At 57.2% G+C, this 140,516-nt stretch overlaps 2 protein-coding genes across 3 annotated transcripts; one reads left to right on the plus strand and one right to left on the minus strand.

The window, feature by feature from the left end:
• The first annotated feature begins 5,002 nt into the window (after nucleotides 1-5,002).
• Nucleotides 5,003-6,945, plus strand: SMIM42 (small integral membrane protein 42). Its single transcript, XM_078078488.1, has one exon. It carries the CDS (start codon nucleotides 6,253-6,255, stop codon nucleotides 6,463-6,465), a length of 213 nt encoding a protein of 70 aa, XP_077934614.1. The 5' UTR covers nucleotides 5,003-6,252; the 3' UTR covers nucleotides 6,466-6,945.
• Nucleotides 6,946-28,008: 21,063 nt separating this feature from the next.
• On the minus strand, nucleotides 28,009-119,815 carry KIRREL1 (kirre like nephrin family adhesion molecule 1). Of its 2 annotated transcripts, none has more exons than XM_036069804.2 (15): nucleotides 119,584-119,815; nucleotides 47,581-47,730; nucleotides 45,942-46,091; nucleotides 41,474-41,631; nucleotides 39,624-39,774; nucleotides 38,551-38,656; nucleotides 38,082-38,230; nucleotides 37,773-37,900; nucleotides 36,972-37,098; nucleotides 36,790-36,890; nucleotides 35,331-35,529; nucleotides 34,057-34,164; nucleotides 33,732-33,871; nucleotides 33,075-33,152; nucleotides 28,009-32,958 (listed from the first exon to the last, which is right to left on the minus strand). In XM_036069804.2, exons 1-15 carry the CDS (start codon nucleotides 119,633-119,635, stop codon nucleotides 32,482-32,484), a joined length of 2,274 nt encoding a protein of 757 aa, XP_035925697.1. In that variant the 5' UTR covers nucleotides 119,636-119,815; the 3' UTR covers nucleotides 28,009-32,481. The 2 variants fall into 2 exon arrangements, with proteins under 2 accessions (XP_035925697.1, XP_035925696.1); XM_036069803.2 differs by having other exon boundaries at nucleotides 36,972-37,146.
• Nucleotides 119,816-140,516: the final 20,701 nt, after the last annotated feature.

Here is a 140,516-nt window from a genome sequence, read left to right on the forward strand (position 1 = left end):
CTAAAACATGAGCTTACCCAGAGCAGCACATTCTACTGTTCATCCAAGAACTATATATGAGCCACATTTATATGCTAGTTTCCAGGGAAACTATGGCAAAGACGATTCCTGTTCTCAAGTCACAGTCGGGGTGTGTGGGGGGGATACTTTGAGCACCAAATAGTCTGATGGGGTTATGCATGTATGGCCTGGAGCTGCAGGTCCGGGTCCCAGGGCAAGTACCTGTGGCCTTAGAGTGGGAGCTGAGCACGGAGAGAAGCGGGAGGGAAGAGAGGCAGAGCTGCAGGCAGGGTCAACGCCAGGGGCAGAGGCCAGGAGGTGGCAGAACAAATAGCCTTGCTGAGCGCCGAGCCTGCTGGACGCCTCTCCGGGAACTGGGCAAGTATTGCTTTGTTTGATTGTTACAGCTCTTGGAGATCGGCACTAGGATGAACCCCATTTTATGGAGGAGGAAATAGAGGCAGGGAGGTCAAGTAAACACTTGAACAAGATCACAGTTTGCACAGTAAGTGCTGAGGCCAAGACTCAAACCAGGAGCGTGAGTGCGGGCAGTAGCCCTTCACCCCTTTGCCACCTGGCTCTGGAGGTTGGTGAGTGCTCTTTCAGAAAAGAGTACGAGATGCATGGGGAAGTGGGACAGGAAAGGAAACTAGGCAGGTCACTTGGCAGGACGTGAATGCAAAGTTTGTACACCGTATGGAGCACTTGGACTTTATCTTAAGGTAACAGGGACGCAAATGATAGATTTTGAGCAGAAAAGTGGCCTGACTTTTTATGGATATTACTCTGTTAATGCGAGTAGGGTGGATGATCCCAGAATAAGGCTGGTAGAGAGAGGTATGAAGGCCTACTGGCAAACACCACAGGAGTAGTAAGGACCGGGAGATGAACGCTTGAACGGAGGTGGAAGCAGAGGGGGTAAGGAGGAGGGGTGGATGTGGAGGGCACTTCAGAAGTGGGGTTGAGGGGGTATCGAAACTGAGTGAGGGCAGGAATCAGGGAGGACAGGCCAGCGGGACTCCTGGGCTTCTTACTTTGTAGTGAAGACAGGGGCGAGGCAGACGGGAAAGGGAAGACAACTAGGATGGGTTGGAGGGGAGGGCTTGAGGTGCTCATGGTGCCCTGCAAGGGTGAGCAGGACAGGACCGTCAGTTAGACCTGTCCACTGGGTCAAGGGCAGAGAGCTCGAGGAACAGAAAGGGGGTGCAGGTCGAAGGGATTCTTTGGGGGTAGACAAGAAGTGGCACGTGGGAATCAAGCAGACGCTGGCTGAGCCGAGGGAGCAGGGGATGAGAAGAGGCCATCACAAGCCCCAGGAGTGAGCGTGCATTGATACGAGGTAAATTAAGAATCACTCTAAGTTTCCAAGACATGTAAGAACAGAACCACAATACAAAGAGCATTGGAATAAAAAGAGCCCCAGGTTGGATTTTTTTTCCCTCTAAAGTTAAATGTCTGGTTCTAGAACTGATTTCTGCATGACTTGGAGCAAATGACTCAACCTCTTGAGCCTCAGTCGTCTCCTGCCATTATGGAGGCAAGAAGCCCCCCGACATGCCATCTGCAGCGGGAGACCCAGGAGACCTGCTGCTGTCTTTCCGTCCAAGTCCACAGGCCTGAGAACCGGCGGCGACGCCAATGCCCAAGGGCAGGCGAAGGTGGACGTCCCAGCTCATGCAGACACCACAGAGAAATGAGGCAGATGGCACAAGTCACCTCTATAGCGGATAAAGACCATGTTGGCAGATACGGCCTCGGTGTGCAGCCACAGTGGGCTTCCTAAGGGCAAGACCGGAACCAGACTGACTCACCACCCCGTCCTGGGTCGGTGGAAAACCATGAGCATCTCACTCATGGGGTGAGCTTCCGTAAAAGCCACGGGAAGGAGCAGACCCAGTGGGTGCTCTCTGCACCAGAAAGAGGCAGTGAAAGCTGGAGTGCAAAGAGGCGCGAGTATTGGGAACAGGCTTTCTGCTCCAAGAGAGGAGACCTCAGGAGTGCGGAGGAAGTGTCCCCCAATACCATGTTGTAGGTCTTGTTTTCTCCTCGGCGTCCAGACACCAGCACCCAGGCCATCCAGAAATGCCGGCCCCAGCCAGTGGGAACCCCAGCACGTGCTGCCTGTGTCAGTGGCATTAACCCCGGAAATGCTGGAGGGTCTTCAGCAGGGCTCGGAGACGAGCGAAGGCCATGCAGTCTGCACATCTTGACGGTCGCTTCAGGGAACGATGAGTTGTTTGGCCATTTCCTGCGCGTCAGCAACCCAACCAGGGAGCATGAAGGAAACCAGCAGGCCTGGCGCTCCATCAAAGCCTCTCAGTACCCTGTCTAACGAGAGTTAGGGGCAGCCAGTCAAACCACAGCCCTGAGTGAAGCCACAGACTGGGAAATGAGAGAAGAGTACAAAAGGTAACAGACGGGGAAGCCCAGTCTGGCTGGGGAGCTGAGATGAGCCCAATGTGTCTGAAACAAGGAGGCAGAGGGGCGCCTGGGTGGCTCAGTCGTTAAGCGTCTGCCTTCGGCTCAGGTCATGATCTCAGGGTCCTAGGATCGAGCCCCGCATCGGGCTCTCTACTTAGCGGGAAGCCTGCTTCTCTGTCTGTCTGCCACTCCTCCTGCTTGTGCTCACTCTCTCTGTCAAATAAATAAAATCAAAAAAGAAAAAAAGAAAGAAGGAGGCAGAAAAGACAGGCGAGAATGCTGATAGGCACAGAGCTTATTTTGGGGGGATGAAGATATAACTGTGATGACGTTTGGACAGTCCTGTGAATAAGCATAGAAACATTGAACTGTACACTTTAAGTGGGTGACCTGTATGGTACATGAGTCATACCTCAATGAAGATGTTTAAAAAAAAAAAACAAAGATGGTGTGTTTTAGTGGGTGGACTAGCAGAGGAGAGGCCGGAGTCCCAGGCCTCCCCTTGTTGGGCCAGTGGGTGTGCGCCCTTGGTCACTCTCCTTTCTCGTGCCTCAGTTAGCTCCTCCGGTAGGTGAAGGACGTGGACAAATGGTCCGTAAGGTTCCCGTATCTGTTTCCTGGAGCTGCTGTAACAAATGACCACAAATGTGGGGACTGAAAAGCACAGAAACGTATTTTGTCACCGTCCTGGAAACCAGACGCCTGAAATCAGGTGCTGTGCTCTCTCCAGGCGCTCTGAGGGAGAATCCATTCCTGGCCTTTTCCACACTTGGTTCCCTGGCCTGTGGCCACGTCTCTCTGCTCTGTCTTCACGTCTCCTTCTCGTTTGTGTGTCTTTCTCTCTCGGAACTCCCTCCTCCTCTCTCTTACAAGGTGCATGTGATTGTGTTTGGGATCCACGAGGATAACCTAAGAGGAGTGCCTCCTCTCGAGATCCTTAGCAGAGTCACGTCTTCTGTGCGTAAGGTAACACCCACACGTCCCAGGGAATTGGCACAGATATCCGGGGCTGGGGGATCTGTTCACAGCCCTTTGCAAGTTCACAGGGACTGGGGAGAACCAACTCACCCTATGTTGTCCCTCTTTCCCATCTCTCTGTTTACCCTAGCTCTTATTTTTTTTTTCATATTTTAATTTTTATTATTTTTTTTGACTGAGCCACCCAGGTGCCCCCCTAGCTCTTATTTAAAATAACCTACATTTGTATACAGTTTTAGGGTTTGAAAAGTTATTATACATTTATACACTCATTTCAGTCCCATGGAAACCTATAAATTTTGCCTTACCACTATAATTTCATTCTTAAAGAGTAGATGGAGGCTCGGGGAGATTACATTACCTGACCAAGATCACAAGCACTGAAAGAGCGAGTGCTGGCCTCCAACCTGAATCCTCGAGCCACAACTCCTGTGGCTCCCACTGTCATCACCTGCCTGAATCCTGATGTGGCATCAAAACGTTCTGAGACCCAGATGGAGGAGATGCATCTGGAGTACATTCAGTTCCCCCAATTCCTCCTGCGAAGCCCAAACACTGGACGTTTTATATAAAAACAACATAAGAAGACTCCGAAAGGTGGGAAGGAGAAGGCAGACTGACTGGGGACCTTGGAACCCAAGGATGGACGTAGCAGTGAGTTCCCTGGGTTTTCTTTTTGTCTCATACATGCTGGACTGGGTGCTGGAGAAACAACCCAGAGAGGCCAATGGGCAGAGACAAAACAAAGTCTCAAGAAAAGCCTGCTAGGCTTTCTTCAGCCAAAAAACTAGGGAAAAGGCAATCCAGCAAGACATAAAACTTTTAGATAATAGTTGCCCTACTCTAGCCAAATGCCATGGAAAAACTTGTAGCCCCATACCCATCTTATAAGCAAAGACCAAGTGGGGATCTCAGGGTCCCACATTTGCCCGGCTGGAATGGGGTACCCTTCCCCATGCTCCACCCCAGGCTAGGGTAGTAACAGAGAAGACAGAGTGGGGATCTGGGACTCCCGTCCCTGCCCAGAGGTCATGAGCTCCCCATCCACAGGTAACAAGTGCCCTTCCCTGTCCTTGCCAGAGTGTCAGAGGAGGCCACCTTGGGGGTCTGAGATCCCATATCCACCCAGTGGTGAGGGGTTACCTCTCTCCCCAACCCTCAGTTAATAAAGGAGCTTAAGCAGAGAACCCAGACCTTCACCACTGCCTGGCATTAATGAGGTGATGCCCTCTAACCACAACGGGCATGATGTCAGAGGAATCCTGCTGAAATAGAAGATTTAAATAAGATCCAGTGTCTCATAACACCTAAATGTCCAGCATACGGTCAAAATCATCCATCACACCAAGAACCAGGAAAATCTCAAATTAAAAAAAAAAAAAAGATGCTTAATTAAAAATCAGCAGGTGCTAACACCAAGATAGGCAAATATTAGAATTACCTGGCAAGGATATTAAAGAATCATAAAAATGCTTCAATAAGCAATTATAAATACACTTGAGGGCGCCTGGGTGGCTCAGTCGTTAAGCGTCTGCCTTCGGCTCAGGTCATGATCCCAGGGTCCTGGGATCGAACCCCGCATCCGGCTCCCTGCTCCGCGGGAAGCCTGCTTCTCCCTCTCCCACTCCCCCTGCTTGTGTTCCCTCTCTCGCTGTGTCTCTCTCTGTCAAATAAATAAATAAAATCTTTTAAAAAAATAAATAAATAAATAAATAAAATAAAAAACAATCTTATAAAAAAAATAAAAAATAAAAAAATAAATAAATACACTTGAAACAAATAAAAAGTAGAAAATCTCAGTGAAGAAATTGATGATATAAAGGAGAACCAAATGGAAATTTTAGAACTGCAAAATATAATTACCAAAGTAAAAAACTCCAAGGATGGGCTCACCCATAGAATGGAGGGGACAGAGGAAAAGAATCTGTGAACTCGAAGACGTAACAAGCTGAACAACAGTAAGTGGGTTAAACAAAACAGACCTTCCTTCTCCTCTTGTGTTCTGTAAATCATGTCTGACCGTTGAAGCAAAAAGTATAACATTGTTGGATGTAAATTTCAACATATATAGAGGAAATATTTAATAAAGTTGTCCTGCACATGGATAAGGGAGGAAGCAGCTTGAGGAAGGTACATTTTCTGCACCTGTCTCCAGCTGGTAGGATGTGGACACCATTAGTCTTCATGGTGACGGAGTAATTCTGTATCATGATTTCAGTGGTGGTTACAAGAATCTATGTGTATGATGAAATGCCATAGAACTACACGCACACGTTTGTTCCAATGTCTGTTCACTGGTTTTGATTTTGTGCTATAGTTACACACGATTAGCCATGGGGATACATGCGTTCTCTGCTATCTCTGCAACTTCCTCTATGTCTAAAATTATTTCAAAATGATTAGGAAATGATAGAAGGGGATTGAAGGGGCATCTTCACAAGCAATTGGGGATCCCTTTCCAATCTAGAGGCCAGGCATGAAGGGAAGTGGGGCTCAGAGGATGGAGGTGTCTGGGCTAGAACCTTCAGTTCAGACCCTAGCCTCACCCTCAAGTGACATCACAAAGCCTCAGATGCCCCGCCCCCCACCTGGAAGTTTTATCAATCAAGCCATCATCTGAGGACTGTATTTGTGCTGGAAGCAGTTGTTCAGCATCACTGAGCAAACTTCTCTGCCTCTCAGTTAACATCCAAGGAAAATGGTGCCACGTGAGCAACAGGGTCGATAGATGTGGGACTGTATGTAGCTCCACACCCAGTTTGAGGTTATAACGAAGAGCTGCCTGGTTCTCTCGGTGTGTAGCCATTGGGGCAGTCTGCGCAGCCACTTAGCTCAGCTGTCTTTGAGAAACCTATGTCTTCCTCACAACTCCCGGCCTTCCTGTGGGACAAGGGCACGCTCACCACAGCCATATCTGATCCTGCTTACCTAGTAAAGGTTCTCTTCTTCTTTGCACTCTTGATGACCCTAGTCACTCTACTCATCCTGGTCTGGAAAGTAACCAAAGACAAAGGCAACAAGAACAGAGGGCCAGATCCAAGAAAGGAGAAAACTCTGCTGGCATGAAGATGGACAGTCCCTGCTGAGGACCCCATTGAGGGGAAGACCTGGAGGCTCAGGAGGCAGGGCCGTCCGGGAGCCTTCTCAGAGCCGGAGCCTGGGGAGGAAGAACTGCTCTGTCGCCACAGGCCCCCAGGGCTGAAGCTCCCCCGCCTCCTCCCTCCTCCACCACCACGTCCGCTGTAATTCTCACTCATCTGGCTTTTCTCTGGCTGGTCCAGGCGGCCGGGTTTGAATGTCTTCTCTCTGTGGGTCTTCTCGACTGACATTATAAATGGCTCTTGATTTCTGCATTAATGGAGGAAAGAAACAAACACATGGAGGATTAAAAAATTGATTACAAACCCTAAATTTTCCTTTCTGAATTGGGCATGTGTTGACTCTGGGATATTGAAATTATTGGGAGCTCACAGCATCTCCTATATATAATGATGCTATACCAGAAGCTCAGTTCCAGAAGATCCTTGAAATAGAACAGCTCACCCACCCCCAAATTCTAGGTAAAATGCTCCCTCCTCTTCACCTAATTCTGTGAATAAAAAAGTATTGCCTCTCAAAAAATGATTTGAAGCACCAAATACTTCTCTCTCTTCTCCCCCATCCTCCAGCTTTGCGGGTTGGCAAACTTTAAAAATACCATATTCTAAAATAATAATTTCACTTTAAAAAATCTTTTCTGAGTTTGGAATGAATTAACTCCCTTTTCAAATGAAATCCAAATTAAAGAGGCAGTGTTTTGAAAATCCATATTCTCATTCAGGCTTGAGTTACCCTAAGGAGCATTTGGCCATTTGCCTAGAAGGAATTAGTAGTTTTTTGGAGAAACAACTCTATGTCCAGCCCCACTATTAATCTTTCCTCCTAGAGGCGTCCCATCATGTGTTCCCTTGTCTCCCCTCCACAGGCACTTGACCCTGGAGTCACAAGCTAAGAACCCCTTCCTCAAAAGCTTTTCCCATTGCTTAGAATCACGGGACTGTGTTCAGTCATCTCTGACAATGTGCCCCCCCCCCCCGCCCCCGGGAATCTGGGCTGCATATTCTGCATTGCAGCCATAGGCCCCGATACACTTCCACTTTAGCCTATAGAAATTCAGGAGCTTGATCACCTGGTGCTGAGGAGAGGCCAGTATTGCTGCCAGACCCAGGGGGAGCCCACCCCTGTCAGCGAGTGTCTCCACCTGCCTCCTCCAGTGTCTGGTGGTGGGGTGGTGGGGGTTTTGTGGCTCATCAGCTCCAACAGAGACAGATCACAGCTGACCAGCAACGGGACTGAGAGCTTCATGGCCAAGGAAGATGTACCCCTCTCTCCTCTGCAGCATGGGCCCCTTTTTCAGAGGCCGGCTGGCATTCTTCTCCAGCTGGCTACCACACCCCTTCTCCATCCAGCTTGCCGGCATGGGAAGTAGAGGGCTTGGTCCCAGCAGGCCCAGGGCAGGCATGAAGGGAAGTGGGGGTCCGAGGATGGAGGTGTCTGGGCTAGAGTGTGCATGGTTTCCACGCATCGCTTGTGGAGAAGGAGCTCAGAGTTGGCAGCAAGGTCCTCAGCACCCCAGCACTCGGCACATCTTTCTCTCCTATCCTGCAAACGCCTGTATTTATCCATCGGATGTGTACTGAGCTCTTGCCATGAATCAGGCTCAGTCCTGGGTGCCGGGGCTACAAGAGGAAGGGGCCCCATCTTCTCTCTTCTGGACCCTGTACGGCACAGTGAGCGATAGATGCCCATGAAGTAATCACACAGGTTAAGTATAAACCGAGAAAGTGCCCTGGAAAAGAACTGGGCTTTATGGGGGCTGGTATGGAGGCAGGTTTGGAAGGAGCTGGGCCCGGGCTGGAGAAGGCGTGTGGGGGGACAGCGGGCTGGCCGAGGCTGCAGGACGGGTGGAAGGTCTGCACGTGATGGGTGCAGGCAGGCAGCCCTGTGCTTCAGAGGGAGATCAGCATGGACGAAGGCCCATAACGGGAGGAGTTTGTTGTGTCTGTGGGATAGAAAGATGTTGCTTCTGGAGCACAAACAGCAAGCCCGAGAATGGAAAAAAGAAGAGCTGGAGACGCAGGTGGGAGTGGACCTCACAAAACCCCGGAGGGCGGTGCTCTGAGCCCTCTGAGGCTCCTTTGGTCAACAGCCAAGTGCATGTATTACAGGCCACTCCCTGGGGCCCTATGTCACCCTCCTCCCCAAACTCCTCACACTCCCCAAATCTGTTTTACTGACAAACCAACTGGGCTGCATTGCAAACTTCTGGCCACCCGATGGCAGCAAAGGGCCAGCAAACCCAGTCCTCGGGCCACACTGGGCACAGGGACCCTCCCTTCCCCACTCAGAGCAGGATAGTGGACCCTTAGGGACTGCAACCACGTTCTCCACAAAGACGGGAATCTCTTATCCTCAAGATCTCCTGGCTGGCAATTTCATCCTCTTCAAAACATACTATAGGGGCGCCTGGGTGGCTCAGTCGGTTAAGCGTCTGCCTTCGGCTCAGGTCATGATCCCAGGGTCCTGGGATCGAGCCCCGCATCGGGCTCCCTGCTCAGCGGGGAAGCCTGCTTCTCCCTCTCCCACTCCCCCTGCTTGTGTTCCCTCTCTCGCTGTCTCTGTCTCTGTCAAATAAATAAATAAAATCTTAAAAAAAAAAAAATACTATATAATGAGCGTCAATTATATGCTGGCTCTTAACACATGGTATATCTATTCTGCCTAAGCACCCCGTGGACAGGACTCTGTCCCTTGCACAGATGGGAAGGTGAGGCTCTGAAGCTCAGAGAGGCTGCTACCTGCCCAAAGCCTCACAGCAGAGCCGGATTACCGCCCCTCTCCCGTGTACTTATCAGGGCGTAAGACACCCCGTCTTGGAGGCAGCCCCTCTTTCCCTATCAGAAGTTCCTGCACTAAAATGTCACCAGCATGAGTATGTGTGGTTCCCTTGTGACTGGGGCGCCCTGCGTCTTCCTCTGCCCTGCCACCTGCAGGGCAGTCTGTCTGCTGCCCTGGGCCTGCTGGGACCAAGCCAACACGTACCAACCACCATAAAGCATTCAGAGGGCAATGGGGACCAGAGGGAGGCGGCAGTGAAGGAGACTAGGATGCTGCTCCCTCCTCCAGGGAGCTGCCAGTCCAGATGTGGCTGAGGACCTCCCTCAGGTCAGTAACAGTCCGGGTTGATTTCTGAGAAAGGCCGAGGATGGGTGCTAATGGAATGCTCCAGGCTTTCTGAAGCCAGAGGGGCCCCTGTGGGCTGGATCAATCAGGGAGGGCTTCCTGAAGCAGGTGACATGTTAGGGTACCAGACAGGATTTAGAATCAGAAGGAAGCACGTGACATGCATGACAAGGGACAAGAGACAGTGAGCCAGCTGCATGATGCATGTAGGGGACACCAGGCAGTCAGGTCGAGAAGAGAGTATCAGCGGTGGTAAAGGCCTTGAATGCCAGACAAAGGTTTCCAGATCGGACCAAGAGGGGCCAGGGAAGGTTCTCAACGACGGGAGGGCAGCATAGTGGAGGCGTGGGTGAGAGAGCAGGAAGAGACTGGGGGAAATGCCCCTTGAAATGCCCACTGAACACTAACTCTCCAGTTCCCAGTCCTTCCCTCTTCCGTGACTTCGTGCATCCCATTCCTTCCACCTGAAATGCCCTTCTGTCGGCCTTTCTCTGCTCAGCAGTGTGTGTGAGCGGGGAGGGGGGTGGAATTCCCAGCTCCGGCTGAAAGCAAGTCAAAGGGATGGGGACCTGCGACCACTGCCTGGCCCCCTGCCCCCCACCACACCCCTGTCCCGGGGGCCAGAGGCTGAGTCCACAGCTGAACCCCGTGATACCACAGGTGGGAGTGGCCAGAGGCACCTCTTTTCTTGGAAAAATATAGAACCCAGAGCTGTCTTCCCAAGAGAAGGTGGAGGCAGAAGGAGACCCTGCTGGTCTTTCCCATTCCTGTAGATATTCTCGCTGTTCGGCCCCGTGACATGCACACGTGTGGTACACGGCCTGGGAGCTGCCCTGAGCTGGGTCAGGAAGGTCAGAGCCAGAGGGCCCTGGGCCATGGAGAATCCACCCTCATCTCACAGAGTAGTCCCTGATGCCCAGAGAGGGTGAGTGGGGCCGGGAGTGTGGGGCGGGGGTCACCGCAGGCGAGCCCAGGTGCCTCCTAGCTCCACCACCTCTTCGTGCAGCCACGAGCACATTCGTTAAGACAGTGACTCGGGGGTGCGCAGGGGGCTCAGTCGTGAAGCGTCTGCCTTCGGCTCGGGTCATGATCCCGGGGTCCTGGGATCGAGCCCCACATCGGAGTCCCTGCTCCGCAGGAAGCCTGCTTCTCTCTCTGCCACTCCCCCTGCTTGTGTTCCCTCTCTCGCTGTGTCTCTCTCTGTCAAATAAATAAATAAAATCTTAAAAAAAAAAAAAGACAGTGACTCTCAGAGTTCGGTCCTCGGGTCCCCGGGGGTCCCCCAAGACCCTTTCAGGACATCCACAAGGTTGAAAACTATGTCCATACAAACATTACGATGTTATTTGCCTTTTTATTTTTTTGATTTTTTTTTTTTAAGTAAGCGCTACACCCAGCATGGGGCTCGAACTCACGGCCCCCAGATGGAGAGTCGCACGCTCTTCCGGCTGAGCCAGCCGGGTGCCCCGATTCTCCTTTCTTACTCCCATTCTTTCCCAGGTGCAGTTTGTGAGCAACTGTGACCTGTTTTCAAAGAAGCCAAGTGTTAAAGAGCTTTACAAAAGTGACACTGTTCTCTCAAAATGTTTTTCACGTTAACAGGTAATGTTTATTATTGTTATTTTTAAATGAATTAATAAGTACTTTTTAAAGTTTATTGTTAGTTTCTAATACAGCAGATATGGATACATATAACCTGGGTAAACAAAAGCCCCTGGAGGGTGCTTCATAATTTTTAAGAGTGTACAGGGATAATGGACTACAAAGTCTAAGAACCATGGATTTAAACTCTGCCTCTGTTTCCTTATCTGCAAAATGGATATCGCACTTATCTCGAAGGATGGTGTGACCCCTCAGGTCAAGTGTAGGATGCCTGCGCAGGGCACCATGGTTACTTAGGAACAGTTACGGACAGGTGTTGGGTTTCTTGAGCCAGAACTCCCTCCAGCATCCCCTCAGGGCTGTCCTTGGCTGGCTGGGGGCTTGGAGAGCAGGGCTGAGATCTGGGGATGAAGCATCCTGGGCTGTGAAGGCGCTGAGCTGAGCTGCTGGAAGCCGAGGCTGAATTCACAAAATTCTCTTCTGTGCCTGGGGCGGGTCCCTCAGGCAAGGTCACCGAGCAATGAATGACAATCCTACTAGATTGCCTGCTGGGGACGGTGAGAGCCCAGACGGGTCCATGCACCTGTCGGTCACCGCTCTCACCACCTGAGGGCAGCATCCCCTCGAGGAGAACAGCAGAGAGGGCTCAGGACACAAAATGAGCTCTTGGAGCTTCTCTGGAACAAGAAGTCACTTCAGTGTCTCCCAGAAGCTTGTTTTAGGAGTTGTGACATTTCCCAACCCTAAGTAAGTAAGGGCTGCCGACTCAGCAGCAGAATGATAAACCAAGGATAAGGGAGCTCCAGTTACCAGTTTTCCTTCAAGTAAGAAGGATTTCAATGTTGCATTACCTCCCCAGGCCCTTTGCATCACTGCATTCCCCCGTGAGCCTGTCTTCATTCTAAAGGAAGCGAGCCCTAGAAAAAGTCAGAGGAGGGACTCCTGGACCCACGTGATCACTAATTTTCTGTATAAATGAGCCTTAGTTTCCTTACCTGTGCCCATTTTGGAGGATTGAGGGCTCCAAGGAGGGAGGTGTAAAGGATGTTTGTGAAGTCTAAAGTGCTGTGGGCCCTTTAAGAATTTAACATCTTAGGGAGGAAAAGCCAATTAGGTAAACCCCCTCATATACAGAGAGAGAGTTTTTCCTGTGTCCGCAGAAGAGTGTGCTTGCCTCGTTTGGGTCAGAAAGGTGAGCGACTGAGCAGGAGCAAGCTCCCTGGACTCCGGGTCTCGTCGATTGAAAGCTCCGTCCAATCCAGACGGCTGCGGAGGACAGCCACACACACGTGACCCGGGAAAACCGTATTTCCTGTTAATAATAACTAACAGCTGTATAGCACCTTAGCGCTTACAGATGACCCCCGAGAACAGGGAGGAAGAAGCTCATTCTCAGTGGAGAAAAGAGGTTCAACGCAGGGAAGGAACGCTCAAGGTCCCACAGCGAGTCAGGGGTGCAGGCAGATGGTGGAGTCTGAGGCCGGCATTCTTTCCTCTGTGGGCCCCCAAGGACCGGGGGGTGGGAGCCCCTCCACCTCAGCTCCCAGGGAGATCCGTGGGTGGGTCCCTTTATGCAGCCTGCTGATAGAGAGCCAACAGCCTCTGACTCCCACTTCCTCAGCCCCAGTAAGTGCCAGCGACTTTTCCTTGTCCTGCCTGAATGCAAGCCAACCTCTCTCTCCAACCCGGAGGAGCTGTCACCACTCCTCTGAGCCCAGCTCCCTCCTGCCACCAAGCCCAAGCCCTAGCAAGCAGTCCTGCGCACCCATGAGCCACATGGAGCCACATGGAGCCACACAGAACCACGCAGAATAATGCAGTGTGGAGGACAAAGGGGGCCCACAGCGAGGTGGAGATCTCCTGGGAGCAGGGGCAGGGGCACCCAGGAGTGGGAGCTCTGCTTCTGCTGCCCACTCCTTCGGGTGCTCAGGCGGGTCGTTTTACCACCCAGGTCCTTGGCTGCCTGCTCATAAAGACACCTGTATGTTCCAGAAAGCCCTAGTGGGTAGACCCTCTGCTCTTCTTAATTCACACGAATGTGTATTGCAGCCAATTGCTTCTACTCTTTTTTTTTTTTTTTTAAGATTTTATTTATTTATCTGACAGAGAGATAGAGAGAACAAGTAGGCAGAGAGACAGGCAGAGGGAGAGGGAGAAGCACGCTCCCCGCTGAGCAGGGAGCCCGATGCGGGGCTCGATCCCAGGGCCCTGGGATCATGACCTGAGCCGAAGGCAGCCGCTTAATCGGCTGAGCCACCCAGGTGCCCCCAATTGCTTCTACTCTTAACCTGAGATGCATGGGTAGGTTTTGGAGGGTCTGGGGACTTGGGTGAGGGGACATATTTTCACTAACTCTAAATGAATTCAGGATTTCTCTACCACAAACCCAAGTACTGTTAACAATACCTGGGCTTCTGTCACTAATAGAAACCAAGGTGCATTCATAATCTATCTGTGGCTGCAGGCCTCCTGAAATATCCTTCACCCTCATTCCATCTCGGAAATTATGGTAGTTTTTAGATCTGTTGCTAGATCTGGTTATTGAACGCATCATTGGAGAAGGTGGTAGATTACTACGTCGTGAATTTGTTTGTTTTGATGCTTTCAATAACGGTTTTTCAGTAAAATGGGCTTCTTTGCAGTCCGACCTATCTCTGTCCACGCATTTGACGACCTTGTGATGTAGGAGTCAAGGACAGGCTGCCCCAAAGCGGGCCACCTTGGCATATGGACTATTCTGAGCTGAGGGCAATCAAGACCCTGTGGGCTCAAGAGAAATTTTGCCCTCCCTTAACCACACAGAAGAATCTAAATTGGGGGTCTTTCCCAGAATAAGGGTTACTAGCAGAGATGAATTTTATCTGCGTGACCCATCTGCACGGCAGGGCAAACACCTAATTACCAAACATCTGCTCTTCTCTGCATTGCCCTGTGAACTACATTCCTCCCCTCTGAAGTCCCAGGCCCCTGCCCCCTTCTCCTTAGTTTGGGGTGACAGAGATACCTCATTTTGCCTGATGGTCTTTGAAATTTCCATGTCTGTGTGGATTCCCCATATATATGCTATTAAATTTGATTTTTTTTCCTGTTGATCTGTCTCATGTCAGTTGGACTCTTGGCCTGGCTGGAAGGACCATGAAGGGGACAGGGATTTTTGCTCCCCAACAGTGAGAAGGAGTCCATAGACTTCAGCAGACTGCCAAAAGGGTCCTGGGCACAGAAAGGTTTGGGCGTCGGTGTCCAGCCAGGCTCTCGGCTCCGCGCCCCCTGTGCGCAGAGAGACACGGGGGAGAGTCTGAAGGGGAGGCGCCACTTTTCCTGAGCCCCTACACGTACCAAGATTGCTATCTCGTTACATCCCCACAAGGATTCGGACATGAACAGACCATGCCTACTTTAAAGAGGGAGACGCCAAAGCTCACCCAGAAGTGACCAGGGCCTGCCCGTCTGGGGCCTCAGTGCCTGGCAGGTGCAGAGCTGGGCTCTGGTGGGACGCCAGCCAGCTGTGTGCTCATCTCCACGGTGAGCACAAACACCGATTCCACGGGGCTCCCTCGTGGGCATCGAGGCAAGCACACGTTTGAAGGGCCTCACACGGTCCTAGACCTGCTGGCTAGATCCTGAGAAGCGGCCGACCTCGCTGTGGCACACAGGGACCCAGCGCACAGCATCTGGAGTTACATGGCTGTCCGTGTCAGGGGAGACGGGCAAGTCCTAAGGCCTCCCTCCCACCCGCAACGCTGTCGTCAGAAACCACCAAGAATGCTGTTTGCTTTCTTTCTTGGCATCCATGACCTCTAAAGGCCGGTGGAGCTCCCCGTCCTGCCCAGCGAGGAGCTCAGGCTGGAGGGGGCGGTCAGTGTCCCGCTGGGACGTGGGGCAGATGCAGGCAGGTCGGCAGTCCGGGGCTGGCCCGGCTGAGCCCCTGGGGCCGAGGGCGAGACTGCGCGGCCCTGTGTCTGTGTGCTTGTGTGTGATTCATTTTCCTGCGTGGTTGGGGTGGCTGAGGCTTCCCCAATGTACCTGACAGATAATTACGCCAAGATAAATGTGGCTGCCATTCCCTTCTCCCACCGTGTGTGCTGGGAGGGGTGCGGGCAGGGAGCTCAGGAGCAGGAGGCCTGGCCAGTGGCCCCTTATTCACCTACATGCAGTGGAGGGGGCAGTACAAAGGGGCCCTGACAAACACAGCCGAGCTTCTGGATCCGGGAGCGGCTCTCTTACAGGGTGACAGACAGGGACAGGGGCTCCCATGCAGGCCCAAACCTGGTTGCTCTGTGGGAGGCCGGAAGCCAGACCCTGGGCTGTGGGGAGCAGACTCGGGGTTCTCTGCTGCACCCCCAGAGCCTAGAGGGGCCCGACGCTGCTGGGCTCGGCTCCAGAGCTGATGGGAATCCCAGTCCCTCCTGGGGGCTCTCTGGCCTCCCAGGCTCCACCCCACCCTCCCCACTCCCACCTCTTCGCATCTTTCCTTCTCTTTCCGATTAAAACCTTTTCTATTGCATGACAGGATTTTTTTAATGTTCCCAGGAGAAATACGGGAGACAGTATATATAGCCTACGAACCTCCTACGCTGTTTTTTTAAATTAAAATGGTAGTGATTTTCACTGTAGTCTTGAATTTATAATTATTTTATGTTGACCAGCATGGAAGCTAATAAAAATAAATCAAACAGATAAACGTATTAAGCTTTTTTTTTTTAAAGAAAAACAGACTGCTCCGGCCAAGGGGTGCTCCGACCTCAGTTTTAAATCCTCCCAGAGCTGAAGGAGAGCCTCGTCATCCTCATCAACAGGATGGGAAAGTACTATGTTCCCCAGAGGGTCTTGCTTGGAGCAGGGCACACCCCGCATCCGGGGGTTTGTCTGCAGGGCATCTATTGGGCACATGGCATGTCTGGCACTGGACGTGACCTGGTTTGGCCTGTATCCTCAGAGAGCCGAATAGAAAGGGTCCTCTGTGGGCCCACCGAGGCAGGGGGAATCCCTGTCCTCCACTGAGGGGCCTGGGGAGCTGCGGTGAGGTCCTTCTGTGATCAGCAGCTCTGTCTTGGGCCGAGCCTTCCTTGGCCCCTCTCGCCGCATCTGTGTGGTGCGCCTCAGCCTCTTGCTGGTTCTTCCCTCGGCCTCCTCCGACCCCACGAGCAGCTCCCCTCAGAGCCACGGTGAAAGCACCTGTGGTCAGTGGTATCCGCTCCCTGCCTGGGCAGGCCCCACGGGGGCACCGAGCAGGTCCCCACCCACACCAGGGAACTGGCCTCCGCTCTCTGGACCCATCTCGGCGGGCTCTGCCATTCTCCTGCCTGCCCTCCCCTCCACCCTCCTCCCTGTCTGGCTGGCTTCTGCTCACCCACCTCTGCCTCTGCCTCTGGCGGCCCCTTTGTTCTCTTTCCTGAGATCTGTAGCTGAGCAAAGGTTCCTCCTCCCTGTCAGGCCCATTCATCCTCCCACAGCCTCCTGCCTGGCTGGCTCTGTGGGTATCAGTCACCTCCCCCGGGTTCTCTGCCTTCCCTTGGCTCCTCCCTCTTTCCCCGAGCAGTGGCTGAGCCCTGGCAGGTGCACCCAAGACCCCCTGGGCCTCAGCAGCAGCCCCAGTGATACCTTCCTGCCCCGGCACCTGTGCGTCCCCACCGTGACACAGACCTCTTGGGGCACGCACGCTCCGGCCTGTCAGTGAGGAGCCACCTTTCCCTTCTGGAGAAGGAGCGGGGCTGCCTCAGCCATAAACCCACAGGATCTTGGGAGGAGGTGCCCCTACATTATTGGGAAGTTCAGCAAAACTCAGACACAGGGCTCTCCGATACCAGAGGCTCAGAGGAGATTCAGGCAGGTCCAGGTCCCCATCCAGGACATGTCCCGGAGGGGCCCAGGCCATGGTCCCGGGTCAGGTCCTGGCCTGGGCACTTCTCTTGCTCTCCTCGCCCTGCCTGTGAGGGCCCTTCGGGCTCCTCTGGCTCCTCTCTTGCCTCCCTTGCTCCCCAAGGACATTGCCTGAGGGTTTCAGGGCCCCCCATCCTAACCGTCCCACCCCACACTCTCGCTTGCGGCTGCATTTGTCCCCAGCCCCGTGTCTGCCCTGCTCCTGTGGCACACAGGCCCCAAGTCACTCCTGCTGCCCCTGCTCTCCCCGGCCACTCCTCGCTCAGCTCTGCTATGCACGGGCCTCCTTGGACGGGAGCCCTCCTGGGTCCATGAGCACAGAGGATGCTCCCTGCCTGGGATATTCTGGGATAGCCTCTACCCTCACATGGTAACAGGCCTGTAGGACCTCTGAGCCCACCCAAGGCAACCTCCTTACTTTACAGCGGGGAGAAGGAAGGCCCCAGAGGGGAGGAGAGGCATCCCGAGCACGCAGCTCACTCGTTGGACTAGAACAGCCTCGGCCCGCTCTCTGCGCTCACACTCGGCCGTGCTGTGCAGACAGATGCCTGGACGCAAGGTCCGCAGCCCGGCCTGAGGGTGCCGACGGTGCAGGGCAGGGCAGGGGTGACCGGAGGGGTGGCTTGTGCGTGGGGAGCGCAGGACAGACCCCTGCCAGCTTCCTTCTGAGTGCGTGCAGAAACTCACCAGCCCAGCCACAGTCACTGGTGGATCCGACACCCTTCACCCCAAGGCGCTCACCCCAGGAGACCCCTGTCTGGCAAGGTCTGGGCTTCACAAGGGAAGCGCCTCTGGTGAATGAGAAGGCTGTGGGCAAGCCCTCCGGTGAGGCAGGTGTCCATCCTTGGGATCTGTCTGGATTTTTCATCACCTAGAAATGACAGGACGATCCTGGGGGTGTCTTCCCATGCACACAGGGATGAAGGTTAGGGTCCACGAAGGAACAGATCATGAGGGAGAAGGAGGGACAGAGATGGCCTGGGGTGGGAGGGAGTGAGCCAGGGTCCCCAGAGGCTGAGTCCCCGCGGGGAGGGGACGGTTGCTGTCATCCCTACACCCCCTCCCGCCCCACCCCGTCCCAGCACTAAAAAGAGGGTGTTGGGAGAAAGAACCACTAGGGTCAAGAATGCAGAGCAGAAGGACAGACGGCAGCGGGCGAAAGGAAGCAAGCTGCAGAACAGGAAGGGCAGGGTGGGCCACGGAGCCCCCGGGCCCCTCTGTGCAGCCCCCGGGCCCCTCCGTGCAGCCCCCGGCCCCCTTCGTGCAGCCCCAGCCCTCACGCCCGCCTTGCCTGCCCGCCTTGCCACACTCCAGCACAAACCATTACAGAGAACAAACTACCTTCTTGTCTCCGAGATGGGTCCCCCGGGCAGGAGGCAAATTGCCTGCCTCGCGCATAATAAACCAGGCGTGGAGAGGAGGCTGCAGTCCCGTGCCTGGAGCCCCTGCTGGAGCCTGGGTGCCCACGTAGGCCGGGGCAGGAGCACCTCAGCCTGCCTGGAACACCGGGCAGCCTGTCCCCGCCCCCACACCCAGTCCACACACAAGTGGGTGACCGACTTTTTCCAGGAAAACCACGCCAAGTGCTGGGAACCTTGCCCAGATGCCTTCTATCCCCTGGAAAAAGTAGGCTGCCTTTCTCATCCTTCATGTCCCTGCTCAGAGGTTACATTGTCCTCGCTTTGAACCCTCAACAGTTACAAGTAATGGCTTTCTCTTCTTGCTAAAGCAGCACTATGTTCAGATTCCTAGGGTTTAGAGATCACCTCGCAAGTCCACGGATTTGCAGACAGGTAGGTCTCCGCTCCTGGACGGCACATCCCCGAAGGACAGAAACCATCATTTACGTGTCTCCACACTTCCAGAGACTTGGCACAGAGTCCCGTGCTGAAGGACTGAGTGGGTTTAAACGATGAAACCAGAGGCCGGGGTCGCCAGTCCATCACACATCCTTCCCCTCCACTCACTGCTGGCTTCCCACATCTCATGCTCTCCCGGAGATTCTACCTGGGGGGGAAGGGCTACACACAAGTGCTCTCCCTTGGGAGGCTAGCCACCCTCAGGCCCTGTGCAGGAAGAGGACGTCGAGCGGGGGAAGGAGTATATACTGAGCCCGATCCCTGCCTGCAAGGGCCTTCCAGTCTCCTGACAGAGAGAGAGAGCACCCAGCATGCCAAGTGCATAGAAAGAGAAAAGCAGGGAGCCACCAGCTTTTCCTGTGATAAGGCAACGGCCACAAGCGTGTCTGTGACCCTGAGTGCAGAGATGGAAGCCCAGGGAAAGAACCCCTAGGCAGAGCTTGTAATTAGACAGCAGCAGGTGGGGAGAACATCTTCAGGGAGGAGGCAGAGCCCAGTATGGGTTTTGTATGATGACCAGGAGTTAGCTAGGAAAAGATAAAGGGGGATGGACACGGTTTCGAGGAGAGAACCACCTGTTCCAAGGAGGTAAGAAATGGCACATGCCTCATCCCCAGGAACCTAAAGTAGACTCACAGGTGATATCCTTAAACCTCAGGAAGGGACTCAGCAAGACGTGAGGCTGGAAAGAGGGGGTCAGGTCACAGAGGCCCTTAAGCAAGTTGCTAATGGGCTTAATTTTGTCGCGACCTTGACAGGGAGCCATGGAATGACTTCAGGGACAAGAGTATCACATCAGATTTGCACTTTAGAAGGATTATCCCAGCAGCAGATTCAAGTACGGTTTAGATGGGGTCAGGCTGGAGATGGGAATATCAGATCAGAGGCTGTTGCATTAATACAGAAAACAGTGAAGAAAGCCAAAAACCAACGCAGAGGAATGGAAGGGAGAGGAGAAGCCAGGCTGGAGCGTGGGGGAGGACGGCAGAATCAGCAGGTCTGGGTGGTGGATCCGGGAAGGTGAGGAAGGGCAGAGACTCAAGCCTGGCTCCCAAGGTGTTGGCGTCGGCCCCTTTGGGGAAGGAAAGGTGGGTCCTGCAGGTAGGGCATGCTTACCTCGGTGCTGGGGAAGACATAAACAAACGGAGGTAGCCGGCCACAGAACTTCCTGAATCACCAGCCTAATGCTGCCTTAGAGACAAGAGCGTTGATGGGATGTCCCTCAGTGGTGTGGGTCCAGGGAGAAGGGGTCCCAGGCAGGAGCCTGGAGAATGCCTAGGGGTAAGGGGCAGGTGGAGGAAGGAGAGCCCCGCTCTGAGGAGTGGTCAGAGAGATGGGGGAAAGCTGAGCCATGCTACAGGGTGGAAGGAGGGGTTCCCTGTGCTCAATGCTGCCAACAGGTCAAGGAAGTGTCAGGACAGACTCGTAAAAGGACAAAAGAGGCCATTGCATGTCCTGCCCTACCTGCCAAGGTTACCCCTGCCTTTCATTGTCTCTCTGCTCCTTTGTAGTCCTGTCAATTGTAGAAAACTGTAGCGCACAGGTCCCGTCCACGGACACTCAGACGCGCCGCGCCTGGTGGGTTGGTGCTTTGTGCACAGGCCAGGTTTGCAAATTCCTGGCAGAATTCCTGGCTGGCCCGTGTAATGTGGCCTTCTGGATTTTCCCTTGAACCTGTTGAGACGCCTTACTGGATCTGTCATTAATGCATGGGTTAAATACAACATTTGACATGTGTTCACTTTATATTTGTATGAAGTCATGATCCAACCTTTATTTAAAAAATGATCCAATAACAGAGTAGCTGAAAAGTGACCACTGGGCTTGATGACCGGAGCACGGTGTGTTTGGGAGTCTTGGCAGAATCAGAAGCCCGTATAGTGTGCTCGAGTTTGACCGGAGGGCCAAGCTCAGGCGCCGGCTGGAGGGCACCTTGTTGCAGAAAGAAAGATACTCCTCTTCCAACTGTCCAGACCGTGGTAAGCTGTGCTGGGTAGACAATGACAGGCACAAATGAGACCACCAAGGAGGGGCACTTAATGGGGCGTGGTGGGTGGAGGGCTTCCTGGAGGAGGTGAGTCCTCATTTGAGTCTAAATAAGAGGAAGGCAAGTCTTTTTCTCTCTGGTACTGGAGGCCCAGAAGGAGTCCGAGATGCTGCACTGAGTCAGCATCCAGTATGAGGGAACTACCTGCGGTGGGAAGGCCTTAGGGTCCCAAAACCCAGACCCTGGCTCCTGCCACTGACTTGCCAAGACTGTTACAGACACAGAAGCTGGTGCAGAGCATTTGAAAGCGTCTGCTCCTGAAAATCTAGGTTGCCCTGTGGCCACCAGCTTGGCATCCCTAAAAGACCTCAGAATCTTGCACCCCAAGACGTTAGCTGCTAGAAGGATCGGAGATCAGCGGTCCAGATGCCATTCTGGTCATATATATTCCCCGATTTCTTTTTTTTTTAAACATTTTATTTATTTATTTGACAGAGAGTGCACAAGCAGGGGGAGCGGCAGAGGGAGAGGGAGAAGCAGACTCCCCACTGAGCAGGGAGCCCGATGCGGGGCTCGATCCCAGGACCCTGAGATCACGACCTGAGCTGAAGGCAGACGCTTAACCGACTGAGCCACCCAGGCACCCAGATATTCCCGATTTCTTACAGATAAAAGAGGTGAGGGTGCCCTTGGGGAGTGTCAGCATCGTTGACAGACCTCAGGTCCCGGAATCAGACCCCTGCAATCAGCCCACGGGCCTGAGCTCAAACACGAGACTTATCTCCTCAGTCCTCCAGAACACAAGTGTTTCTACGCATGCCTTAAGGTTCTTTGACCCGCAAGGAGATTTTAAATCCAGGAGGCACCTGTGTCTGGGGCCGGGGTCCGGGTCCTCCTGTGAGAACGGGGCAATGCCTGAGCAGTGAGGTCTCGCCTCTTTTCCCAGCCTGGGGAAGGGCTGCCCTTTCAAAGGGGAATCTGGGGTGCCAACTTCTTTTCGTGGCATGTAGCCAGGACCAAGGGATAGGCATCAAAAAATGGTTTTAATAACTGAAGAGACTGTTAATAGCCTTCAGGTTATCAGAAGGAGAGCTGGAGCCCCGGGGACTCCGAGGCCAGAGGCTTCCGGGGCTCGTGTGCAGAGCTTTTCTCTGTGCGGCCCGCTGGGTGTTGCGTGGAGGAGGGGTGTTCCCTTAAAGGTCTGGCTCCAGGGGCCCGTTCCTCTGAATGTTGCATGCAATCACATGTATGAAATGCCTGGCACGTTTACTTAATATGCGTTAGCTTCTTCCCCTCCCTAAGCATCCCCAAAACCACGGTGGTTTCACTGAAGGAAGGGGTCCAGCATTTCACTTGGGGACAGAACGTCCCTGCGAGCAAGGAGGTCAGTTGGGGGAAGTGACAAGGCTAGCAAGGGGTAGGGCCCAGGGGGAGCCGCCAGGAGTGTGGATTGTATCCCACCCGGGATGGGAAGGCGTGAGGTCTGAAGCAAAGGAGTGATGGGGTGTCGTTTACACTTCAAGAGGATTGTGCTATTTTAGTGGAAGTCTAATTTTCTGGCCTTGGTGGTGGAATGAAGAGCAGGTGCCTTTCTGCAAGGCGCTAACAACCTCTCAGAGAATGTCTGCTGTGGGGGACTGATTCTGGGGCACAAGCAGGGATGTGGGGAGGCCGCTTAGCCACTGCGGGGGCGGGGCAGCGCTGAGGGGCTGCAGGGCTGGGGAGGGCCCTGGAGGCTGTGGTGGAATTTGGGACACAGGCTCATTTAATGCCCAACTGTGCTAGGTCTCCCTCCAGCTCAGGAAGTAGGTCGTTACCCCCCTTTCATGGGTAAGAAAACTGAGACTCAGGGCACCCGGGTGGCTCAGTCAGTGAAGCATCTGCCTTTGGCTCAGGTCATGATCTCAGGGTCCTGGGTCCTGCTCTGCGTGGGGCCTGCATCTCCCTCTCTGCCTCCTCCCCACTCCAGCTCTTGCTCTCTCTCTCAAATAAACAAATAAAATCTTAAAAAAAAAAAAAAAGAAAGAAAGAAAAAACTGAGACTCAGAAAGTGTCAGTAACTTGTCCAAGGTCACATGACTAATAGATGGAGCCTAGACCAGAATCCTTATCTCCTGATGCTCAAACCAGGGTGCAAACAGATCTGGATCCTGACAGCCAGGTCTGGGACATTGTGATGCCAGCCATCCTACTGAAAATTCCAAGTAGGCCCACGGCACAGAACATTCCAGGTCTCAGGACACCCCGGAGAACCGAGGTTGTGGTGCTGGGCTTGGCCGTGGCTGAGCTGCAGGACATGGGCAGCCCTCTTACTCTGTCTCCTAGGGGTTTCTGCCTGAGAATCTGGCACATTCTCCCACTGCAGTGGACATGATGGTCTCAGGGCCATTGGGAGGTTAAGGGACCACCATTCCCTTCTGGGGAAGAGCCAGAAGGCAGTGTATTTACTGAAAGCGAGGAGGTGAGGGAACGCAGAGAACCTCAGCGGGGTGAGGTGCGGAACTCTCCCCGATTAGTGGGGTGCAGCAGGAAACACTGCCTTCCTAGGATTGTTCAGAACTCACTCTGCAGGCAGGGCGCGGGAGAGGAGGCAGTCAGGGAACCACGTGGCAAGAGAAAGGGTTTGCAGAATCAGAAATATTTAACTTAGGAAAGAGGTGTCTCCGAAGAGACATGACGTCATGGCAATAACTGGGGCTCAATATCAAAAGGGCCGCATGGGGAAGGGGGGCTGGTTCCCCAGACAGCAATGACCTGGAGGCTGGTTTATAACCATTGGGTGAAAATTGCAAGGAGGCAGATTCATGCTCAGTAGAAGGAAGACATGTCTTCCAATTAATCCTGCCAAAATAATAGAAAAGCCTGTTTTTTAAAGTGGTGATAATAAATTAGCAACACTGCACGTTTACATCTATTAGGTTGAACCATATAAAATTGCTGATGTTCAACCATTTCTGACCTAGAAAAACAGCAGTTTCATATGGCTTGACTTACTACATTTTCCCAACTCGAAATAATTCCCAAAGTCCTTTTTAATGGCCTGCAAGTCCTCCCAAGATCTGTTCCAGTTGCCTTTCTGACAGGATTTGCTAGCACCTCTCAGGACACGGGCAGCTGGGCCTTGAACACCCAACACTCCTTTCTGCCTCGGGGCCTTTGCAATTGCTCTTCCCTCTGCCTAGCATATTCTTCCCCGAGCTTACCCTTCCTCTTCTCTTATTGTCCACCCCCCTCTTCCCAGCATCCCGGCCACCTACCCGCGTACCCTGCTCTGTCTCCCCGTCCGCCTGCCGCCGCCCATCATTGTCCTGTGAGCGCCATGACTGCAGGCACTCGGCGCTGCCCTGCGGCACCCCGGGGTCTGGAATAGTACCAGACACGTGGCAAACGTTCAATAAATATTTTTGGCATGAATGAAGGAATGATTTTTTTATCAACGAGCAAACCGAGGCCTGGAAGGGTCAAATGATTTTTCCCAAAGGCGCAGAGCTGATGCCAGGGGAAGCCAGAGGGAAGTCCCAGCATTTGGATCCCCAAGTCCAGACTCCGTAAAAGGCCACCCTGCTTCCCGGGCTCGAGGGTCTTGATGTAGAGCCTGTCTCTGAGTCCAAGCAGGGCCTCCTGCTTTGGGTCCATGGTTGGGCCAGGTGCCCCAGAGGTACCCTCAGCTCTTGAGGGGGTGACCCCGTTAGGCATCTATTCTAGAGAAGGCTCCGAGAAGAACAAGTGTTGGTCATCTCCCAGGCCCGCACGACTGGGGTTCCAGACCAGGAGCGTGGGCATGACACTGCCTGAAGTGAAGTCCCGACCAGTGTCTCTTTCGGGGAGCTGGAGCATTCATCTGAGCCTCAAAATATGAAATATTCCCCAGTTTGCAAATGAATGCAGGATGTGTTTGCATAGCGACCACCAAGAGAGCAGTATTATGTGGAGAGGAACAAAAAGACAAAGCTCCCCGTTCAATTCTGGGAGCTGATGGCTCTGCTCTCCCCGGGAGGCTGCCTCTGTGCAGCTAATTACAGTGAGTAAGGAAATGGAAAAGTAAGGAAGTGATCTTTCTCCTCCCCCAGGTTCCGGCTTTGCAAAGAGCTGGTCTTTTGGTTTTAGAACCCTGGGGTCCGGCCAGATAGGCTCTGCCGGGCCCATCCCCTGCTATCAGGTCACTGCTAGAGCTGTCAGCATCCAGCACGCATGTGGGGGGCTGGGGGACGTTGGTGGCGGCAAGGTGTGTGTCCGGGTGCCGCAGAGTGGGGGTGGGATGCTGCAGTGTCAACAGACCAAGGTAATCAACTCGCATTTGAATAGCATTTAGCAATTTGCAAAGGGTTTTGTGTATCTCCTCCCACTGAGCACTCACATTTTGCAAAGAAAAGGTAGCTCAGAAAATGTGCTGACCTGCAGGGGGGATAGTGGAGGAATGAGGCACTGCTGGGGGGCAATTGTTGACCCTGTGGATGTCTCTAAGGAAAGGGGCCCAGGGCCCCGGGGCAGATACCCACCGCTCCCCTTTCTCCAGGCTAACAAAAGCTACCGAGTAGTCCTGTGCTAGAAACTCTGCTAGGCACTTTGTGTGGGATAGGAGCTATTGTCAGTTCATGGAGGAGAAAAGTGGGATGTAGAGACCCGAGGTCAGGCGGGAGCAAGCGGAGAAGGTCCGCGTTAATCAGGATGGGCCGTGCTGTGTCACGGTAACAAGCAACTCCACACTTTCATGAACTGAACACAACAAAGATTCATTTCCCCCTCAAACTCCATGTTCATCATGGCTTCGCGGAGTCACCAGGGACCCAGGCAGAGAGGGACCCACTTTATGAAGCCTCACCATCTGGAATAAATGAGCTCCTGTGGCCAGGCAGGCAGAGGAAGAACTGGAGGGTCTCACGCTAGCGATTAAGAGCTTCGGTCTGGAAGTGACAAGTCACTTCTGTTTATAGCACACTGGCCCAAACTAGTCGGGTTGGCTTGTCCAATAGCCCGGGGGGCTCAGAGAGACCCAACATTAGCGGGCATTGGCCATGTCCAACCTTGCGCAAACTCACTTGAGAGCCCATGCTTTGAGTCACCATGCTGTCCTGCCTCATGAAACCCCACGTCCTCGAGGCGCGCCACCCCCCCCAGCTCAGTGCCCTGCGTGCACGGGGCTGCTGGCTTTCCTCTCCTTCTCGCCATCCACATCCTTCCAGCACACACAGAGCCGCTGTATGCCAGGTGGTTAGGATCCTAAAATACATGATACATGATCTCTGTGTTCAAGCGCCCTTATTTTAAGAGGACGGTGCTAATGTGTCCTACGCATAACCCTGCCCTCGGAGCAGACAGCTGGAAATGAGATCAGCCCCATGCAGCTCACCTGTCCCGGGACTTCCCGGGAGGGAGCGAAGGTGAATCAATAATGAGTCAGGCAGGGCTTCCTAGAGGAGAGGGCCTTTGAGCTGGGCTCTAAAGATGAGTACAATCTGAAAATGAGGAGGCAAAAGGACAGGCGCATTCCAGGCAGAGAAGGAGACCTGAGGCCTCAGCACAGAGGCAGGCGGAGCGGTGGGGCATGCCCCCAGGGCAGCACTCCATCTAATGGCAAAAACACTGGGGGAGTGACGGGGAGAGTTGAATGAGCCCATCCTCTGGGAAGACGGTCTGGATGGAGATCAGTGGGGACCTGAACTTCAGACTTTGGTGAGGAAGGACAGACAGGAGGCTGTCTGTGCCTCGGGCCAGAGGACTTCACAAGGAGGGAGTGGCTTTTCAGACTCTGCCGAGCTTGGCGATTACCACTTGTCCTCCAGCTGGGGGTGACTGAAGGGAGCGGCTGGGGCCCCGTCACAGGCAGAGGCCTAAAACATGGGACAAGCTCCTGTGATGCCCTTGTGTCAGGAGCAGAGTGGTGCCCTCTACAGCTCACAGGCTTGTCCCCAAGAGCCTGCTGGCCCCGTGCTGGGCTCTGGGGATGCAGAGAGGAAGCAGGTGCCTCCCACTCGGACCCACCGCACACGACTAGGCCTAACGGACTCACCTGGGTCTCCATGTTTGCACACCTGCTTCTTCTCCTCTGTTTTTTTGCTTACTCTATTCTGTTTGCTTCTGGCCCCCAGCTATCATGCCAGGTTTTACCTGCCCCAGTTCAACTTACCTGGCTGCAGCCCCCAGGTCCACCTGCACCTGGGCCTCTCATTCCCGCCCACGTGGGACTAGCCTCAGGCCACCGACAGGCTCCTGGTCCTGGACACGGCGTCTCCCCACGGCTCCCACTGCACCGGCCCCTCCGTCAGCGGGGCCTCTGACTGTGACCTCCGACCTTCTTGGAAATGGGTTGCATTACCTCTAAAGTATTTTTCAGCTCTCCCATCCCTACCTCTGTCTCCGAGCGTGTCCTGTGTCCCTTGCACACAGAACGCCTACCATGGACCAGCTTTGGTTTGCGTGGCTGTTACGTGGATGATGCAAACAATAAAGCCTTTTATCTCTCTGATGATTTATAGCTTTCAAAAAACATGATCTGAAAACAGCCGTTTTTCCCCCAGTGATCCTCAAACGCTCCTGTCAAATGACCAAAGTGAAGTCCTTGCGAAGGCCACTACACTCCAGGATTTCAAATTTCTCAGCGGGATGGCCCGTGCGTGCCTCCACAGCACCTGCTCACATCTCCTCACTCTGAACAAGAAGGCCACAGGTTTGGGAACTTCGCTGCTGACCCAAACCTCTGCATCTTAATAAATGCAACCCATCTGGCTCCCACCCTCTCCCAGTTCCTTTGGGATCTGGACCCCGGGGTCAGTCGCCCCCTTTCCTGTCCTGTAATCGGATTTGGCACCAAACTTTAGGGTGCGGTGACCTCCTGCTGTTTGCCCCCCTCCCTCCCTCCCCAGCTGCCGGCTTCCCTGGCCGCAGGGCCCTGCGACAGCCACAAATATAAGTAACCACCTGGAGGACACAAATAGATCCTCTCTGCAATCTCAACCCAAAAATCTCTCATCTTTTCCCCAAATTTGACCATTTCACCCCAAATCAGGCAAGCTTTTAAGTAACAAGAGCTGCTCATGCCTTAAATAACACAAAACATGGTGCTTTTTAAAACATTTATATTTATATATATAAAAAAATTAAATATATATAATATATAGTGTGTTTGAGACTAAAAATATAGTACATAATATTTAAAAAAAAGGAAAATGAAAACAGGCAGAATAGGAAAAGGCGTGAGGACACACAGACACACACTGCTAAAAACCTACGATGGTCTGTCCTAACAAAAATAATATTTTTTTCTCTTCTCTTGTCATCATGGATCCATTTATTATTGGGGTTTGGGAGGAGAAAACTCAACTGGAGCCCGAAGTAGAGGCTGTGACCCCGAGGGTGGTCGGGGTGGGGAGCGTGACCTTCGGGGCCCCAAGGCTCCTCTGGGTGGACTTGGTGCAGCCAGGCCTCCGGGCGGCGCTCGGCTGCGCTCTCCCCAGTGGGGGGTATTCCCGGGGCAGCGTCTGATCTCCAGAAACAGGTAGAAGGCCCCACAGCCCACCGACCCTCGAAAAGGCCTGTGGTTGTAGCCAGCGAAAAGCCAGGAGCAGGGGCAGGAGGCTGGCGGGAATGTGGTAGTTCTATGCAAACGGAGCTACTATTATTATTATTATTATTACTGTTATTATTTTTAAGGGCAGGCTTGTACCAGAACCGCGCATATGGCCTGTGACTTCTGCACAGCAATGCTTTCTCCAGGGACGGGGCCTGGAGCTCCCTCACAGTGATGCAAGAAAATGGGAACCTCCCCCAACCCCCCCATTCTGGAGGGCAGGGGAAGGCAGGGACAAGGGAGGGGGATACTTAAATGCTAGTTTTATAGCCTCTTCACAAAAATAGATGCCTTTCCAAATTACATCCCTTGGTCTATGGAGTGTCCCGTGACCATCTCCTCACTGGTCCCACCAGTCAGGGCCTTCACTAACACCTTTCAGGTGATTCCCTAACAAGAGGCGCAAGGCGGGGACCGGCCGGGGACACACAGCCCTAGAGTGGTAGAGAAGCCTTGGTTTCTACGGCCGGGCAGGGCGCTCAGTCCTGGAATGCTGCCCTCAAAGTGATGGGCCTGCAGATGGGGGGTCAAGCTGACCTCTTCCACCCCAGGCATGGCGTTCGGGGGAGCACCGCTCCATCCCTGCTGGCTCCCCTTCCTGACCTCACAAGGGCTCTGGGGCTGGGCTTAGAGGGATCCAGGATTCAGGATGCAGTCTGAGCGCCCCCACGAGGGAAGAGACTGCAGCTCACCCACGATCACCAGAGCCTCTTCGAGATCCAGAGTTTATGTCAAAACTGCTCTACCCTCTTCCCTCTACTGCTTCAGAGGGGTCAGCCATGCTCACACCTCACCACCTGGCTCGGGAGACCCTGGCCGGCAGGTTCACCTCCTCAGTGAGAGGGCTGCACTGTCCCTGGGCTCCTAAGGACGGCGTGGACGGTGGCTACTCCCAGCTCCCCCTCGGTCAAAGCTGCCCGAAGCCAGGGCACCAGTGGTGAAGTCTCCCTGCCCCGCCCTGGCCACAGACGCCTTTGCCACACTGGCAGAATTCTGAGTGGGCTCCCAATGTGAGCGACCATTCCCAATGGTCAGAGGATAAGCGCACACCAATCTCACCCAGGCTCAGGGTATGCTTTGTTGCCATTTGGCATCCAGGGGACCCTAGTGGAAACTTACTCGCAACACTTCCAGCAAGAGGCCCACAGTGAAAGCTTTTTTCAAGAGAGTAGAACCTTCCACCACCCCCATCCCTTCCCTGCTCACGTCCTGTTCCCAGCTCCTCACCAGGGGTGGCTGGGCCCTCCACCTCACTGAATGAATACAGCAAGAGCAGAATAATTCTAGGTTTGTGCAACCCTCCCCCTATTTTTAAGGCCAGAAAATCGGGGGCAGTAAACGTAAAGAGGTTAGGCCAAGGTCACTTCACCCCATCCTGAAGCTGGGGTCCCCGATCTCCTGACCCCTAGCGCCTTGCTCTTCTCACTAAGATGAGAATATCAAAGGCGATCAGGATCACCAAGGTGACCACATCAAGTACTCTCGGCACCCTGCTGGAGGGCCCCAGCCTCCAACAGCAAAGCTCTACTAGGTTCAAGGGCGCCTTCCACTCCCCAGAAAAGCAATTCCGTTTGGCCCAACAGGCAGGCCCCAGTTCCGATTGTGATCAGACGAACAGCGTGCAAATTGCAGAGGGCAGAGAGGGCCTGGGGCGCTGCTGTCTCTCTGTGCCTTGCACTGTGCACGCTGCATACCCAGGAGGGGCCGGTTACTGGGTTAAAGAGCAGAGAGCAGAGGAGGAGCTCTGGTCACAGGCTTCTGAAAACTAATGGTCCCTGTAGTGTCAGCTGAGTTAGCTAGTGACCCTGGGCCCCTCCTCTTCATCATTTCAACAGAATGGACCCAGCACTAATAAAAGGGAGGAAACAGAATGTGGCCAAACCCCAAATACAAATGAATATTTTTTGGAATACTCCTGTTTAAAGAGCCATCACCATCTTTAGACTTTAACTGTTTGGATTACACATGGCTTCTGTTTCTGCGAAGATAATCAGAGTATGCGTGAATTCATCTGCACAGGAACCTGCATCCTTACCAGACCTTCTCCCGGGGCTCACATAAAATGACTCTGTAGGGAGGGGTCAGCTCCCAGGGGTAGGGGTGGAATGCAGCTGGAGCCGGGACGATGCCCCCCCACCCCCAAGAGACACCCAGGATTTGCCCCTGTTGCTGCGGAAGGGGAGAGGCAGCCTGCCAGGCTGGAACCGAGCTACTTTCTCCCTGGGCATTAGCTGGTCCTTACGAGCGGGGACGGTGAGGAATGTCACCCCACAGACCCATCCGCAAGGGTGGTGATGGCCCGTGGCTGATGAGCATGTAACTCATTAAAGCAAACATGACTAATGAGTGGTGACCAGGAGAGAGGGCAAAGCGCGTTCTGGGGATTGCCCCCGAGGCCCCGCCCGTCGGGAGAAGGGGAGGCCGGGGCGGGGGCACAGTTCTCTTTGGTCAGAGGCGGCGGCTGAGAATGGCCATGTGGAATGTGTGTGTGGGGACAGCATGGGCGTGACTGCCTGCAGTGCCCTCCCGTGCCACCTTCCTCCCTCTCCAGGCCCCTCACCCGCCGTCCCGGAAACTCTGCAACACCTGACGGCGTGTCTGGGGCTTGCAATACCCATCCCCCGTGGCCCCCCACACAGGGCCGGTCAACCAAAGCTGGGCACTCAAGGCACTGAAAGTGGAAGAAGGAATCTGATTGGTCCAAGAAAAAAAAGACACTTAACAAACCAAAACCTGTCTGCAGAGACTATCACCCATGCCCCCGGAAGGTGGCCTCCCCGACCAGCTGGTGGGCAGGACAAGCAGTCTTGAGAGCCAGGCCCCCTCCCTAAGCCTGTCAGAGCCCATCGGGGACAGGTCTTTCCACCTGAATGTTTAAAAATGGATTCAAAGTGCTTGGAAATTCAGAGTAATGGACGGTGCTAGGAATCTGGAGGAGAGCAGGTGCCCCCTTTCCTTCCCACTGGGACTTGGGGCGGGGGATTCCCTACAGCTTTTTTTTTTTTCTCCCCAAATGAGGTTTTCATTGTTTTTTGTTGTCTTTGAAAAATAGCCTATAGCATCCGACCCTCACACCACCACTCCCCAGATAGGCTCAAGAGTTAAAGCCAGGATACAGGGCAGGCTGGGGAGGGAAGGGGCTCCTCTAGAGGGGGTTCTGGAAACTGCTTTGAAGCACACAGCCTTCCTGCTGGTGAGTCAGGACATGGTTCCCCCACCGTTCCTTTCTGCATGGGGACCCTGTGATCTAACTGGCTGGCCCTGCACAGAGGAGAGAGAAAGGGGCTACTGGAGAAATCTGGATCCTCTGCTGACAGACAGGTGTCCACGATGAGCAGCCAGGACAGCTGGCCCTTTAATCCCAGCTGAACGAGGGCCGGATCTGAACTCAGTGCCAGGGCTGTTCTGTGGACAGCTAAAATCAATCCAAGGTCCCTTCTGCAGTCGCGGAAGGGAAGATGCTGCCGGGGTATGAATGCAGAGGACAGAGGGGCTGGCCAGGCAAACGTGTTTCCACATATCTGTGCCTGGGCCACCCCCACCCCCCACTGCGTGTCCCCCTAGGCCAACGCCTGCTCATCGTCACACATCCCTGTCCACTTAGGGGAGACCAAAGGGGTGGGGCAGAATGGGAATGCTAAAAAGTGCCCCCTCTGCTCTCCACAACCTTCGCTTCCCTGTCCCCGTGCTGGGGCCAGGCGAGAGCACAGGTCAGAAGAGACACGTCCTCCCGAAGAAGAGGGAAGGGCAGGCCCAGGAGGCTGGGGCATGCACAGAGCACCATCCTCGGGACGGGGTGTTTCCGGGAGACCTGCTCCCCACCTGCCGCAGTGGCGGCGGCGGCGGCGGCGGCGGAGGAAGGCTGGTCCGGGCCGGGAGCGACGCGCAACGCCCCTGAATATCAGGGAACGGCTGTGAGAGCCTCGTCCTCTGCCCCGCAGAGGCGCCCCGGCCGGGCGCCGGGCCTACACGTGAGTCTGCATGCGCTGCTGGAACCGCTGCCCGTAGTCCGAGTGCTGCGAGGTGTAGGAGAAGCGGGTGGCCGTGGCGTACTTGCCGATCGGGTCGTACGCCTCGAACGGGGTCCGCTCCAGGCCGGACGGCGGCGCCTGGGGGTAGCCCAGTCGGTAGGTGGGGTAGCCCGCCGCCGCGGGGAAGGGGTGCGGGTTGAACTTGTCGTAGTTCTCATAGGACAACGTGCCGGCCGAGTCGGCGCCGGCGGGGGCGGCGGGCCCGGGGGCGGCGGGCTCGGGGCCGAAGTCGGACGCGGGGGCGCGGCTGTACGAGCTGAGCTGCGCGTAGCCGCTCGAGTGCGAGAGGCGGGAGGCCGGGCGCCCGTCGAAGCGCGCGGGCCCGGGGGCGCGGTAGTCCGCGTAGAGCACGGCCCGCGACGCCGGCCGGTCCTCGTGGGCGCGCACGTTGTAGTAGCCGTTGGTGGGGTCCTGGGGACGAGGGGCGAGGGCGCGGTGGGGGCGCGGCCGGGGTGCACCTGCCGGGGCCCGCGGGCAGCCCGCGTCCCCCTTCCCCAGCCTGCCCCCTGCCCGCCCCGCGCGCGCACCTTCATCTCGTACTCCTCCCGCGTGTCCATGGCGTCGCAGCGCAGGTCCTGCTTCAGGTCCACGTCGTCCTTGAAGGACTGCGGAGCCGCAGGGTGGGCGTCAGGGCCGGGCCGGCCTCATCCTGCGCCGGCCCCGCTCCACGCCCAGGGGCCGCTGGAGGGGTTTGGGGCCCCGGGCACACTGGAGTTCTGAGTCTGAGCCCAGCCCGGGAGAGGCTCCGGGGCGCCGGGGGTGGGGAGAGGCCGGAGAGCCGGCCTGGCACCGCGTTTGTCGCGGACGCACAATGTGACCTTGGGTGTGTCACTGTCCCTCTCTAGAACTGTCTCCTCGTCTGAGCTATGGGGCAGTTGGACCAGAAAACTTCTAGGGGCTTTCAAGTCTGACTGTGTGTGTGGGAAGGATGGGGCCAAGCGCGGGCCTATGGGGGGCCCCACCTGCCTGTCTTCTGCTGCAGGGGAATCAGCCCGGGGAGGATGTGTGCGTGCGTGCATGTGAGTATATGCAGGAGCATTTGTGCGCCTGTGTGTACACACGTGAGCACGTGTGAGCCTGGGCGTGAGTGTGGCAGGGAAGACAGAGAGAAGGGGGTTCGTAGAGCTGGGGCGGGTCCCAAGAACGTGAAGAGGGGAGTGGGCCAGGAGGAGCAGGACCCTCACCGAGTAGATGGCCTTCATGACCCGAGTCGCCGTGGACACGCTGGCTGTATCATCCTCCCGGTCTGAATGCATCGTAAGCGGCTCGCGGTTGACAGTCTCCACCTTGATGTCCAGCTTCCTCAGGGTCACGTCCTTGCGACCTAGACAGGGAAGGGCAGCCTGGACGCGCTCTGCCAGCCGCTACGGGCCAGGCCTAGAAGCGCGGCGGTCCGTCTGCGGGGGGGGGGGGGGGGCGCTCCTTGGGGGGGCCGCTGTGTGTGCGCGCGGGGGGGGGGGGCGTGGGGGGGGCCGCTGTGTGTGCGCGCGCGGTGGGGGCCATACTCACTGCCTTTGCGGCGGCGGTAGAGGAAGAATACCAAGGCGATGAAGAAGAAGGTGAGCAGGACGCCCGCACCGATGGTGGCCCCGGCAATGATGCCCACGGGCAGCACCTCTTCAGAGGGAAGGAGAGGCTGGGGTGAGGCTGGTGGCTCACGGGGACCTGAAGGCCCGGTGCCAGAGCTCCACCGATATCCTCGGACAGGAACGGTGTTTGCTCAAGTCAGGGGCAGTTGGAGGGGAAGGTCTGCATTGTGTCTGGGTTTAGGCCTGAGCTTCGGCTTGATCAGGCTTGGGAGCATGGCCATGTCCCATCCCTGCAGCTGTGACACAGCGTGACCCTGGCCCTGGGGGCCCATCCGCCCCTCTGCAGCCCACCTGCCTGCGAGGCTTGGCCTCGGCTTCCTGGGCTGGGCTGCTCTTTGAGGTTAGCTGTCTCCACAAACTCCAACCTGTCACCCGTGTCCCCACCTCTCACCACCTCCCCGCCCCCACCCCATGGCCAGGGCGGCACCAGCACCCGCCCTCCCAGGGCTCGCACAGTTCTCTTTGGCTTCCCTGCTCCCCAGAGCTGAGTAGGACCCAGGGCACCTCCTCCAGGTTCCTCTCCCTTCCTGGCAGTCCTGGATGGATCAGATCCTCGGGAGGTTCTTCCCCTCCTCACTGGGTCCTGCCGCACTCCCTCCGCTCCGTTCTTCCCCACCACCCCCTCGCTGGCTCTCTCAGCTAAGACACACCTGACGGGAGCCCCCTCCTTTCTCTCCCTCGTCAGAGCTTCCAAAAAAGTCAAAGGCAATTTCTCCTTCGACATGCAGCATCTTAAGGGAGGAAGCATGTGCCTCCTAGCAGATGAAGGATTTTCGAAGAGGTGGGGCACCACAAGCTCCTGGGCGCCCGCCACGTGCCTGGTGTTTTATAGATATTCTCACTTCATCCCCATGCCAACCCCGTGAGGTCGGTAGTAGAACACCCTTTCATGAAGCATCTGATTTTCTCCACCTGAAGTCCTTTGCTCCCACTCTGTGTGCTCCTCCACTGACCCAAAACCCCCTCGAGGGCCGGGACCGCGTCTTGGGCACCGCCATCCCGGCTGCCCCTCGTGCGGGGCCCGGCGCAGAGGGGAGGCTCAATGAACATTTAAAAAAGGGGGTGGTTTTCCCCAGGTGAGCACCAGCGCAGGCTCTGGAGGGTAGGCCCCGAGAGAGTTGTCCGCGAGAGGACTGCCAGGGGAGGGAGGAGGGAGCAGAACGCCCAGCTGCCCCGCACCCTGGCCATGGTCACCTCGCTCTTCCAGCTGGATGATGGCCGTGCCGGGCCCAAAGCTGTTCCAGGCCGTGCAATTGTAGTGCGTCTGAAAGTCTGCCTCCATGACATTGTTGATGGTGAGCGTGGACAGCACCCCACTGCCCGAGTTGGTCCTCTCCACCGTGTAGCGCTCCAGGGTCCCCACCTCCAGGAAGTTCTCCTTCCATGCCCAGGCCTGGGGTGGGGAGGGCAGCGGGGGATAAGGAAGGAGCAGGTGGCAGAAACACCTGACCCACCCTCCAGGCATCCTTGTCCCGTGTGCCCTGTGTGTCCCTCAACCCAGCCCAGTGCTCAGTCTGCAACAAACCCAAGTCACACCTGCTGCCTCAAGCCTTGGCATGGGATCTCCAGTCTAAGGGAAACAGTGGCTACCACACAATGGAGATGTATGCCAGGAACATGCAGATATGCTTAGGGACATTCTTTAAAATGCAGATTCTTGGAGCTTAACTCTTAAATATGCAACTCCAGGGGAGAGGTCCAGGAATCTCTATTTTTCTAACAATCCCACGGATGCAGGTGCAGCTGGGCCAGTGAACCAATATTTGGCAGCCCTGATGTCCTGGATGGGGAGTCAACATGCGGCCCTGGGCCTGGCTCTCCCTTGAGCCCCTGTGTGGCCTCCCCTCCCCTCTCTGGGCCTCCGTGTCCTCATCTGTAAAAGCAGAGAACCAGGCCGGAGTTGGATGCCCGGGGTTTGTCCAGCTCTGGTGGTCTGAGAGTCTTCAGCTTTACCTGTAGCCAAGCCGCAGCCGGCCCCACACAAACCCACCCGGGGGGCTCTGGAGACCCATCCCAGACTCTTAGAACAGGGAGGATCTCTCGCGGCCTCCTCCATCCCTGACTTCCCGGTCGGGACACCCCCTTCCTGTCCCCTCCCTGAGCACTGGCTCCTTTCCAGGGATCAATCCTCCTAGCTCTGCAAGGAAAGCCCCTGGGAGCCGAGCCACCCGCTGCCCAGGCGGCCGTGGTAATGAAGTGTCCCTGGGCAGCCCTGGAGTTAGCCAAATGGTCATTAAATGTGATGAGGGGTTTGACGGTTAATGGTCATGCGAGGAATTAATGGCGCATGGTGTGGGGAAGAGGAGAACGGAGAGGGGAGAGGGAGCGGGTAGGAGGAGGAAGACAGAAGGGGGCAGAGGGCCGGGGAACCCAGGGGCAGGGTGGAGGGAGGCCGAGGAGAGGGAAGGAGATGAGGCAGAGAGAGCAGCCGGGGCGCCCCGGCCTCTCACACCTGTTGCTGCGGCCATCAGGCAGGGACACTGCCCCCATTTTGTGGATGACAAAACTGAGGATCAAAACACTCAGTAATTGGCTCAGGGTCATGCGACAAGTGAGAGAGGGGGAAGTGGCACGTGAGCAGGGACGGGGGCAGAGGGACGCAGCCTCCAGGTGGCTGGCTGTCCTCGGGCCCTGTGACAGTCGTGGCACTCACAATGCGGTCCGGGGGCGGCGTGCTCCCGATGAAACACTCCACCTTGCCCCCGTCACCCCTGACAGCGTACTGCACCGCCTCACTGGAGATAATGGGGGGCCCTGTGAGCAAGAAGACGCGGTCAGGGCCAGCGGGACATCGCAGCACTTGCCCGCCCAGGCCCAGCCCCGAAGGCCGCTCACCGTTCACGTAAAGGGGCACCTCCCTCTCGGCCACGCCAATCCGAGGCACGATGGCCCGGCAGGTGTACGTGCCCGCATCGGCCTGGGTCACTGACTTCAACAGCAGCTGGTTGCTGTTACTCAGGACCTGGGCAGAGAGAGCAGCCTCGGGTGGGGAGCCAGGAGGCCTGGGCCCCTGGGTCCGAGCGGGGCCCCACATCGGAGGCATCGGGAAGAAAGCAGGAAGGGCCACAAGTGAATTCCCAGAAGGGCAAAGGGTGCATCCCCTGACTCTAAACAGGGCCGCACTGAGGCCTGCCCGTCTCTGCAAGAGTGGGCTGAGAAGGGCCGAGGCCAGAGAGGGCAGCTGGCGCTGCGTGGTTTCCCAGAGAACGCAGCCTCTCTGACGGTCTGTTCTAGAGCTTTCCCTGCCAAACAAGGCAGGAAGTTTCACCTTGAAATCCCTCTTCCTGCAATTCCAGCCCGAACTATCTAATGCAGGTGTCTGTAGAGCTGCAGAATTCAACCCTCCCACCCTCCTGTGTAGAATCATTCACTGGGCCTGCAGAAACCACCCCTCCCCCCTCCCCCACACATAGGTCCCCCTGTCGCTCCCATGGTCACTGAACTGGCCAGCTGTTCTGCGGGGACAAGTGGGTTTTGATCCCGAGCACTGACCGCCTCCTCCAAATCCCAAGACCCTGGAAACACTCTAGCTTCGACTTGAAAAGTAATGCTGCACCAGCCTCGCCCCACCCCCACTCTCCCACCTGTGACCGACTCCTTCCTCCCCGCGCTCAAGATGGGTAGCAGGCGTCTTACCATGTTTGAATCCTTTTTGGTCCAGGTGAGGGTGAGGGGGGGATTCCCCACCCAGACACAGGTGAGGGTCACATCAGAGCCAATATCTGTGGTCGTGGGTTTGGGGTCAACTACGATCCGGGGGGCAACTGTGTAGAAAACAGCACTTGCTAGGGACTCAGTCTCATGGGGGGTCAGCTCTAGCCGATCCTCTCTCCCTTCTGCTGCCCTGCCACCTCCCCCGACCTGTCCCCTGTCCCCCCACCCCTACCCCAGACCCTTCAAAGGTCCCTGCCCTCCCCATCCACCCCTGCCCTTCCAGCCACTCACAGTGGACGTTTACTAAGGTGCTGACGTTGGTGCTCCCCACTTTGTTGTGAACCTCACAGGACACAGGCTCCGTGAAGAAGGAATAGTCGACATTTGTCTCATAGCGACTCTCGTGGGCATCTTCAATCAAGAAGCCGCCCTTGGCCCACCTGGGGTGAAGGCAACACAGGGGTGGGGATCAGGGCTTGGCCCCCTCTCACCCACATCCAGTAGCACGACCCCCACCCCGGCACCCCCACTCCAGTCGCAGGGTGCCCCCAGCCCCCCCTGCACCCCAGCACCCCCCACTCCAGGCGCAGGGTGCCCCCAGCCCCCCCTGCACCCCGGCACCCCCCACTCCAGGCGCAGGGTGCCCCCAGCCCCCCCTGCACCCCGGCACCCCCCACTCCAGGCGCAGGGTGCCCCCAGCCCCCCGTGCCCCGGCACCCCCCACTCCAGGCGCAGGGTGCCCCCAGCCCCCCCCTTGCACCTGTAGCCCAGGATCTCGGGGTTGGCTGTGGCCTGGCAGGTGAAGACGACGCGCTCGCCCTCTTGCACTGTCTGTGGCTCAGTGGACAGGGTCACCGTGGGAGGGTCTGCAAAGCAGGGGACAGGAAGGGTCTTTTCTGTCCCCCGGGTTTCTTTCTCCTCCTAACACACACACCCAGCCCTCTCCCTGTGCACAGATCTGGGAATTGGAGTCTGTAGTGAAGCAGCTCCAAAAGAGAAGCCATCTTCCTCCCGTTACCCCACGGAGCCTCCAGGGGGCCGGCTAGGGGGCCGGGACCCAGGCTGCTGCAGCAGAGATGATCAGCGGATGTCATGGTGCACTGTGGCCACGAGGCGTCAGCGTGGCCTCGCGTGGCTCACGGAAAGGGATGGGGGCGGGGCATCTCCAGCCCCTGCCCAGCTCCCTCCCTTTTCTGGGCGGAGGGGCTGTAAGGAGCATCCCCTGAGTAGCAGGCTCCATCCTGGCCGCTCGGACACGCTCTCTCTCTCTCTCTCTCTCTCTCTCTCTCTCTCGTTTAGGTGCTCCCACAGCCCCGACAGACAGGAACAGGTCCCAAGTCCCTCCTCTGAGCCCCATGGGATTAGATGTATTTCAGAATTTGGAGTTTTTAAATTTTAGAAAGGTGCTGGTGTGCACAGACCATTTACTATGAAAGACCCCCAGCAGGGTCTGGGCAACAGCTCACAGTGACACATGGGTCAAGTAAGAGACCGTGGGGAACCTTATTCACGTTTTGCCAGTAAATCAGTTTCAGTTTGGAATTTCAGAGAAGAGATTGTGGGCCTGTATTTTATTTTCTTCCACTATACAGAATTGGGAACTGAGGGTCAGAGAGATTAAGTCGCAGCCGAAGTCACAGGCTGGATTAGACGCAGGAGGTGCCCCCCCCCAGCCCCCGGGGCCCGCGGCCCCTGGGTACTCCAACCAGGGGATCCAAGAGCATCTGCCCTGGGGCCCCGGGGGATCTGCATTCGGGGCTTCTCCAAGGGCGCCCCACACTCCCTTCCTCAGCCCACCCCTCCCTCCAGCTCCGCTGCAGGACCCCTGCTCACGGTGCACGTCGAGCTCGATGGAAGTCTCCTTGCCAGTCGGGGTGGCCTCGTTCACGCTGCGGCAGGTGAAGACACGCCCAATGTCCAGGTCTGTGGGGTTAATGAGCAACTGGCTGATGGTGGTCTCCCTCTTCCCATCCTTCAGCAGTTCCTGGGGTGGGACAAGTGGGGGACGGGGTCAAGCTAGAAGCCCCCTGCACTGCAACCAGGATGACCGGGCCCAGAGACAGGCTTGTGTCGGAGGGGCATATGAACTTTAACCGGAAGTGCGGCCCTCCCCACCCCACCCCCAGCCCCAGCGTCCTCCCCCAGGTCGGCTTTGGTTTGGTTTTTAATTAATACACTTTATTTTTTAGAGTTTTAAGTGTACAGAAAAACTGAACAGAAAATGCAGCGAGTTCCCATCCACCCTCCTCCCAGACCCCACGGTTTCCTCTAATGAACATGACACACAACGGACGGACCCGTGTGCACAGTTTCCTCGGGAGCCCACTCTGCGTGTGCTACCGTTCCCCGTGGCTCTGAGCCCCATTCCTGGGATTTTGTGAGTGCAGCACCAGTCCCTCTTCTGCACTGCCGTTGTGGCCCTCCCGGCCCGTCTGTCCTGCTCTGCTCTGGGCACATGCAGCCTCGCCCCGTGGGCCCTGTGCGTGAGCGCGTGGGCGCGGGGGCTCTCCTGCCAGACCGTGAGCCCCTGGGGGCAGGAAGGGCTCACAGCCTGTCTCACTGTGGCCAACCTGAGGCCCCTGAATGTGGTCGCAGGACCCCGTGAGCTGTCTGCCATATTCCAGCTGTGCCAGGGAAGCCCCACTGCTCGTCCGAGGGAGGCCCTGCGCCCTGACAGCAGGACACCTGTGCTGGACGGGAGCAGGGCCAGCGCCGTGCAGGGCCGCCGGCTCCCCCCGCTGCTCGGCCAGGACCTGCCATCGTTAGAAAACGGGAGCAGGAACGTGGACGACAAATGGCCATTAACAAATCAGCTCGTTTGGTTGCCAAAACATTTCAAAATATGTAGTCCTACAGGAGAAAAATTACAGATGTCTTGGTGGTAAAAGGTTAAGCACCCTGAGGCCAGACTGTCCTGGGTCGAATGGGGAAACTAAGGCCAGAGAGGAGGGACCTGTGCGAGGTCACGCAGCCTGCCAAGGGTCCAGCTAATCGGGTTCTGCCTGGCACTGCTCTCCGAGGCACACGGGCGCAGGTCCCCCCGGCACCTAGCGAAGGGCTGGGCCCACCTGTACGTTGGCCCACCCGGCCATGGGGATGCTCACTCCAGCTCCACCCAGAACATCGCCCGATGGCTTCTCTGTCGCAGCTTCCTCGTCTGTACGACCTACACGGGAGCCCTGCCTCCTCAGCTGCTTCGCTGCGCCAACCAGAGGCTGAAGGACGAAGCCGGAGGTGCTCGACGCAGCACAGCCGAGCAAACCCCAGCTGTGCCGCACGCAAGCTGTGTGACCTTGGGCGAGGCATCAACCTCTCTGACCCTCAGTGTCCCTCTTTGTCGAGTTGGAAGGAACACCTGCCTTATCCAACTCCCTTGACAATTAAGAGGGACTGTCCGTTAGGAGCCTAGCATGCACAGTGCCTGGTACACAGTAGGTGCTTACTGCAGCTGCTATGAGCATTACTCTTAGTCCCTGCTAGCCACCGAATGCGCCGTGAACCTGGGAGCTCCCTCCTCTTCGGATCCCTGCCTTCCCAGCTACACGATGGATGAGAGGCTTGGACCAGACAACCTACAAGCTCTCCTGTCACATCTGTGTCCCCCGAGTCTGGGTCAGGCCCATGTGGGAATGAGAGGCGACCTGGGATGGGGCCGAGGGGTCTGGGGGAGCCGCAGGTCTCACCGTGCTGGCCACAGCGCCCTCCTGCTGCGTCCCATCCCGGAACCAGATGATGGTGGCGGCCGGCTTGGCGTTGAAAGCTCGGCACGTGAGGTTGTGGGGGGTGCCTGCTTGCAGCAGAATCACAGGGCCGCCGTCGATCCTGGTGTCCTCTGGGGGGACTGCGGGGCGAGCAGAGCCTCAGTCAGGGTGTGGCCAGCTCCGCCCTGGCGCCCACAGCCCCTGCCCCTGGCGGCATCCCTCCCGCGGCACGGCTGCCCCGTGGAGGGCTGTGGCCACCTTAACTTGCAATCACTGTAGCTGTTGGTCCTGGGGGGGCTTCACCCCAGGCCACCAGCACAGCCCGCCTGCCCCCACCTAGTTCTTTCCCAGCCCAGCTGGCGGGTGAGGGAGCGTGGCCGCAAACGGGGAAGAGCTGGGGTCTCCAGGACTGGAGTGCCGCTCACACCCCGGGGGCCTGGCTCGGGAGGAGCGTCCTCCTCTATTCCGTCCTGTGCGCCCCTGTGCCCTGGGCCAGCCCCGGGAGCCGGTCCACTACAGCCACTTCCCAAATGGACTCCCTGCCCCCAGTGCCCCTGGCCGACACATCCATCACCGCGGGCAGGTTGGTTATTTTCTCCAGCGCAGCCAAGACTGTGCCACGGCCCCGCTCAGACACCTCTGAGGGCTATGAAGTGCCGTAAGCCCCTCAGCCCTGCACTTTCTCGCGTCCTCACCTCCGCTGTCCCTTCCCGGGCCTGCTGCATGGGCCCTCCCGCCACAGCCGGCCCCGCAGGGGCTCCCAGGCAGGTGCTCTGAGCTCCTAACCGACCTTGTGTTGGGGTCACTTGGGATGACTGCCCGGGCCCCCTTCCCAGCCAAGGCCGCTGTCCCCGGCTCCCTGGATTTCTACTGTCTCCAGGGCCCAGAGGTGGTCACCGTAGGCTCCTGCTACCCGCTTGAGGGACTAAATGGGTCAGATTTCTGATGCCAAGGAATAGGAGGCCTCTTCCTGTCCTATCCTCACGGGCTCCTAAAGGCTCAGGCGATCAGATTACACGTTCCTTGAAGGTAGGGCTGCTTCTTTCTCTGAAAGCCCGAGGTCTAGCCGAGCTGGGTTGACAGCAGGTCCTCGGGGATACTGACTGAATGAATGAACGGGGGATTGAAGAGACAGAGGCAGGATTTCGATTATCATCGTTCTGGTGCACCCTGTTGTCATCAGGCCAGCAATGGGAAAGGGCTTTGTTTGCCTCTGGGAAGACCCAGAGGGGGCTCTGTGAGACAACCCCGAGAGCAGACGTGGGAGGCCCACAGAGCCTCGCAGTGCGCCGGGCTGCCCCGGAGCGTGGGAAATGCCGGTCCTGAGCTGCCGTTTCCACTGGAAGGGAACCACCTGCAGCCCGTCTGTGTTCCGCTCAACTCGTGCATGCAGAGGGGTAGTTGCCAAGCAGGCTGCCCTGATTTTAAACCCTGGCACGTCTGTTTACCTGTTGTGTGATCTTGGGTGAGGCCCTCAGGTCAGAGTCTGTTTCTTCCACAGGGACGTAGCAGGACCTAACCAGGGGGCCCTGGTGAAGGTCAGCGGGGGTGCTGCGTATGGACTACAGTGTGCAGGCCCGCGTGACGCCTGGGCTGTGTTTGCTCAGCTGCTCAGACGAGAGCCAGCAGCGCCCCCAGTTCCTGGCCGGCAGATTAGCCACTGAGTCCCCGGCTCCTCCTCTTTGCTTGCTGCTCTACCTGGTCCGCCTGTCAGACGGTGCTCAGGGTCTCCTGGTCTGTGTGGGCCCCTCTGAGGTCACACCTGCTGTCTCACCCAGGAAGGACGTCCTGGACGGGCAGAGGTCCTGCCCATCTGCGGGGGGCACCGTGTCCTGGGTCAGAGGGAAGGCTTCTCCTCCCATCGGCTCTCCCTTCCCTAGAACGCTGGCCCTTTCCCCTCGTTCAGGCAAGACCGTCCATCTGTCGCCTCTGTCGCTAACCCATCTTTCTCTCTGTTTCTGGGGCAAAGGAGAATAAGGCCACTGAAGTGTCTGCTCCACTATCAGAGGGTGCGTGTTCGTGTGGATGCTTGTTTATGAACAAATTATTATGATCTGTGACAAATCTGTATTTCAATATGCACATGTGTCTGTGGCCTCAGTTTCCTTGTTTGTAAAATTTTAAAAATAACATTGACGGCTCTTCCCCAGAGGTGATGCTGTGAAGTTGAAATGAGATCCCAGACGTGCAGCCGGTAAGCTGTGATGTGATCCGGTGTTTCTGCCGTTCGTGGAATGCTGACCAAAGGGCCCAAGTACCACGCGTACCTGATTGCATTGGAAGCTCACCACAAAATGTACTTCATTAATCCTTTCGTGGTAAATACCATGGACCCCAATTAGCAGACAAGGTCCCTGAGGCTCAGAGAGGTTAAGAAATGTGCTCGGAGGCAGGAGAGTGAGTTAAGCAGCAGGGCCGGGGGGGACCAGGCCCCCCCTGGCCCTAGAGCCGCAGCCCTCCCCGCGGCACTCGGGGGGGCTGTAGGCCTGCAAGCGGATGCCGCGTCTGCATCTGCGTCTGCAGGGGAGCGGAAGGCCGCCGCTCAGTCCCGCCGCAGGGAGAAGGAAAGCCTGGCCTGGGGTGGGGGCGGGGAGACCACCAAGGGCTGTGGCTGCAGATGAGGGGTCTACCAGGCACTGGACGCGGCCCACTCTCGACTCTGCCCTGCCCAGTCTCCGGGCTCCGGCACCGTGAGCGAAGGTGTACGTAACCAGGTGAGCAGGGAGCATTCAAGACACAGCCTGTCTTCTTGGCCTGCATGCGGCTGCAGGTGGCAGGGCGTCTGGGAGAGCGATGAGCAAGCACGAACCTCTCACCTCTTTTCCTCTTGGGGCCTGTCCCTGCCCCTCATGCCCCCCAAATCCCCCTCAGTGGCTTGCAAGCTTTTAAACAAGGTACTCCTCCACCTAGGGTCCCCATTGATATTCTCTTCTTCCAGGAAGCCTTCCTTAAATGAACCAAGCCACTGGATGCCATTATAAGCCCCATTCCTGCAATACCTAGGGGTTTAGCTGGCCTTTTTTTCATCTTTATTTCTCTGTCTCTGGAGGTCTGGGGCAGGAGAGGGAAGGGAGTACCAGGGGCTCCTTGTTAGGATGGGAGTTCTCCAGGTCAGAAGCAGTACCTCCAGAACCCACAACCGAGGCCGTTAGGGAGGGAAAAGAAGACGGACGGACTCCCCAGAATCTCGTGACTCCCTTAGATGGCCCGGGCTGGCGCGGGCTCACACACACCCCAGGAGGGACGGGAAGTGCGGTCATGGCGCCCCACGCCCATCCCTGGCGGCCACCTGACTCCCTCCCTAACCTCAGCCCTGTGCCTTGCTCAGCAGACAGGAAGAGCGAGCCCCCCGCCAGGCTAGAGCCCTAGCCTGGGCCTTGACCCCCTGACACTTCAGTGCCCAAGCTCTCGCGGTTCACAGCTCCCTGGGCAGGAGCAGCAAAGCAGCTGAGAAAAGGCTGATACCACCTTACCGATGAGCAAACTGATACCCAGGGGTCATGACCTCTTCAGGGTCACAGTGCCAAAATGGCCCCGGGCTCCTGACTCCCAGCTCCCAGTCCAGCCCTTCCCTGACACAAGGATGACTTCCTATCACCTTCTCACTCCCACCCTCCCCCCAGATAAAATCTTCCTGTGTCCAAGCTCACGGTCTCTGCTCCTCTCCCCCCATCCCTTCCAGGGGCGTTCCCAGGTCACAGATTTCAGGCAAAGGGATGGAAAAGAGGGAGCAGGACAGATCAAATGAAGGCAGGAGAAAGGAACGGGACAGCATGGAGGACAAAAGGAAGAGGGAGGGTCATGGGCAGAAGGAAGCAGAGCAGAGGCCGAGGCCAGGGAGGGCACCAGGATGGAGGGAGCTCCTGCAGGGTCCAGTCCCCTCATTCCGCAAATGGCCCCGGTGTTCTCACAGAGGGACATCTGCTTGGCGCCAGCAGGACACAGCCCACCACCCCAGTTCTCAGCCCTCGGGTCTTGTCCCTTCCGGTCTTGCTCCTTGGCTCCCAGAAGGGCCTCCAGGGCAACCTCAGTGCCCAGGGAGGGAAGGAGTGGTGAAGGGCAGTAGGGGTTGAGTGAGGAGGAAAAGGAGCCCCCGGGGCAGCTGCTGGGACTGGGGCAGCAGAGGGGGAGGACGGGAGAAGTTCCCTCACTGACAAGCCTGGGCCAGGAGTGGCTGCATCTCCAGCACCCCAACTGCTCTGCCCTGGGGGAGCCTCGTGTCCCGCAGGCAGAGCCCAGTCCAGCTGGGCACAGAGGATGCCAGGCCTCGTGCACCCGTGGTCCCGCCAGGGGGGCCCACGTGCCCGCTTCACCCTCTTCTACTGGACTTGGCTTTGGAAGAAGTTTAGAGAAGGATCTGGGGGACAGTGGGGACAGGCCTGAGGCCAGGAAGAAGTGAGGAGTCAAGGGGACAGGAGGGAAAGAGCGAGAGGAGGGGCTGGGGCATTACTGAGCACGGTGAGCTTGGCCCGCCGCGAGCGCAGGGCGGCCTCCGTGGCCTGGCACTCGTAGGAGGCGTCGTCAGACAGCTCGGCGTCCGTGATCTCCAGGTTGTACTGCCCGGCATCCGCAGAGCCCACGACCCGGTACCGCGGCCAGGCTGCAGGGACACAAAGGGCGAGCGAGGTGAGCCCCGCCCCAGCCTGGGAACCGGCCTGGGACCCAGCCCAGACCGCCCTGCCCGCCAGGCTTCTCTCTCTCCCCAGGTCTCATCCCCTCGCCCCATGGCGGGGGCTGCGTCCCGCCCAGGCCACCTCTCCTCCCTCCTCCCTGGCCTGGGACCCCGTCCGCAGTCCCAGGTGTGACACCCCGATGTCACAACGTCCTACAGTGAGTCTGGGGGCCCTGCAGCAGGAGCGACAGGGAGACAGAAGGGGGAGAGGAGCAGAAATCTCTGGAGCTGTTTGCAGACAAACGTCTCTCATAATAATAGGAAAGGAAGAGGAAAAAAGCCAAGAGAAAAGAGAGGGGGAGGGCATGTGGGCACTGGAAATATAGGGCATCGCAGCACAGACGGGGTTCCCTGGGGCCGGGGGGGGAGCCAAGGCAGGCCACGGCCTCGCCATACTCGCGACGCGGGGGACGGATGAGGCAGGTCCTGCCCCTGAAGGAGCCCCTGACCCACGTGGTCCCTGGAGAAGCCACGGCTGTGGCAGGTGGGCCTCTGAGCCTCTGGCCCCCTCTGGCTCAGCCTCCCCTGCCCTCCCCTGCAGGCTCGCACCCCCTCCCCGTCCCCCTCTCCCGGGCTCCCCACCGGCTCCCTCCCATTATCTCCCTCTGCCCAGGGGTTATCGATCCTTCTCACTCCATATCTATTGATCTCTCTCTCCCAGTTTCTCTTTCTTTCTATCATCAATAGATCCACTAGCCCATCTCTTTCCTCTACACGGACAAATTTCCCCTACCTGTGCTAATATGCAGAACCCACAGCAAATAATTTTAAGCCCTGGACAACAGAAAGAATAAAAATATACAGCCTCTCCTGGGCTTTCGGCATTACACTGCTTTCAGGCCCGCCGTGGCTTTTCACAAAACACCATCTCTCATTTGGCTCAACACTCACGAACACCGTGCACAGGCCCGTGACGACTACAGCTCTCTTACACAGTGGTGCACGAAGACCAGAGAGGTGCAGCGGCTTTCCTAAGTAGCCCCGCTCACAGGTGGCAGAGGCAGCTCCAGACCCGGGGGCTTCCCCCTCAGCACGGCCAGGAGGCCTTCCCAAAAGTCCCTTTACTTGTTCTGGAATACAGGAGGTCGTTCGTCCGTCCTGGTTGACTGGATCGCTAGGTAGCCTCAGCGCGGGCTGTGTGCACAGCGCCTGAGACAGGCTTCTTGGATGAACACGTGCGTGAGCGCCCGGGCTGAGGTTACAAGGGGCTTCCGGCCTCGGAGCAGACGTGGCCTGGGCTGGGGCAGGAGGGAGTCTGGAGCTCAGGGGGAGGGGGCGAGGCTGCCCGCACTCAAATGGGAGAGGGGAGGCTGGAGCATGGAGAGGGAGCGCAGTGAGGAGCACAGTGAGGAGCTAGGTGAGGGCGCCGGGCCGGGAGCAGGACAGTGGATGCCAGGCCGGTGGGCAGCCCACTCACCTTTGAGGCCCTGGCCCATGCCCAGCGCCAGGCCATCCTTGGTCCATTGCACGATGCCCGAGTAGTTGAGCAGCACGCAGGGGAGCACGGCCCGCTGTCCCGCCACCACAGTCTGGTCGGCCGGCTCCTGGCTGAAGCGGGTCTGGGTCCCTGGCAAAGCCAAGCCGGCACTGGGTAAGGACGTGCAGGAGGGAAGGGGCTCCACCAAGGGGCCACCCTCCCAGGCGCCCACCCCGCCCTCCTGTCCCTGCCCCACTTCAGCCCAGCCCCTTCCCGCCAAGATGCCACGTGCCCGCCCTGGATTCCTTCCTCCCCCCTGGCCCAGGGGAACGGGTTTCAGGAGTGGAGGCGCTCAGCAATCAGAGAGAGTGGCTCAGTGTTATATAAAGGCTTGAGATGGGGCTCGTGCCACCCTCTCGTGCCACAGACAGGACACCGAGGCCCGGGGGGTGAGCGTGAGTGAGGGGCAGAGTGCGGATTCAGAGCCTGAGCCTCGGCCCTCCAGGCCCCAGTCCTGTTCCGCCACCCGCCGCCTCACCCCCACCCCTGTTCCCAGCTGCTGCATCCATGACCAAAGCTGCTGGTCGTGCACCACCCCTGCAATCCCGGGGCATGAATACGCACCGCACCCCTGCCCGCACGTGTCACGCGAGCCGCCATGAGGTAGCACACATGGGCCGCCACGCAGGGACAGCCCCCCACGACGTGCCCAGTGGGCACACAGGGCAGATTCCCCGGGCAAGCACCTCACAAGGGTGAACACCGGCTTCCCGGGGCTCCGAGTGCCACCAGCAAACCCCGGAGCCCACTTCTTGGCACACCCGCCGCGTCCCGCACGTCTGCCCCTCGCCCCCGAGCTCCGGGGCACGCGTGCGCACACACGGACACACTGGCCCGCGCCCCGCCGCCCACGCGGTGGGAGCCAGGCGTGCGTGTGACTTTGCTCGTCCCTCCCTCCGGCTGCTGAACCACACATGCCAGCCCGGCTGGCAGCCCGGCCGGGAGCGTTTGATTAGAGAGCTGCAGAGTAATTGCCTTTAATTGTGGAGCCTAAATGGAGCAGGGAATTGGACTGTGGCTGCCCCAACCCCCGGCCCCCACCCCCAGCGAGCCAGCCCTGGTCCCGCGGGTGGGGCAGGCTGTGGGAAGGGGGGAGGTGGCAAAGGGAGAGGTCTGGGGCTTCCTAGCTTCGTCCCCAATCTGTCACACCGCTGTGACCGAAATCAGCTCTGCCCACAGCTCAGGGGACTCCTCCCTCTTCTTTCCCTCTCCAGCTCCCACGTCTCTGCAGAGACCACAATCCCCAAATCCAACCCTTTCCACAATGTCTCTGATGCTCCATCACTCCAGTGTGTAAGCAGAGGGAACTTGTCCCCCCCTTCTGAGACCTCCCTCTAAGCCACCAGAGACAGGCCCCAGGTCTTGTCGCCTCCCTTCTGTCTCCTCCTCCCGCTCCATGTCTCCCCTTCTTTCCAAACTGGCCCCACATTCCCTTCTTCCAGGAAGCCCTCCTGGATTGATCCCTTAGCTCCTCGGACAGACACAGCTTGTCCCATCTCCCAGTCCTGCCGTCACAGCTCTATCCATGCATTTCCTGTCCCAGACTCTAAGAGTTTATGCCCGTGTTTTTATCATGGGGTAGAATGCAGCGGGTGAAGGGAGGTGTTTGCCTTGTCCGTTCTAACAGAAGAGGAGCTTCTCCCCTAAAGCCAAGGGCCATGCGATCTCCTCCCTCTGAGTCTCCCTGGACATCTGACGTCCACGTTGTCTGCTGCACACAAAGGGGACCAAGAGAGGGGGCAGGGCTGGGAATGACGGCCAGCGTATGATTTGATACACGAGGCAGGCTCTTCCCTCTCGGTTAACTGTACAAATCCAGGAAGTTAGCGACCCCCAACTCTGCTGACCTGGCCACCGTCTGTGGCTCCCAGAGAAGCCAAGGGTGAGGTTCACCCACATTTCCCAGGACTCCAGCGGCAGGTGCCGGGATCCTGGGGGAGGGGTGGGTCAGGTGAGCAGCCAGCATTGTTAATTCAGGCATTGCCCTCATTATTATTCAAATGTATTCATATCCTTGCGCATTCTCCAGGGCAGCTCCACACTGCAAGCTCCCCACATGCACGTTTGTCCTTCCCATGGCCCCGGAGCCCAAGTCAAGGGCTTGGGAGTGGGGTGGCCCGTTACCCTGGCCCAGAGATGGGACTCGTATTCACGGCTTTCCTGAGCGTGGAAATGGGACCCGGACACCCTGTTCTCCCGGCGAAGTCTCCAGCAAACACTGAGAAGCTGCTCTTTGTCCACGGGGAGCGAGCGGGCAGGATGGGGGGAGCCCTTGTGGTCAGAGTCAGAGACGGGGAGCGGGCAGGACGGAGGCGCACTGCAGCTTCCCCAGCCCGCTCGCCTGTGCGTGACGGGTCTGCACAAGGACCGCAGGGCCCTTTCAGGGGCACAGGTGTAGGAGCAGACTTAGGTTTGCATAATGCCTCTGCCGCTTCCTAACCGTGACCTTGGCCAAGTCCCTCTCGGAGCCTCCCTTCCTCACTGGTACTGCGGGCTGTGATAATGCCCTCCTCCTGGGTTCCCTGGAGGCTAACGGGATGAGGGGTGTGACCGGCCTGCTACACACCCTTGTCTGAGCTCACTAACTGGCAACTATGGCCCTTATTTGTCCCGGGCAGCTAGATGGTTAGAGGCGCCCCTGGAAACCCGAGCAAGGACATGACAGAGAAGGCAGTGGCCATCGAGACGACGTGGAAGCAATGACTGAAGAGTCCAGAGAGGAGGGAAAACGAAGAGGTCTCGGGAATCGTACTCGATGGGAAGGCCCCTAGATCCTGACCCTGCAAAAATCACAAGCGAGTCTTCCCGCCCCCCCCACCCACAGCCCCTGCAGTCAAGACCGTGCCTGAGACAGGCTCCACTCCCCTCTGCACACCCCAGGCTTCTGTCCCCCTTCCAGGGCCTTGCACAGCCCGTTCCGGGGGTGGGGGGCGCGGTGGGGAGACACTGTTGCCCCCACTCCCTCGGGATTCGAAGAGTTACTTCCTGTGGGAAGTCTTCCTGGACTTCCCATGAGCCCTGAGAGCCCCTTTTACTCACTTCTTACCTCTGCGATCGTATGGCCCACGCGGCACTGCCCGTCCCTGCCCCGAGCCCAGGAGACTCGAGTCCAGACTGTGTGCCTCAGAGCTCTGGCCCTTCACCCAGCGTGGGGCCCGGCTGCCAGGCCCACGGCAGGTGTTCTGAAGCAGTGAGAGATCCTGCCGTGTGACCCCACCCCCACCGTCCCCCAGTCAAGGAAAGGAGGCAGAGGGCAGAGCACGCCTGCCCCGGTCAGGCTCCCAGGTTCCAGCGGACGCACAGACAGGGCAGGGTCATGGAGGGACAGGCTAGGTTCTCCCTGCAGAGACACAAGAACAGCGCTGGGCAGGGCGCAGTCAGTCCTGAGAGGCTCCCTGGAGGAGGGAGTGTGGACTAGAGCTGGGAGGGGTAAGGAGGCAGGACCCAAGGTTCTGATGCAATGATGGGATTGCTGAGGGGAAGCCTAGAAAGTGAGCAGTGAGGGACAGACACTGGACAGGGCACCACAGCAAGGGCAGACGCGTCCTTGTGGCGTCGCGACAAAGGAGGAGGTACGGGGGATGCCCCCGCGTGTCGCAGGCACCCAGAGCCAGTCCCGGTGGCCTATCAAGGACACATATATGCCTCCGAGGCCCTGGGGGCCCAGGCCTCCACCAGCTGTGGCCGAGCAGAGCCCAGCCCGCGCTGCGGCCGGGGGGGGGCATGGGGGGCAGACTGCAGTCCCGCCTGGGCCCGCGCCCCGCTCGCAGGAAATAAAGCCAGCGCGGAACAGAAATGCAGGGGCATGGCCCACAGCGGTGGGAGGGGACTCGGGTGAGCCTGACCGCAGACAGACCCCGACCATTGTCCAGCCTCGCCCGCCCTGCCCGGCAGCTCCAGCCTGGGGCCAGTGCGATCTGCGGGTGGGCTCCCAAATGAATTCCCACAGGCTTTGATCCGTGGCCTCCCTGTCCTCCGACGCAGTTACAGGTGCGGGGGAAGCCTTAGCAACCATCACGAAGACAGGCGGGGAAGGGCACGCGGCCACAGGCACAGGGCCACACAGCCTGAGGGGAGGCTGTCGGGGCGGGGCACAGAGCCAGACACCCACGCGGAGGCCGGGGAGAGCCAGGGACACGGAGGAGACTGGAGGACAAGCACCAGGCAAGGCGGATCTTGGTGAGGAGGAGGCCAGGAGAGGAAGAGGCAGGCCCGAGACGGGCATCCAGAGGGAAAGACAGCAGGCAGGACCCGCTGACACAAAGACCCTGAGTGCCACAGGCCAAGGCAGAGCAGAAGGAAGGCCGAGGTCCTGAAGATGGAGGGGGAGAGGCGGAGGGCGGGGGCGGGGACCCAGCGTGGCCATGGGGCCAGGACCCCCATGTCCGGTGCACGTCTCCCCTTTAGACTCATGCAGTGAGGCTGGGGTCCCAGACTCCTGGTGCCCCCCACTTCCAGGGCGCCACGGGACAGGAGACTCCCGGGAGGCTCAGCCAGGGTTTGGGGGCAGGTGAACAGCGGAACAGGGTCGGGAGGGCAAGGGGAACACGGAGGGACCCTGGGGAGAAATGAGGAGGGTCCTGGGGGGGCGCTCCGCGCTTCTCGCACAATTTGAGGAGGGGTCAGAGCTGCAGAAACCCCCATTCCCACCCTCTTCCCCGCACCCCTCCCTCCCTGCCCCCCCCACCCAGACTCAAAGCTCCTGGGCTAGACTTGTCAGAGCTCCCTCCCCCATTCTTCCCACATTGTTTGGGCTTCTGGTTAGAGCACTTCTCCCAGCCTGCTTTGGATTAAAAGTTACTCATGTGTGCGTTTCTGTCTCTCCCACTCTCCTGGGAGCCCCTGGAGAACAGAGACGCTTTGATTTACCTTTCTTGTCCCCTCAATCCAAGCAGCGGCCCTTAATAATGATAACTCCCAATTATAAGATGCCAGCTACTTGCCAGGCACCAGGCAGATGCGTTACAGACATCACTCCCAGCATCATAATCCACTGCACAGGGCGGTTATTATGTCCATTTTATACAAACGGGAAATGAGGCTCCGGGTGCTTAAGGTACAGACATTATTTAGTGGCAGAGATGGGGATGGACTCGGGGCGTCTCGGCAGCAGGACCCCTGCTCTTGGCACCGTGCCACGCCCCAGGAGCAGCTAAGAAGCATTCCCTGGAGGCACCGGACTCACGGCTCCCGCCCCCTACTTCTGGTCCCCACTGGACACCTCCGACTTCCAACTTAATCCTGTTGGCCTCTGGGGAGGGCAGTCTCCTCGATCTGGGGCTGGCCAGTACCCCGAGGCCATTCCGCCTTCTCCTGCCACCAACCGCAGGAGAAGCTCGACCGGAATATCCTTACATGGAGGGAGAGTGGTTCCCAAGGCTGGAACGACGTCAACGGCACCCAGAGAGGTTTCAGTGACTCGCAAGACCCCAAGCGTTACAGCCGCTAACGTCCACCATCAGGAGCTGTAACAAACAGCCCCTGCCTATGAAGTGCCAGTCGCCGGGCCAAGCACCTCCCCGAGACTAGCTCCCTTCCTGCACACGACAGCCCATGAGGCAGGGCCATTATTCTCCCCAGTAAGGATCTGAGGCTCAGAGAAAAGCCACCTCCCTCCAGCCACACAACTGGTGAGTAGTGGGGCCAGTAAGCAAAGCCAGGGGCCAGGACACCTGGCTCCCAGAATGCCACAGCACCAGCTGGGCTACTGCTGTCTTCCCGCCTCTCACCACCACCGGGACCTCCTGGCCCAGACCAGCCATTGTGCAAACCGGTCCCCTGGTACCTTGGCACCTCCCCTCGATGCTGCCCCCTCCCCTCGGAGACCCTCTCCTCCTCCCCTCCTCAGTCCACATCTCCCAGGGGACACTGCCTTCCAGCTCTGCTCCCCAGGGTTAGGCCAGGAGAGGCCTACTGCCCCAGGGTCATCCCCCGTTCCCGCTGGGCCTGGTGAGGACAGAGGTCGAGTCCCATTTCTGATCCAGAGCTAGAAGTGACCTCCAGCTCTATCCTAGAGGCCGGAGATGCTCACAGATTCTCAGACACGCCCTACGCACGTCTTGTGGGCACGCACATGCCGTGACACGTAAGCACACACATCCCCTGGTGCACACACGTGTGCACACCTGCTCTCACACAACCGCATTCTGCACCCGTGTCCTGGCACTCGTGCCCTGACGGTCATGTTCCCAGAGCCCTGCCCGCCAGGCCAGCCAGGAACCAGAGAGGGACGGGGGCCAAGCACATGAGGAAGCCGAGGAAGCCAGGCTGCAGGAGAGAGGTTGGTGGAGGCCAGGCCCTGTCTCCCCGGATTTATCAAACACGCAGTAATGAGCCCCCTGGGCGGAGCAGTCCCCACGCTCTGCACTCCAGATTGCTGCTGGTTCAAAGGAAAGCCTTTGATTTGCACCGACAGCTTTCAGATGGAACTAAATCTCTCCACACTCCACCCCTCCTCCTACCACGCTGCCCCCCTCCCTGCTCTCACATCTTCGCCACCCCCCCGCGTCCCCCCCAGACTTTCTCCCCCAGCCCAGCCATTCCCTTCCTGCTCTATGAAAAATACAACAGCCAGGGAGGGCCCCTCCCGTTGACTTCTCTCATCTCACCGAGAAAAGAGAATTGCGATTCTCCAGGCTGGCCCAGCAGAGGGGAAAGGAGAGGAGAAAGGGAGATTTGCACTTTTGATAGAAGAGGAGAGAAGGCAGAAGGGAGGGAGGGCAGGAGGGGTGCTGGCTGGGGCGGGCAGCGCAAGGGCACGGGGGAGAAAGACAGAAGGTGGGGCAGTGTGCAGGGACACACAGATGCAGACAGACGAGGGCTCGGGACCCTGGGACCAGAAGCTCCCCGCTGGGGCTGACAGGCACGGGGGCTGGGGCTCTGCTGACCTGGTGCATACAGAGTCCAGCCCAGAATCAGACAATGTCGGAATGTGGTGTGGCTTTCGAGAAGCTCTGACAGGTGAAGAACCAGGGGTCAGGAAGCTCCCAGCAGGTAACCTCAGGTGTGAGTAGACACCAGGTGATACGGAGATCAGCTGAAGCCCCAGACAAGTTAGCAAACATTCCGTCTATCACCACCCAACCCTGCTGCCGGCCAGGATCCATTTCACGGCCGGAAGTGAAAAAGTCACCCTGGGCAGCAGGGGCCTCAGTGTCCTGACTCAACCTACCCACCAAGCTTCCCCACCTTCCCACCTGGACGCCAGGCCACAGGCAATAGAACTGGTCTCGCCTCCCTCCCCCCGACCTGCCTGGCCAAGCCAGCCTGATGCCCATCCCCAAGGCTAGGGTATGGTAGGGACGGCCAAAGGGGAATCTTTCCAGGGACCAGATGGGATTTTACAAGTGGCCACAATCTGGCCTGGTTTCCTTGCATTTGAGCAGACCACAAAGGCTGGCTGTGGAGGCTGGCCCCGGGGCCCGGCTGGTACTCACAGGGACAGGGAACATGAGTTTATTGGTCTGGGCCACTGGATTGGTCACAGAAAAGCAGGGACAGAAATCTGAAAGAGGCAGGGGAACGGGCCCAGCACCACCTGCCGGGGAGGGACAGCTGCGCTCTGGGCCAGAAGTCAGGAGATGGGGGCTTATGTGGTCCTGCCTCTGCCCCCATCTGGCTGTGTGACTTTGGGGAGGTCACTTCACTTCTCTGGGTCTCAGCTTCCTTAAACTATAAAGCGAGGGAGCTGAATACTTGGCCCCTAAGGGCCTTTGGCTCTGATGTTCTAAGATTCTACGGCCTCGCCGGCTCTCCTTGGCCTCAGCCAGACCTCAAAGACCCTCCAAGGACTCAGCCCTGTGCCCGTCCCTCGTGGACCGTGGGGGGTGGGGTGCATCTGTGCCACCCTGGCACTTGCTCCCAGCAGGTGCCGAGGGAGGTCTGTGGGTTTGTGACACGAGGACAGTGGCTCAGAAGACCCAGATGGTGACCCAGCAGAGGGGAGGAAGGACATTCTTTGCTTCCCCTGCACGGCATTCCCCATTGGTGTTCCTTACCTCCCCTCCCCTAGGTTCACGGTGGGAAAAGGGAGGGCGGAGGGCAGGCAGGCAGTCCTGGTCTCTGAAGCGACCTGCCTGCCCAGACCCACTCACAAGGACTTTGAGCTCCTGAACTAACAAAGACTGGCAGGTGCAGCTGGAAACACGCCCCCTCCCCCGCTCCCATTTGGACCTCCAGCCCCTCTGTCCTGCCAGCCCGGTGACACCTGGGCCAGACCTGATCTGACAACTCTATGCAAATGTGCCCTGGCAGGGGCCCCTGAGAATGTTTTATGGGAAGGCCAAGGGCACGGAGAGCCCAAGTGGGGTTGGCTGGAGCAGGTTTGACAGCGGGAGTGGGAAGGGGGGCGGCAGGGAGGGTGGACGTTCTGCTGAAAGACCGAATTTCAATCTGGCTTCAGTGGGCAAGGGAAGGGCGGTGCGGGAGAGGAGGCAGGTGGCTGGCAAGGACTTAGCTCCGATAGGAGACAGAGGATAAGAGGACGCGCACAGACAGAGAGGGGAGGAGAAGGACATCAGAGGCCGGGACGGCCACAGAGCCAGAGGCCGAGGAGATGGAGCCAGGCACCAGGAACTGAGGGGAAGGCAGCAAAGGAAGCGGACCCTCTGCCCCTGCCCCCCAGCCCCCGGTCCTGCACCTGCGGCCCCCCAGCAGTCCCCAAGCCCCGGAGTGGGAGGAAAAGGAGCGGAGACATGGACAGTGACAGAGGACAGGACAGAAAGCAGAGAGCAAGGCAGATGAAGAGGAAGTCGGAGGCAGGAAGGGGGAGGAAGGGATGTTTCAAGGTGCGGGAAGGAAGGAGCTGAGATGTCACTGTGGCATCTCAGTGGCATGAGCGAAGGGACCAAGACATGAAAGGGAAACAAGAAAATTACATCAGAAAGAGAATCCAAAGGTCAGAGCGGGACAGGGCCGTGATCACCATCCAACACCTTTATTTGAAGAAACTGAGGGTCAGAAAAGGAGACAGGTATTCGGGGTGGACCTGTGTCCAAGTCCCCGGTGGCTTCTGAGCCAGCGTCCCAGCTACCGAGGCCCCGTCTGCAGGCCGCCCAGACCCTGCTTGTCTTGCATGATGGCCGAGCAAAGGAGGGGCGACCAGTCCTTACCTGGAAACCCTCCTTCACTAAACGAAGGGAGGGAAAGGGGCAGCGAGAGGCCAGTTACAGAAAAGAGGCTGGGAAGATGGATAAAGCCGGGGAGTGAGAGGGTGGGAGAAAATCATGAGACATCTGGGAGAGGACAGAGGCCTGGGGCCAGCGGCGAGGGGCGGGATCTGAGGCCACCCTCTGGCCTCATCTGAAGGCCTTGAGCATTTAGGTCAACTGAAAGGAGTAAAATCCTTGAGAAGGGAAGGGATTTCTGAAAGGATTAGCCAAGGAGGGGGGGGAGGAGAGAATGAGGTGACTCCAGGGGCAGCTGAGGGCCAGGCCTGGTCTCTCCCCACAGAGAGGATGGCCCGAGTGACTGAAGCACCCGGCTCCCTCCACAAGCATCCTCGGGGTGCCTGCCAGAGGGGCTCGGTGCGCCAGCCCTCACCTCCCACCACCCTGCCGGTCCTGGGGTCCAACCCCATTCCCTGCCGCGGGGCCCTCCGGCACGCGGGCACAGGGCCTCCCTACGGACAAGCAGAAGCTCTACTCCTCTGCTGGCTGAAACATTCTCTTACCCTCTCATGAACGTGGCTCCTTCCGAGTACCATCTGAGAGCAGCCAGAATGGGACGCCCGAGACCCCCCAGCAGGCTCAAAGCCCAGTAAGAAATGCAGGCTGCTCCCCAGACCCTCTCCGGAGAGGCTCCTGGCACTTTCAGGAATGGTGTCCAGAATAAATAGCATCAACTCAGAAATCCAGAAGATTGGGGAAGGGGACAGGCAGGAGTAAGGGGGACATTCCCTCCCTTACCCTGACACTGAGAGCCAGAAGGACACTCACTCTTCTCTCGCCAGGGAGGGGCTCCTCAGGACACCTGTCCATGTCTAAGTTGAACGAGCTTTATCATATCCCTGCACCCCTCATGCCCCCTTCCCCTCAAAATTAAAAAGAAAGAAAGAGCCCAGCAGATCCAGGAGTTAGACTTTATCTCCTTCCACAGCCGGGAACTCTTCATCACAGATGACCTCAGATTTCTCTAGCACCTCCAGATGGACTGTCTGACTCGAGGAGCCAGGCGGAAGACACAGGGCGAGGACGGGTGCTTCCACCCTGGCCCCCGCTCCCCACCAGTGTCTCTGAGAAAGGCTGACTAGGCCGACACAGGTGTCTCCCCGGGAGCCCTCCTGGGCCTTCATTACGAGCCCCCACGCCCGACATTAGTGACCGTAGAAGAACTTTCCGCTAGCACATGGCCGTGTGCTCCCCATCTCGAGGTGTTCAGATAAGGGTGGATGATTGCCTGTCAGCAGTATTCCAGAGGACTCTGGGTAGTATTTAAGGTCTCTTTCAGTTCTGGTGCTTTAGGATTCCATTCACACACATCATACATTCTCCTCTCACTTAGACGCACACCTATCAAATAATCAATTCGTAACAGTTCGGTCAAGGTGGACTGAAATGGTTTGCAGTACCAAAGTTTAAAGGAAGAAATTCTGCACAAAGTACAGGGACAGAGAAAGAACAGGTCAAAAAAATGGTCTAGGATGGAAGTCAAAGATATAAGGAAAACTTCTGTCCCAGGGCAATTAATCATGAACTCAACAAGTCAGCGATGGGGGCTGAACATATAATCGTGTTGATTTAGACCCGTAGCTTAGTCTATAGCAATACTGTATTTTATTCTGGCTCCTTTTCCACGAGACTAGGTCGTAAACTCTCTGAGACAACAGATATAATCTTACATGCACATCCCTTCCAAAGCGACTAGTACAAAAGTGCTTTGCACACAGTAGGTGCTCAATAAATGCCTGTTGTTTGAGTATCTGAATTAACGATTAATGGATAAAGCAACTAAGCCCAAAGTCAATGCAATTCAATTCAATATTTACCCATTCATTCCGTAAACGTGTCGTTAGCGTCTACCGCGTAGCAAGCCCCGTCCTGGGCTCTGGGCTGGTCCTGCCACCCAGCTTAGAGTCTAGGAGACGTATCCGACCATGTGGGCAGCACAGCATGATGATGGAGGAGAGACAGGCAGGGAAGTACCTTAGAGCACTGAAAACACTGCATTTTTCACACATCTGACTTGCACACCAGTCTTCCTGTGGGACGAGACCCACACCGCGTCGGCCTTCGTGAGCTCTGGCCTCCTCCACTCATACAGGTCGGACGTTGGAGGCCTTGCTTGGCACACAGCGGATATTCAATAAATATACACTTACTGACTAGAAGTGCGTTGAGCCCTGACGACAAGAGGGTTTCAACAGCCAGGGAACTGGGGGAGGGCATTCAGACAAAGGAACAGCCTGAGCCAAGACGGGGAAACATAAAAGACCAGTGAGCAGTCGGAAGTGGCTGGAATTCAGGCACAGAAAGAAATCAGAACTAAGGTTATATCTCTTTAAAAATTAAACACTGGGCATTCCTCTCCCCTCCCTCCAGAAACTTCTACGCTGTTGAGAGAGACTGGACAGAGACAAAAGAGAGGTCTAGATTCAGAAAGACCAAAGTGGACCCGGTGGCGGGTCCGAGATGCCGCGCTGCAGAGCGTCAGCCCCGCCGGGTGAGTCGGGAAGTACAAGGCAGCTATTCGGCGTGCGTGTGCGCGCGTGCTGGGGGGTACGTGTGTCCTGGTTTGCGTTCACGTGTCTTGTGAGCTTGCTTCTGTTACTGTACCTCTCTACACGGGTGTTGATATGTAGCCACAACTAGGACATTCTAGGCTTTTCCAATTAATCTCCATTAAAAAGATTTCCCGCAAAGGCGCTTCTGGAGGCCCCAAGTCGGGGTCGTCTGGATCAATCCTGTGTAAAGTAAAGCGGCTCCAACCGGCTGCTGAATCGATCCATCTAACTTGGTTCATCCTCCGCGTGCGAGGGGCACGGAATGTTAATTTGCTGCGGGAGCCAAGGGAGCCCAGAGGTGCAGGCTCTGTAATTAACGGCCGTGGGAGCGGGGTCCCAATAGGGTCCCAATGTGGTGGCCTTCAGTGGGCCGCGCCAGCACAGTGGAGATGGGCCTCCGGGGCTGCAAACTCTGGGCTCTGTCTGCTCCTGATCTCTCCTGTCCTGCCTGCTTCAGTTCGCCTGTCACCTGGGACACACATGCCCAAGAACAGGGGAAGGGGAGACCCAAGCCACTCATCCCGGAAGTTTACAGGACACTGGCGGGGAACGCAGGAGTGACGGCCAACTGGAGTCCACGACAAGGGTCCGTGGAGAGACCTTCTCTTCGAGGCTGTGCATACTGACAACTCTTCCTGGGACCCTGAAGCATGTGGAAGCCAGAGCAGCTCTGAAGGAGGTGGGTATTTAACAGAAAGCGGGGAGCAACCTGTGTACATGCCAGTCACCCCACCATCTCCTAGCATCCTTCACATCCTCCTCCTCCAGGCAGTCCTCCCAGAGGGATTGTAAAGGAAGTGTTGCCTTCCCCATCCCATCCCACCCAAACCAGCCTGGTCTGTGTCCTCCTCAGCTTCCCACACGAGCCCTTCTCAACTCCTTGCTCACTTGTCTCTTCGATCTGTGTTGTGTCCGCCTCAGGACCGGCCAGACGCAGAGGAGAAGCCAAGAGCATGTCCCCGATGGAGGTGCTCATAAAGCTCCACAGAAGGCTGCATGAAGAGGAGCTTGATGGCTTCCATGGCAAAGAGGGTAAGACACGCAGGTGTAGGGACTGTTGGAGAAAGCAGCCTGCCTCTTCCTTCCCACGCTCTCTGCATCTGATTCTCTCCTTCCCTCTTTGATCTCCCTGTGCTGCCCCCCGCCCGGGGAATGGGAAGGGGAGGGGTCTTTCCTTCCTCCACCTCTGCTGTCCCTGGTCTCTGCAATAACCTAATGATTCCTCATTTCGCTGCCCAGCCCTCAATGGGGAGAAGTTCCCTTTGATTGCTTGTGACACCAATCTCACAACAAATTTAGCACCTCGTTTCCTGGATGAGCCAATATTCCCCCTCGATTATCTCCCTGTGAGGGGGACGGGGCGCCGTGCATTCCAACAAGCATCTTATGCCTCCCCTGGATATCAGAGCCAATCAAGCTCACCGTCCTCCCAAGGATGGATGGGGTGGGTGGGAGGAGGTTCTCATGGGAGCACAGGAGGGCACCAAGAGTGAGGGAAAGACAGAGGAGGTGGCGGAGGGTAGGGAGGACAGTGGGGCACAGAGAGGCCCCTGGAAACCCAGCCCTCAGCCGGTCTGTGTGCAGATTCCCCGAAATGGAAGGTGGCAGTGGGAGCAGTCAGGCTTTCGCTCAGGTAATTCTAGACCTTCCTTCCCAAGCGTCTCCTGGAATCCTGGCACTTCACGGGGCCACCACCTGACATCTCGGCATGGGGCTAACGGAGGGAGGGGAAGGATGACCTGCGGGGGGCTCACTGCTTCCCTCAGGAATGAATCAAGGGAGGGAGAGACACGTCCCTACTCTGTGCCCCCCCTCCGGCAGTCCCTGACACCTCATATCCCATGGAAATGACTTCTCCTAACAAAACCACCGGCTCCTAGCAGGGCTGCTGGAAGGGGCAGGTGTCCTATGAGCATCTGCCCCACGGGACTGATGACGGGCGGTGAGAAGAGATTTCTCCAGGGAAAGGGAGGGATGAGGCAGAAGGTTCTCCGAATGCAGTGAGCAGAGGAGGAAGGGCAGACTGGAGGACCCTGGAAAATGGACCAAAGGAGGCAGGGAGGGAGTGATATGGACATGTTGCTCAGAACCCTGACAACTGCATGGAAGACAGAAAGGTGCCGAGCACAGAAGACGGGACAGAGCCCGGGGCAGGTGGGCAGTGGTGCAGGGAGGGGGTGGCTCACCTGTAGTGACCGGGACAGGGAGACGGAGAAGGAGGGGCAAGGGTCGGAGGCTCCAGAACTGAGCTGGGGGACAGCAGGGAGTGGGAGTCGGCCCACCACGGCAGGAATGCAGGGAAGGCAGAAGGAGGGGCTGGAGGCGAGGAGCCAGGGCTGACACTGGGAGGGCTAGCAGATGTTTGCTGTCATTAAACAGATTCCAGTCCATCCAGGGGGGCCTCGGGCAGCAGAGATGAGCCTGGGTGACCACGGGAGGGAGGGTCCAGGAGCAGAGCCTGGGAGGAAGGAGAAGCCTCACACCAGGCTGTGTTCGTTTCCACACCAACCCCACACATGACCTCCAACCCAACTCAACACCAACACTAGTCCCAACCAGAACCTAATCCCAGCAGCCATTCAACCCCGAACCCCAGCTAGAACCCAGCTTCTAGAAGGCCAGCATCTCAAATTCCCTCAGTGCCTGCTCAGCAGAAGTAAAGTCATCAACAGAGGTTTATTGAATCAATGAGTGCATAAACCAAACGTGAACCCCTACCCTTAACGGTAACCCTCTCAGGCCTGACCCCCCTGCTGACCCCAGTGGCCGCACTGAGCCCGGGTCAGCCCCAAGCCCCGGCTCTGGCGGCACCCACCCCAGTCCTGAGGGCCACTGTCCCTGACGCAGCTTCACTTACTGCTTGTGACCCCGCCATCTCCTAGCATCCTTCACATCCTCCTCCTCCAGGCAGTCCTCCCAGAGGGATTGTAAAGGAAGTGTTGCCTTCCCCATCCCATCCCACCCAAACCAGCCTGGTCTGTGCCCTCCTCAGCTTCCCACACGAGCCCTTCTCAACTCCTTGCTCACTTGTCTCTTCGATCTGTGTTCTGTGCCCGCCTCAGGACCGGCCAGACGCAGAGGAGAAGCCAAGAGCATGTCCCCGATGGAGGTGCTCATAAAGCTCCACAGAAGGCTGCATGAAGAGGAGCTTGATGGCTTCAGTTTGTTTCTGCCGCATACCTCTAGTGAGGTGGTGACAATGCTTCGGGCAAACGAAGGCGTCAGCTCAACCTGGGACCAAGTCACGGTGGGAATGTAGGCGCCTAAATTCTCGGGCTACTTATGGATGCTTACTCTTGTCTGGAAGTCAGCTGCCCAGAGCTTTCTGCCCTCGGAAGAGGGGCTGAACAAGGCTGAGGCTCAGGACGAGAGGACCCTGATGCCGAGCCCCCAGGAAGAGTGAGTTCGATCTCGAGAGGGAACTTGAGCAGACAGAAATCCACGGACAATGTGAATGGAGTCTGAACATCTTCCCATGCACGGCTGACTCTGGATGTCTGGCTCAGACACAGGGCCTAGGGCCCTTCGTGGGGTGCCCAGGGGAGGCCCTGCAGTGGGGAGGTGCCGTGGAGGTGCTGAGCTGCCTGGAGGCCCTGCCTGTCTGCCTGACTCAGGAGCAGGGCCTCTCCCGTGGGGCCCTGCTCCCCCCTCCTCCTCCCAGGACCCCAGGGATGAGGCTGGGACAGGAGCGGAGTATTCTGTTCTATTCTTACTGCAGCCAAACCTGATAACTGGCACATGTGATGGATGAGGCAGGTTTGGACCCCCAGCTCAGACAGTGGGATGATGGAGTTGCCCTGTCACTCTTTCTCCCCGGGAGGAAGCGTCGGGTCCCAGATGTCGTCTGGAACATGCACACCTCGGAAGTGTCTCCAAGATTCTGCTCTAACCATGTCTTGATAGAAAGAACCCTGAGCATCCACATGCCCACAGCAGCTCCCCGAGTTCTGCCAAAGCAGGATGGGGAGCCCAGGTGCGAGAGTCCCCGGGCCTGGTCGGGACCCGTTGCCTCTGGCCTGCTGCCGCTTCTGGGGGGCGCACTTTGGGGGGGTGGAAAAGGCTGCCTCTGCCTGGCTAGGGGCCTCCAGGCATTTCTCAGTGACAGCCATGGGCCTTGCAAGCCTGGGGCAGGGCAGGGACGGAGGAGGGAGAGAGACAGCACAGAATAATAATGAAGGGTTTTTAATAACTCGTCAGCTCAGTGTCAGCTGAACAGGAGCGGCAGGGCAACCCGTCGGGAAAACTTCGGGAGGAACTGTCTTCCCAGGAAGTGAGAAGTGAGAGGAGTCAGGAGGGCGGGGGGCAGGCAAGCGTCCCTGCTCCCCAGCCCCCCACCTCGGGGAGCTTCCAGTCGGGGGCCAGACCCACCGGCCAGAGCCGTGCCCAGGGCAGGAGCCGTGGAGGAAGACGTCACAGAGCACAGGCAAGCCTCCCCCGAAAACACAGCGCCCCGCTTGCCCAAAGGCATCAATCAGCTGGAAAGCAATTACGTGCTTATCAAAGGGCTTCTTCTCTTTGCCTAACAATTCACCAGGGAATTGTTGGAAGTAGGAGTGTCATCAAAGAGTAAAGCCCTGGTGACCACCTTTCCAATGGCCTCGTTTGCAGATGAGGACACTGAGGTCCAGAGCTGTTGCGAAGACGGTGGTAGGGCAGGGCCTCTGGAAACCAGAAATCCAGATCTAAAAATGAATACAATTGTACGAAAACAGAATTCCCACATACTTTTCAGGGGCCGATGCGGCAGAGAGGGCAGTACCTGGTTCTCCAGCAGGTCAGGGGTGGGAGTAGCGGCCGAACATGGGGCAACCCGTCCTAACACTACACGTCTTCTCTTTCCCTCTGATTACTCTTGGCGGGCTTCCTGGAAGTGGTGACTGTGGATGTGGGCTGGGAGATGGAGAGATTTCCCAAGCCTTTGGAGCGATAGGTGGAAAAGGGCTCGGTGACAGGGACAGAGAGGAATATTCTAGGTCTGTTGGAAGCCCCGGGAAGCAATGAAGACATGGGGGTCCTTTCATACGCACGTGTGAAAGGCACAGAGGCTGGAGTGGGCAGGCTGAAAGGTTCCGGTTCTTGGGAAGTCCAGGACCTGGAAGGCCTACTGGCTCCGAGCAGACCACCAAAGACAGCTCCCCTCCACGTCCACAGAAGTGAGCTAGCTGGGATCCCCGGAAGCCCTGGCAGCCCACCCACACCCCACCCCCAGGAGCGGAGGGGAGGGTGGGGTTGGGACACACGCCCCTACCAAGCCGCAGAGCCCCCAAGGCGGTGTCACCTCTGCCGACACCAGGCACGTGACGAGGGTTTGATGAGTGACAGCAGGAGTGCTGGGGGATTCCGGGGAGAAGGATGATGCAGGTGAGGTGCAGGTGGGCACAAGGGAGGGGTGGGGCTGGAAGGGGAGGCACCTCCAGGCCCTGGCAGGAGGCCAAGTCTGAAGCCCTCCTTCGCTGCTTCAGAAAGAGAAACTGAGGCACCAGGGAGCAGCCCCGTGGTCCCGAGGAGCCCTGCAGCGAAGCCGGTAGGCAGTCCCCCAGCCCAGCCAGCCGCTCAGCAAGATGTAAAGTGCTATCCAAACGTGATGCATTATTAACACTTCAGGAATCATATTTCACAGCCGCCCGCTGGAGCTGGGAAGTGAATCTCTCCCCTGCTCTCGGGTGGGGAGTTATTGTTAGATCCACATGTGACAGCAGGACATGTGACCGGGGCTGAGAGGGTGGCTGAGGGCGGAGGCCGGGGGCAGCCCCCACCCCCACCCCAGGCCTGCTTGGCCAGGCAGCCAGGCTGACCCCTGCCTCTCCCACCATCCAGGAGGCCCTGGAGAGGGCAGGCTGAGCCCACGACCCAGCCCTTGCCTCCAGGCCACGGGTCCTGCCTCATCCTGCTTGGTGAGGAGGAATTAGAGGGTGGAGGATGCTCCAGCCTGATGGAGGAGGCAAGTCCCCAGGATGGTCACTACTGCAGGGGCTTCCCGGGAGAGGAGGGTCCAGAGCAGGTTGGGGAGGACTAGACTGTGTGTCCCAGGGTGGGGGGGTGGGGGGGTGAGAGGCCTCCAGGCCCCGGGGCAGGCAAGGGAGTGGTGTTGACTCGCAGTGACTGGCTCTCCCCGGGGCAAAGGGAGGAGGAAGCAGGTGGTGAGCTGGGTCCTGCCCCCACTGCAGGACGCCACCGAGACGGGAGGAAGGAGGGAGGGAAGGGACAGCCCCGCCTGCCAGGGACAGCGCCGACTCTTGGGTAAGAAACAAGAAGGCCCGGAGGTGCATGTGGGAGAGGGAGGCGGCCAGAGTCACTGGCAGCCCCTCGCGGGACCCACCCCGCTCTCGCCTGCGGGCGCTGGCCTCTGGTCCGGGTGCCACAGGGCCAATGTGGGCAGCTTCTCATTAGGCAGAGGGAACAGACGAACCAATTTTCAATTAAAACCTTATCTACAGGGCGCATAGATATAAAGGCGGGTAGGTTTGATTCTTTTCTAAGCCAGCCTTCAGTATTTGCAGGGCCTGGAAGGAGACGCGGGGAGGGCACCCCGGCAGCCCTGGCAACATATAAATTCTGCTCATAATTACATGACTTTCAACACCACGAGATGCCAATGAAGTATTTGCAAGGCCCACAAATGAACAGCGCGCTGGCACTCCAGAGATGGCACTTGGGCAGCCAGCGCAGAGGGAGGGGCGGCCGCTCCTGCCGAGAGGCTGGGGGAGCCCAGGCTGCTGACAGACGGACGGGGCTCCCCTCGGCTTCTCAACAGACACCACCTTCAGGGCCCCCGGTCTCCCAGCCTCTGTCTCTTGAAACCCCAGCTCTGTTAGAGCCCCAAAAGCACAGGACGTGAGTTGTGTTCTTCCAGAAGGAAGTGGAAGAGGCTCCCTCCCCTTCCCGAGCCTGGGTCCTCTCCTGCTCCCACCTTCTTGACGTGGGCCGACCAACTGGACTGGGCGTCCCCTTCCCACCGGTTCAGAGGGAGGGCAGGTGGCCCGGCGGCAAGTACCAGCCCCACCTTCCAGAGCCCGTCTTACCAGGGGGATCCTGGGGTGGTGGGTGGCTGGAGCAGGCGGCCGCATGAGAGCCCACTGGTGTGCATGCGGACGCGCTCTGCTCGAGGGAGGCCCCCCGTGCACCCCTTCACACCCACCTCCACCCACAGTGCTGGCAGCAGACTGTCAGGAACCTCGTCCTCCCGTCTGTCTAGGCCCAGGCGCCCCGCACGGGCCTCTCTGCAGGAGATACTTGATACAATAAACATTTGTTGAATTGAACAGAATGGAGGAAGAGGGACAACCAGGAATGCTCACAGCAATTTGGTGTGGGGCAGATTTTAGTAGAGATGGTAGCAGAAAACACATCGGCTGGAAACCAGAACCGGGTCTGACTCCAGCTCTGCCGTTTCCTCCCTCCCTGGGCCCCCGATGCCTCATCCGTGAAGTGCACGGGCCAGACCGGATGCCTGTTCGGCGCCTTCCACCTCTCGAGATGGTGTGGGTTCTCCGAGGACCCACGGGGCTCTGAGAGCCATCCGTAGGAAACGTCATGAGGAGCTCTTGGCACCACTCAGCACTCAGCACGCTGTTTGGGATACTCAGAAATTCATTAATAGTAACAAGGGTGCCTCCACCAACATCCACGTAAGAAATCTCGTGACTTGGGCAGAAGGGTTCCTGTCGCACTGAGGCCCCCAGGATCCAACCCATTCCTGCTCGGACTGCTTTCCGCCTCTGGTTCCCTCCAAACCTGGAAGAACTTTGAAGGCTAAACAGTTCAGTTCAATTCTATTCCACACTAATCAGCAACAAGTCTTGGGGACCTACTGTGCGCCAGAATTTCTACCAAGCACCGCAGAGATAAGGGGATTAATAAGGCATAGCTTTGCTCTTGGGGCATTTATAATAAATAGCTTTAGTTAGAGATAAGGCTCAGGCCAGTCATTGGCTTTGCAGTTTAGGAGAGAAATGATTAATTCTGATGGTGGGAAGAGGAGAGAGGGACTCTGGGCAGAGACTGTGTAAGGGGCAAGACGAAGCCTCGCACCAGCAGATATGGAGGGGAAGCGATTCTGGGCACAAAGAACGTCGGGGACAAAGGCAGGGAAGTGTGTGGTGTGTGTGGGGAATAGTCTGACGTGACTGGAGCTCTGGGTATTTGCAGAAGGGCAGGATGGTCAGGATTAAAAGTGATAATCCCCTTCAGTGTACTCGCTAACGACATGTGCTTGGCAATTATAAGGTGCCGCATTTTTATGGCTTATGGGACGTGACAGGACAGGTGGACTGGGGTCAGGCTGTGGCAGGTCGTTCACTCACCCCCTCTACACTTCACACACCTTTACCCTACCAGCGTCAGCCACCGTGCTGGGGGCTGGAGGCCCGCAGTGGGACCCCACCGGCCTCCTGCTCCCCAGGGAACTTACCTGGGAGAACAGACTGTCACGTGTGAATGCCGCAGGGGGTTACAGGCACAATGGTAAAATACGGACGGGACCTCACGGGTGCACAGAGAGAGAGAAAGAGTCCATGTGGCCTGGTGGGGGGTGGGGGTGGGCTGGCAACCAGGGAGGCCTCACAGAGAGGCCAGCACTGAGACTAAGATCTGCAAAGTGGGAGGCGGTCCCCAAGCAGAAGACGGGAGCCTCGCCGTGGGGGTGGAGGACTTCCCACAGGAGGAGCATAAACGTGGCAAGGGCTCAGAGGCAGGGTCTTTGGTGGACGGGGCATCTGCACGTGGTTCTGATGAGAGAGAGAAAACACAAGCAGGTTGGTCCTGCTTGTGGGTCATGGGACGGGCTGGGATTCTGTCACAGGTGGAGAGGAATAATGCAGCATGAGGTAGACCGCCCCTCCATCAGCTGGGGGCCGGCACCGCGGGGCGCTGTGCCTCGGCTCCTCGAGAGAAATTATAAGGATGTAGGACGGAGACGGTGGATAAAGGGAAACGGAGCAGGTATGAACTGCATGGAGGACGCAGGATCAGCAGGACCTGGCGGCCGGGAGAGTGTGGGAGCCGAGGGGATGGTCTTCGGCCGTGTCACCAGACGGCGGGAAAAGTCAGAATCCTGGAGGGGGGCGCGGTGGGGGCGGCCACCCAAGGTCATTCTGAGGAGTATGGACCTCATCCTCTGGACCATGGGGGCCACTGACGGGTGGACTTTAGGAAGACTGCTCTTGCACCCATCGTGGGGGAAGAGTAAGCAAGACGGGAGCCTGATTAGGGTGTGGCCCCCAAAGGGGAGGGCCTTGCTCCAGCGCTGGTGCCCTTGTGGCCCAGGGTGGCTGTTGGCAGCGTTCAGTTGTGAGCAAGAGATGAGATGCACACACAGTCAGTACTTTAAAATACGAGCCACAGCTATTACTCCGTGGATGACAACTCTGCCCCTGCAGGTTATTTGTTGTGTGACCCTTCATGTGACGGCTTATCGTCGGACTGCGGGTGACGGGAGCTGGGGACAGGAGCCAGAGCCGGGGCTGTGGTGTCTCCCCTGCTTCAAGAAGGCCGCCCTTCCAGGCAGAGGGAACAGCATGAGCACAGGCTCGGAGGCGGGAAGACCGAAAACGCACAGAGTGTGAGTGTGAGCAGACCTGACAGCCGCACTGGGCTGCCTGTGGGCCCCTTGCCCCACCCGGCCAGGCCCCCCACGTCCACCATCGAAGAGCCACGGCACCAAAGGCAGAGGAGGGGCCTCCGCTCCCAGCAATGCGGAGCAGATGTCTGTCCCCCGCCATCAGGTTGACGCTGAAGCAGGAGGAAGGGAAGGCAGACACGAAGGAGGGTTTCCTGCTCTCACGTTCTCAGGAATCAAGAGAAGGTAAAATTTTGGACGAGGGAAGATAGCGAGAGCAGGGATGGACCAACTGGACAGCCGCTGTCCTACTGCATTCCCACGTCCTGCAGTGTTACGGCCGGAGGAGACCACAAGACGATGTCACCCGACCCTCTCGTTTCACAGATGGGGAACCTGAGGCCCAGAGAGGCGATGTGGATCCTCCAAAGTCACAGAGCCGGTCGACAGCAATGCCAGGAGCACAGCTCAGGGCTCTCTGGGTTCCGCGGGTGCCATCTCTACCCCACCTGCCACCATGATGGTCCCTCGAACCCTGGACGCTCTGCACTGAGTGCTGAGTGGTCTCTCACAGTTAAGTGACTACTGCTGTAATCAGTAATACTGTCCCATTGTCTGGTGGCCTCTGAGCCTTTCTCTGCGGAAGGGCAGGGTGGTCAGGACAGAGGGTGCTGGGATTCAGCCTGTACTCCCGCCTGGAGGCCGCGGGTGGGGTTGAGCGCTGCCCGGGGAGCCGGAGCCCCTGGGCCCCAGGAATCCCCAGACAGACACTCCAGATGCTCTCTCCAACCACACGTCACCCCTGTGCATAGCCCCCCCACCCAGTCCTGCCCCCGATCCCCACCTCCAGACAACGGCCAAGGGCCCCCATCCAGGGACTCCAGGGAGCATTCACCAGCATGTGAGACAGGCTCAGTCGTGAGGGCTGGGACTCTGGCTCCAGCCCGGCGGCCGCTGGGACCCGAGCACCTTCAGCCTGGTGTCCTGGTCCCTCTGCTCACTGACTCGGCTACTTCTCCACCCACATTCCAATCGGGCACTCACCACAGTCCCCTCCTCCCTTACCTCGTGCCAGTTGGTGCTGGACACCCCTCCTAAACAGTTCGGTCATGCCTGCGCCCAGCACCTACTCCCCCTGCCGAAGCCCCATCTTTGCTCCCCTGGACTATGGCAACCACCCCTGACCGGTTCCCCTGCCCCCAGCTTGTGCCCCTTAAATCCACTCTCCGCACAGTGGCCTGAACGATCTTCCTAAGACACAAGTCTACTATCGCCGCCACCCCGTGTGAAACCATCAATAGCTCCCCAGTGACTTCAGAGGAAGCTCAAATTAGCTCAGGTCCTGCCCAACCTCACTGCTGCTTCCGCATCGTCCTCCAGAAACTCCGGCCCCAGCCCTCCACCTTGCATGCTCCCCTCCCCTGCCACTTGGCTCCCTCCTCTTCCTCCTGGGCCGAGGCCCCGCCCTGAGCTCCCAGCGTACTTGTGTGCCCCATGACTAACAAGCCCTGAGGACAGACGCTGTTTGTAATCCATCCTTACACTTGGCAAGGATGTCCAGCTCTTAGGAGACTCTCAACCTGCTGAATTGAACTGAACCCCAAAGTTAACTTGCTCTTTCTTTTCTACCTCGCCCTACAAATATCTTTTGTTCATTCTGTCTCCTCACTTGCTGACCCAAGTCTTCTTCTCCAGTCCAACCCAAATGCCCCCCTCTTCCAGGAAGCTTTTCCTGATAACCCCCACTGGAGTTTGGGCCACACCCCATAGCATCTCGCCCTTACCTGACACTTCTCTCCCGCTCGTTCCTTCTCAAAGGCAGTCAGTGCTCTTGGCCGACGTCCTACGGTTTCCTACCCCTGCACGTCCCCCTCCAGCAGCAGGACGAGGACCCTGCCTCGGGCCTGTGGCAGCGCCCCACACACGTGTTTGCTGTAACCGGCTGTTCAGGGCCCGTGTCCAACTGCTGACTTGTGTGTTTTATGTTATTTTTGTCTGTGAGCAAAGGTGTGGGTCCCTTTCCCTTTGTAGGTGTTTCTCTGCACTCTCTGTGTCCCAATTTGGACGACAGCCCCGAGATCCCTTCCCACTTTGATGTTCAATGAGTCTGCCGCTGTGAGTTCACCCGGGGCAGCCACTACATCTACTTCTTTGCTCATGGCTCAGCACACCAGAGGCTCAGAGAAATCATGCCGAATGGAAGCCTTTCCTAGTCTGTGCTTCTCCCTTTTCCCTCTCAGGGGAGGCAGAAGTGTCCAGCGGCGAAACAGGCTGACTCCAGGGCCGGCTCTGCTGTGCAGCCTGGGGCCACGTGCTTTACCTCTCTGAACCTCAGTGTGCTCATCTATAAAATGGAGATGATATAAGTATTTCTTATTTCATTTCTGGATGTCTCACACTTTCTGATTTTGGGAACTCGATAGGTGTCATCAGCACCAAGGAGCCCAAGGACCAGAGTGCTGGTGCAGGAAGCCCGAGGAAGCGCGGTGGTGAGGCACTCTCGGGCTCCGAGATCTCCTGGAAGTAAGGGTAGTGAAAGGGAAGGTCGGGCCGGCCGGGAGGAGCAGGGAAGTCCTGGGCAGAGGGCAGGAAACTGTGCGCTTCACTCACAGCAGATTACTTTTGTGGGAGCCACACTGGGGAGGGGGCACGGATGATGGAAGCTTCCACAGGAGACCCAAACCCTGGCCCCAAAGCACTCTGGTGCTACAACTGGTTATAACTGGCGTGGCTGAGCGCCGGGCAGCCCTGGGAGGGTGTGCACGCGGGACTGTGAGCGTGGTCGTGGCCCCGGCTCCGTCTCTGTACTAATGAGGTGACCTCGGGCCAGGCCTCCTGCTCTGAGCCTCAGTGAACCCGACTGTAAAACCGAGCGACCTTGGCGGGGCCCTTGTGAGGATGTGTCTGTCAAGGACAAAGCGCCACCCACCTCTCCGCCCTGGGTTTTATTGCGGCTGTATCTACCTGGCTTAGCCATCCAGAAAATGCACCTGATCACTGAGTTTCAAGTACCTTTTTAAGCCTCGTTTATTTAAGCCAAATAGGCTATCCGTTACTGGAAGGTGACCACCCTCCACGAGCCCTCGTGGCTCCCCGCACAGCCTGACCTCCCCAGGCGACCCCGGCCGCGTCGCCCTCCCAGCTCCAGCCAGAGGGGTGGAGTCTTCAGTGGGGCTGGGGCCGGGCGCCCAGGCCAGCGTCTGCCCAGGCCAGCATCGGCACAGAGCAGGCACTCGGTGGAGATTTCTTCAGCGAGTCAACAAGCAGGTGCTCGGCCCTCTCACTCCTGTGCAGCCATCCTCCTCTCTGCAGCTTCTAACCATCGCCTGGCTCCCCTCTCTGGAGTCACATAGAGGGAATCTAATCCTCCTCCGCATGACAGTGCTCCAAGCATGTGAGCGGAGTTATGGCAAGCCCCAGAGTCTCCTCTTCTGGGGACCACACAGCCCGGCTGCTCTCCACAGACACGGCGCACCAGTGGGCAGCGATTTCTCCGCTGGCCCAGCCCCCGCCCCACCTCTCCGCTCGGGTCACAGCAAACCCCCCAAGAGCAGTTGCTTCTGGGGTTCTCCTCCCGTTCTCCCAGGGACTCACACCACGGCTTCCCTGCTCAAGGTCACCAAGGACCCCCCCCCCACGGCGGCTCCACCCAACATCAATCCTCACCTCCATTCCCCCCTTGCTCTTGCCCCTCTTGCTCTTGCTCGAAGGGTCAGCAGCGTTGGGTACAGCTGACCCCTGCTCCCTGGGCTCGCGGGCCCGGCGCTCTCCCGGTCCTCCCTCTCCCCGCTTCATCCCCAGCCCCCTGCTAGCTGCCACCTTCCCCAGTGAGTTCACTGGACTCGGTCACACACACCTCCTCCGGCAGGCTCCGACCTCTCACTCAAGCTCCGGCCATAACCGCCAACCGGCTTACTTCATAGCTGCACTCGGGTGTCCAATGGGCACCTCACACTTCTCTCCAGAACGGAACTCCTAGTCTTCCTCCCCTAAATCTGGTCCTCTCAGCAAATGACAGCCTCTATTCATATAGCAGCCAGAATGACCCTGTTGAAACCGAAATTACATCACACTTCTCCGCTCAGAACCTACCCCTCACTGCCCGTCTCATTCAAAGTGAAAACCCAAGTCCTCGTGATTCCTTCAAGGTTCTTGTCCCATAATAACTTGTCTGGTCCTTGTCCTGGGTTCCTGGGACAGAGGCTGTGAACCCTTGGGACTTCCCAAATGATAGGAGTGTCTTTGGGCTCTTGGCCCACAGCTGGGTTCGTGACTCTGGGTGGGGGCTAGTCCTGCTGGTAGATCAGCCATGGTGCTGGCGGGGCTGGGGCTCGAGGCCACGGACACCAGCCTGACCTGCTGGCCTCGGGGAGAAGAAGAGGGCTCGGTGGGTTCCAGCCCGGGCCGCTGATTCAATCACAAAACCTGAGTAAACGCTGGATGCTGGGGGGGGGCTTCGTGGTCGGTGACTTCCTCCGTGTGCCGGGAGGGAGATGGCCTGATTCCCCAGGGAGAGGATGTGGAGCTCCTCTCCTCATCTGCTTGGTCCTGACTTGTCTCCTTTCCAGTGAAGCTAACTAAGGACTTTGCCAGGTTTTGTGAGCCGTTCATGGAGCCTGAGGGGGCCGTGGTCAGAAGCGTGGTGGCCTGGGGACTCCCACACTTGCTGGGGCTGAGCCCTACACCTGCCGAGGGTGCGCTAACTCTGGGTGGTTAGCTTCAGGATTGCAGCACAGTGTGTGTGGCCCCTCGTGATCTGTGTGTCCCTGCATGCTGCGCGCACACACACACACGCACACACACACGCACACACACACGTGCGCACACACACACACACCTTGCTTCTACCACTTGTTCCCTTGCTCACTTCACTACATTCATACTGGATTTTCCTCAAACACAGCAGGAGCCCTCCAACCTCAGGACCTTTGCATTTGCTCTTCCTTCTGCCTGGAACATTTCCCCCTGCTGTGTCTGCTCCCTCCCCTCCTGATTCAGACCTTGTCTCAAGTACCACCTTCTGAGTGAGTGCTTCCAGAACCACACCACTTAAAATCACGCCACTGCTCCACGACTTCCAGATTCCCTTTCGCTTGTTTTATTATTCTCCCAACACATACCAATATCCAACTTACCTTAGATTTTACTTATTAATTTATTCCTTGTCTTCTTCCCTGACATGAGCCTTATAAGATCCATAAAGGTAGAAATATCCACACACACACACCCCGTTGTGCTCATTGCTATATGCTCAGCACTTAGAAAGAGTGCCTGGTGCTTTAAAAATACAGAAGGCATAAAAATGAGTGTTGTGATTTCTAGAAGCTTGACCACTGTCCTCCCCTAGGGAAGTCCAGTCGGTCCACTTCCCCTGAAACCCAGTATCTGGAAAGGATGGACGCTGTCCGGCACGGCCTCCCCGGACAGTGCGGGGAGCCACCCCCTGCCTGCACCCAGATGACATCCAGCTCACACCTGCTGAATGGATGCATGATGTTCAGGACACTCAGCTGGTCGTTTGATGTGCACGGTCCCCCTGAACCCTCAACACTCACCGTCACGGGGTGGATCACTAACCTCGCTTCGCTGATGGAAACGTGGAGGGTGAGAGAAATCAAGTCATTTGCCTCATGTCATAAAGCTAGGAATTTACAGCACTATGATGGGAAAGTAGGATTGAATTCTGGGTCTTCCGGCCTGGAAGAGCACGATCCCAGTCTCTGAGCTGCACCGCCTCAACAGCCGACGTAAGTGAACCACCCCCCTGCGCCCCCAGTTCCTCCTCTAAGAGACACACCTGCCAAGATCAGACAGGGAAAGTGGGCAGGTGCTCAGCCGCACCGCGGGCTGGGGCCTTAGCCCGCTGTCACCCCCACCGGGGCTCCGTTCACCCTAAGCCAGTGAGGAGTGCACCTTTCCGCCCCTGGGATGGGGCCCACGGCGTCCACCCAGGAACCACCAGCAGCCAATAGGCACGGGCCGCCAGGGACCCCACGGCTGGTCTTGGTGGGAGCTCGGGGGAGCAGGCCAGGAGGCCTCCCCGGGGTTCTGCGGCTCACGGCCCCCTCCCCGGCCTCCCCCGAGCTTCCCCAGGAGGCACACGTTCTGCTCTGTTTCCTCTGCTCCCCAGGAAGGCAGAAGCCTCCTCCACGGCCCCTGGAACTTCATTGTGATGAGGTGCCCGGGCTCCGGGAAGGTGGCGGAGGAGAGTAGCAGTAGGTGGAGAGAAAAGGCGGGAGTCCTGTCTGACTTCCCAGAGCTGCCCCCTCGGGTCCCCTGAACTGTCAGTGTCCCCAGACACGGAGGCCTTTATCCCCTGAAAGGGGGCAGCCAGGCAGAAAGACAAAGGCCATATCTGATCCCGGCTGGGGCGAGGCCGCAGGGTGGGGGCAGGGAGTGCAGAGGGGCCCAGCACAGGGTGGAGGGAAACAGAAGCAGGACGGGGTGGCCTGGATCCGCATGCAGTCCTCCCCGGTGAGAGGACAGGTGCCACCTGGCGCCCTGCATATGCCTCGTGTTTGTTTGTAAGGAGCTTTCCACGTACTCTCTCCCCGCCATGGATCTGCAGGCCCACTCTGCACGCAGCTCCCGTCTCCCCACTGTCCACCTGCCCACGGTGGGTGCTGGAGCGCCCACCAGGACCAATGTCAGTCCCTTACAGGACATGCAATGATGCACCGCGAAGAGCCCGTGCACAGCCCGTCGGGAAGCGTGAGTGCACCGACCTGACCCCAGTGGAGGTGAGGGCCTGAGGAGGCTGTGTGCACGGGTCAAGCCAGGGCAGGGCCTGGCACTCGGGGAGCACTGACTCATAAACACCGGCTGGTATGGACCCTTGCAGATTGCAGATTGCTTCCATCCCCAAAACAACTGCAGCAAGCTCTGAGAGCTTCTGTGAAGGCCCTGAACCTTCTTCTCACCTCTTCCCCCAGGAAGAAGCTGTGAGGCAGACAAACTGCCTAACCTCCTCCCCACCTCCAGCTCACCAACTCCTTCCCTTCCAGGGCATCCAAGCCAACCTGCTGTCCACCGTGGTGACAGCTAATTCCGGCCCAGCCTGGGGCTCACAGCCTCAAAGCACTTCCCCCATACCCCAGAGCACCAACGAGGCGCAGGTGATGGAGCGACATGGAATCTGGTTCTTCTGGGAGAAGATTAACAGAATCTGAAAAGAGAGCTCAGAGAGCCAAGAGCAGATGGGGAAGAACTGTCCCCCTCCCCAGGGCTGGGTTCGAGAAAGGAGAGGCGAGCCCCAGCCAGCAGGGGCGGAGAGCCCAGACCCCTGCCCAGCCAGCAGCAGTCTCCCCCAGCCAGATCCTCGGCCTGCTATCACCCCTGCTTGGGGCTGGACCACCATTCCTGGTCCCTGCAAGCCCAGCACCTTCCTGGCAGGTGTCTCCTAGAGGGCCTGGATCCCCCCCCCTCAATCTGTACCTCAAATCGATTGTCAGTTCCAACTCCAAAATACTTTCTTCAGCTCCCCTCGTTCTAACTCATATTCTCTCTCCTGGACAATCTCAATACCAGGACCACCTGCCGTTCTGTTGTCAGTGTGAGTGACGGCCATCTGCGTGGACACAGGAGAGCCCTGTCCACGGCCCTTCGCCCGCTGCCCCCTCTCCGGCTCCCTCGGGCCATGCCTCTCTCCAGAGCGCTGACCACGCCCACCGTGTTCTCTATGTATCCATCTCCCTCAGGGGCCCTCCTTAACTCATCTTTGCAGATGCGTGGCACATAGTAGCTGCTCCATAAACATTCGTTTGATGACTGACGGCCTACAGCTCCAGCCTCACCCTGCTGTCTCTCCCCTCCTCCTCGCCTACTGCCTGGCTTCCATGCTGCCCCCCCAAGTTATTATCCCAAAACACAAAATCGATTCCATCACTTAAAAACCTCGATTATGGGGGCGCCTGGGCGGCTCAGTCAGTTGAGTGTCTGACTTCAGCTCAGATCACGATGCCAGGGTTATGGGATCAAGTCCCGGTTCAGGCTCCGTGCTCAGTAGGGAGTCTGCTTCTCTCTCTTCCTCTCCCTCTACTCCCTCCCCTGCTCGTGCTCTCTCTCTCTCAAATAAATAAAATCTTAAAAAAAATCCATTATGTCCCTGCTGTTTACAGTAAAATTCAAAATTTTTAGCTGGACACCCAAGGCCCTTCATCACCAGGTTCCTGACCCCTCCCCGCCTTACCTCCTGCCACCCACCCCCAGCACAGGGGAGCCCTCCTTCTCTGAATAGGCCAGCCCTTTTCCTTACTAGGGTTGGGTTAAGGGAATGCCTGCTGGAAATGCCGCTTGCTGGAGTGACCTCCCCTCCATCCTCACCTGGTCCACTGCTGTGTGCTAGAAGATCAAGCTCAACCACCACCTCCACTGTGAAGCCCTCCAGGCAGACAGCCACCCCTGTTATATTCTCACAGACGAGGGGAAGAGGGACCCGTAATTATAGGGTGCAGACAATGCATTCTCTAGTTTAATTCCTCCTCATTACAATGTTAGAAGATAGGCCTTCCCATTCCACTCACCAAGGGCTCAAGTAGGTCATAAAACTAGTAAAAGCTGGAGTCGGGATTTGAACCCCTGTCTGTCTGGCTCTGGAGTCCCTGGCCTTTGTCCTCTGCTTCACTGCCTCTCACCTCTATTGGGGCCCTCCTTGCTGGCCTTATGGCATGCACGTGTCTGCTCCCTTGGGCTCACAGAAGATACTCGATAAATGTGGTTAATCGAACAAACACATGAGTGGATGAACGGCGGCCCTGGGGGTGACATCACTCCCCAGGCAGGAGCCGCAGTGAGGAACTGTCCAGAGCAAGCACATCTGGGACGCCCAGTCCCACGCTCCGCGCGGGAGAGCCCCTTGCGCATCCACTGTCTACTCTCTTCGGAGCTCTTGTTTTATACGCAAATCAACAGCCCCCAAGGAGACGGCATGGTTGCCAAAAAACAAAACACCAAACACATCAAAACAAACCAAAAAACCTAACAACAACACCCACAGGTGACAAGCACAGCTCCCCACAAAGAACGAGACAGACACATCCCTTGCCTTCTGGGACCTCCCTCTGAGGCCAGCACACCACCGCAGGTTAACAACACCAGGCCACCTGGAAAGAAGGGCCTGGGAATAGAAAATCAATACTGGGCCAGACTGTACGTACATCACAGGCCCATTAGGAGACCCAAAGAGGAGGGGACGCAAGGGGAACAATGCTCAGGCCCAACCCATCCCGAACCCCCGTGTTCAAGGGCAATCTGCGCAGTTGGGAGAAAATCAGCCCTGTGAGCTGGTGTGGGGCACGGGCTGGGAGGTTCTCGGCATGTGGCGACCTGAGTGCACGCTCATCCTGGCCCCGGCCACCCCAGCCCGCCCAGCCTCCCCCCCCTTCCCCAGCCCTTGTGGCTCTCGTGTCCTCCAGCCCGCATCTCCGGCCAATGCTGCTAATTGTTTTCTCCACTGGCCAACTGGTGGGATGAGAGGGGTCCAGCAATGTTACTGTTGGCGACGTGATGGAGAAAAATAAAACGGGAACAGAGCTGCAGGGCTAGGAAAGGGAAGTCTATTTCCAAGTGATTTTCCCTTCTAATGCTGGGCAGTCAGGGCCCTTCTTCACGGACAATCCTATTGCAAGTAAGACGCAGACGCCGTCTGTCAACAACGTCCAGGCGTTCATGACGCAAGGCCGGGCAGGCTGGGCCCGGGGAGAGGTGGTGGTGGAAAGGCAGAGCCTCAGTGTGGGAAGGGACGGGGGAGGTCACCTTGTCCACCTCCCTCTGGATCAGAAGCTCCCGGTCCAGCGGGCCCAGCACGGCCCTCCAGGCCCTTCCTGGACCCTCCCACCTTGCTGCCTCACCAAGTGGCCCTTTTCATTTGCTGGACACTCTGATTCTCAAGAAGTGCTTCTTTGCAGACCCTGGAGCTCTGCCTCTCTGCCACGTCCACATCCATTCACCCCGCCCGGCCCTCTGGAGCCCGTCAGGACTTACTGAGGACCTACTTCATAACACTGTTCCCGATTCTGAAGTTACGGCGGCCAACGCACCAGGTCCCTTGGGGTGCTTCCGTCTAGTGGGCCCGTCTCCTGTTTCCTCCACGTGCCACTGGATGTGCCCTCCTCCCCAGACCCTGGGCGCCCCATGTGTGTTCAGTCTTCACCCTGTGGGACCTCTGAGGGCCAAGAAAGATTCCTCCCACTGCACAGCAAGACGCATGCCTCGAACGAGGGAGAGAAAGCTGTGGAAGGACTGGAAGATGTTGGTTATTTCCAGCATCGCAGCGCTTATTCCTGGTTGGCCTGCGTATCGTCCTCTACCGACTGCCAGCCCCAACAGCTAGCTCCCTCTAGCCAGGCCAGGACAGCCTTCTCCACCTCCCCACCACGGCTCACCAGGGCCTAGAATAGCGCCTGGCCTGGCACGTGGCACAGATGCATACATATTTGCCGAGTTCACGACTATGTGGATGGATGACAAGACTCAGCTTACACGCGGCCTCTGCACAGACCGTCCTCGGGCACCGTCACCTGCCCCAGGAAGAGAGGGCTGCCCCCCTACCCCCATCAGCCAGGCAGATGGGCAGATGGGTGGCAGTTTGAAGAGAGCCTCCCAGGGGGTTAGTGGGCGCAGAGCCAGGCCACGACTCCACCAGAGCTCCTGAGTAGCTGGCATGCTGGTCCTGCCTGGTGTCCAGCTGACACAGAGCCTGCACAGTTTCCTGGTGAGGAAATGGGAGTGAGTGACAACTGGGTCTGCAGTGGGCCCAGCAGGTGGGAATCTGCTCTGGACCCTCGGGAGAGGTGTGGGGAGGACAGGAGGCAGGCCCTCGCTCTGGAGACCGTGTTTCTAGGACACTCGGGAAAACAAGCCAAAGCTACCTGGGAATCCAAAATGAGGCCAGGTTCAGCGTAAAAGAGTCCTGTGAGCTTAGTCAGAGAGTGCTTCCTGGAAGAGGGGGCTGCAAACAGGGTTTAGAACGAGGGAAGGGGCTTGATGGCCAGCACTCATTTACTAAACACTTAAGTATCCTGGGCACCCCGCTAACCACTCATAGACACCGGTTCATTTAATGCTCACAACCCCAGAGAAGGAGATATGCCCTCTGATAAATGGAGAAGCAGAGCTCAGGGTGAAGTAACTTGGCTAAGATCCTATAACACAGGGACTTGAACCAAGTGTCGAGGACCCCAAATCTGAACTTGTTGCTGCCATGGTGTCAGCAGGCTCCCAGGTCCCCAGACATCAGCAGGTCCCCTGGCCTCAGTGTGCCCCAGGCCTCGGTGGGCCCCCAGGATGACATGGCATCTTCTGGGATTTCTGTCATAGGAAAGCCAACTCGCAGGGAGAGCTGAGACTGCGTGCAGCCCCGGCCCCATAGGAGTGCAAAGCTCACAGAGGTTCACGACAGACCTGCCGAGGCTCACAGAGGCACCTGCCCAGCCTGCCAGTCCTCAGAGCCCTCCCCGCAGGGTCCCCGCGCTGCCTGTGCTCACAGGTCTGTTCCCACCGCCCTTCTGCAGCCGGCAGCCCCCCGGCTTCAAGCTGAGACCGGATATAGGAAACCATCATCCAGCCCAGCGGCCTCACTGTACGTGGAGGACGTCAGCCCCAGGGGCTGACCCAGTGGCGCCAGGCCCAGCCCCTCCCCAGGCTGCACCTTCTCTGGGAGAGCCCGCACCAGCGCGGCTCCGGGGACGGACCCGCTCTCCTTGCAGGGCCTGCGCACCTGCGGAGAGGCCCGGGAGCCTTCTCCAACTGTTCTTGTTCTCTGTGCCCTTTGCTGGGGCTGGTGTCCCCCAGAATCCGTCTGGAGCCCCTAACCCCAGCGCCCCAGAATGTGACTGCATCCGGGCCTTTAAAGAAGTGACTCAGGTAGATGAGGCCATTAGGGAGGGCACTAGCCCGATCTGACGAGGGTCCCCATGAGAAGAGGAGGTGTCGGGGTGCACCCACGGAGGCAAGATCACGTGCGGACACAGGGAGGAGGCGGCCCTCTGCAGCCGGCAGAGACTCTAGCCCTGCCGACCCCTTGATCTTGGACTCGCGGCCTCCGAACTGGGAGGAGCTGAATTTGTTTTCCAAGCCGCCACGTCCGTGGTGCTTCGTGATGGCAGCCATGGGGGACTCACACAGCCCGTCACCAGCTGTAAATGCAGGTAGCCCCGCAGAGCGCCCTGGGCCTGAGCACGAGGCGTACGCCACCTTGTCCGGAGGGGCTCCCGGAGCCCCCGCGGCCCCCCGCCCCGCGGCCCTGACCCTGCCAGCGCATGCGCACTCCGCGCTACGCGTTCACGCGGTGCCCACCCCAAGGAGTCCAACGGAAAGTACGTCTGAAGAGTGATTCATAAATGAATGGATCAATGCACGTTCTGAACCCCCCATTCCAGCTCCGTGCTCCAGGGGGCGCCGTCTGCACTGCAGTCGGGGCCACTGATGCCCGGACTTTCAATGTCCCCCAAGCTGCCTTCCACGTGAAAAAACAAGCGAACCAGAGCACCTCTGGCCATCCCAGGATGCCTTGGCTTTGACTGCTGGGCTTAGGGTCTGTCCGCGCCCGGGGTCTCCGCAGGCGCGGAGGGCGGCCGTCCGTAGACACAGTCGGCGCATAAATCCACCTCTGAAACCCGTGGCTCCGTGGGGCTCCGTGGGGCTCCAGACTTCTGGGCTTTGGGTGGCAAAGTCTTCCTCAGGGGCAAAGGCATGTTCCTCCCAAATCACCGGCCCTGTTGCCGCGGGAATACAGACCGGGGCTACATCCCTCGCATCGCCCGTTACTGCCGCCGGCGACGCGGCCCCGCACAGTGCGGACGCGGCTGGCCTCCCTCGTCAGCGTGCTTCCCCAAGGCCCCGGTGACCGGGACTTCGGCGTCAGACAGGTGTGGGTTTGAACCCACATCCACCGTCACCTCTCTGGGCCTTCACACCTCATCCAGAAAATAGGATTAGTAATTTTTATTTAACGGGGCTCCATGAGAATTCAATTAAGTGGGTCAACAGTAAGTAGAATATCTAGCGGAGTGCCTGGTGCAGAGTAGGACTCGCTACATGTTCATTCTCTCCCTCGGGTTCCCTGTCCTCTGGATCTGCCCTCCTAGCGTGAAGGGCCTCCTGTCCCCCTCCTGTTACCACCGCCCCTCCTCTGGTGCATGGAGGGCACCAGACCCAGGGCAGAACCCTGCAGTCCTGGCCTTGGGCCCCCACCACAGGCAACCGGGCGCCAGCCACGCAGCATCTGGACCTCCCTTCTTGCGACACTCACTGCCCGGGGCCCAGTCCCAGGGGGGCCCGCTCTAAACAGGTTTCCTTCCACATGAAAAAAGAAACTGAGGGATGGTAAGTAATCGATCCCTTACAAGAGGCCGGGAGGGCAGCAGAACTGCTACTAGCCAGGAGCACGGGCCCCACCAGGTGTGCTGCACATCCCCGATGCCGAGATGCGCTCCCACCCTGAGAGGTGGAAGGACAGGGCGCAAGGAACACAAAACTGGCGTGTGCACACACACACACAACACAGAGCAGAGAGAACCTAAATGCCCCTTTCCCCAGCGTGCCTCAGTTTCTTTCATTTACACATAGCGGGATGAGAAACGAATGCGTGACCTGTGATCTGTGACCTGCAGTAGCCGCTGGGCGGCCCCACGTGACCTGAGAGTCCATCTACACCAGGTGCTTCACTGTGGATCCTCCACGAGGGCTGCCTGCCTTTCACTCCTACTGCCTTGCTAAGGGACTAACAGAATTAGCAAGAAATAATCACCCCTGACATCTGACAAACAGCTTTATAATCCATAAATCATTTTCCATATTCATTTTAATTTTTGAACCATAAAAACTCGGCGCTAGGAAGCTGAACCTCAGGGAGGTTCTGTGACCTCCCTACGGTCTTACATCCAGTAAGAGCAGACGATGAGCTGGAACCCACACCCACCTGGCTCCTGATACGTGCAAACACAAGGGAGGGACATGACGTTGGGCGCCGTGGCCTACCTGCACGAGACACACCACAACGCACCCAGAGAACGGGGACTGGACAGCTACCTTCTATCTGGGCTCTATGGGATCACTCAGGATCCTATTAGAGCTGGGGTTTCGGGGATATGAACAAGGCCATGTACTTGGATATGAACTTGGATGGAAATATATGGGAAACTGAGGTACCCAAAATCAAAGAGGGGAAGGACGAAGAAGACCCTCATGTCCTGTCTCTGGAGTGCTGGCTCCACGGCGCCTGGTTACCCCATCAAGGGCCAAACAGCAGAGTGTGGGCTCGTCCCGCAGCAGTGGGCTTCCAGACAGGGCTCCAGCAACTTCCCGGTGGGGACGAGCAGAGCGAGGGCAGAAGATGCTGAGCAGCAGTCCCCATCCACGGACCCCTGAGGCGCTGTGTGCAAGGGCAGGCGGCAGCTCACGGGACATGGGCTTGGTTCCTGCACAGGGGAGCCACAGGGGCAGGGCAGGGGTCCTCTCAGGAGGGGGCAGGGATGCCCCACCCCTGGTTGGGGATGGTTTGTAGAGACACAAGCACCTAGTGGAGGGGTGCTTGGTGGGGGGACCGTCTGGGGCTCGAGAAAGGGATAACCAGAGCTCCTCTCTTCTCAGACAGGCCGGAGGGCTTTGAACAGACTTCCATCTCCATACTCCACCCCTGCCTCCCGTTCCTCGGGAAAATCTTCTGCCTTCAATAGCCTCTGATTCCTGCCAACCCCAGAGACCATGGGGTGGGGCCCACCTCCCAGGCAGCCTGTCGCACCAGGTCCAACCTCACACTCTTTCGAGCATGCACCCTGTGCCGTGGGGTGCTGGGGAGTGGGTCCTGCCTTCGGGGGCCCCGCAGACCTGCCCCAGCCTCCACCCCCCACCCCGCACACCTTCGGGCTGCATGAGCGAGGCCGCTCAGATCTCCCCAGCCCACCTGCCCCCAGTCCCGCCACAGCCCAGTATCTCCCAGCTATCTGCTGTCTAGTTCTCATCCGCCTGTGGTCAACAGACTGCAGGCCGCGCTATTCTCTCCCCTCTCAAGCCGGAGCCCTCGAATGAGACTCTGCCCTCTGGATACCCCCACTCTGCCTACGGAGGGCGATCCGTACCAGGAACTTGTGACCAGGCCACACAGTGTTTCCAGGCGGCGCCCAGCGATCGGGACGGACGCAGCAGGCATCATTGAGTACCTACTGCATACCCAGAGGACTCTTAAGTATAATATACCCTGCTTTCTAATCAGAAAACAGGTGGCTCTAAAAGATGGGAGGATTCACCCATGGTGAGAGGTGGTGAGTTGACAGTGGAGGGTGGGGAGGAACTGAAGTCTCCTGCCTGGGGTGGCCTCTCCATCCCCACCCAGCCCCAGCCTAAGGCCCGGACACTGGGGAAGCACCAAACGACAATGCGATCCTAACGGGATCCAGAAATACGTGTGCATGTGCGCGTGTGAGTGTGTGCATGCATGTTTGTGTGTGCGGGTGCAAGTGTGTGTGTGCACATGTGTGCACGTGCATGTACCCACGTGTGTACAGGTGTAAGTGCACACGTGCGTGCTTGTATGTGTGCGTGTGTGTGCATGCATGTTTGTGTGTGCGGGTGCAAGTGTGTGCATGCACGTGTGTGCGCGTGCATGTACCCATGTGTGTACAGGTGTAAGTGCACATGTGCATGCGTGTATGTGTGCGTGTGAGTGTGGGCATGCACGTCTGTGCATGCACGTGTGTGCGCGTGCATGTACCCACGTGTGTACAGGTGTAAGTGCACACGTGCGTGCTTGTATGTGTGCGTGTGTGTGCATGCATGTTTGTGTGTGCGGGTGCAAGTGTGTGCATGCACGTGTGCGCGTGCATGTACCCATGTGTGTACAGGTGTAAGTACACATGTGCGTGCGTGTATGTGTGCGTGTGAGTGTGTGCATTCACGTGTGTGCGTGCACATGTGTGCGTGTGCATGTACCCACGTATGTACAGGTGTGAGTGCACACATGTGTGCGTGTATGTGTGCGTGTGTGCATGCATGTTTGTGTGTGCGGGTGCAAGTGTGTGCGTGCATGTGCATGCGCGTGCACGTACCCACGTGTGTACAGGTGTAAGTGTACATGTGTGTGCGTGTATGTGTGTGTGAGTGTGTGCATTCACGTGTGTGCGTGCACATGTGTGCGCGTGCATGTACCCACGTGTGTACAGGTGTAAGTGCACACGTGTGTGCATGTATGTGTGCGTGTGAGTGTGTGCACATGCACGTGTGTATGTGTGTGTGCGTGTGCGCACGTGGTGCAGAAAGGGATAGAGAGAAAGGAGTGGGAAGGCAGAGGAGGCAGAAGGACAAAGGTGTCTGCCATCACATAATCGGTGCGGAACCGAAGGGAACCTTCCTGCTTATTTTTCCATATTAGGGAAGACATCCTACCGCTTGCTTCCCATTACCGCCTTCATTCCCTTCTCGCTCAGGGGACCCGAAGCACAGGGCTGGCTTGTTGATTGGTTTGAGTTTAATTCATTTGTGTAATATCCCTGTTCAGAACGATGTCTAATTAACACTTTTGTTGGGGGGAATAAAACCTCCCATAATCATTAATGAGTGGGGGGTGGGGGGGCAGCAGCAGTCCGATTCCACCAGGCGGTTTTCTGGCTGCATCTTACACTTGTTTTACTGAGACATGTCTTCGTAATGGGGTTACCACTCACTTTGGACCAGGACAAGCAGATGGAGCCGAGGTTTAATGACGGGACACGTGATGCTGCGTGATCAGTGCTCACACCTAGTCCTGGGGCCTTGATTCTGGGTGCCGGGTCCCAGAGGGGCACGGGGCCTGACAGCCTCCACCCAGCTGGGCAGGTACTCTCCAAGCCACGGAGGAGATTCCAAGTATGAACCTACTTTCTGGGTTCCTCACTCCCTCCAGGCCTTGTGGAGAGTAATAAGATGTTGGATTTGTTTATGATTTCACAGTCTGCAAAATGACTTTATGAACGTTAATTCACAACTCTGTGGGGACAGAGAATATGAACCCCATTTAATGGATAAGGAAACTCAGAGGAATCGAGGGACTTGTCCGAGGTCACGAAGCTGAGACACGCCGTGGCCAGGGGTAGAGACACCCAGGTTTTCTGGCTCCAGAACGCTGGTGGCTTCTCAGGGAGCAGATGGCACGCAGACCACAGCTCTCAGAGAGGCCCCCCAGAGCTAAAGCCCCGTCAAGGACATAAAGAAGGCCCTGGGACGGTTTGGGTGTCTAGTGGTGGAGAAGCCACATGAAATCCTATGTGCTGGTCTGGACGGCCTGGGGTGGTGGGGGGATCAATAGCTCTGATAAGATTCTCGAGAGATTACGGCCCCCACATCACAGATGCAGCAACGTGGGGTCCATCTCTGACCACTCCCTGCAGCGGGAAGTGGGGACTGCAAGCTGGGCTTCCATCTGGGTGACCTCAGGTAAGCCGCTCAACCTCTCTAGGCTTCAGTGTCCATTCCTGAAAAACAGGGATGCTGAGTGCTATCCCGCCTACCACGCAGCGCTTCTGGGAGGCCCAAGACGTGGCTGGGAGAAATAGCAGCAGAGAGACTTCACCATTTACCCTTCTGCATTTTTTAAAATTTGTACCATGTGCATTACATACTAAAAATATAAAATTAAAAATGGAACAAAAACCCATGACGTCATCAGGTTACAGAGCACTTTGCACACGGTCTCACTTGGTTCTCTGCACAGCCCTGCAAGGTAGAGAGAACTTTCCCAGCTGCACACAAGTGCCCGAGGCTCCCCAGGTGCAGGGAAGTTGCCCGATGTCATCAATGTGACTAAATACGAGGTCTAGGATGAAAACTCCTCTCTCTCCGATGTCAGAGTTGCTGTTTGGCACTCTCTCTCTCTCCCTCCCCTACGTTACAGGTGCTCATAAAAGCTCGGTGTAAGAGAGAAACTGCATGGGTGTTGGAGGACAGCGAATATTGGGATGTGGCAACAGGACAGTGAGTTTCCCCCCATCATCACCTGAAAATAGGACCCCCATCACCGCCTGCCTCACCACCAACCCAGCAGCGCACTGGCGGCCCGAAGGAGTAAGCACGCATAGACACACACGCGTGCACACGTACGGGCTTCATTATAGCAAGACGGGCAAGACTCAGGATGGCTGCCGGAGACACACCCCCATGATCTGGCGCCGTGGAGCCCTGCCGAGCCAGCCTGGCAAGAGCTGCTCCTTCTGTCCCACCCCGAAACGCACTGATCCTCCTCGCCCTGCACAGTCTTGTAAATACTTCGCCGCCGGCTCACGTTAGGGTGCTGCTCGCATTCTGCCGCCTACACGCCCTGTCCGGGCTCATCCTGTCAGTGCCTTGGCTGAGACGGTGCCCCCAGAGGGCAAGGGCTGGCCATACGGACCTCTCACACCGCACCCGCACGGAGCCAGACACAATCATGTGCTCAAGAAAGGTTTCAGCAGATGACCACAAAGATAAAAGTCAATTATTCCACCTTGAAGAGAGGTGAGCCCTCCGGGTAGGGTAATGTTTACCAGGCAGCGCCGTGCAGGGGAATGCGCGCTACCACCCGGACAAAGCGCGAACGTGCATCTGGCTCTCCCCAGCTCGACCCAGCTCCAGAGCAGGAGAGCCCTCTCTCATGGCCAGTCTGTCCACCTGGACGACGGGCACAACAACACCCACTTCACGGGACTGCAGTGAAATCAAGCGAAGGGACTGAGAAGTGCTCAGGGAATGGAAAAGTGCTGGAAGTCTGCTGCTCCGGATAAAGGGGAAAGAAATAAAAACATAATAACAGAGCCAACCCCTAGGATGTCCAAGCATCGGGACTGCAGTGGGGAGGTCACAGGGGTGCAGTGGGGAGGTCACAGGGGTGTAGTCAGGAGGTCATGGGTGTCGTGGGCAGGTCACGGGGGTACAATGGGGAGGTCACGGGGGTGCAGTGGGAGGTCACACGGATGCAGTGGGGAGGTCACAGGGGTGCAGTGGGGAGGTCACAGATATGCAGTGGGGAGGTCACAGATATGCAGTGGGGAGGTCAAAAGGGTGCAGTGGGCAGATCACGCTGGTGTTGTGGGCAGGTCATGGGGGTACAGTGGGGAGGTCACAGGGGTGCAGTGGGGAGGTCACGGGGGTGCAGTGGGGAGGTCACAGTGCTGCTCTTTTTGAAGTGGTCTCTGGATTATCATTCCCTCCCTGAGATGCCCCTGCCCTATGAACTCCTGCTAATTCTCCCTGGCGGTCAAGCCTCCTGGGCACCCTGATAAAGGTTATCTGTCCATGCTCGGAGCGCACGGACTCTGTTACTCCAAGGCAATTTAGCATCACCTGCCTTGCTCTGGGATGATACAAACACCCTAGGACCTACTATGTGCCAAGTGCTTTCGGTGGATCCACACCTCCCCATGGCCCTGTGTCTGGTGACATCATCCCCATTTCGGAGAAAGGCCTTGGAGCGGGGCTGTCAGCAGCGCTACCCCCAGGCCGGACTATGTGACTCCAGCCCCAGCAGCTCTGCAAGGCTTAGCTGGGAGACTCTGGACAAGCTACTTAACTTCTCTGTGCCTCAGATTCCTCTTGTGTTAAACGGGGATGCCAAAATGCCCATCTCCTACCACAATGTCATTGTGAAGGCCATTGACATGTCACACATAAATGCAAGAACTCGCCCAGGACCTCCTAAGCTGGGGCTACACCCCAATAGCTGTGACTTCTGTCCATTTCTCCAGGGTCTCCCTTCCTTGGATGTCCCTCTGTACACTGTCCCTATCTGTGACAAGTCCCTGCTGGGTCATCAAGAGCTCCCGGGACACCGGTGCTCCCCCGTCCACCCCCTGTCCTCCAGGGCACCTAGAGGATGCAGGATCGCATGAGCCCTGACAAGTCAGTCCCAGGCCTGCGTGTACTAAACGCCATGTCACCCAGCAGGACGGGAGCAGGGGGACGCTGGGCCCGCCCCGTATTTGTTCCCTGTGTGTTTGAGATGAGGAGGCAAAGCATCAACACCAGTTAGGGACCTGGGCGAGGGGAAAGGCCCCAGGGAAGAGCTAGGGAGAAGGAACCCCTGCTGGCAGCTTCTTCCTCTCTTCCTCTTCCTCCTGAGGCTTCTCTAAGAGCCAGCCATGCCAGAGGGCCAAGCGGAGTAGGGCGCCCCCGCCACCAGTGCGAGGGAGGACTGCCGGGCTGGGCCGGTCCCCATCTGCCATCCTGCCAGCTCAGCACCCCTCCCACCCCTCCCCTCCACTGCCCTTCTGCTGGGTGAGGGCATTTCTTCAGACCTCCTGACCTCCTCCTGCCTGGGAGGATGGACGCATAATGAGCGGCTTTTCCTGGGGCGGGGGGTGAGAGGAGAGCAGGACTCCCCAGGTCCCTGCTGCCTCCACTCTCTCCTCCAGCTCCTTTGCCCCATCTCTCTGTCCCCAAGCTCACCTTGTTCCCCGTTTGCTTCTGGGGCCCCTCTGGGCCACACCTCCCTCCTCATTGTGCCATCATCCTGTCCCCACCTTTCCCTTCCTTGGCCCCCCAAGACCAGCTTCCCGAGGTCCCCCATGCCTCTCCTTGTTTCCCGACCTCCTTCTCTGGGCCCCCTGTCCTGCTTGCTCCTCCCAGCCGCTGTCCCTGGCCCCAGAGCCCTCAGCCCTTGTCTTACTTGCTCCTTCTGCTCCCCCTACCCTCCAGCTCCCCTTTCTTGGCCCAGCCCCAGATTTCTCTCTCCTTTTCCTACCTGTTCCCTTCGCTGGTTCTCCTCCTCCTCCTTCCCCTCCCGATTGGCGCCTCCACCCAGGGAAAGACCTGTGTCCTCTGAGGGATTTGTGTGCGGTCCGTCCCCTTCTGCGGGGAAGGAGAGAATGGGTAATGTGGGGAGGATGCTGGTGAGTCTTCCTAACCTCATGCCCCACGGAGCTCACGACCACAGTGAGTCCCGGCCACGAAACCCAGGGGCGGGGAAGAGCCTGCAGGGTCAGGGCCAGGGACGAGGAACCAGGACGCCTTCCCCACACAGAGGGGGCGGGAGTTACAGTGGGTCCCCTTGGGGACCGGCCCTCTGCCTGCCACGCCTGGGCTGCCCACAGCAGAGGAAGTCTGAGGCAGGACCCTTTTTTAGGTCTGGCTTCCTTAACTTAAGGCAAGCAGCTCCAGCCTTTGAGGAGTTCTGCCATACCACCCTCTCCTAAAAATGCAGATGGAGGCCAGTGGCCTTTACTTCTGAGGTCAGGGTGGACCCCGCCAGGCGGGTGGGGAACACTTGCCTTACAGAAAACATCCGATTCCCTCCGCCAGGTCGGTTTCCAGGTCCCCTCTATAAACCGTGATGCCTTCCAGTACCGTCTTCTACCCCTGGGTCCAGAGGCCGCCCCATATTCATCCTCCAGCTCTATCAGTTCCTACACTGCGCATTCACAGGATCTGTTCAAAACCCTCTGTCTGCATGTACTCCCTCCCACCACGCGTCCCTAACCCCATTTCTCCCAGATGATGCTACACACAGCAGGGGCACCTTTCCTAGCACAAGAACTTAATGTCTCCAACACTGACATTGCACTTCCTCCAGGAAGCCTTCCTGGATTGATTCTATCTTAAAGACGGAGAGAAATTATTTAAGTTAAGTGTGAGGGCATTGAGAGCCAGAGCGGTTTAGTGCATTGCCTCGTGCAGACGGAGTATGAACGGCAGCGCTGGGAGAAGTTGCTCTCCCCGAACCCCTCCCCCTGTGCTCTTTCCCTTGAGGCAGAAGGGAGAACTGAAGGTCCAGTCTGGTGGTCGGGGATTTCCAGAACTATGCCACTCAGTCTGGATCCCCAAATACCTTTCCCTGTAGTCACTCTCTTCCTATGTCTGATACGGGTGTTGTTGGTCTCCAATAAAAACTTATTTAACTGTGCACCCTGGAAGTGGTACCCCTACCGTGTTCCCCGTCTCAGCACCCAGCAGCGCCTGGCACTCCATAAATGCTTGTTGAACCGAACCTATGCACCTAACGGCAATGAGAGCATTCCGTTGCATGCCTAAAGCTGCAGGGCCCTCACCCTCAGTTAGAAGGCCACGGGGTCTTTTGTAGCTGAGGGCCACAGAGCAGAACCCTACACCCCCGCGTCAGCCCTCCCGCCACGCCCCACCATGCACTGCCCCCGGGGGCATGACTTGAACTTCTCGCCCTTTCCACTGTGGAGAGAGCAAGGCACAGCCTCCCAGGCTGAGGACTGCCATCCTCAGCCCTCTTCATGACTATGGGCCAAGCCCATGGAGAGAAGAGAGCAGGAGCTCCACGGGCTCCACGGAGAACTGTGGAAGGCACCCGTGGACCCAGACGTCCCCTAGGGTGGCCGCTCCTGGGTCCTCCTGGCCCCTCCTGGACCAAATCCTAGCTCACGCCCGCAGCGGGTACACACGGGTGAGAGTCCACGGAGGAGGAAGCGAGCTGGACACGGCCCATGCACTTTAGCAGAAGCACTTCTACTGTCCGCACACAGGAATCCAGATGTGGACAGGCGAGGGAGGGGCCCGCAGAGCAGTGCTTGCCTGAACACTTGGGCCTTCTCCCTTCCTCCTGATGCAGCTGTTGTGAAATCTGCGCCTGCGTGGAGGGTTTCGGGAGGCTGGCGGAGGATCTGGGGCAAGCCCCAGCTTCTGACCATGGCAGGGGCGGGACAGGCGGGGGGGGGGGGCTGGCGGGGCAGGGCAGCACCTCTAGAGTAGAGCTCCTGGGGCTCCTGAAAATCCACTCTATCCCCAGGGGAGCCCCTCAGGCACTAGGTGCAAATTTAACAGGGAAACTGAGGTCCAGGAATGCGGGTGGTCCTTGGCGGTCCTGGGAGTTAGGAATCAGCCGTGTGGCATTAGGCAGGATCCATGGGACAAACCCTTCCTGCCCCAGAACACAGAGAGTGTTCAGCGCAAGTTAGATGACCGAGAAGAGACATTTCCGAGACTCCCTTCCCTCCAGATACTGATCATGTTTTCTACGCGCTCTATGGTCTCATCGGGATGATAAGGCCCCTTCAGCATCCTTCCTGCTTTGTGCCTGCCTCACTTGCAAATGCCCAGAAATCTGCACGCAGCCTCTCAAACTTCACCATGTTGGCCACTCCTCAAGAACCCACAACAGCTGCCCACTGTGAGCCCAGGTGCACAGGGCTCCCCACCATGCCCCTCCCTGCCGCTACACCCACCCACACGTGGGGGTGCTTTCTTTCTCCAACCCCCTCCCCCCGCAATCCACCCGCCACGTCCCCTCCTTCTGAGCTCTGCTCCAGACCCACACCTTAAGGAAGCCTGACCAAACCAGCATCATCTGTAACCACACCCCGTATCATTTCCTGCCCCGTCAGTACTTCACGCCTCAGGTTGCATTATATTTATCCGCAGCTGCTTATATACATATCCTAGTAAGTATAGGCATAATTTACCCCTGAAACCCTATAAGGGAACAGAAGGGACCAGGCCAACCCCTTTCATAAAGCCCACTGCAGCTGCCACACCCACACAGCCTCAGGGGGCCTCCCCCTCCGTCCCCCAGGTAAGGGAGGAAGGTGAAAACAGGATAATTTTACATAGAAACACAAAAAGCCACAGCTAAAATGAGCCTCTGCTTTTACCTACCCCAACTTCCTCATGTTAGGGGAGACTGAGGCCCAGAGAGGCTAAGCAACTTGCTCCAAGCCACACAGCTCATTTAGCAGTCAGGAAGGACACCCAGGTGAGGGAAATGCCCCGTGCACCCCGATCCTTTTCCCAGCTGACGGGAACGCGCCAAACCCAGGAGTCATCTCAACCCTGTGGGGCCAGCAGAATTCTGTTATTGGGGCAGAATCTGCACTAAAGTTCAGGAAGAGACCTGTCCTGGTCTCCCAGAAGAGAGGTGTGGTGACAGAAGGGGGCACACAGGTCTGAGGAAGAAGTGAAGAGATTCTGTAATCCGACCTCAAGAAAATTTAACAGTCCTGGAATGAAATCCAGATACAGCATTTTGGTGGAGATGCTTCCTGGAGGCCAGCCCACTGGGCCATTTTTAGGTATCCGCTGAGGGCGGACCCCCTCCCGCCCCCAAGCCAGTGCTCTGTGTGCATCCCGGGTGCTCAGCGTCTGAGCAGAAAGAATCCCATGGCCTTCCTCCTCCAGCCCAGGAAACCCAACTGCCCTTTAGGGCGGCCCCATCCTCAATTATGGTGAAAACACTCCCGTCTCGGCCCCCCTCCGTACCTCTGAGGAAAAGCAGTGGTGTAGATAATGTAGAAGTCATTTCTTTGGGCTTTAGAAAGCATGATAATGAATTTTTAGCAGCACCTAATTATGTCCTACTGAAGATAATATTAAATCGCTGTCTGCATTCTCTGAGCAGATATTAAGTGATAGTGTGAGAAGTGGTTAGCTGGGAGAGGAACCACCTCGGAATTAAACCTTCCTTACCAGGACCTGCCAAGTGGATGAACCTCGCTGAGCTAGCTGGGATGGCGGTTCTGCAAGCACTGTGTGTGCGTGTGCATGTGGTGTGTGCGTGAGTCCACACACACGTATGTGTGAGTGTGTGTGTGCATGTGTGTGGTGTGTATGTGTAAGTATGTATGTGTGTGAGCAGTGTAAGTCCATGTACACGTGTGTGCGCTTGTGTGTGGTCTGTGTGAGCAGGTGTATGAGTGGGTGAACGTGTGTGAGTGCGCGCACATGTGAGTGTGCGCACGTGTTTGGTGTGTATGTGTAAATACGTATGTGTGTGAGCGGTGTAAGTCCATGCACACGTGTGGGCTTGTGTGTGGTCTGTGTGAGCACGTGAGTGCGTGCACGTGTGTGAGTGCGCACACGTGTGTGAGTGCGTGCACGTGTGTGGTGTGTGTGTAAGTATGTGTGTGTGAGCGGTGTGAGTTCATGCACACGTGTGTGTACTTGTGTGTGGTCTGTGTGAGCACGTGTGTGAGTGCGCGCACACGTGTGAGTGCGCACATGTGTGTGAGTGCGCGCACGTGTGTGGTGTGTATGTGTAAGTACGTATGTGTGTGAGCGGTGTAAGTCCATGCACACATGTGTGCGCTTCTGTGTGGTCTGTGCGAGCACGTGTGTGAGTGCGCGCACGTGTGTGAGTGCGCACACGTGTGTGAGTGCGTGCACGTGTGTGGTGTGTGTGTGTAGGTACGTATGTGTGTGAGTGGTGTAAGTCCATGCACACGTGTGTGTGCTTGTGTGTGGTCTGTGTGAGCACGTGTGTGAGTGCGCGCACGTGTGTGAGTGCACGCACGTGTGTGGTGTGTATGTGTAAGTACGTATGTGTGTGAGCGGTGTAAGTCCATGCACACGTGTGTGCGCTTGTGTGTGGTCTCTGTGAGCACGTGTGTGAGTGCGCGCACGTGTGTGAGTGCGCGCACGTGTGTGGTGTGTATGTGTAAGTACGTATGTGTGTGAGTGGTGTAAGTCCATGCACACGTGTGTGCGCTTGTGTGTGGTCTGTGTGAGCACGTGTGTGAGTACGCACACGTGTGTGAGTGCGCGCACGTGTGTGGTGTGTATGTGTAAGTACGTATGTGTGTGAGCGGTGTAAGTCCATGCACACATGTGTACGCTTGTGTGTGGTCTGTGTGAGCACGTTTGTGAGTGCGCACACGTGTGTGAGTGCGTGCACGTGTGTGGTGTCTATGTGTAAGTACGTATGTGTGTGAGCGGTGTAAGTCCATGCACACGTATGTGTGCTTGTGTGTGGTCTCTGTGAGCACGTGTGTGAGTGCGCACACATGTGGCGTATGCATGCGAGCGCACATGTGCGTGTGTGGTGTATGTGCGTAAGTGTGTGTGTGTGTGCTTGTGTGTGGTGTGTGCATGCATGTGACTGTGTGGTGTGCACCCCTGTGGACTCACTGGGTGGCAGGCCCTGGGCCACGTGCAGTCCCGGGGGGGGGGCGGGCAGACAGACTCAGTCCCTCCCCTCCAGGGGTGTTCAGTCTGGCGGGAGAGGCCCCCCTGTGATCAAGACGGAATGTAGGGACCACGTTGAATTTTAGGCTGTTTCCTTGGGAAGCCCGAAGGAAAGAATCGTTTATTTGGGGGGCGCAGAAGACACCTTAAGAGAGAGGCATTGAAAGTGCACTCAGGGCAAATGCTGGTTTCAGAGGAGGAAGGATCGGAAAAGGGGTCACTGGGGACCCTGAACTACCAGAGCTGAGGGAGCATGGAGATGAGAAAAGGCAGGGGTTGTTCAGGGGACAGTGAGGGGACACATGGACCCCCACTGGGGGGAGGTCTGGCCCATGTCCCCCTTTGAGCCAAAGGAAACACAAGGCAAATCCCAGGACCCCTTCCCACATGCCCCCTGCTCGGCCACGGTTCAGGCTCTGGCGCAGGTCCTTCTGCTGGTCATTCCTCGGAGCTACAGCTCCCCGGGAAATCCCTGCCCCAGCCCCAGCTGCCCATCTGTGACCCCAGACTCAGTCCGCCAAGGGCCACCTTCTCCGGGACACCTGGACCAGGCCTTTCTTTACAGGGACTGAGAGCTTTGGGGCCTTCCTTTCGGCCCTTCTCACTAGCTGCTGCTTTAAAAACTGCAGGGAAGGAAGACAGAGAGGAGGCCGCCCTCCCTGCCTCTTTCCTCGCTCTGCTCTGCGGTTACGCTCGGCAATGATCCCACAGGCCTGGAATCTGAGGAATTTCCTGCCCGTGCTCCCTGGAAGAGCTGAGAGAGACCCAGCAATTAGGCCTGGAGTTTCCACTCCTGCCTCCCTCCACCCCAGCTGGCTCCCAGGGGCCGGCCCACTGCAGCCGGGGGCGTGTCTGGGGCCCCAACAGTCCACACTGAAGGCCGCCCCTCAACCACCCTGCCCTCACCCCCTCGCCAGCCACCCAGCGCCTCTGCCAAAATGGGCCACACCCTTTCCTCCGCCCTCTGGGATCCAGTAATAGTGCTGGACACACACCGGGTGGCTCCTTCCTCATCTGCATCTGTCTCGGGGTAATTCAACCCTTTCTCTCTTTTTTTTTCTTTTTTTACTTTCTTTTCCTTTCTTCCAACCCAGGAGCCACTACCACAGGGCGCCTGGGCTCTTTCTTCCTTCCCCGTCTGGCCTGTTTCTCTCCCCTCCCCCACCCCTGCCCAGTCTTTCCCTCCCTCCCTCTCTCCTCTTTCTCCTTTGCTTACATGTTCCTCATTATGCGCTGACTTGATCTGTGCCCTTGTCCCAGGCCCCACTCTCTGCAGGCTGAGAGTCAGACCTGCTCCCCAGCAGCATGTCGGTCGCTGGAACTTCCAGATCACAGGGTGGAAGATCTGGGCTCCTGGTTTTTTTTTTTGGTTCAAGCCAGAGAGTAGGGACCAGAATGGGGAAGATGCTCCCAGGTCGTTTGAATGAACCGTTATGTGACCTCCTAACGCAGCCGCCTGGGCAACAGAAGATTTCTCCTCCTAATTACGTTTTTTTCAGGCTGATATCAAAATCCGTTCATACTCCCCCACCGCACATCAATCGATGGCTGGATACCAGATGCCAGGGCACGAGCAGCCTGGGATGTAAACACTTGCCGCAGATGGTTCTGGCACGGGCCAGCCTCAGGGAGGGGGGGAGCAGCCATTCCTATGGACTCTGTGCATGATGAGTGATGGGTTCCCGGCCCCTCTTGCACTTCTCTCTCGACTCCAGCGTTCCTCCCCTCTCATCCGGGCCTCCAGCTCTGCATTTTCTTCCCCATTCTAGAACCCCTTCATGAACGCCCACGCCACCCTTTGTCTTCATTCTTCCTCAGATCAGCGGACGTTTCTGAATCTTTTCTGCCCAAAGTCGTGGGGAAGTGATGACCCAGTTGTTACCTGGTTTCCACACTTCCCACCTCAGTCCACATAACACACTCAGTTCCCAGGAGGGCACCGCCCCCCCACCCCGGTTCCATGGCAACACTGCCCTGTGGCCCGGCCTGGGCTTCCAGCAGCCACGCCAGACCCTTTGGCTGCCACGGCTGGCCCGGCCCTCCCACCCGGCCTCTGGTTCCCTCTCTCGGAGAGCAGGGAGGCCAGGCCCAGGGGCACAGCTCTCCCGGCTCAAGGTTTCGGGGCTGGGGCCTCCTCTGCAATCTTCCTGACTCTGATTCTTGGTAATTCCGACCCAGGGCGAAATTAAAACGGGACTTCCTGCACCTCCCCAGTCCTAGTGTATTTATTCCACGAGCCTCAGAAGGAGACTCTGGTGAAAAAGGAAATCAAAGCTATTCCAATACTTCCATGGGAATGTGCACTATCTCCGCTTTCCTTCAACTGTCAAGATATTTGCCTTTTGAGGTTGAGAGCTGCTACTTGCCAGTTCCCTCCTCCCCCCCCACATTCCCTTCAAACAAAGCTTTTCTGTCAGGTTTTTGACCCTGATGAAGATTTTTAACTGGAATCCTCCCCCCCCCCCCAGTTCTGAAGGATCTTTTGTCTTTTGAGCAAAAGAACTGAGGGATTGGAAAGGCTGCTTTCTTTTTTTCCCTCTTGTAAGTAAAATGGGAAGAATTTTAAAAAGAAAAAAACCTGAAGGATAAAAGAAAAAAACAACATGGAGCTATTTTCTTTCTCAAAAATTTATTTTAATGGAAAACAAGAGAAAGACCTTGAGGAAAAGAGAGAAGAGGGGCTGGGAGAAATGTAGAAGCAGGAAGGGGAAAGGAGGCATGTGACAGGGCACTTAGGACGACCATCAGAGGGAGCAGTCAGGACGCCCGTCACTGGAACACTAGGAAACCCATCACTGGGAGCACCCGGCACCCATCACCCGGGAGCACTCAGAAGCCCATCACTGAGAGCACTCAGAAACCCACCACTGGGAGCACTCAGCATCCATCACCTGGGAGCACTCGGAAACCCATCACTGGGAGCACTCAGAAACCCACCACTGGGAGCACCCGGCACACATCACCGGGGAGCACTCGGAAACCCATTACTGGGAGCACTCAGAAACTCACCACTGGGAGCACCCGGCACCCATCACCTGGGAGCACTCAGAAACCCATCACTGGGAGCACTCAGAAACCCACCACTGGGAGCACCCGGCACCCATCACCTGGGAGCACTCGGAAACCCATCACTGGGGGCACTCAGAAACCCACCACTGGGAGCACTCAGCACCCATCACCTGGGAGCACTAGGCACCCATCACTGGGAGCACCTGGCACCCATCACCCAGGAGCACTCGGAAACCCATCACTGGGAGCACTCAGCACCCATCACCTGGCAGCACTTAGAAACGTATCACTGGGAGCACTTGGCACCCATCACTGGGAGCACTCAGAAACCCATCACTGGGAGCACTCAGCACCCATCACCCGGGAGCCCTCAGAAACCCATCACTGGGAGCACTCAGAAACCCACCACTGGGAGCACCTGGCACCATCACTGGGAACACTCGGGCACCCATCACCCAGTAGCACTTGGGCACCCATCACCTGAGAGCACTCAGGAACCCATCACTGGGAGCACTAGGCACCATCACTGGGAACACTCAGGCACCCATCACTGGGAGCACTTGGGTGCCCATCACCAAGAGGACTTGGGACACCTGTCACCAGCAACACTTGAGCGCCACGTCCATCACTGGGAGGACTCGGGCACCCATCACTGGGAGCACTTGGGTGCCCATCACCAAGAGGACTTGGGACACCTGTCACCAGGAACACTTGGGCGCCATGCCCATGACTGGGAGGACTTGGTCACCTATCACTGGGAGCACTCCGGATGCACATCCCTAGGAGCACTCGGGTGCCCATCATGGGCTGCATGTCTACTGAACAGTTTCTCCCACTTAAAGAGAAGAGAAAGAACTGGAAGCCCACTCTGAGGCAGCAAAAGAGTCCTCCTCTCCATACAGGCACAGCACCTCATAGTGCTAGCATTCAGTAAATGCTCAATAAATGCAGGGTTGAACGAAACATGCTGTCATGGGTTACTGATGCTGCTTTTCCTTTCCTCCAGGACCAAATGAAAGGTTGGTTGGGAAGGAACAGACAAGAGACACAGAGCTCGGGCCCATCTCACCTGATGTGCTTGCGCAAGGCTCACAAACAGAGCTCACATTTTGCCAACCACTTCTTGTCTTACTCTGTTACCTTCCCTGGGCTCAGTTCCTGCCCCGTCTGGCTAGACACAACCGACCCAAAGAAAGGCTATCAGCTCTCAATTACTAGCCCATCGGTTTCTCACTTTAGAGATTATCCATGGAAAAATCTTAATCCCAGGCAGGCTGCTTCCCTCTGCCACCCAGAACGTTTCGGTTGTCAGTCTTGGTGCAAGCAGGGAATTAGACCTCACATAAATAGCAGTCCAAGTCAGCGCTAATGAGCAAGGCAAATCTGATTATTACCATCATGGTTATCACCATCATGCATTCTAACGTTAAAAAAATTTTTTAAAGCAGTGGCCGGGTGTTACCCACGGTGAGCCTTCCCCTCCACTGCAACCACTAGGAGTAAATGACATTTACATATTTAACCCGGGGACTCCAACAGCTCCCCAGAGCCCTGGTCCATCTTGACAGCACTTCGGAAAGGAAGATTACCAACAATTTATATATTTTGTTACTTAGAATAGCAGCTCACGGTTTAGTAGCTGCTCACTTACTATTTGCCGGGCACCATGCTGTATGTTTTATAGATCTCAACTCAATTGATTTATTTGTTCCATAAAAGATTTGGGGCAACATACATAGACATTCAGTCAATGATATAAACAATAAATTTTAAGAAGAAAGTCAGCATTGGGTGAGGTGGGGGTAAATGGGCAAGCAGGGAAAGAGAGATCGGGGTCAAGTTAATATACTGGATGCTCGCCAGGAGCTCCTGAATGCCCATCAGAGACAAACTGGAAGGCTAGCCTTGAGCTCCCGAGCAGCAAGTGCAAAGAGGACACTTTCAAAATCAGTGACACAAGTTACAGTATCGGTAAAATAAAAACCAACTGATGGCTTAGGAAAAGTACCGTTACAGAACTTTCTCCATGGATCCTCAGGAAAGGACATGGGCGGTGTTGAGCCATGTCGTGGGCAAAATCCCTACCATAAATACAAGTTTCAAGGGTTGCTCCTGAGCATATTCTTCAGGTAGGCTGGTGGCACGGAGCCAGATGCTCAGCTCAGTGAAAGCAATTCCTGGAGGGGCCAAAGCCAGTCATTCTTGGCTGGCCACTCTCGGAGAGTCTGGCTCAGTGTGAGGATAAAATTTAGAGTATGTGGAGGCGCAGATTGGAGGTGGGTCATAACAGCGGGAGGGATAGCGGCATATATGAGACAGGATTCTTGCTACTTAGCGATTTGGGTCCCCAGTTCAGAGCTGTTTCTTGAGATGAGGAAGAAAAGAAGGCCACCTTCTCTGATATTCACCATTTCTTGGGAAGCATCTGAAGGGAGGGAAGGCAGAACTCAAGACTGTTGCCCTGAGGAGGTGGGGCAAGGGGCCAGCCAGCTATTGTGATGTCTGGGGTTGGGGTGAGGTACCTGAGCAAAACTCCCTTAAAAAATACAAAAGTACTTTGGCATTTAAAAAAAAAATTCTACAGAGTACCGAACCCCCAAATATCAGCTTAGCTCCTGGCCATCCAAAGGCTCAGGAAGATGGAGTCCTACAGAAGGGCCCCTACGGAGCATCCAGGTAAGTAGCCGCAGCAAAGCTCCTAGCTACAAGGTACCCCGACGCTGGAGGGAGAGCCTGGGGACCCCAGCATCTCAGACCTGGAGGGCGGGGGTCAGCACAGAGGTCAGCCTGCCAGTGACCTCAGCACCCTTTATGCTGGAGATCGCCCAAGGGAAGAACATCCACACCTCAGGTACCCATTGAGGCATTCGGGGTCCAGAAGTTCTTCCATGGATCTGACCAAAGCCCTTCTTGCTGATGGCCCTTTCCTCACAGTGCAGGGGAGAAAGCCTGCCCAGCCACTGTCCAGGGGGCTGGACTGAGTGCGAAGGGTGGTCCCCCAGCAGAGGGAAGGATGCTGGCGGGAGGGCTGGAGCCCCAAGCCCCTCGGTGAGTGAGGAGGACCCCGAGCCCCTCAGTGAGTGAGGAGGACCAGGCTGGGGCTGGAGTCTCGGCCATCCCCCCACCCGACAATGGGCAGGAGTCTGGAACCTGCAGCCTGTTACTTAATTATCTCTGAATGGTTTTTGTTCCTGGCTTTAAACATTTACCCCTGTTGGGTTTTCACGGCTTCGCCTGGGCCTCTGTCTCCTTTTCTTCGCGGTTGCCATGGCAACGACTCCAGGCGTACAACTGCTCTCTGATTTTAAATAAAAGTTGAGGTTTCTCTCTCTCTTCCCTCCCCCTCCTCCCTCCTCTTTCTCTCTGGGATGGATGAGGTTTCCCTCTCATCCCCGCCCTCCCCTCCACCTTCCTCTCTGCCCTGCGCCCTCCACCCAGCTGCTTCCTTATCATCACCTCTTCTCTCATTTCCTCCTTCCACCTGCCTCCTCCCTGAGCCCTCCCCAGACCTTCGGGCTCCAGGCTGGCCCTAATCCCCAGGCTGCCAGGACTGCAGGGGCAGGCCTGGGCGGGGGGGGGGGGGGGGGGGGGGGGGGGGGGGCGGGGAGGCTGGAGGACAGGGCACATCTGGGGAGCAGGGTCCCCGGTCCTCTCTGGCCTCAGTGAGCAGCGGGCTCCTGCTCTCACCACCCCCTCCCAGCAAGGACCTCCGGGTCTGTGCAGTGGGGAAGTGGAGTGGGAGGTGTGTGTTGGGGGGGGGCGGGCAGGAACCGTGTTGCAGTGTCTGCTCAGGGCAGCGGGTCACCTTCCCTCCTGAGTCCTGGTTCTCACTGCTAACTTCCAGGGTGGGTTTAAATCAGCGATGTTCAAACGGGAGAAGTCTCTGCAGTTACGGGGCAAGGGGCCATGGGGTGCAGGGCTGCCTGGGACCCTGCCACAGGCTCTGCTTGTATCCGCTGAGGCCGAGCTGTGGCAGGCCTTGCAGCAATCCTACAGCAGCAGATTTGGGTGTTTCCAGAGGAAGCCAGGAGCTCCTTCCACTCCCTGCTGATGGGCTGGCGGGGTGACTGTCCCCTGCTGCCCCTTCGCCAGCCCCAGTCCCGGACAGACAGGCAGGCCACGGCTCAGGGGGACACCTAATCATCTCTGAGACATCTCTCCAAGACAGAGGAGGTCCTTGCCCCCAAGGACTTTGCATTAACTTATACTCACAACTCCAAGCAGGAGGGGCTGACAGGCTTTCTGAGCTCTAGGCTACCATTAGGGAAACGGACTTGTGCGAGGTCACACAGAAAGTCAGAAAGGACGCTGGAACCCGAACGCAGGTCTCCTGACTACAAACCCAGAAGGTTAGGATTCAATTTAACAATAAGAGCTCACAAACACTGTGTGCTTAACGCGTCCCAGATACCTCGCCAAGCGTCCACACAGGTGCCGTGATGCGGTCTGTCCCGCCCCCACAAGGCAGACGCACTAGCCTATAGATGGAGTGGTCTAGCTGGTGGGACACAGCGGGTCCTGGGCTCGGACCGAGCTATCTGAACCCCAGATGCTGAGGAGCCCACCGGGAGCCTCGGGCACCTCATGCCAGCTCACTGTCTTACAGCCAAATAAACCCCGAACGGGCACAAGATGTGCCCATGAAGAGTGAAGCTGAAAACCCAGTACACCCGGCCCCCGTCTGAGACTAGCTCCAATGTACCCTCGAGCTCTTGCTGTTTGTCATCTCCCTGGGGACAGAGGGTGGGGATCCATTTGGAACAAAAGGTCCCAACACCCAAGGGTCAAAATTGGAGGGAAAGAGGGAGAAAGAGCTAGTGGTCAGGAGCATGGAAAGAGCTGCTCCGGATGCACTGAGAACTAGAGAACTCGGGGCGCCTGGCTGGCTCAGTCAACTCTTGACCTTGGGGGTCATGAGTTCAAGCCCTACGAGGGGCACGGAGCTAACTTAAAAAGAAAAAATAGAGAAGTCAGAATCAGGGGCCTGGGCTGGGGGTGCTCAGAAAGGAGAAAGAGGCTGAGCACTGGAGGGACCCAGACTAGGATGAGGAGGCTCAGAGCAGCGTCCTTCCTGCCCCTCCTGCTGCTCCCAGGCTCACTCCAGCTCTGTGTCCCTCACCAGGCGCACAAGATCCCGTTTACTCCCTCACCTTAGGACCCACCCTGTCCCCTCGCCAGGGAAAGGGACGAACTTGGCACCCCTCCAACACCCCAGCGTCCAGGGGCTTCCCGACAACCAGCCCCCATGTGGAGGAGGGGGTCAGACCCATGCCCCCAGAGCAGACCCTGACTCGGCGCAGAGCTCCCGCACAGAGCACGGAGCACGGAGCACGGAGCAGGCCCCCAGGTCCTCCCAGCCTCCCAGCCTCCCAGCCTCCCTGAGCCTCTGGAGGCTCTCCCAGGCTCAGCCCGTCTCTTCACATTGGTTCACAGAGGAGGAAAACAGGCCCAGAAGCTTCTCTGGGGGCCGTGACCCTGGCCGCAGAGGAGGCCCAGGCTTGACTTATGAAAGAGGTTGGGGTTTGTTATTTGTTATTTTTGTTTTGTTTTTAACAAAACATAATCCAGGGCCTTGGGGAACTTGCAATCTGGTGGAAAACTGAAAGGTCAGTGCTTTAAGTGGAGTCTGTGAAATGAGATAAAGGGGAGGTAAGTCAGGAAGGGCCCCCAGAGGAGTCGGTGCAGCGAGGCCTGGGATGCGGGGGCGTCGGGTGCGGCGGGCTGCGGAGCAGGGAAGTGAGGAGAAGCCGGGCAGGAGGCTGCAGGCCCTGTGTTCTGGCTCCTGGGCTCCCAGTCCCTGGCCCTGGTTTTCATTCCTCCCTTCCCCCACAGCCCAGCTCCGGTAGGGCTCTGGGATGATTAAAACCAAAAGAATTTTAAATGTCTGGAATTCACTTTACACCGCTGATGCCATTTGCTTATTTTCCCTCTCTCCCTCCCTCCTTATAATTTCTCCTCCTGGGAGAGCTGTTTGCTTCACTTCTTTTCTCTGGCCCGGTTTGCTGAGAGGGTTCCCAGTGCCCACCAGACCAGTCTGCTTTCACTGCGGGGAGGGGAGGAGGGGAGGGTGTCTCGGGCAGAGGGGAGGGAGGAGGGAAGGGCGGAGGGGCCTTGATCTCGCTGGCGAAAGTTCCCAGAAAAAGAAAAGAGAAGAAATAGCTTTCAGGGAAAGAAATCTGTCAAATGTTTATGTTCCCACAAGACTCTGCAAAATCTTTTCATAGACCCAAGCTGAAGTTCAGGGCGAAGCCAGAGATGTTTCTTCAGGGAGAAACTCTTACACAGGCCCAGGAGCCCAGGAACACCCCCAGCCCAATCCAGGGGCCCCCCACCCTCCCAGAGCAGCTAGACCACTCCCAGGACAGCGGACGCTGTGCGCATGGGTGTGTGCAGGGGGTCACGCCCGCTTTCTTGCCCCAAGTCCAGACCGTGTCCTTCTGCCCGGCTCCACCCTGCCGTCCTGGGGTACCCCAGCTCTGGCCCTCTGAACCCAGTACCTCCACAAACCAGATCGGAGACCCAGGACCTGCCCCCCTCAGGAAGAACCAGCTCTGTTTGTGAACTCCCACAGGATGGCCAAGAGTTGGAGAACCATGCAGCCAGAAGGAATCTTGGAGATCAACTTTCTCATTTTACGATAGAAAACAGGCCCCGGCCACCGGGTCCAAACGGGGCTAACATCCGCAGCTAGACTTGCAAGCCAGTGCTCTTGCCTTCCGGACACAGATGTTCCCACTGTAATGCCCCGGAAGCCAGAGGCCGGGTCAGAAGTGGCAGCCACGTGAGACATGCCATGTGTAACCCTCGAGGCCACGGGCTCTGCTGCAAGCCGCAGGCCAGGTGGCTGTCTGAGGCCCAGAGGTCCCTGAGGGGGGATCAGCCCTGCCTGGAGCTGGACCCCGAGCTCAAGCAGCCCCAGCCCGAACACACACTGATCTGCGGAAAGAAAACCCGTCCGGGGACAGAGTGGCCTGGGCTGTCAGGCTCCAAGCACACCCCAGAAGGAGCCGAGGGTAGAAGGTCAAGGAAAGGCCTCCCCCACCAGCTTTGTACACAAGACACCTTGTCTCGTGTGGCTGCCCTGGGCACAGGCTAGGTGCTTTCCTGCACTGTGGTAATAACACTCGCAGCCGCAGTGAGAGTCGGGCCAGCACTTCCAAGCCCCCGTCCCAGGCCAGGGACGCGGTCTCACATAGACCACCTGCAAGCTCTTCAAGGTTCCCACTCCCCAAAGAAGAATCCGTGGCTCAGACAGGTTCCCTGACAACCCCCAGGTCTCACAACTAGTTAATGGCAGGGAAAAAAAAAAAAAGAAGGATCCAATTTATTTCATTCTGGAGACCAAGCACATTGGGCCGGGTCAGGAGTTCAACATGGAGAGGGAAAAGGGGATGCTCCCCCACTCCATCACCTCCCGCGGGACCTGAGGAGTCCCAGGCCAGACGCCGTACAGCGGGGTCAACTCCTCGGTGGCTGAGCCTCTCAAATCCACCCTTCGGACGTGACTCCTCTCTGCTTCTCTCTGGGGTGGAGCCCAAAGAAAGCCCGAGGCCTGCAGGGATGCGAGGGGGCCAGAACGGCGTCTCTGCCTCTCCGAGCCCCGGCTGTCCTGGGCTCTCACCTGCTGAGGACGGACACCCCGCACAGCGGCCACCCCGCAGGTGTGGACACAGGTCAGGCCTTGTTGCTCATCATTGCCTGGTCATTCCCATGGGATGGAGCTAAGCCCCAGGGTACGTGTCCCACCCTCCTCGAAACGTAAACTTCCAGGGCCAAGACCTGGGTCCCGCCTGGATGGTGGCCCTGGTCTGCTCTTGCCCATCACCGTCACAGGTTCTCACCCCACGGGCCCCTCGTTCCAGCACAGGCTGGAGGGACTTCACTTGGGACCATCTCGTGCTCCTCACCAAGCTTTCTGCCCAGCAACCCGTGCATCTCTCCTGCCACCAGGGCGGGCTGAGGGACCAGCCACGCACAGCTGGGGCAGGTGGGCCTCCCCCAGGGGGCACCGCGGCCTCCCCACCGGGGCGGCGCCTCCTCGGGGCGCGGTGCCTGGCTCCCACAGCTGCCCCAGGCCCCGTCTCTCCTCCCTGGGCCCCATCCCACCCACTGCCCCCCTTCCTCAGCATCTCTCTCCCCTTCCCCCCACCCCTGTGCTGCCGGCTTGGAGCAGGAGGTTATGAAAATGAGCTGCGTGCCCAGGAGACTGTAATTATCTGCTAAGTGTGAAAGCCAGAGTGATTAATTAAGAGATAATAAAAAGGAAAGGAGGGCGAGAGGGGGCCTCGCGGCTTTGCTTTGATGATAGAACCTGAGGTGAGCCCAGCAATTAGGGGAATCTTTATCGAGAGTTAGCTATAATCCACAAATTATCAAGCACCAAGTGCTTCAGGAGCAGGGCACATTTCACTCCTGCCGAGAGACAGACGCACAGACAGGGAAGGACCGCAGGAGGAAGGGGCCGGGAGGAGTGCGGCACCAGCAGCCACAGACCCACCGCACACACGGCCCCCCGCCAGGCGGCCGGGCAGGCCCTCCCGACGGCTAGCTTGGAAAGGGCGCTGCCCCCCAACACCACCTCCTGACGCCCTGGCTCCTCGCCCCCGACGGCTCCTCCCGGTGGGAGCACGGGCTACTGCAGCACCCACCCCTCCTGAGGGGCGGCCTGCCCGGCTGTGGGAGCTCGGCAGCCGCGGGTGTGAACGCCGCAGGGGTCACACCTGACAAGGCGACACCGCAGCTCTGAGCTCCCACTGGCCTGGCGCGGACGGGCTCCTCCACGCTCTCCTGCCCTCTGCCCGCCCCTGGGGCCCATCTCTCCTGCCTGCCTTATCACGGGATCCCGCCCTGCCGCCAGTCCTTCCCACCGGGGCCCCTGCCCCCCTTGCCCCTTCCCACTGTGCTTCCAGGGAGCCTTCCTAACGGACCCTCCAGCACCCCTATCTCTTTCTGTCTCTTCCTGTGCAAGTGCACAAACAGGATTCAAACCCCATTTAGGCAATCTTCGTATGTGTGTAGACCTAGAGGAAGATGGGGAGCCTATCTCTCCTATCCCATAGCAGAAACCACATTTCCTCCCTCAAGTTCAAGTTCAGAGCTACGAGCCTGCGTCCATCTAATGTGGCCCAGCATCCCAGGAAGATCTCCAAAGGCAGACATGAGATTCTTCCTTCTCTGCCCACACGGAGGTCCCTGGGGATCCCCCAGGGCAAGGCTGGGCTGAGGACACCCCTGTGTGATGCCAAGAGGGAACTACTTCTGCCCTGAAGCTGGAACAGGTCCTCCCTGGGGGGCCGGCCTCCCTTTGCCTTCTCCTCCACGCCCCCCCGGGCAGCCGCTGTCTGGGCCTCCCTCAGCCTGGTCCCCGTGCAGGGGGAAGGAGGGGTCCCCAGGCCGTAGGCTGGAGCCCGTGGGAAGGACGCCAGGCGCTCCCAGCCCCCCACTGCTCTGAGCTTCTGGGAGGGGGACCCTGGACAAGTCAGGGCATGGTAGCTCTGTGGCCCCGACTGGGGGACACTGGGAGACCAGTCTTGGTGCTCTGCTGGAACGACAATCTGACCCTGAAGAGACAACCTGCTCTGGCTCACCTGGGGCCTTAGAGGCGCTCCCACCGATGACCTCCCTGGGTTTGCTTCTCTATCAGCAGGAGCTCTGCCTCCAAGTGAGAAGATGAACATACCGGGGAAGACGTCATTTACCCACACATAGAGAACCCTGGACGTTTATTCCGCTGGAACCCCTAATGAGACAGCTTTCTACGCGGGGGCAGGAAGGGTTCGGGATAGATGCCCACAGGAACTTCCCACTTGTGGGGCTTATTAGGCATGAAAGTAGTGAGCAGAGAGGACTGATGCATCTCCTTTCTCCTCCAAAAAGGACATTGAGGTCCAGGGGGAGTCAAGTTAGTCTGGCCTGTAGAGTCCAAAGATGTGCAGGTTCTTAATCATCCCCCCATTTTCATTCCCAACCCAGTCCTCTGCTCCAGAAACATAGCTCCACCTTCTTCTTCATTTACCCTGAAACCCCTCGGATTCATGTGTGCAGTTTGCCGATCCCCGTGTGCACGTGTGTTGTCCTCTGGGGGAGAGCGGAGGATGAAGGAGAATCGATGGGGATTCCTACTTCCCCTACTGGATGGGATCCCCTAGACATGAGGCTCAAGCATCACCCAGGGCATCAGGAGAGCTCTGCGGTGGAGGTCCCCTCTTCTCTGGCCTGCGCACCATTCTCCACAGATACAGATGGGAGGGAAAGAGCGGTCAGCTCACCATGTTGGCCGAACAACCATTAGGTCTGCTGAGAAACTGACCTACCCAGAGACGGTCCTCACTGCCCCCCAAACCATGCCCCCAGTGAAGCCTATGACCCGTCTTTCTTCCCAAATCACACCATTTGCTCATGACCCAATTTTCAAGCCAAAACCAACAGGGTCAAGGTCCTGGCTAGATCTCTGCCAAATCCCCACCAAACCAAGAGCTGGATGATGAGGACTTTTTTCATAAAAGAAAAAAAAAACGGAGTGGGAATGACCGACTGGCTCAGGCAGGGAGGGGTCCCCACCAACGGCCGGGCTGGTTGCTTTTCTGCCGTCCTGGTGAAGACCAGGGCGGAGGGGGGTGGCTGGGGCCTGGCGAGGTGCAGGGCGGGCCCGGGCGGGTCAGTCTCTGGGAGGGCGGCAGTGCAGGCTGGCGGGCACTGCCCCACTCCTGCCCACAACCCGCTTCCCTAAAACAAATACATCGAAGAAGCTCCTGAATCAACGACCTATCCAGGCCCCGTTACACAACTAAGCAGGCCGACAAGTGAATTCAGTTACGAGGATTCTATTTTCTGGTGCCTCCCATTAGAATGTGGAAGGCCTATTTCCCGGGGGGAGAGCTTCCTCTAACGCTTCCAAGTGTGGTCCTGGGACCAGCAGCACCAGCAGCATCCGGGAGCTCAGTGCCAAGGCAGCATCCCCACCTGCCCCAGACCTTCTCACCCAGAATCCGCACTTCACCAAGACCCCTGGGTGTCTCCTAAGCATGCCGGAGTTTGAGAAATGTTGCTATGACACACCGAGTTGAAAGCTTCTGGAGAGACAGCGGTAAGGCGGGGTCACGCTTACGGTGCCCTGGGCGCAGAGTGCTTTTCCAGGCTTACAGCAGAGGACGGCTCCACTTTGCAGATGCAGAAACTAAGGCTCACGAATCCAAACCAGGGCGTTCTCTGCTATGCTCCGTGGCCACCTCAGAACTCCCACCGCACTGCGCCCCGGAGACCACGACCTCAGGAATTACCAACATCACGGTTCACCTCCCCTGGCTCAGTACCAGAGACTTGTCTGTATTTGGACTGTTACTTTCTCTTTGCTCACCCTCAGATCTGCCCCGGACGGAGAGCTGTAAGAAGCAGGCGCTGTGCCATGTTAATAATAACTATGATGTACTGAATATCTATTGTGTTCCAGATTCTATTCCTTGATATACATCCCCCTCCGACTTAGATAGCTACTACTGTCCCCGTTTCATGGACCAGAAAACTGAGGCTCCCGTCAGGCGGCCTGGTGGCAACCACACAGGTGGTCGTCCCACACACCTTCTGGTAAGGAAGCCCCAGGGCCCTCCAGGGGTCACCCAGTTCTAGGGTTGTGTTGCAAGGGCCCCAGTCTGCATGATCGGACCCTGGAGTGAGACCAAAGGCTACGTGCACAAACTAAATCCCCTAGGTACAGGCTCTGCGGCCCCCGCTCTCAATTTTCTGCATAAATGGAGGACGGCAGTGGTGCAGATAATCCAGAAGTCATTTCAACTTGGCTTTGCAATGCATTAGATTTTTTTTTTTTTTTTTTTTTTGCAAAGTCAGATTTTCCTTTCTAATTATATTTGGCTCAAACCGACATTAAAATGAGTTTGCATTCCCACTTCCCCCACTGCCTGGTGAGGGGCGACTTCCCCGATGTGTGCGGGGTGACAGGCACACGAGCATAGGGTCCGCATGGCCCAGAGCAGCTGAGGCGGCAGCCCAGGCCGCAGGGGTGTGCGGGGGAGCGGGCAGGGGGAGGGCGGGGAGGCTGGGTTGCAGGCACAGAGCAGCAGGCCAATTGCTTAGGGCTTGGAATTAAGACCCAGGGGTCCTGAGGAAAGTCCTTCTGGAGAATGAGGGCACCCAGGTGGCGAAACCCTCAACTTCTCCCAGGGGCTTCGCCCGCCAGACTGCCCACCCCTGGGTTTCTGCTCCTCCAAAAAATGCCTTCTCTCCCTCCGAGGTCCTCTCTCTGCCCCCATCTGCCCATCTCAGCTTCTTTCCTCCTAATAACCTCCCGGTTAAGCGAATCGAATGGGAAGAAGCAGTTAAAAGCACCTCCTGGCTGGACAATGCTGGGTAATGGAGTGAGCAGGGCCCCAGGCTGTTCCTCGGAGAATTCGGGAAGGAGGGAGAGAAACTCCCCTAAGCTGATTACAAGGACAAAGTTAATTTAGAGATGAACCCCGTTGGGTGGGGTGGGGGTGGGGAGGAGGACGCTGGACACAGGGGTGAGGAGACTTGGGGAAAGTGGGCTTTAGAGAAACAGCCTTTGTTCCTGGAAATCATAATCCTTGGGAGGGACCTTAGCTCACTCCTTCGGATTCCTCGGCTCCTTCCATCCGGAGCAGGGGGCACAATCGGGGATTGTCCAGAGCCGGGATATCTTCAACGGCGCAGCACTGCATTCCAGAGCCTCCGGCGGCAGCCCCTGAGCCTCCCGTCTGTGGAGGTCCCCTCCCCTGGCCAGGCTGTCCCCTCCCCCAGCTGGGCTGGCCTCCCGGGGCTGCGGACTGTTAGACCTCAGCATTTTTCACATTCCTCCCTCACAACCTTGATCCTATAGGATTGTCACTGTGTTTGTCCGTGGACTGAGAGTGCCCCAAGGACAGGGACCACACTTCACTTACCTTTCCATCCCCGGTGCCTAGGACAGAGCCAGGCCCAGCCCCGCCATTAAAACAAGAACACTTGCTTAGTTGGACAGAGGCTCCCACCCCGCTGGTGAGAACCTTCTTCAAAGGTTTCCATTTGAGAAAAGGAGCTTGCGGGCTTACAGTTTAAAAATCTCTAGGCTCCCAGCTCCCAAACACACACACATCTACGGCCACCAGAGCCCTGGAGTGATCATGCAGGGACTAAGTCCAGATTGGCCCTCAGATGCAACCAGAGGGCCTCCCTAGAGTCTGGGCAGCCCCCCGACCCCAGGCTCCCAGGGAACAGGCACAAGGGGCCTAGGCTCAGGCCTCCTGACACTGCTCTGCTCTGGGCTCACTCCACAGAGTTCTGGCCCTACACACCTTTGTCTTAAACCTGAGGACTCTCTGCTCATCATCCCAGAGGCTCCCCAACTCAGCCCACAGATCTGAGAACTGCTATTTCTCCTGGGTTTTTTGCTCACTTCTGCCTGGTCAAACCCTGATTATCTGTCTACTTCACCTTGTTGTTTAACTGAAGGGCCACAGATCTCTGCAGCTGCCCCAGCAGATGAGGAGTGTAAGAGAAGGGGACGTTTCGGTGAGGAGTGAAGTAGGGATCATACTTAAACAACGGAACGCCCTGGGTCCACGCTTCCAATGGGACAGTCTCTGGCCTGCTTTTCAAGCCCTTCCAGGTCTGGTCCCAGTCTCTTCTGGATCACCTCGCCTGTTTCTCCCCAACACAGATCCCCCCGGCTGCAACCAGTCTCCACGGACCCCCTGCATTCAGCAGCCACACCTTGGCTCCGGAAGTTCAGCGGGTCTGGTAATACTCTCGCTCTTCCTGCCACATGCACATCCTGTCCATCCTTAGACCCACTTCCTCCACGGAGCCCTTCCTGGCCTCTTCGGCCCACGCTGGCTCCCCTGGCCTGGACGCCTCACTCCCAGCACGGCGGCGCCCTGCCCAGCGGTACCAGGAATCCCAGTGCGTGCACATCTTAGCCTCTTGGAGGGGAGGAACCCCCAATATCATGTCATTTTTCAAAATTTTTGCGTTACACCTATCAGAATGTGTTTGGTATAGTTGGATTTGAAAAAAAAAATTAAATCTCCCCATTTTATGGAAGAGGAGGAAGGAGGCCTCCTGGAGCTAAGTAACTGACACTTAAATCATGGCTGGTTTGCAACAGAGGGGTCTGTGGCCCACAGGAGACACACAACACATTTCCGCTGAATGAAGGGACAGAGTGCCTGCTCCTTCCACATGCCTTCCTGCCAGGATGTGCTCCTCACACTGCTTCAGAAGGAGATAAGGAGCAGAGAAGAAAAGCATCCCACAGCCCAGTCCAGAAGGATCTACATCCCTCACCTGGCCTGGGGGGGGGACAGCCCCACAGGCACAGGGCACCTGACTCGGGCTCCTGCTGTCCCTTCTCTGTCTCAAAACCCAAGCTGTGTTGCCTTCTGGGAGAACCCCCCCGCCCCCGATGAAGCCCCAGCACCAGCTAAGGGAATTTGCTAGGGAGTGCTAGAGATTTCCACCCCTGGATTTAAGAGCCTTCATTCTGAGGAGAGTGGTTGGCTGCAAGGCCCATTTATTTCAATACGATCTCAATTTTGTTAAATGGGCTCAAGGAGGGCAGAGAGGAATGAGGCATCAGCCCCCGGAGACTACGGAGGTTAATAAAAGTTGCTGGAGAAATTAAATGTGGAGGGAGGGAGGAACTGGGAACTCCAGGAGCTGATGGAGGGAGACAGCAGGATGGGAGAAGGAACAAAACATGATGTCCACAGGGTCCTGGAGCCAGAGCGGCCTAATCCAGGCTCAGGGTCTGTGAGGCAGGCAGGTGTGAGGGCTGGGGGCTGCAGGAGGGAGGGGCCCGAGTCACAGCAGGGGAGCCACCGAGTTCTGACTCGCTTAACCCTGCTCGCAGTGTGTGCATCTATCACAGGGGATACAGAGCACGCAAGACAAGCAGCGGTGCCCTCGAGACTCAGGACGGCGCCCTGGCTGGAAGTGGCATGCTACCCAGACACGTGGCAGCACCGCACACCCATGCTCTGCTGAATGGATGCGCCGGGGAGCACATGGAGATACTGCGTCCGTGCGTGTCTGGGGGCGACAAGTGGGTCTGTGACAAGTGCATGTGAGGGCGGGGTGAGTGTGTGCGCATGAGGCGGGGTGAGCGTGCAGGCGGGGTGAGTGTGCATGCGTGCAGGCGGGGTGAGCGTGCAGGCGGGGTGAGTGTGCGTGCGTGCAGGCGGGGTGAGCGTGCAGGCGGGGTGAGTGTGCGTGCGTGCAGGCGGGGTGAGCGTGCAGGCGGGGTGAGTGTGCGTGAGTGCAGGCGGGGTGAGCGTGCAGGCGGGGTGAGCGTGCAGGCGGGGTGAGTGTGCGCGCATGAGGCAGGGTGAGCGTGCAGGCGGGGTGAGTGTGCGTGCGTGCAGGCGGGGTGAGCGTGCAGGCGGGGTGAGTGTGCGTGCGTGCAGGCGGGGTGAGTGTGCGTGCGTGCAGGCGGGGTGAGCATGCAGGCGGGGTGAGTGTGCGTGCGTGCAGGCGGGGTGAGCGTGCAGGCGGGGTGAGTGTGCGCACATGAGGCAGGGTGAGCGTGCAGGCGGGGTGAGCGTGCAGGCAGGGTGAGTGTGCGCGCATGAGGCGGGGTGAGCGTGCAGGCGGGGTGAGTGTGCGTGCATGCAGGCGGGGTGAGCGTGCAGACGGGGTGCACTCGCGCGCATCAGCAGGATGAGCGCACACACGTGTTGGTGGGGTGAGCATGCGCGCATGCAGGCAGGGTGAGTGTGCACACGTGCAGGCGGGGTGAGTGTGCGGATGGGATACACTCGCGTGCATCAGCGGGATGAGTGTATGCACGTGTTGGTGGGGTGAGCGTGCACACATGAGGCGGGGTGAGTGTGCACGCGTGCAGGCAGGGTGAGTGTGCGTGCATGTAGGCAGGGTGAGTGTGCGTGCGTGCAGGTGGGGTGAGCGTGCAGGTGGGGTGAGTGTGCAGGCGGGTACACACGCGGTGCGCAGGGCCTGTGTCCACAGACTTCCATGCGGCAGCAGAAGAGGGGAAATGCTGGTCCAGCGGGGCTTTCTTCTGAGAATCATTCCCCACCCCCACGGCACCTGCGTTCCAGCCCTGGCTCTGTCACTTCCTGGCTGCTTCATCTCTGACAAGCTGCTTATCTTCTTTGGGTCTTCTTTGTCCGTCTATAAAATGAGGATAGTGACTCCTGCCTTTCACAGATGACTGTCAGTATTAAGTTAGTTACTAATACGTACAAAACACAAAGTGCATCCTCCACAAAAACAAATGATCTTTTCCCTCTCTTGAAGTGAGCCCATTCTCTCCCGATCCCCGAGACTGCCTTTCCCTGGCCTCACATTTCAGGATCAAAAACATGGCCGGTGTTTCTCCTCCACCGCTGACCACCCAGCCCCACACGCCCAGCCCTCTCCGGGCCAGAGCCTCCTCCCACAGCCTGCCCAGGAAGATGGCCTGAAGGTGCCGGGAAGAAACCAGGTGGGAGCTGGGAGGTCAGAAGGGCCATGGCTCTCTCAGCTCTGGATGCATGGAGAGGGAGTTCCCTGTCCTCCACGGGGAAACAGCCCCCAGCTCTTCCCTCCAGCCCAAGTACTGCCCTTCGCAAGTCATTTAGGCTCTTATGCTGTTTTCTCATCTACTAAATGGAGAAATCGTAACTATCCAGCCTGCATCATAGGATGGTCGTCTATCTCTATTAAATGAGATGGTACATGTGAGAATGTTGACATTGCAGGGCACCACACAAATACAGTTAGAGACTACGGGTAGAAGAAAGGGGGCTGACGCATTGCAAACCTCCTTCTGCTCACAGACAGGGGCAGGATGCACAGCTCCCACCCACTCTGAATAAAACAAGAGAGCCATCAAAGCAGGGCAAGGAGATGGACAAGGGCCAGGCACCAGGAGCAGCCTGCCCCCCAGCGTGGGCAGGAGGAGAAGAAGACTGCTCTTCCCTCCGAGGCTGCCTCAGCTCCAAGGGAGGCCCGACCCACGTGCGTGTGCCCATCCCAGAGGTGCCTGGCAGAGTGTGGGCTCTGTAGCCGCACAGAGAGTTTTAATCTGGGATCTAACACCCCAGGTATGGCCTTGAACGAGTTAATTAAACTCAGCTTTGGTTTCCTTATCTATAAAATGAGGGGGAAGGATTTACTTCACAAGGCCATTATAAGGAATAAGGGATAATATGAAAAGCACACAGTAGGACTTCAATATGAAGGAATTTTGATGCGCTCCCACAAGCGCTCCTCACCCATGCTTGGCAGCGAGGGCATCTCAAAACCCACTGGATCCGGCCCCCGAGCCCCCAGCCTCTGTGTCTGCCAGGAAGGGCCTGGCTTGGAAGTGACCGGCCGCCCCGTGCTCGCGCCTTGCCTCTGTGTGATCCTGGCCCCTCCAGGAGTCCGCCTGGTGTGGAGTTCCCAGATGTGTGGTCCACGGACCTGTAAGGCTGTGTTCAAAATCAGAAACAAACACAGGGCTGCAACCCTTTTCATCTGCCAAGTAAAGTCCTTTAAAAAAAAAAAGCCACTTTTGAGCACCATCACACCATCCAAGAAAAACCATCCGATACTAAAAAATGTGGAAAGACAGAATTTCGGAATAAAGGATTGTTTTTAAAATGGGAATGAGTTTACCTTTACGGGATGCTCACTCCCTTTTCTCCCTAGTCCCCTTCCACTCTGGACCAGGAAAGATCTGTCCCAGTCCAGCATCAGTCCCTGGGGGCTTGTGGGGTCCCTGGACAGGGCAGGGGGAGGGGTGTGTGTGTTCGTACAGGCTTTGAGGTCAGTCGGTTCCCACAACTACCAGCAAGATATTTAACCTGTCTAAAACTCAATTCCCCATCCATGAAAGGGGGACAATTACAGAGCTGATCTCGGGGCTTGTTGCACAGATTAAACTAGATAATGCATATGAAGTAGTTAGCACGAGGGCACCACAAATGATCTGTGTTATTTTCAGCCTCAGAAATGCGGCCACCTCAGGCTAGTGTCCCCTCCTCACTGCCCGCAAGAGCCCCGGATCCTTCTCCCTGGAGTGCCAGCTTCTTCCACTCTGCTTTCTTCCCAGCCCCAGAGCTTCCGAGATCTCCAGCCCGCAGGGGCTGCTCAGTGTCCCCTCCTGGGCCTGCCGAGACCCAGTCCTCTCCAGGAGAAGTCCCCGAGGAGGCGGAAGGCCAGGACAAGAATCGGAGCAGCTCGAGTGAGAAGACAGAGAAGCATAAAGAAGAGCTGCGAGGAGACACAGACGACCCACCTGCCGCCCCTCCACGTGCAGCCACCAGGTCCTGACGGCAAGCGTTGCTGAGCCCCGCTCCCTGTGCCAGACACCGGTCCGTGCACTAGGCACACGCAGCACAATGCATTGCCATCCCAGCCCTGGGAGGTGCGATTTCTGTCCTCGCTGCACAGGCGAGCAGAGTGAGGCCCGGCGAAGGCGCACACCTTGCTCAAGCTGACATGACATGTCTACCAAGTGGCCAAGGGGGTGTAACCAGGGAGCGACTAGCCTGGGGCCTCGGAGGTAGACCGTGCCTTTCCCACACTCTAGCGCTTGCATCAAACCAATCAACTGATCAGAGTCAAGGGCACTCACCGAGTGGGCAGCACTGGCATCAGAGGCTGAGGGGATGGAGGAGAAATTAAGACCTGGTCCCCAAGGGTACAAAGGCCAGAGGAGCTTCCGTCAGAGCACTGGGCTCTCGTGGCAAAGGGTGAGAGCCCGCCAGTGCTGGCTTCCTGGTCCCTGCCCCACCAGAGAACCAGGCAGAGCAAGACAACCACAAGCCAGGGGCCTGGTAACCAGCATAAGGTGGGAGCGAAGGCCTCCACGCCTCCTCCTTCTGATCCGAGACTCTCTGAGGTCCAGGAGCAATGCCAGGCACGGAGCATGGGTTCACAGGCTCCCTTGAGCTCTGAGTGGAAGTAGAGCCCAATCAAGGTCAGAGGGGGACCTGGCATCCTGATTTCTGCCATGTCTCCCCAGCCTCTTCCCCAGCCTCAAGGCCTGCTCTGGGCTGGGCAGACACAGGTGGGGCATCTGCAGCCCATGTGCAGCGGGGAGGGGAGAGCAGATCCCAACTACCGATCCTTCCACACTCCCTCCACACTCCCGTTCTCTGCCAGGACGGAGCTGTACTCAGGCCGTCCAATCCTGGGGATTTAGGAGGCTCTTGGCTCTTCCCTTGGCTCCTCAGCCCCCTGCCAAGCCGTGGCAGGGGTACCTGGGGACCGCTGGGGGCTGGAGGGACAGATTTTTCTCCTACCCCCACCTCCATCCCCCAGAGGCAGCTCCCGCCCCGAGCCAGCCTGTCATCCCACATTGCTCTGATTAGCTATAATCTTTCTTTTTCAATTTCTCCTCCCAGAGACTGGGGAGCGAAAAAATCTCCCAGAAAATGAATAAATATTTCAATTTTCAGCGCAATCAGTCTGAGGAGCCGGCGCATGATGGAAACGGGGGGAAGGATAATGGTTTTCATTTAGATAAGATACAGAAAATTATTTAGTGAAAAATGAAGATTGATGAAGCCCATTGAAATTCTTTAAAATGCGATTTTTATTTCTCTGCCTGGGCTGAATCTCTCCTTCCCCCCCTCCTCTCTGCCCCCCCTCAATTTGACTGCCTTCTGCCACCTTCTCCCCTCTTCCCCACCACCAGCCTCCCCCACCCCCCCACCCCACCCCCACCATACCCCCTCCCCTATTTCGTCTCCCACTACCCCAGTCCCTGGCCTGGAACTCTTTCTTTCTAAGGATGGAGGCCAAGGAAGGTCACCTACCCTGTGAGTGTCCCAGTCTCCATCCTTGGTCCCTGCTCCTTCCCTCCCTGTCGGCTCCCCAGTCCCTCCCAGGAACCTAGGCTGGACTTCCTCTTCCCTCCCTGTCCATTTTCCCCCTTCCTTTCCTTTGGCACCCCTCCCCCACCCAAATACTCGCACACTCCTTCGGGTCTCGGGTCTTGCTTTCAGCCTCCTGGAAGGCAAGGAGGTGGGAGCTTGACTGACCCGACCCTCGACCCTCCCCCTCCCCCTCCCCCTTCCCAAAGGGAGGAAGGCCCACAGCACACTCCTCTCTTTCTGACCGATTCTGTTCCCGATTCAATCCACATGTCTCTCCTGTTTGCTAACTGCAGCTTTTGTTCCTTGAAGCTCATTTTATTCCATATTGCTGACATGCTGGGGCTGCAGGAAAGGGGCAGACATAAGCTTGCCCCCAACACACGCTGCTACTGACCCAGCAGCCCCCCCTCACCCCCCTAGCAGCCAGCCGAACAAAGTCAGAACTTGCGTCCTCTTCCCAACTTTCAGCCAAGCGGCTGCTTGTCCTGCCAACCCCAGGGCCAGGCCTCCTTCCCCAGCACCGCCTCTCACCCTGCTCACACTGGGGATGTGCGCCCTTCCCAGATCTTAAGCCTGTGTTGGGGGGCATGGGTGACTTTACAGGAAAGAAAGATCCAGACCAGCCCCCCACCAACTCAGCCAGGCTTTGCCTTGGGAGCTGGGGAGGGGCCTGGTAAGGAGAGGAGGTGTGGAGCACAACACCCCACCCCTAAACACACACACACACACACACCCCAGCCCAGGAAGGGAACTAAGAACAGGGCAATGCCTGAGGGTGTTCTACCCCAAGTGGACTTCCCTCCACCCAGATTCCGCTCCACCCAAAAGGGGACCACCTCCTCCATGATGTAGTCTGTCCACCTCCGTAGGTGTCTGCCTATATGAACGTCTGTTCAAGTTTCTTTGTTTGCTGGAGGGTTGGTCTCTGTAGAAGGTTTCAGTGTGTGTGTCGTGTCCCTGTAAATGCCCGCCCTCATACATGCACTGTGTCTGGGTGAGTTTTGGTGTGTTTGGGTGCATGACGTGCAAGCCGACGTGGGGGGGGAATCTGTGTTCCTCCGGGTGTCCATGCCTTTGTGTGTATGTGTCTGTCTCGTTTGGGGGATGCTTGTGGGTACATCTGTCTCAGTAGGTGAGTCGTCTGTCTCGGTGTCTATGACTGTTTTTTGGTGTTTGTGTGTCAGCTCCATTTTTGGAAGGGGGCGGCTAGCTCGGCAGGATTAACTCTTCCTTAGAGTGAGACTCAGGAGGCCAGAATGCACACCCACAGAGCCCAGTGCTGGCTGAAGCCTGGGCCCTCTGTTTCCTCAGCTCCCCCCCAACCCCCAGCCTCAGGACACACTAACGTCCTCATCTCTCTCAACCTCTCCCTCATTTCCCAGCTTCTCCCCTGCCAGTTCCAAATACGCCCCGACATCCACACTTTCCCGCCCCCAAGTGGGATGTGAAGCCCCCCTCCAAGTGCCCCCCTGAATATCCAGCCGGCCCGAAGCTGCCTGTGGAAGTCCGCTCCCCAGCCGGCGCCTCCGCGAGCAGGGGTCCCACCAGAGGCCCCCAGGCAGCCCTCCCCGTTTCCAGAGGGGGCGGCCCAGACAGGCTGGAGCGCCCCACCCCCCCAAACCAGGGGCTAGGCTGGAGTCGGGATTCCCTTCGTGGCATCTTCGGGAGCCGGGTCCCCAGCTTTCCGCGCACCTCCCACCCCAAATCTGAAATCCCACCCTCCTCCCAGCCCTCATCACCCCCTCCGGCCCCCCTCCCGCAGGACCCGGGCGTGCGGACTCCGGGCCTCGGCGGGCAGAGGCAGGGAGGGCGCCCGAGGCTCGGGAGGGCGCTGTATGCGCGTTCGGGTCCCGCGACGGCCCGACCCCAGCGCTCGCGGCCGGGGACAACTTGGGCGCATCCGCGGGAAAGTCGGGCCCGCGCCCGGGGTGGGGGGGGCGGGCTGCCCGCCCGGCGAGGCGCCGAGAGCAGGCGGCGGGGCTTACCTTGGGAGAAAGTGTCGGAGAGAGTGAGGATCCAGACGAGGAGGCTCAGCATGCTGCCCGCCGCCCGCCGCGCCGGGGCTCCGAGTTGGCGACGGAGCGCGGGGCGCGGGCGGGAGGAGGGAGCGGGGCCGGAGCCCGCCCCCGGCCCTGCACACGCGCGTGCACACGCGCACACACACTCGCACGCGCGCACCCCCGCGCGCACAAACTCACTCCCCTGCCCTGCGCTCTCCTGAGCCCTCGGCCCCCAGCCGCGGCCCCCGCCCTCCCCGCCTCCCGGGCCCCCGCGGTCCCGCCCTCGCCCCGGCCCGGCCCTCTCCCGCCCGGTGCTGCCGCTCGCCCAGCTCGCGCTCTCCGGGGCTCTTCCGCTCTCCGCTCCTCCGGGCCCTCCCCTCCCCTCCCCTCCCTCCCCGCCCCTCCTGACGTCTCCTCCCCCAGCCCTCCCCCAGCCCTCAGGCCCCCGGCGCGCACGCACACCCCTAGCCGGGACTGAGATGCCCGCGGCGCGGGACCCGGTTGGGGGGGGGGGGGGGTGGCCAGGGACCGGCCACCGCGCCCCAGCCGTCACACACACGCAGCTTGGGGCCCGCGCTGCCGAGGGGGCGGCGGGTTGTGGGGGCGGCCGGGCGAGGACCTGCCCCTGGGCCGGGGCATGGCCGTGATGGGGAGGCACTGTGAGAGTGCATGTGTGTGTCTGCGTGTGAGTATGGGGGGAGGGGGAACGCGGTGGGCAGGTGGTGGGTCTTGGAGTCAAAAAGCACAAAATCCCTGGGTTGTTTTCTTGTTAATCCCACATCCAGAATCTAACCCCTAGATTCCCGAAATTGGGAATTCTCGATGGACTACTGAATGCTGGGGTGGGGATGCGATGTGTGCCTCTCCCCAACTACAAAACCCGGAGCTGGGCACTGGGAGCTGCTTCTCGGAGCCGCCTGGAGCCCCTGCCCGGGCCGCCCCCAGCACACAGTGGGGCCAGGCCAGCTGTCGCAGCCCGCAGCCGGCCGGGAAGGGGCGCAGTGGGCTCCTGCCTTTGTTATCCTGGGTGGTACCGTCCAGGAGGAGAAAGTAGCCAACTCCACGGCTGGGAAGGGCCAAGGGGAGGGCAGCCACGGGAGGATCTCTAAGCACAGAGGAGTTTGAGATCCTTTGGGGTTGAGAGATCTGGGAACTGGGAAGGGAGGGAGTTCCCGGTGAGTGGAACGAGGGCATTCCGTAGGGGTCTCCTTTCCTAAGAGCCCAGCTTGGCCACCAGCCCCCTCCCAACCCCAACCAGATGCTTCTGCTCACATTGTTGCTGGGAGTGCCAGGAATCGGCGTCCTAGGGGATGAGTTGAGGAGAAATCACAGACATTGCAGCGGAATTGCACAACTTTACAGGACTCTGTTGGTCTAGAGAGGTCTCCACTTCTTTCCACCAGATTCTCGGTCTCCTGGGTCCCTAACGCTACCCGCCAAGAATTCTCAATTTCGGCCCCTGAAACGCAGGCGCACGGCTCTCTGGTGCCCCCTGCTGGTGCGAGGCGGTCTCTTCGAGGAACCTGACCCCGGGCTGAACGGTCCAGACACATCTGCACACAACTGGAGGACACAGATCCACAGGCAGAGAAACACACGAGCTCATATTCAGAAGCACACTGTGCACAGCCCGGGAGCCCTTCACACGCTCAAACACACATGTGCACAGGCAAACGCACAGTTTAAAAGTAAAGAGCCATAGCCAACCCAGAGAAATAGGAATATAATCACAAATACATTTGGAGAGCCACACACCAGTGCGCAGACACATAAGGGCTTTTCATTTCTCATTCATTAATCATGCATTCCACAGATATTTCTTTAGGGCCTGCTTGTGCTGCGCGCACAATTCTAGGCCTTGGAGATACAACAATGGAAACAATTTTTAAAAAAAGAAGGCTAAGTCCCTCTTTCCTAGAGTTCCATTCTGGAGGGGAGGAAGAGACAGTTTTTACTGCCTCTCTCTATATAAATATATATAAAATATAAACTGTAGCAGGTTGCAGTCGATGCTGTGAGAGACAAACAGTAACAGGGGAAAACTGCTCTGCTAAAGCACCATTTGCACAGGGACCTGAAGGAATTGAGGGATTCAGGTATCTGAGGGGAAAAAACAGCAGGTAGGTGGTAACAGCCAGTGCAAAAGCCCTGAGGTAGAGGTGTTCTTGGAGTATCAGTGAGACTGCCTTTTCTCCTTCTCACTCTGCATAAAGGTGCACAGTAGGGAGGGCCAGGGTGATAGCTATTTAGGACAATGTTGAGAAGAAAAAGCCCAAAAATGAGGGAAGAGAATATTCTTAGCTTAGAGCTTCTTACCCACCTTCTTCCGGCTTCTGTTCAGGTTTGATGGTGATTCTTAGTGTGAGGAGGGACTCGGTTATCAGAACTTATCTCTTTATTACCTTGAAACCCTAGCAGCAGAAGAACGAAATTTCTCAGTTCCTCAACAGCCAAAGCAGTCACCTCACCCGTCTTGCCCAGTCCCTTAACTTTCCTTCTGCCTCTCTTTAATCTCAAATCCTCACCAGCTCTGCTCATACGTAGCAAACACACTTCTCCAAAATCCCCTCCACATAAGCCATTCAACATCCCCGATTCTGGAGCTGAAGACCCCAACTCCAGTCAGTGGTCCTCAACACCAGCTGTGTATCATAATCTCCTGAGAAGCTTTTTAAAAACGCTGGTGCCTTGGCCTCACTTCCAAAGACTGTTCTAGAGTGAAGCCCCAAGCACTGGTATTTTTAAATATCTCCCCAGGTAATCCTAATGGGCAGCCAGGGTTGAGAACCACCGAGCTCAGCAAGGCCCTGCTCCCTGGGCATCGCCCCCGCAAGCCTGCCTTCATGGGTGCCTGCCTGCCACCCATGGGGGTGCCTGCCCTACCCCCCAGCCGTGTTACTGAGAGCCAGTCCTGCAACACGTCCCCTCCTGCAACTCCCCAGCCTTTGCTCCGTTCTCCTCTCTCTGGCACCAATGTTCACAATTCTACTTAAATTAACTGAGTCTACTAGAGTCTAATCACATAACTCTCATCAAACTGGGGGCATCCTGAGCCTGAGTCCCCAGTATCCAGTGGATGCTCCCAAAGGCAAAGCCTGTGTCTTTTCCATCAGACCAGACATACCTCCCCAGGACAGAATATCTGCCTCCCCTATCAAACTTGGGGCCCCTTGGGGGCAAGGGCTGTGCATGCCCCCTCAGTCTGCAACTTCCTGAGGGCAAGTTGGGGAGCCCCTCTCCCCATCAGAAGGACAGCAGGGTTGTTGAGAACACAGCACATGGATCCAGAGACCAACCGGAGGGGATCCTCATCCAGGTTCTGTCCCTTACTTTCTGCATGACCTTGGCAGTTTATTTACCTAACCTCCCAGTCCTTGGTTTCTTCATCTGAAAACAGGGACGGGAGTACTTCCTGTGGGGGGAGGTGTGAGGATTAAGTGGGTCAGTATTCTGCAGCTCTTGGTGCTAGGCACACAGTGAGCAGGAAATGCTAGCTGTGATTATTTTCTCCGTGGGAGCTCCCCAATGCAGGGACTTTCGAACCCTCCTCCTGCTGGAATTGTCTCCGTCCTCGTCCTCGGGCACAGGGCCCTGCCCAGAGGTATGCATGCCTGGAGGCAGAGGGAGTAATTCCTGAGGACACCTTCACCCAGAAAAAGGAGAGAAGCAGCCAAAGGTTATATATGGAGTTAAGAGAAATATTAATAATTTTTTGAGCACAAAAGCAAAAAGATCAAGAGGTCAGAGAGTGAGCAGGAAGGCAATTTATGACCATCCGCAGGAGAAGCCACCCTGAGAGACAGAAATGAATTCTTTGTCTCAATGAGGGCTAAGAACAGCAGAACAATTCTATAAATTGTCCTCTTTCCCCCAGAGGGGGCGGAGGACTGTGTTCCTGCTGCTTCGCAGAGATGCACGAGAGAAAGGCCAAGATCCTGATTTTCAGCCTGGAAAATAATCCTGGCCACAAAGGAAACCCCGAGTCCCCAGAGCCAGAGGTCATCCTGTGTGCACCCTGCCGCAGAGATTGCAGCCCAGAGTGGTGAGCGAAGCCCTCCCGCTCCCAACTGCCCCCAGCACCCTGACTCTCCCTGTTCCTTCCCCCCTGTCCTGTCTCCCCGCCCCCGTGGCTGCATAAAGCCTTCCAGATATCAGGCCTGGGGCTTTCCTGCTGCTGTCCCAGCCCATTTTCCCTTGTTCTCATTCTCCTTAGATGCCCAGCTTTGGGGTCGTACAGGAATGAGAGCAGAGCCCCGGAGGACGGCGTCACTGGCCATGGGGAGAGACTCGATGGGCACCATGAGGGCAGCCGGGGGGCGCAGTAAGAAGAGGGGCCTCAGGGGTCCCGTGGGGAGCCCGACAAGGAGGTCAGGCCCTCGGTGGAGCAAGGGTGTCAGCGAACCCCTGAGGGAGCAGTGGAAGGACTAAAGGCTAGACCCCAGAAGGGACTGTCTACTGAGGAGCAGTGTCCACAGTATTTAGGGAGAGGTTTGAACAGGGGGAAGCTGCTTCCAGGCAGGGCTTAGGAAGGATGAGCTTGGCAGACACAGGCTCCCAGGGCGTGTTTCCCATGTGCGAGACTCGAGCGTGAGCGGTGTGTCCCATTCCTTACCACCCATTCAGCCTCAGATCCTAGCTCCGACCTGGGGAGACAATTTGCACTCAATGGACCAGTTACCTCTTAGATGTAAGGAGGATTTCATGGCCTGAGGTCACAGGAATCGGAAGACCCCCTGCTTCAAGTGAGCAGCCCAGCCAAGACCAGCTCAGAGAAAGAGAAGAGGGTACGGGTTCAGGGCCAGGGGAGTGGGCGTGGGCACAAGGAAGGGAGAGCAGGGAACAGACTCGTTAGGAAAAAACGGCAACAGTAATGTGAGCCAAAGGCACAAACAGCCAGCCTCAAAGCCAGAAGGGCCTCGACAGCAGGGACTCCAACTCCCCTTTGAGATGGTGAGATGCTCCTTCAAGGCCACAAAGCAAGTCCCAGTGGGGCTGCGGGGGCCAGAGCCCAGGCCTCTGGCCTCTTAGGCCAGGGTTTACCCGTGTATCTTGCTCACTCCCACGCCTGCACCCCAGAACCATCCCAGATGCTCTGTCAGCAGAACCCCTAAAGTCCAAACAGCTCTGACCTCCTGAGTGTAGCTCCAGTGCCCTGTTGGGATCTGAAACTGGAAATCAAGGGAGCAGAAGGTGGGGGATCCCGAGGAGAAAGCGGGGGAGTCCCTCATCTTCCTTTGGCCCTTGGTTTTAGCTTCCTTGGGTCCTACTCCCAAGCCCACCACCTCCAAACCTTTAGCATTCCCCAGGGCTCCTTGGAAGACCTAAACCCCATTGTCAGATCTGTTTATATGGGACGGGGACCCGGGGTTGTGGCTCACGTCTGCATCGGAGCTAGACAGCAGATCACGCTGGTAGCTTGGGTCACTGAGGCGGTATTAAGGTCACTGAACATCATAGTAGGTTTAAGGGTAAAGGTGAATAAAGTCCATATGAATGGAAATCTAAAGGTGAGGCTTCCTTAACCCTTACTACCCAAGGGGCCGTGAACTTAAAGCATGACCCTTAACAATGTCACGGCAACCCTTGCGGAGGGTTTGGGTCACGATGCGCTCATTCACCCATCCGTCCATCTGCTCACCTGGCAGACTCGTAGTAAAATCGGACTCTATGGCCAGGCACGAGGCGAAGCCCTCGGGACATGAAGATGAGGAAGGCTCACCCCCTTGTTCTCCAGGAGCCAGTCTTGGGGGAAAGAGAGACAGACAATTAGAGCTGAGCTGGGAGGCGCAGAGAGAGACAAACGCCCGTGTCCTTTACGAGGGCAGAGCAGAAGCAGTGGGGAGTTTCCCGGAGTTCCAGTACTGAGAATTCACATCTCCAGTCAAAGCCAGGAGTTTGCGACTCTGGGCCTCCGTTTCCTGCCAGGTCTGCCTCCCCTGGGCCTCTCTAATAAGGAGTTAGGGGCTCTTCCCTGCAGGTGTCTGCTGAGGGGTTCCCTTGGGCGCATGCCCTGCAAATGCTCCCTGTTTGAGCATGTTCCCTCTGGCTTCCCAGCTTCGTGCGGGCCAGGGACCAGGCCCAGCTGCGCCTGCCAGGCAGGGTCCGGCTGCCGGCTTCGGTGGCGTTTCCTAAATGGAGAGATGGAGAATGTTGATTTAACGTCCCTCCAGTGCCTCTGTTCCAGCCTCAGAGACACAGCCAGCAATGAGGCCCTAGCACCACGCCTGCCCCTTTAGGCCATGGCAGGCTCCCCTCCTCCCTTCCCCCACCTTCCTCCAGGCCCGTCCCTAAGTCCTCCCCACCGAGAGCACGAGTCTAGGCTTTGGGAAGAGAGCTGGGGAACACAAATCCAGAGGAAGAAGTTGCCCCCCACGAAAAAGAACAAACAACAGAAGGCTGGCTACTCCTTCAGGGCCCTCCTCCCGGGGGGCCACCAGAGAGGAGGGTGGGCCTGCAGGGGACCGGGCCGGGGAGGGAAGTCGTCGTCAAGAGCGGTAGGTCCCAGAGATCTCCCGCCCAGCAGCAGCCGGGCACCGTGCCTGGAGGTAAGAGCAAGGTATAGCGTAGACGTGAACACTTGCTAAGAGTCCACGATGCATCCTCATCACAAAGTAAAATAATAATAAATAAGGGGGTGGGGGGAAACTTTTGGAGGGGATGCATCTGTTTCTGGCATAGACTGTGGTGATGGTTTTATGGATGGACACCCATCTCTAAACTCATCGAGTTGTATACATGAAACATATACAGCTTCTTGTGAGTCAGTCCCACCTCAATATGGTCCTGTTCAAACCCAGGAGCTGCTGGCCTGCACCTCTCCGTTCCTGCCTCCTCGCCACTCCCACCTCCGTCCCCAGTTCCTGGAAGGCAGGATCCAGTTCCTGCCGTGGGCAGGGTCACCCCCACCAAAGCCCCCAGGGTCTGCTCTCTGCAGCCCCGGGCTTTCTCAAGCTCAAATCTGACCACTTGGCTCCCGGCTTGCGCCTCCCTGGTGGCTCCCACTGCCCTTAGGATCAGACACAGAATCTTCCCCTGGGCTCCCAGAGTGTGCCGGGGACGGAGCTGCCTTGCCTCCCAGCCCTTGCTCCTTGCCACCCCTCCTGCCCATTACCTTCCGGCTCTCTCCGGAGTCTCGGCTTCTCTGCCCCTCTGGCGCCTGGAACTGGCCACGGGTCTCCATCACAGCCTCTGCGCTGTTCTCTCACCCACGGCGCTGACTCCCACCAGGCCTACCCCCCTCTCGTGTCTCGTCCCCTAGGCCAAGTCTCCTTCTCCTTCAGGCCTCCCCCTGGATGTGCCTTCTCCAGGGAAGCCTCTCTAATTCCTCCAACAGGTTAGGTCACCTTGTTATTGCCCTCAAGCACCCTGGATTTCCACCGGCAGCATCGATCACACGTGTGATTAGGGATTCAGTGTCTGTCCCCTGCTGACTCCGAAGCTGTCCGTGTGCAGGCCAAGAAGGTGCAGAGATGTCCCTTTTCCAAACTGTGCAAAGGTTGCATTTCACGGAGTAAGGAGCCACAGGGCTGGCAAGTAGACCACAGGAGGAACTTGAGGCGTGTGCTGAGTTGTAGGAAATCTTCCTTCCGAGGCACTGGAAGAAGAGGAGCAGAAATGGCATGAAAGTTTATCTCCTCTTGTTCAGCGTGAGCATGTGGTAGGGAGACACATATTACCTCGAATGTGAGGAAAAAAAAAAAATCCCAGGGAACGGCGAACCAAGCTATAAATACAGCCGAGCGTCAGGTGACATCACCTGAGCACAGTGCGGCGATCTACGGCCAAGTCACAGGGCCCTAACGCATGTCTACAACGGTGTAACTCACGAGTAGTCCTCCCTGTCCTCCTGCTCTCCCTCGTTCTCCGGCCGGATGGTGGCCCCATCCCTCGTTATTCTGATGAAACAGCTTGGCTGGGCCGGGCCCCGGCTTTCGGGGGGACTAGCAAGCTCTGAAGAATGGAGCTGTCTCTCCGAAAATGAGCATCCAGAAACTGCCAGTGGTTCCCCTTTTCCTAGGGAATCGTAAACACGTACGCCGGGCGCCAAAGACACGCAAAGCCACCCCCTCTCTGGCCTGGACTTACTTGAACTCCATGGGCAGCTTTATTGGCTCCCAGCCTTATCCCTACGCTGCCTGGCCCCTAATCTCCAATTCTTCAGTTTCCCCAAGGAGTACCTAGGTCTCTATCCCCGTGCCCTGTTCCTCCTTGCCCTCCACAGGGTGTGACTTTCTGCTGCAAATCTCCAGCCGGAACTCCTCCTCCAAAGCCCAACTCAGACGCAGCACTTTCACTGACCTGCCCCAGGATGGCCTTTCCTGCCCCAGGATGGCATGGCCCTTGCTCCTCTCTTTCCAGTGTCACTGGCTCCCCACTCTGCTCCTGGGGCCACCTGCTCGCGCTTACAGGCAGGCACATAGATACGTCTCATCTCTGCCTCAAGCGAGGAGCGCCTTCTACATGTCTGAGATCCTCCCCTAGGGTCTGCTCAGGACCTATCATGGGGAGAAGCTCAGAGAATGGTTTTTCAATCAAACATCCCCTCTGTAGCCTGGTCCCCCTTGAGCGCCTACAGTGGGTCCAGCACTGTGCTAGAAGCTGTCCCGGCATTCTGTTCAATCCTCACAGTGACACGGAGGACGTCACCACCCCCACTTCTGAGTAGGGGAACTGAGACCGAGAGTGGTTCGGTAGCTTGCCCAAAGGCACACGGCAAGTAAATGTGACCACAGGATTCACAACCGGTATGCCAGACTCTGCCGAGTTTCTTCTGTTCCCGGAGCCCTTGGGCCGTGTGTTCTGCAACCTGGTTCCTATCGAATATCCCAGGATTGGCATTCTCTTCTCAAAGACCCTGTGCACAGCCTGCTGACAGCTGCGTCCTCATCGCTCCCCGCAGGTGGGTCCAGGGGGGCTCGCTGAGGTGTTGGGTTATCAAGAACTGCCACTGTGAAAGAAGCAGCCCTGGGTTATTCTAGGGACAGACCCCTCACCGGCCTCAGAGCCCGTGGGGACACGGAGAGGAATAATCACCCAGCAGCCACCCACCCACCCTCACGACGCTGGCTCTCCTCTCCCTTCTCCCCTCCTCTGCTCTGGATCTTCTCCGGTGAACTTACCACCACCTCTGAATGGGAAGAGAAGCGAAGTTGACCTGAGATTCTCCCTGTCCCCACCAAACCACCAAATGCTCACCTCAGGGGAAGTGGGAACTAGAAATTACCCCAGGCAGGTGGGGTAGCTGTAGAGGTGGTGCGGTTCAGCTCGGCTGGGACCTCAGTCACGGTCTCCTGCAAACAGAAATGTCCCCGAGGGAAGTGGGGGGCAGGTCATGGTGGGAGAAGCAAGTTAGAGCAAAGCAGAAAAATTGTTTGTCTTTTCAGCTCATCTTTAGCGAGATTACCAGCATGGGGCTTAATGCACTGGATAAAATCCAGAATATCTACCAACCAAAGTGATTTTGTTGAAAAATTGCTATGAATATTATTAATAATTTGTATCTCTTCTATTATTGCTCAGATTTGAAAATTGACTAAAAATGATGCCAAGATGCTGTAGGCATTCTCCCCCACTCCACCTTCTCCCATGGGCCACTTGCATCCCCAAAACTGACTGCAGAATCCAGCACATTCATTCCCCACGCAAAGTGTGAATTGAAGGAAGTTTGCCTTTGGTCTCTCTCTCTTGAATCTTTATATCACAATCCTTAGAGCTCTCCTACTGCTCTAACCTCTGGTGAATGAGTTTTTACTAAAATGTGAAGGACTCCATATCCTGTCCCCCCTCACCCCTAGCCCCAGGTGTATTTTCAAAGAGAGTCAGGGCTTTAACCAAAGGAACACATTTCTGACAGTGTAATTATGGACACCTTTATACTTGATAGGGAGGCATGGAGGTACGATAGACAGACCTTCTAGAACCCCTAAAATAAAAACTAGCCCAAGAGTGCACAGCCAGAGGTAGACTTAGCATCCAGTTCATGGGGTTCACTTGCTCAGGGCCCTCTCAGGCCCCGGGTGGCATCTGCTGGCGCACTCATGCGGCTCTGCCTAAAAGATGCAAGCGTAAGATATTATAACCACAAGCAATGAAGTCTGTTGTTTCTTTTCACTGTGACTTCCCCTCCACCCCACCTTCCTTCATGGCAGGGGGCAAAAAAGCCAGGGGCATGGCGGGTGGGATCTGCTAAGTGGAAACTGAATTGAGAGTCCACTTAGGTTGGATTAAAGTCTTATGCGATGTGGCTCACCATCACTTGCATGTATGATTAGTGCAGGAATGGCTTTCAAGAATGCTCCCAGGGCCACCAAGCTGACTGGTGCAGCATCAGGACATGTCAATGCAGAGACCCAGAGGGCCATGGTGGCAAGAGCTTGTCCCCTAGCACCTGGATCTGGAAGCAGTGTCTGAAACATATGCTATGAGAAGCTGGTCCATCGAAGATGCTTCTTCTAATCACCAGACGTGTAACATTACAAGGGGTGGGTTTGGTTCTCGTTGATGCTTTGTCGACATGGAAGTTCCACCAGGGATGTGCCTGATGATGCCGCATAGAAATTACACACCACACAAAAATGTTTCCCATCTATTCTTAAATGAAATTGTTAGATAAACATTATTCAGACGTTGAGAAGTGAATTGTAATGCAAAACGCAGATTATTCTGGAGGAGATACTGCGTTAAGAGGAAGAGATAGATTTCTTGATAATCCAGTTAACGAAGAGGGAGAACTCATATGATTACAGTGGGAAAAGTTTTATATTTCTTGGTGATGTGACAAAGAGCGTAACACTCGCAATAGGGCCACCATGACAGGGGCGATCTGGCTGATAGTGACTGGTGTCCTTCACAACCAGTATTTAAGATTTGTGACAGCGTAAGAGAACTCGAACGGTCCTGAAATCTTACAGCTCAATTATGAAAAACAGTGTATAGTTGTTTTTTACACATCTGAAAATAATCCCAAGATGATATACAGTATTATCTATAAGCAATTTCAAAGTTGAAAGACATTTTTAAAGACTGTCAATACTAAAAAGATCCATTTTGATCAACCACACTGGAGGAAAACTGAACTATCCTGCTCTTTTGATAAAAAAAAATTCTTAAATCATTATGAAGAATCAAAGGCTGTGCAGCCAGAGAAGTAGAGAAAATATGACACGGTACCTCAGTTACTTTAATTTGCCAACTTCTAAAAATGCATAAGTTGTTACGATTCTTTTTCTCATTTTTAAATACAATTTCACTTTTGTCTCTACTTTTGCATTTATAATTTTGTATGCCTTTTCTTTAAGGGGGTCTCTGCCCCATCCCACCAAACAGGGTAGGCTTCAGGTCGCACAAAATTAGATTCACTCTGTCCACAGTATCAGTATTTTATTAAGGTGATGGTGATAGTGGTGATGGTGATGGTGGTGGTGATGGTGGTGATGATGGTGATGGTGGTGGTGATGATGGTGGTGATGATGGTGATGGTGGTGATGGTGGTGATGGTGGTGGTGATGATGGTGATGATGGTGATGGTGATGGTGGTGGTGGTGGTGGTGGTGATGATGGTGGTGATGGTGGTGGTGATGGTGATGGTTGTGGTGGTGGTGATGACGGTGGTGGTGATGGTGGTGATGGTGGTGGTGGTGGTGCTGATGGTGGTGGTGGTTATGATGGTGATGGTGGTGATCGTGGTGGTGGTGATGATGGTGGTGGTGGTGGTGATGTTGGTGATGATGGTGATGGTGGTGGTGATGATGGTGGTGATGGTGAAGGTCGTGGTGGTGGTGAAGGTCGTGGTGGTGGTGATGGTTGTGGTGGTGATGATGGTGATGGTGGTGGTGGTGGTGGTGATGATGGTGGTGGTGGTGGTAATGATGGTGGTGGTGGTGATCATGATGGGAATGGTGGTGGTGGTGGTTGTGGTGGTGATGACGGTGGTGATGATGGTGGTGATGGTGGTGGTGGTGGTGGTGGTGGTGATGGTGGTGGTGATGATGGTGTTGATGGTGGTGATGATGGTGATGGTGGTGGTGGTGATGGTTGTGGTTGTGGTGATGGTTGTGATGGTGATGATGGTGGTGGTGGTGATGATGATGGTGATGGTGGTGGTGGTGGTGATGGTGGTGGTGATGGTGGTGGTGATGGTGATGGTCGTGGTGGTGACAGTGATGATGATGGTGGCGGCAGCATTTTTCCTGGAGTTTGCTCTGTGCCTGCATTATTCCAAGACTTTGCTATAATTTATCTCATTTACCCCTCTAGTAACTTCTTGTTTCCTCCGTTTTACAGATGAAGGAAAAAAGTCCCCTGGGATGTTAGGTAACCTGCCTGCTGTTGCTCAGCTGGGAGGCTGCCAAGTCTGGACGCAACAGAGGCTTGTTTCCTCTCTGTTTGTCCTGACCTAAGTCCTGTCACCCTCACCTTCCTGCCCTGGAGGGAGGAGCAGGGTCCCCAGACTCCCGAGGTCCTCTTACACTCAGAGAGTTTGGATGACTTGCTGGGGGACACACAGCTTGCAAACAGCAGGGGCAGCATTAGGTTTTCCTTTCCCTCCCCTGCCCCCAGCACCAACCGCCACCAGGCCCCTTCACCTGCACAGGTGGGCCACGATTGGCAGGTGTGACCTGGGCGGCCTGGGGCACAGGCTGCAGCCTCTGGGTGAGATGCCTTTGGCAGCGCAACCTCACCAGGGACAGCTGAGGTGGTGCCACCTCCCTCCGTTTCATTAACTGGAAAATAAACTGGAGCCACAAAGGCCTGGGGCCAGGAGGGTACAGGCCCAGCTGCCACGGGGCTGGGTGGTGGGGGCCAGGAGACGGCTCCTGGGGCCCAGCGAATTCCCAATTCCCGGCTGCCCGGCACCTCCCCGCCCGCCCACCTGTGTCCCCTTCCCCGGTGGCTGCCCCCTCCTGGCCTGCACCCCCTCCTGGGCCTACTGCCCGCCCACTGCCCCTTCCGAGGCCGAGGCCTGCTGTCCCCTCCCCAGGTGGAGGGGAGCAGGAGGACCTCCTGTCAGAGTGCCCCACCAGCGCCATGGGCACAATGGGCCGTCAGATGGTGGGGAGGAGCGGGGACAGCTCTGTCCAGCCCTCTCCCCACAGAACAGAGGGACACTGAGAGAATGGCTCTGGGAAGGCTGGCCCAGGGGAAATGGGATTTCAGGAGAGAAAGGAGAGACTTGCTGCCTTCTGCCCGGGCAATTGTCCCTTCCGCACAGGTTCCTCCAGCCCTCCTTGGTGCCCTCCCTCTTCCTTTTCTCCCAGGATCCCCCAATGCTGGGACTCCCCCCATGCCACCTCTTCCCCACCTTGCCCACCTTCCCTCCTGTACTCACCCCTTCTTCGCAAAGCTGACCTCCTTGTCCTCCAGTCGCCCGTGCTAGCTGGCCAGGGCGGCCATAGCCGAGGTCCATGGACCCGTGTCCCTAGCATTGCTCACAGCCCCAGAGGCTGCAAGCCCCAGAGCCAAGTGTCAGCAAGATGGGTTTCATCCTCGGCTTGCAAATAGCTGTCTCCTCCGGGCCTTCATGGGGACTCCCTCTGTGCCTGTGTGTCCTAAACTCCTCTTAGAAACACACCAGCCCTATCGGATTAGGACCAACTCCCCGAATGATCTCATTTTAACTTAATTACCTCTTTAAAGACCCTATTTCCATACACAGTCACAGTCTGAGGTACTGGGGTTAGGACTTCCACATATGAATTTGGGGGACATGGTCCAGCCCATAACACCTTCCCCATGAGACCAGCCTGTCCCACATCCTGCAGGTAACAGGGCTGCCCTAAACCGGACACCGTGACCCCCAAACTCGGCTGCACAAACACATCCTAACACCTCCCTCGTGTTTCCCACCCGCCCCCCTCCCCATACGCAAGGCCTCTCAGAAGTCGCTGTCACACAGGCCTCGGTCTCCTAGCAAATGTCACCTGCACACAGGATGTCACCCTCTTGGTCCACTAACCCCATCTGGCCTCAGGCTTCTTTCTCTGCGACTGGGGGGCCGTCTGTTGCATACTTCTGGCTCTTCAGTGTCATTAATCTGTTTTGAATAGGTTCAGTATGACAGGACACTATAGAGGACGCTCACTGTCACCACCTTCATTCCCCCTGCCCCTCCCCCTGCCCCAGCCCTTAGCGGGGACAATGAATTAGCCTTTGCTGTATCTTCCCAGCTTCTGCAAGCCCGCACAAATGCACGGGTCCTAATTCCTCCTTTCTTATGCAAAAGGCGCATGCACTGTTTTCCCCTTGCTTTTTTCCACTTAACTCTGTCTCTAGGAGGCGTCCCACCACAGCACTCAGGTGGCTCCTCTTTTACTTCAGCAGCTGCGTGGTACGTCATTACGTCATTACATGATTCAGACACGGTTTATCTGACCCCTCCCCCGAGAGGAACCCTGGGCTGTTTCCCCACACCTGGGCAAGGTGAGGCAGGAGGGCGGGCAGCAAGGACCGACAGCGGGCAGGAGCTGCGGTCTCCGGCCCTGGGAGAGTTTCCACGTGCTGGGGACTGGTAGCGGCTCTGCTCCGTGGAGACTTCTGCCCAGAAGGACCCACAGAAGCCCACACTAGACACCTGCCTTTGATGTTGCTTTGCTGGTTCAAGACCTCTCCCAGGAGGGACTCCCCGAGAAATGGGCTATAATTAATCACCCTCGTGATCCATTTCTTCCTGCTCTGTATTAGTTATCTATTGCTCTGTGACGGAGTGCCACAGATTGAGGGAAGACTTCCTAGAGGAGGCGGTTCTTGAGTCTTGTAGATGGACCAGATGTGAGATGGGGGGATAGAGTACTTGCGGGTACCTCATCTGCAGAGAAGAGCAGGTGCACACCCAGACGTGTGAGCGCGGGGAACCTCCAGGACAGCGGCATGGCCAGAATGCAGGCTGCTCCGAGCAGGCCCTTGGCAGAAACTGAGGTGCAACAGGGTGTCCCACTGAGGTCATTGGCGGCGTTTGGAGGTGAGAATCAGGGGAGCGACCTGTACCATAACGAGGATATTAATCAGCAGACTGGTGGTATAGACAGTTCACTGGCCACGGCTGTCAGCCGTCCGACTGCAGGTGGGAAAAGTTAGCAGAGGATCCCAGCATCCCAGGCTCCAGCTGAGGCCTGCCTCCTCCAAGAAGCCTTCCGGGAGTGCTCACGCTGGCCTCTCCCTTCCCGGAACAATGATCGTGTCTATAGCAGAAGCTGTACCATAGATAACAGGGATGGAAAGGATGCCACTTTCATCCTTACCAACAACAGCCTGTGAAGCAGATGGGAGAGGTCCTTATCGCCATTCTACAGGTGAGGAGACCGAGTAAACTTACCCACAGCAGGGAAGAGGCAGCGACGGCCCTGAGCCCGACTGTGTTATGGCCACAGCAAGCGCCTCTCGGCTCACCTGCGTCCAACGCCTTTCCTTACTATCCAACCTGTCGAGTGTGTGCGTGTTCGTATCGTCTGCTTACCTGTGCGCGGTGCGGGCTCAGCGCTGCGCTCAGGAACCGTGGGCTCGTGAAGCTATGGCCCTTGAGGGATTCTGTAACGGACCTTCTCCGATTCTAATGAATGAAAGGATGGGGCACTCGTTCTGTCCTCATTCCCTCTCCGGTACCTAGCATGGTGCGAGGTAAAAAGCAGGCATTCGATGCCCATCTGTGCAATGTACCTGACTGTTGGGGAGTGGGAGAAGTCCGGGCTGTGTGTGGAGACCCCGGGAGGGAGGGGAGCTTGGGGCCGGGCTGGGCCTGTGGGGACCGGCTCGTGGGACACAGAGCCAGCGACCAGCAGCGCCCCAGCCCTGGCAGACTTGGCAGCCAAGTTGAGTCTAAGTAGCACTTTCCTGCAAAGTGCCCTGCAGGGAGGTGTAATGTGTCTCTATTTAAAATTAATTTTTCAGAATTGGAAGCCCAGCTCTGAAAGGCCGTGCTCCCTTGGTGGCTTCCGGCAGGACTGGAAAGCCATAACTTTGGAGAGAAACACAATAAACCAGAAATTTCCTCCCAGGTGAGCAAGAAACTGCCTCTCTCCTCCTGAAGAGAGCATTTTCCAGAACTTTGCTCATCAAGTAGCTGGTTTTCACGCTGTTTCTTCCATTTGTAAGTGAAGTACGTTCCAGTCAAGGGCTGCTCTCCGCTCTGACGGATGGGACGGAGGCATTGCAATGCACATATATGGGAGAACACAGAAGTCATTTCTCTTTCTCTGTGGCTCGGGGCTATGTTTCTGTATTTACATGTGAACGGAGTGGCATCTGATGCGGTGGAAATCTGCAACACTTGCGGCCAGCAGGGAAATACCACTGCATGGGGGACCGGCAGGACTGGCTCGTTTCAGCAGATGCTTACGGAGCGTCCAGGCGCTGGGGTTACAGAGATCCATTCGTTCATCCGGTCGATCTTTAAGGAACGCCCACTGCGTGCTAAGTATTGCACTGGCATTAGAGGAAGAGCAGGAATAGACGCAGACAAGAACAACCTACCTCCACGGAGGGGAAATAAGCAGTATTACGAATAAATAAAGTACAGAGTACATTGGGTAACGGTAAGTCCAAAAGCGATAAAGCAGAAAGGGGAGCAGGAAATGTTGGGGGGGCTGGGTTTGCCAGGGAAAGATGCGGCTCTGAGGAGGTGACATTTAATACAGATCTGAAGTGGGGAGGGAGTCAGACATGCGGAGATCTGGGGAGAGCTTTCTAGAGAGGGTCCAGCAGGTGCAGAGGCTGGAGGGTGGGAGCATGTCCAAAGTGTCTGAGGAACAGCAAGGAGGAGCGTGTAGGAGGCAGGGGTCAGGCCCCTGGGGCCTGAGGGATCACTGCAAAGGCTTGGAGCTTTTAATATCAACATGAAGTGTTGCCAGTGGAGGGTTTTGAGCTGAGGAATGATAATGATACGGCCTGACAGGTTTGAACAGGAACATTTGGCTGCCGTGGGAAACAGGCGGGGCAGGGAGGCCAGAGGGGAGGCCACTTAGCAATCGGATAAGAATCACTTGGGGAGGCAGAGCAGGGGCGTGCCGGGGAGGGATGGACCCTGGACTTGATTTGAAGGTAGGACAGCCGGGTGTCATTGCCGGGTTAGGTGTGAGGGGTGACAGAGACAGCAGGGGGACCCTCAGGACCAGGCCCCACTGGAGCTTGAGGCGCTGTCATGGACAGAGGCAGGAAGGGAGGCAGACGGAGCAGGCCTGGGTGGGCCCGAGTGGGGGGCACCAGGGAAGGTCAGGAGCTTGGGCTCGGACTTGACGCTAAACTTGAGGTGTGTGCTGGGCGCTGAGTGGAGAGCCCGTAAGGACTCGGATGATGGAATGTGGAATTCAGGAGAGAATATTCCGAGCAGGAGATGTAACTTGGGGAGTCATTAGCATATAGATGGTATTTAAAGCCATGAGACTGGATGAGGTCACCTAAGACGTGCATGAGTGTGGGTCAGAAAAGAGGAGATCCGAGGACCGAAGCTGGGGACACTGCAGGGTTTAGAGGGCGGGGAGCCTGCAGAGGAGGCTCTGAAGGACAGTCAAGAGAAACCCGGGAATGTGGTGTCCTGGGAGCCAAGGGGAAAGAGTGCAGGTGGGGAGAGGTTGTCGGCGTGTCCGAGGCTGCGTGAGGGGAGAACCATACGAGGAGGTCACAGGTGACCTTGGTGGAGTGATGGGGACAGAGGCCAGAAGTGGGCCGAGCAGCCTGAGAATGCGGGTGAAGACTGACATTAAAAACAGCGATGCAGAAGCTTTGCTGTAAAGAGAGGGGAAGAAACGATGGATAGCGGAGGCGAAGTGCGTCCTCCTCTCTCTCTCTCAGGTTGGACAAACAAAGCTGGATGGTGCGGGCTGTCCTCAAGTTGCTGTAAATCCAGGAGGGGAGACAGACACCCAAAGAGAAGTCGGAACATAGAGATGATGACCGGGTGCCATACGCTGGAGAAAAATTTAAACACTCTAACCTAATTCAGGGCAAAAAAACACTTTGAAAAGGTAAGTCCTAAACCAGGTCTGGAAAGATCAGTGGGAAAGAAAGAAGGGAATGGTATTTCTTTCTTTCTTTCTTTTTTAAGATTTTATTTGAGAGAGAGAGTGAGCAAGCGAGAGAGAGAGAGCAACAAGTGGAGCGGCAGAGGGAGAAGCAGACTCCCCGCTGAGCAGGGAGCCCGATGTGGGACTTGATCCCAGGACCCCAGGATCGTGCCCTGAGCTGCAGTCAGACGCTTCACCGACTGAGCCCCCCAGGCGCCCCAGGAATGGCATTTCTGATAGAAGCAAGGACACAAGTCAAATCGTGGAGACCTGAAAAGCTTCTTGTGCGTGGGAATCCCAGGGAGCTCAGCATTTCTGTTCTAGAACGGTGCTGCCCGAGTATGACCTCCAGACTCGGCAGGACGCGTGACCATGGGCAGATCACCACAGTGCTCTGGGATCTGCTTCCTCTGCCATAAAACGGTACCCGTCTTACCAGCTCGTCGTGAGGATGAACCGACGCCGAGTGCACAGTGCTTGTGGGTGTGGGGCCCGTGGATGACCCTCAGCGCGCTCTCTTCTAACTGCTGGTGCAGATGACGCGGCGGCGATCGGTGGACAGGGTGGGAGGCGCAGTCAGCCAGACACAGGGGACGTGACTCCGTCCTGGCACTGGAGCCATCGAAGGGGCTTAGGCTGAGGAACGACACGATCTGACCGGCGTCTCCACGGCTTTACCATGGCCGCCGCGGCGGGTGGCTGCAAGGGGAGCCATGGAGTCCTGGAGGCAGGATTCAGAAGACCCAACGGGGTGTGCTGGCTCAACTCCCACCCGTGTGCCAGGCAGTTCCTTCCTTGAGCCTCCCTTTGTCAGTCTGGGAGGAAAGGTTTGCAACATACACCTAAGAGCTATGGCGAGAGGGGCATTAAGTAATGGAACCCACGCGAGATGCGCGGTAGACACGCAGCAAACATGACTTTTGATGTGAACGGGAGTTTTGGTGCAATCGAATCACAGGAGAGGCGCTCGAAGCCCCGTGTGCAGGCCCGGATCTCCCTGGCTTCTGGGCGCCTGCACGAGCTCATTCCCTCCTGCCCCGCTCTCCCGCCTCCAGAGCTGCTTGCTTCCCCGAGCTCGGTAGGAGACCCAGTTACCCCTAAAGTGTCTGCTGTCCCCTAGGCCAGGACCACGTCCCCGGGGCTGGAGAGCGGGCAAAGAAAGCTTCCGAGTCACACGTCACAGCATTCCTTTATCTGCTCTGGTCATCAGATGCTCTTGTGCTTCCTCTGACCCTTGACCCATGTAACACCTTTTGCTTTACATTTGCGTTTCACAAGACCTGTGTCTGATCTCCCAGAACCGTGTCCTGGGGGCACAGATACCCCTGGGCTGGGGGCAGCGGCCTGCGTGCATGAGCTGAAGGAAGAGTCCAGCAGTGCGGCACCTGTAAGGCTGTGAAGACCTGTGAGCTGCTTTGCTTTTGAAAGATGGGAAATCACGTCTTGTCTTTCAGAGTGGGACGTAACGCCTCGCTCGGGCAGAGAGCAGGCAGGGCTGGGACCTGTGGCCCCGAGTTGTACGCTTGATCGTCTAAACACCAACCGCTCATAGAGCCTGATGGTCCCTGGAACGCAGCTGAGGAGGCAAGTGGCCACGGGGGTCACCGACCGTCCAGGGCCTCCTCCCAGCGATGGGTCTGGGCCTCTAAGAGCCGGCTTGAAACTCTCCCCGAAGAAAAGCCAATTTATATAATCTTCCCGTTCCCGTTCCCTGGGACACATTTCGTGCTGACTCGAGAGCCACAGGAACAGACGTCTCTGGCCGCCGGGAAGGCGGAGGAAGCCCAGGCCATGTCTGATGCTTCTCTTCTTCTTCCCAGGCCGACGGTTGTGCAGGCCTGAGCCGCCCAGGACCAGTCCAGGACATGGCCCAGGTTGCTGGGGGCTGGTGTGATGGCAGTCAGAGAGGAGAGGACATTCAAAGGCCTGGACCTGCAGGAGAATGCAGGCCTTATCCGGCCCGGAGCTCAGTCGTTGGTGGTTTGTTGCTCTGGTTTTGCAGCGAGGTAGGACCTGAAGCCAGGAGTGGGTGAGTGACCGGACCCGGTGGACACTCAGCGTGTGTGCAGACGCCAGAGGATGGGAGCTGCCCGCCGTCCCTGCCTGCGGACTGAGGGTGGTGCTGGCGCTGGGGGTAAGCGGACGCTGGAGGGCGCTGGAGGGCGCTGTCACCAGAGGGGCAAGGCCCGTGTGCACGTGCGCTTGTGCATGCGTTTGTGGGTGGGACCCAGTCCTCACTGTCCCGCCTTCCACTAGTGCTGGTGATGCTGGAAACCAGTGCCGACAGCCACCCAAGCCCCCGAGCACCTGCCATGTGCCAGGCACAGGGCTGAGTGCGGAACAGGGAGGATCCTCCCAAACAGTAGTTGCTAGGATTACCCCCATTCTATAGCTGAAGCAACTGAACGATGAAGAAGTTCCGGAACCTGCTCATGGCTGCACAGCCGGTGAGTTCACAGAGCCAGAGTCTGCGCTTGGGGTAAGCATCAGGGCTGTTCGTAAATCTCTCTCTGAAGGCTGTGTCCGCTGAGCTGGAGCATCGCTGGAGGACCTGCTCCGGCCAGTGGAAGGAGAGTGCACGTGTCACTCCGGCCGGCAGCTCTAGGAGCCACGATGGGCTTGGCACCTGGCAGCGTCCGGGCGGTGCTGTGCCATCAGCCTGCATCCCGGGGGGAGCACCATCCCTCAGCCGACCCGCAGTCAGCCTTTTGGGGCTGCTTTCCCAGCAGCACAGCTCAGCCTGTCTTGACCGAGGGGGAACCAGGCACCCCCCAGCACAGTGAAGACTCAGAAACCCAGTGCCTATTCGTGTTCCCCAGTTTCTTCGCTGACTAGATGTTCCCCAGTACTGCAGAGAGACGCTGACCACACGGTATGTGCATGCTCGTCTCTGTCATCGGACTGAGCTCCCAGGGGCGCACTTCT

This window comes from Halichoerus grypus, chromosome 7 (assembly GCF_964656455.1).
Source record: "Halichoerus grypus chromosome 7, mHalGry1.hap1.1, whole genome shotgun sequence".
NCBI lineage: Eukaryota > Metazoa > Chordata > Mammalia > Carnivora > Phocidae > Halichoerus > Halichoerus grypus.

Excerpts from the sequence above, each read along its gene's own strand:
- SMIM42 (XM_078078488.1), top strand. The coding sequence starts at position 6,253 with ATGTCTTCCTCACAACTCCCGGCCTTCCTGTGGGACAAGGGCACGCTC.
- KIRREL1 (XM_036069803.2), bottom strand. The coding sequence starts at position 119,635 with ATGCTGAGCCTCCTCGTCTGGATCCTCACTCTCTCCGACACTTTCTCC. Across the intron at positions 38,231-38,550 it reads CCCGAGATCCTGGGCTACAG|GTGGGCCAAGGGCGGCTTCT; the intron begins GTGCAAGGGGGG and ends CCTTCACCCCAG. Across the intron at positions 37,147-37,772 it reads CCAAAAAGGATTCAAACATG|GGGCCCAGGCCTCCTGGCTC; the intron begins GTAAGACGCCTG and ends GCTCGGACCCAG.